The 144179-nt window shown below is 37.4% G+C and overlaps 2 protein-coding genes across 16 annotated transcripts in view; one reads left to right on the forward strand and one right to left on the reverse strand.

Annotated features, from left to right (window-relative positions):
• Positions 1-15910: 15910 nt before the first annotated feature.
• Positions 15911-80567, reverse strand: ZNF280D (zinc finger protein 280D). 10 transcript variants are annotated; one of them, XM_067305755.1, is made up of 22 exons: positions 80409-80567; positions 76057-76202; positions 72083-72148; positions 71613-71983; positions 65210-65327; positions 59213-59380; positions 56497-56606; positions 54506-54735; positions 51191-51348; positions 50648-50748; positions 50396-50542; positions 49668-49802; positions 47704-47957; positions 46379-46519; positions 44944-45006; positions 44304-44422; positions 44072-44108; positions 29259-29497; positions 23133-23245; positions 21385-21519; positions 17518-17663; positions 15911-16568 (listed from the first exon to the last, which is right to left on the reverse strand). In XM_067305755.1, the coding sequence occupies exons 2-20, from the start codon at positions 76193-76195 to the stop codon at positions 21466-21468; spliced, it is 2763 nt and encodes a 920-aa protein (XP_067161856.1). In that variant the 5' UTR covers positions 76196-76202; positions 80409-80567; the 3' UTR covers positions 15911-16568; positions 17518-17663; positions 21385-21465. The 10 variants fall into 10 exon arrangements, with proteins under 10 accessions (XP_067161856.1, XP_067161855.1, XP_067161859.1 ...); XM_067305754.1 differs by having other exon boundaries at positions 17518-17741; XM_067305758.1 differs by lacking the exons at positions 15911-16568; positions 17518-17663 and adding exons at positions 18367-20430; positions 22196-22217.
• A 44765-nt stretch (positions 80568-125332) lies between these two features.
• TCF12 (transcription factor 12) overlaps positions 125333-144179 on the forward strand; it is a 184538-nt gene continuing 165691 nt past the window's right edge. For 5 of the 6 annotated variants that reach the window (XM_067305579.1, XM_067305582.1, XM_067305580.1 and 2 more), the window contains exons 1-3: positions 125333-125454; positions 126585-126681; positions 127719-127791. In XM_067305579.1, the coding sequence (XP_067161680.1) occupies positions 126607-126681; positions 127719-127791 (148 nt within the window). In that variant the 5' untranslated portion in view covers positions 125333-125454; positions 126585-126606. Of the gene's footprint in view, positions 125455-126584; positions 126682-127116; positions 127160-127718; positions 127792-144179 lie in introns of those variants that run through there. The other variant, XM_013957093.2, reaches the window with a different exon arrangement.

Genomic DNA, 144179 nt, shown 5'->3' on the forward strand with positions numbered 1-144179 from the left:
CCTGTGTTGACATTTCCTTTCATAAATAAACTTGCTAAGAATTTATAACTCAGCAATAAATAGGCAGAATTTACAAGGAAGGGATATAAAAAAAATCATAAACTTATTCATGTCATACTGTAAAGGTAAGGCCCTTGTCATAAATTCATAATGATATATGGTAGAAACATTAAAAAATACAAGAATAAAAATACCAATATATAAAAATAATACCCAACCACACATTTTTGGTCATCTCTAGTTATATCCAAATGCCGTTTCCCGTGAATTGTTTTCTATGCTATATAAGTTTCATTTAAACAAAGTTTTTAACCCTTTCTAGTTATTAATTTTCTAAGCATAAGTATTTGCAATAATTAAGATACTTAAACATAAAGCCATGAAATAACATGACTTCATGACACTTTCAATAAAATTGCATCAAAGCTTTTTTGTAGGTGTCTTTCAGGTAATAATTTTGTTGTTGATACCCTGGAAACAGTGACATTTTTTAAATGGGGTCAAGTAAGTTTTAACCTTAGTAAAAGTTAAAGAATTAACATATTTATAACATACCATAATGTTGTTGCAGTGAAACAGTTGAGTCTCATACCCTCTTCAAGATCAACACAGCAAAGAGGATAAAATTATGAGGACATTACAGAGCTGTGGGAAGATTTGATGCCATTCACATGTGAGTCACCTGGAGCATGTGTTTTGCCCAGGGAGCAAAAGCCACACTGTACAAGCACTGATTTACAAAAGGACAGAAGGGTAAAATGAGCTTTTGCACCTATTTGCATCAGAGTGTGTCCAGTCCTGGGAGATGATCTCAGCCCAGTGAGGGCTACTTTCCTTGATATAAACCAGAATTTGAAATTGTGCATTCATAACAGAATATTTGCAAATACCATGCTCATGACTACAGTTGTGCATGATGACCAGGTCCCAGGTTTCATAACTACCGCTTTTCTAACAATAACATACCATGCCTTCACAGGCACTTTGCATTCACAGATCTCAAAGCAGAAGGCGGCACTAATTATAGCTGTCTGAATTCAGTACTGCTTACATCTGCCTGAGGATAACAAAAGGAAATAGATTAAAAAAAAAAAAGGATTTTTTTTTCTACACAGTTTATTTTTAAAAGAAGAGTTTTGAAGCTCAGGCTTAGAAGATGCTAAAATGCCTTCTAACCCTTGGCTCATTTTAATAGTTTGCTGTCCTCTGCTCTTTCTTTAACTTTAAAATATCAAAAATACCCTGTTTTCCTGGACAACTTCCAGGAAATGACTCAAGGTTTCTATAACTTGAGCTTCACATTCATGAATCCATCAAGACTACTGAATATTTATCAGATTTTTGGGGGTTTCTTTTTTGGCTGAAACATTTGCATTTAAATAAATAATAACAAAAGAAAGAGCTGAAAACAGTCTTCTAGAATTCCCTTTCTCTTGCATTACCTCCTTCAACTTTTGTACCATCATTGCAGCCATTGTCTACCAAATCTTCCCAGGCAGACAGAGCATATGTTACTGCTGTAAAAACCAAGAAGCAGTTTAGGAACAATAATGTCATGTGATTACATGAGTTTACAACATGCATATTGTTATTATACTTGTTGCTTTTTTATTACTATTATAAAAAAACCTATCATTTATCATTTGCTTAGTCTTTGATTAAAAGTGACATTGAATTTACCATTTATTACTTTTTGGGGTATTTTATTCAATTTCTTTTACTCTTCCATGAAAACATTCTACCAGAAAATATGAATTTATCTTTAATTCATTTAAAATTAGCATATGTCAACATCATCTTTTGCTATCTTCTCCTTAGGCCATCGCCACTGTTCACACAAGACAGTCTTCTGGCAGCATTTTCCCCTTTTGGTGCAAACACCAGCAGTGAGGACCTTGTGGCTTCTGCCACCCTCCTTGGTGCCGACAGAGACCTGAGATGCTTCTCTGCAGGACTGGGTCCAACAGGGAGGAAAACTCTGTTGCGGAGCTTCTGTGCATGAGTTCCTGCAAGCAGCACAGAACACCACCACGATCTCCTCTCTCCCTCCTCTTCGCAGGCCCCGCCAGCACCCTCGCAATACCTCACACACTGCTAGCGGGACAGCTGATCACCTCAAGAGACCAGGGAAATGAAGGCTGCTTTGCTGCTAACAAAAAAAGGCTGCTCACGACACAAGCAGCTGTAGGGACAAGCTGTGTGAATTGGTTTAAATATATTGTTAGCCTCCATCCCCACTCAGTAATGCAGAGAAAGGGAAGACCAATCACACTGAAAGAAAAAAAAATATGTATGTGCTCTTTTTTTTAAACAGCTGTCACAGACAAAAATTTGAGAGAAGTCCACAAAGGGAAAGAAGAGAGTTCTAGTAAAAAGGCACATCTGAGTGTTGTGCACTTTGCACATACCCACCTGGGAGGATTGGGTTTGGGTGGCTGCCAAAGTCAGGTCTTTCAACAAGCTGGCCAACCCACTGAGTGCTAGCAGGAGAGAAGAAAGCACGAGAGAAGGAAGAGCATGGACTAAAGGAACAGCAGTCTCCTGCAAAAAACAAAAGCATCAGGCAAGGCACTAGAGGGAGCCAAGCTTTACACATCTCAGAAAATACATAACAAACCTCCCCCTCAGCCAAACTTTTGCTCCTAGAATCTTATAAATCACATTTGTAAGGCCTACAGCATTCTAGATTCTGGGCTTCAGCTAGAGTCTCAGGGCCTGTATCCATAGGGATGAGATCCTCACCATTAGGAGCAATCCCTTGAGTTCAGTGCAGCTACACTCAGTATAATCCCTAGGAATAACACCTGCTGCTCAGCTTCAAATGTGCTGGATCTAAAACCTTCCCAATGCACTCATCCACTTTGAGTCCTGAAGGCCTGCTCTTTTTCTGTGCACGGCTGCAGCGTGCTGGTTGCTGGCAGCAGGGAGCAGCCTTGGGAGCCTCGTTGCTGGTCCTGGACTTCTGCTTCCTCCTCCCCTCACCCAGGCATTCCCTGAGTGACTCTGGGGAGAACAGAGCCACCCCCTGCTAAATGATCTGCTAACCTCAGAGGAGGACAACTGAGTTCGTCCTCCTCTCCCTAGCGCGTCCCCAGCTTGGCAAAGAAGCGAGAGAGAGCACAAGCCCAGCTCCTCTCTCCCCTAGCCGCTCGGTGGGGCAGCGGGCAGCGCGAGCGGAACCTTGTGCTGGGGAAAGGGCAGCACCAGGGGAAGAATCAGAGGCATCTGGGAATGTGATACCTCACATTTGTAAATGTCTATTATACACCAGGTTTCAAGGGCAGGCTTTCCATTCATAAGGCTTTTTTTTTTTTTGGGTGCTGCTGCTAATGTGGTGAGCCCAGAGGGTCAAGGACAGGGCAGCAATGACTTAAACACTCCAAATGGGGGAACAGGATGCAGCAATTCCCACCCTTGCAGGAGGTTTGCTGGTCATTACACTAGTTCCACTAACATAAGCTGCAGCTGCTAAACTGCATTACAAGAATATTAAACACTTTTCTAATACTGCTGTTCCATGCTAGCAATTTCTGTAGTTATAGCAAAACCTCCACTGAGAAAGGCTGTCTCTACTCAACTCCCAAGTGGGCACTGTGAGAAAGTTCAGTAGCCTCTGGACTATCACGGCGCATCCATGCTGGTGATGGTGAGTGCTTAATTCTGAGAGTTTTCTCTTTATACATTTACTAGAACTAATCTGTATCATTCTACACTAACAGCAATTTCCTGTCTTGAGGAAAAAAGTGTCTTCTCATTCTAAATCCGCTTTAATGATCATGCCTACCCCATTCCACTGAGATTGTTCAGAGGGAAGAGACTCTAATCTATTTAGCTTCAAGGAGTGTTTCTCTTTGACACGTGCTCTCCTAATAGACCATTTATCAGGATGAAGGGTGCTCCCCAGAGAGAGCAGACAGCAGGACAGGCCTAGCCTGAGTGACAGTCTGTCCAGTAGAGATTGACTTTAATGAAGCACAGAATAAACAGGAAGATTAAGAGCATAAAAAAACAGTGACAAGTTTTGAGTTCACTTGAGCAGCTTACTGTGTAGTACAGATCTGTTGTTGAGTTATAAATGCTATGTATCTGTTTGGCTGCTAATGATCACCTATAACACGCAGAAATCCTGCGAACATTACAAGAGAAATCTTTTCCTCTGAGTCCCACCTCTGAAAGGCCACATGATCATCACTATGTACTTGCTTTAATTCCAGGAACATAATTACAGAATTGTAGGCTGGAATGGACCTCTGGAAGTCATCTGGTCTGACCTCCTGCTCAAAGCAGGGCCAGCTTCCAGCACACATTTCAGACATTTTGAATTTTATGTTTAAGTAATTACTTTTCAGATGACAACCTTTTGCGGGTGTGAAGCAAACTATTTATATTCATCCTGGAGTTTCTTTCTCTGCAGCAGAAATCTGCCGGCAGTGTGGATACACTGTGTGGGATTTGCCTTACCAAAGTTCAGACCACTGTGTTGTAACATCTCTAGCCGAGTCTGTCTGAGGTCCTGTTACTATCAGTGGTATGCCTGCAGTTATGTGTCCACTGGAGGGTAAGATGCTGTGAGCATTTCTCTTCACTGGCTATTAAGGGAAAAGGATTAACTTAGATGCAGATATCTTTGGATAGATGACTTCCACCCACAAACTTCAGGCACTTGGGTCTGAGGCATAACTAATTATTATTCATCATTCTGACAAGTGTGATTCTTTTACCCCAGACATCTCTCCAGCACTCCCATTTTACTTCTCTTCTTGGATTCTGATAAATATCAATTGGCGTTTCCTGCACAGAACATCAAATTGTTAAATTGAGGCTGAGACTGAGACTATGAAGAGAAGTTTATCACCCAGTGATAACCAACTGAATATGTGGCCTCAGAACTCAAAAAATCTGATACAATTTATGCATCTAATACCAAAAAATAAGACTCACATTAAACTTTCTTGTCTCTCAGTGACCTGTTGAATTAAAATACACACTTCTGGAAAAGCAAAGAAACCAAACATACCTCTTGCTGCAGATGCAAGTATTTATGAGAAATCAGAACCCTGCGGCAGGAGAGATGATCCCCAGGGAAGTCAGTGGGAGTTTTAGCTCCAGTTCCTAGAACAGCAGAATTAAATCAGTGCTAACAACTTTCAAACAGTTGTGTACATGCAGGTCAGACAAACATTTTACCAAAACAAAACTGAATAGAAGTTTCCAAACAGAATAACAACTACAGCACGTACTCCTGCTGTAAAATTGCAGGAGCACTTGAAGCTTTTGACATAAGGTAGCTATGTACAGTTAACTTTATAGATGCTGTTCTAGAATTCACATTGTCTATCTTTCCTCCCTGTAAAACTTGTGCTTTGTCTGAAGTTAGATGTGAAACAAGTAACACAAAAGGTGTAATCTTAGATGTTTTAGGATCCCAATCTGCCTGTGTTGAATTATACATTGTCAACAGATGATGGCACCAGAATTCAATCTGAAAGCAACCACTCCTATTTATTCGATAGCTGACCTTGCTTTGAACAAGTACATACAAACAAATCTACCAAAATTTAGCTAATTTAAACTGTATAAAAAAAAGACATAAATTAAGTAAAGGTTTCAATATGCCTTTTAAAATAAACTGTCACCTTCCCCCGCACCGATTCCCTCCATGTCTCAGGCTTCAATCCTTAACCATTAAACAAAAATTTTGCCTTTCAAAGTGTGCACAGCAAAATGAGATACTTTCAGCAAGAGACTTATTTTTCAGGGATACTATGGATACATATTCATGTTACCAGAGTCGTCATGCTTTCAACCACTGCTAATCTCGTGCTAAGTACAGAAGCGAGGATTCTCTCAAAAGCATATTCTGACTGCAGGATCAGATGCACGATCAAGAATATGAAGCTCAAGTAGATATTGACAGCAGGCTAGCTATACTTCCAAATGCATAAATAATCAGGCTGTTAGAAGTCAGAAATGTGCTTTTTAAAAACTACTATCCGCCAATAGATATTTTGATGAGCTTCTTGCTTCATCTTTGCCAAATTCTTTTGTTTAAATGTTGTCAATTTTGGTTAGCACTTAAAAATTGTCTGTTATGTAAACATGCATAAATTAATTTATCAGAAATAGTCTGCCTTCATGGCTTCTCAAGTAAAACATTGTGTACAGATTTAAAATAACAACAGCAGTATATATAACTTAAGATTTGGTACCCTGATTATAAATAGTATTTCTAATGCAGATTATAGCTTAAAGCAGAAAAGAGAAAGGTGTTAAATAATTCAACAGAAAGTACATAAAATGAATGCTTACGTGGTTAAACCTCAGTAAGGACTAAACAATAGCAAATTTTTTAATGGAAACTACGTTGCTTAATCTACAAAGAATGTTTTCCATTTACCATATGTTAGGAGAACCATCATTAAAACTGTAATTTATTATTGGAAAGAGCTTCAAAAATATTATGCTGAGGCACCAGAATCATGTCCTGGAACCAATGGTTGGGTCAGCATTTTGTTCATGGTAATAAGTTCTGATATGCCTCAAGCAAGACAAAGAGGTCCATTAATTTTGAAAGGCCAGAACCCCAAATACTGTACTTGTTAAAAGCGTAATTAGTAGGTTGAATTCTACAGTCCAGAATAATGCTGGTTGCTAGACAATTTTTAATAGGCATTGTTTTGGTCAGAATGCACTAATATTTTCACAAGGTATTTAAAACTAAAAAAACACTCCAAAACCCTTAATAAGGAATATAGAGAGTAAAACATTTTTGACACCTAACACATTCATGCTGCTATTGCCAAAATGTCTGCATTGAAATTTGAAGGCTTAAACTGTATCTTCTATGTTTAGAAATCCCTGTAAAACCAATTTCTATTAGGCACCCATTTATTACTTCTAGCTCATTCATTTACTGATAGGACTGTCATCTTTTGACAGTAATGAAGGTATTAGTAGCTGTTTTACCCTGCTTTGTATATCTTATATACCTTTCCTCATTAAAGAGGATTTTGACACATTATAACAAGACAACATATTTTTTATGCTTGATGCACAGGTAACATCTTTGTACTAGCCTGCTTTTGTACTATCTGTTAAAAGATAGCAAAGATTATTATTAGATACTGTACATTCTCTTCCTCTTGCTTTTAAGGTATGGCACAAAGACTTTCTAAGAGATGTCATAAAAAATTCCTAATTAAATACGCAAATATGATAGGTCTATGGAGTTTCACACCATCCAAAATAAAACTAGACTCAAAACATACTTTCATTCTTTACACAAAGTATGCTGCAGGAATTTTTTGGTAACACAAATTATCAGTACTCTTCAACAAGAAAACTTTTTCTCTATCTGATCACAGTTTATCTCTGTGTATTTTGAATATTAAACCCTGCTTACATGGTTGGAAAAGGCCTTGTAAATTAGAACATTGGAATGGATATTAGGGAATTGCTTTGATTCTATATCTGCTAAAAGTACTTTACAGTTTCAGTTTCATCTGATTTTCATTGAGGGTGAATTTTAGAAGATGCTTATTCTGCATGATTTTGCTTTTTATCCATTAAAATCCTTCCTTTCTCCAGTCTCACAGTACAAACTTTTTATAGGATTTTTTTCTTAAATAGGTATAGAAAGTATCAATATAAACCTGGGTTGGGCCTCTACATGCAGCTGTAGTGGAAGTAAACAATGACAAGAAGGGTTGGAGCTAAAAGGCTGAAGCTGCACAGTTAAAATAGTAGGATGTTATTTCTAGTTCCCCAGGTAGCTAAAATCAAAAGGGTCAGGGCAGACTAGAATCGATTTTGTTCAAATGGAATATTTTACATCTTTTCTCTGCACTACCTTTTTCCCCCCACAAGACCACTACACCAGTTACTGGAGCCTTTTGTAACCCCAATTTCTGCCAACAGTCACAAGGACCACAACTTCATACAATATATTTATCACTTTATCCCCAAAGCCACCCTTGACTGCTGAGAAAACAGCCTGCTGGCCTCATCTATAGGCTGTAAAAGCAAATATGATACCCACAGCCACCATGCCAGCAGGCCTCTCTTTCAGCTAAGTAGGCAACACTGCTAGTATTAGAAGACTATTTGTAGAGAGGTAGATAACACTGACTCGTTTGGATTAAGTTATTCTTTTGCTCCCTGCTTACTGAGGAAGGGAATTGAATAAAATACATACAAGCCCGACTTCCTACAAAAATTTAATTTGACCAGCAATGCAGCATGCATCTTCTGCAGATTAGATTCTTAATGACCACATCTCAGCTAATCTCATACTGTTAATTTGTGAGCTATATCTATCCTGTGATCCCTGCTGTCAATACAGTGCAGTGGAGACACACCAACACAGCTTTAAACGGGCTGAGTGGGGTATTGCTAGGAACAGAGCTGTGGAAGCAGAAAACTCACAGTAAGCTTTAACAGCTTACTCCTTGGGCTTGGTCTCAGACTGGTCAGCCACCCTGTGTCAGCTTTACCAACCACCATACCCACGCCATCTCTGGTTAACTCAGGTGCAAGTGCAAGGCTGGCACCATGGCCTGACTGCACTGCAGCCGTACCAGGGCAGACAAGACTGATTCAACAGGAATCTCAATCAAACATGAGGTTTAGAAGCACCTCCCATTCCCACTAACGCATTTACAGAAGGAGACTCTTGGAATGAATGAACCTTGAAGCAGTATCATGCAGTCCCATACAAGATAGGGCTAATTCCTCCCAGGAAAACATCAGTAAAGCCATGATTCCACCTAACATAGAAGAGCGCGGGGAGGGGAAGGGAGCAGAGAGGGTGGTTCTGTGACTGGTAGTAAAACACCCAAAAGTATAAATGAAATGAGTTTCTTCACTTCTTGAACGTTGTTCACTTATGAGGGGAGAGTGAAGATGAAAACAAAAGGACAAGCTTCAAGAGGCCCCACCTTATTGGCCACATAATACAAATTTCTTCTGTTTTAAAAGAAGGCATGAAGATTATAGTACTGCATTTTTCTTTGGCCAGCTTTACATTCAATAGCAGAATCACATGTTTTGTTCTTCTGGGATAAATGTGTGTGCGCGTATCCGTGTGTTTTAGTAATTTATATAGAAGTTAATCCAGGGGTGTGATGAGAAATGCACATTACATTTAAATGAGCAGAGGGAATAACAAAGAAAACAGATGAGTCCCATTACAGGTGTCTGTGAGGAAGGGAATATGGATGTGAAGCTCCAGTTCAAGAATTTTAACAGCTGTCAACATTAAAATACCCAAGTGGGAATTAGAAGAGTACAAATCTTGCAGGTTACTGATGATTGGCCTGAGCATCCACAGAGGGTTGAAATTAATGGAGCAAGGTTTAAACTCAGCCAATGTGTTATGGATAATTTTGTGTTCTGCTGAATGTTGTCTTCATCATACAAAATGAGTTTCTGTCTTTTACTGAGAAATCTCTCTCTTTTGTAGAAGCAGAGTAAGAGGCAGTATTTTCAACTTTCTGAATGTACAGAACAATATATGCAACCAAAGGACTAAAATCACAGACTTACCGTCTTACTCTGTTAAATGCAGTACAAGCTAGATTTACATTAAAAACTATCTGAAGAAGCTTGGCAGCTTGCTCTTGACTTACTTTTATTCACAACACTAGAACAGTCAGCTAGGTTCAATAGTGAAGTACACAACATCAAAGTTTAATCAACTCTTTTCTGTTCATCACAAAAAATTGGAGACCCTCTTTAAGAATCTGTTGTGTGCTTTGTTTATAGAAATTCTCCCCACTATTGTGAAATAGCAGCCTTTCCACTAAGATTATTAGAAAAGAAACAGTGGCATTTACAGTAGGATGGGCTCAGAGAGGCTCTCCTCCTTCACTGGCCACCCTGGCTACTAAAGAGGTGAAAGTGAGGGTGCAGAAGAGAGCTTGGCACATACACAATTTCAGCTACAAGGTACTTAAGAATGAGGAAGTATAGAATAAGTTAACTATCTCTCACCTTAGAAACTCTTCTCCTGAATCCAGTCTTCTACTTTTGAGAGAGACACAGAACAATTTCAGGTCAATAAAGTTACAAAATTAAGCAAAACATGCTTTATATTAATATCATAAAACACCAATCATATATGCCTATGTTATCTCTCTCAGGCTATCCCTATAGTATAGGGACATTATAGAACAGTATAGTATAATATATAGTTGCTTTTTGATTGGCCTAAGGGTTGGGATCTCTTATAACCGGGTTCACATAACCAGTCTTTACTTTAAGACTAAGCTTAGGGGGAGCAGGGTCTTTCTCGTTCCCTCCTGTGCCCACACAAACAGGGCAAGATTGACATCAAGAATTCTTAAGTCCATACCTGGGCATCACCAGGTATATAAAGATATGAAAACTACTAGAAACCCCAAAGGCACAGCAGCCTACCACAGCCTTGTTCATTGTCTATATACGTTTTTATCCATCAACAGATCTTAATCCCAGCACAGTAAATACGAGCAGTTCCACTGCCATCCACAATATCCAGTGTTCTCACAGTACCATTCTTCCACACTGCAATTGCACAAAGAAAAGATCAAATACTGGAAACAGCAACAAAACAGAGGAAATTAAAAATAAAAAAAGCAACAGAAGTCCATAACACTGAGCTGTAACTGACTGAACATGTTCCACAAACAGTTGTAATACATAAAAATAATGATGGGCAGAGATGCTTACACAGTGGTGATTAAACAACACTGTGGATTACCTACACCAAGTTAGAAGACACTGTAGGCTTATGGAAGAGCCCATAAACAGCCAGTCAACCCTTCTCTATTTTCAGCCTACTTGTACAAGACAAGACCGCTTAACTACCAGAATCCATTATAACTCTGAGTACAAGATACTTACTACAACTCTAGACCTTCTCTTGGTGGGGAACATCAATGGTATTTTAAAATCAGGAATCCATGAAGTATGCAAAGTAATGGTTCAGGCTACTTTATTGCAGAACCCTTTAGGTCCTTATGAATCATGTTGCATTTCTTCTAGAAGCTCTTCAGAGAGGTCAAATTTATCTTACTACAAATAACGAACAAATTGCAGGCAGAAGCACAATGCTCCTTTCAAAAGATTCCAGTATAAATGGAGTCACAGTAACTTTTTTTGTTAAATCAGATATTAGATCTTGATCTGCAAAAATGATTACTCTGAGGGTGGAAAATGCTGTCTTTTCTTCACACAAGAACTCTTTAACATCCCAAATAGCTACAAGGCTTTCTGCAGTATGCAGAACTACACTCAAAATTTGAAAAGAAAATAAAAATTACAGGATCCAAACTAAAACATTGGGATCTGGATTTTAAGATTCAGGGATGCTTGGATAGGAGTGCTTGTTCAACTTGCTTCAATATTTGGATCCTTATTTAGATTTGATTTCTGAAACTTCTACAAATACTGGATAGAAACTCTAGGTTTGAACTATTTGCTCTTCTGTCTACATCTTACTGTTAACAGAAAAATAGATGAAAATTTTTCTTTCTAGTCACTTGGTAGAAATTGATTCTGATATTCTGCTCTTCTCCCATACATTCATCTATCCAGGTCATACTGATCAATAAAACAAGTAATTACAGATTGCTAGAAGAAGTATGACTTATTTACAGTTTTACAAACCATTAGAATACTAACTTCACAGCTTCATTTATATTTACTTGTTTTTAAAAGAAAACTGACAGAAATTAAAAAAAAATCAGAATAAAAAAATCTTTTTAAAACAGAAGAAAATATTACTTTGTGAGAGATCAGAGGAAGAGCAGCACTCTTCCATGCTAATGGTGGGAAACTACAACTCTCTGCTGGTAAAGCCAAGACTGTTAACTGTTAGTTTGAAGGTTATTCATACCAACTACAAATACAAGGCCATTTTCAATCATTTGCAGTGCACAGAATGTCCAAAACACACATCCAGAAATATTTAGGTTAAGAGACTGGTTATTTATGCTAGGATAGGTAACTTGCACATCCAATTTGCACAGCCCCATGAAAACAATCTCATATTTAAAAACAGAAATATCAGTATCATAAAATTGTATTTAAAGTTCAATCCATTTAAACTATAATAGAACTTTATAGAGAATAACATGTCCTTCCAATTATCAGTCATCTAGGTGAGCAAGAAAGGATTGGGTCCAAGACCTGCAAAAACTTCCTATCGCACTCATGGAGTAGCCAGTGATGAGCAGAATCCCTTGAAATAGGAAATATCAGTTAAATGCTTTTCATCAGACACACAATTTATACCTTTCAGTGTTAGCATTGTTTGTGATTTAGGAATCAATTTGTAATAGCTCAACAAAGGCAATCTTTTTTCTAGAGACTGCCTCCTTCTGCTATGAAATCTAAACTACCATTAAAACGTTTTTTAGCTTTTATAGTAACAAAGCTAACTGTAACCCAACGCAAAAGCCTTTGTCTAGCCTAGAGACAAACCAAAAACATACCTCTAGGGATTGTTAACCCTTGCTAGTAAATCTAACCTTTAAACTATTTTATTACAGGCTAAGGAAAGCAAAAAAAAAAGAAAAAAAAAAAGAAAAAAGAAAGCAGCTGGATTCTATTGAAGATCTAACATGAAGAAAGCACTGCTCTGCTTTCGTAAATGAGTCCAGCCTGTGTAGCGGTTGGAGCTCAGGGAGCATATACTCCTCTCTCAAACCCACCTGAAGGTTATGTGAAACCTGGCTACATCTCGCAGCACTAACTCAGCAACTGCCATGGGGAAGTGTGCCTGAGTACAGGCTGCAGGGTACGGTTTGCAGTAGGTACTTTTCAGAAACCTGCTAGAGAAATGAGGCAGTTATGATCATACTTGAAAGGACATGACTATAATTAGGGAATAAGTGTGCATTAGAGGCTTTTAAAATTTAATTTGGATACCAAATTACATCTCAGTTCTCTTTCCTTAACAAACAAGATAAAAAAGCTTCTCACCTAAAATAAGCTCTTTTAAAACTGAGTACAGCAGCTATTATTCAGTCATTATATTGTACTATCACCCTGAAACACCATCCAGTGAGGTCTTGTACCTGTCCTACAAATACATGACACAACCCCAGCCCCAAAGAGTTTGCAATGTATATGTTATAAACTGTAATTACAGTGTGAGTATAAACCCAAAACCCTCTTACAAGTGGCAAAAATCTGAAAAATCAAGATAATTACAGCCCTAGCTCATCCTGATTTGTGAGGCTATTTTTAGAACAGCATAGGCTGATGTGCTCTGAGCTTTTTTATATTTGCATTAAGTCCTCTGTGATTCCTCCTCTGAAATGTGTGCATATGTTGAGTCCATGTGAGATGCTACCACTGGCGCTTGTCATAAGAATTAAATCCCTCTCAAGCTTGTTTACAGCTCAGCACTTGTCATACTGCTCCCCTGAGCTTCATGGCTGGTTGGGTTTTTTTCTCTCTCTTTGGCTCTGTGAAAGATTTAATTTTTTTTTTGTTTATGTGTGTACTTACACTTGCAGGTGCAGAAAAGAAAAAAATTGCTGTACCCAGATGTTTTGAAGCTGCAGTAGCATACATATAGCTCAGATTAAGGAGCAAAATTGCATCATATAAAACCGACCTTCTCATATAGCATCCTATGGAATATTTAATAAACCTATTATGCTTCATTGACAATAAGACTCTTGAAACCATTTTTAGGAAGACCAGAATATTTTAAACAGTTATCTCTGCTTTTTTGCAAAGAACTTTAAGAAGTCTGAAGGTGGTCCTATACTTCTATTTTCAATTTTGCTAAATATCTTGCTATTGTGGTTACAGACTCAATCATGAATACAGCCACTGCATACCAAGCTGTCTTAGCTTATTTCTGAATTAATTGAACCTTAGAGAGCTTAATCCATATTTTCACCCAACAGTTTAAAAAGTATATTGTATTGTTAAAAAAATCACCCTTTTGCTTCAGTAGTAATAGGAGAAATTATTGACTGGGGGGCATGTAAAGCTCTATTTCTAATATCTCAAATCGTATCTAGTTGAACATGTCTCCATTTCACATTCGCAGCTAGTTAACCTTGCAGTTCATTTACCCTGCTACGTACTCTAACAGTCCATAAAAGAGTGCAAAGATTAATGAGCTATGGTTTCATAGGCAACTACTGTATCTATCCATCTACACACACAGTAATGGCTTGTCTGCTTCACCTTAACAGCATGTGCAGAAAAAGGAAGGCTTACTGCAATCAGTAGAATGGCTGCTAATATCTTTTCTCAAGCTCAGCACATGAATCGGGAACCTTTCCTTAGATATGCATGTTCCTCGTCAAATCAATTTATCAGCACAGTCAGGCACAGAATAAAATAGCTCTTTCCTTAATTTTCTTTGATTAACTTTTGCCTTTTAACTTTTCCTGCACTGCACAATCTGTAATGCAGAACTTGCAGGTGATGGGAAGGGTAAGAATATAATCTTCCATAGCAGAACCCACTCGAATTAAAGGATGCTATTGTGAAACCTAACTTGTTGAAGATGCTTTTCTTTTAGCTGCTTCAGTTTCAATAATTTCCTCTTGTGCTTCCATTGGGCAATATATGGAACAGCTTGATCAGTAGTGCTGCAACATGATCCCTATGGTCATGTTTGTTCTGCCACCCACAGCAAAAAGGTCACAATGGGGAAGATAGATGACCTATATGTATATATGTACATATAAAAATAAATTTATATTCTTTCTTGATCCAAAGACAAACAATATATTATATAAAACATACTATATGTTATATTATATATTCTTGCTAAATCCAGACTGTTGTGTATATATATAACTGTATTAATATATATGAAGTATTATTATATATATATTTTTATATATATAAAACATGTATACTCTTTCTAAACTCACTGATTTATCTCAGCATTACTAACTTTACTGTGCACAGCTAAAATATATACAGTCAAAATGAGGGCCAAACAGTAAAGATATGCTTGTGTAAAAGATGCAGGAGAGAAAGTCTAGTGCTAGTGCACAGCTAGTGCTGTGCTAGAAGAACATTAGGATAGTTGAACTGAAACAGTTTATTACAGCATGTCCAAAATATGTGGTGAGGCACAAGCACAAAGATAGCACTGACCTACCCCCAGTGACCAAATATGATCTGTGGCAAGCATAAAAGTTTACACTCTGTACATTTTCTTTTGAGCAGATGAATGAAAGATAGACACTAGCGCATAATATGGGTGAGGTGTCCAAAGCACTTTTCACCTTCCCAGAGCCAGGTATAGCAGTGAAATATATCTAGCTTGATGGATAAGACTTATTACCTGAGTTTGGACTGAGTGAACCTTGCCAATTATTGACCTTTATCTAATTGGTGTACATGATACTCAAGAAGATGTAAGATTATAGTCAGGTCAAATCTCTTTGAGCTGTGATGCCACCAATAACAGACAGTTTGGGCAGACAACAGCATAGAATCTAATGCTTCTTGATAGAGACTTCTACGCCCATTAATGAAAAGACTAAAAGCAGAAGCATTTTGCCTGTATGTGTTTTATATTCCACTCACAGTAAAGTCCCCATTTGCTGCTGCTTCTTATTGATCTTTTATTGCAGTGAGGCATCTTGACAATCCAATGACAGTTTTAGTTTGCTGCTTTGTATTCTCTCTGGAGATACTGTTCAGCAGAATTCCTACCAACCTTAATATTACCTATAAGGAACACAAAATAGTTGTTATTGGAGTGTGATAAAAGTTCAGGGTGGATACACTTTACCCACTCTAATTAGGGATAAGCAAGAGATTGACTTTTAAAGCCCCGCCCCCCCCAATTTATTTTATGGAGTTGAAAGGTCACATACAAAATGATACAAGAGAGATGTCATGAAGCAAATACCAAAAAAGCGCAAGTGGACTGTAAGCTCTCTCAAATAATGTGTTTTATTTGTATGGAAAGAACAATGCATTAATAAGGACTCTGTAAACACATCAAATAAAGAATACATTAATATACAATACATATGATGTTAGAAGACGAGATATTTTATTACTGTCAAAATACAAATGGCAACAAGAGGTCACAGCATACTAAAAGCTTCCAAGATAACTCTGCTGAACAGCAGTTCCCTAGTGCAGTTAAATCACTCAGTGCAAGCTCACAGTTAAGAAAAAGCAGTCCACTTTTATGCAGTCTTTTTTGTTCTCATTTCAGCAATGAATAATCTTCCCCATATATAAAAGACTACATATCAGCTGTACCAGGCCAGCTTCAGCCAGATGGAAGTACACAACCCCGGTGACAGTTCTGAGAGGCATAACTGTCTTGGATGAGAATATTGCTTCCCAGAGCTCTCAGGGAGCCCGACTTCCTTAGTACAAACCTCATTTCCTTCTGCTGGGTAGCTCATGTAGCCAGGAACATGCTTTGATTGGCAAGGTGTTCTAATTCCAGGACAACGGCAATTTTACAACAATCTGTGTAGATAACTTGTGTTCAAGAGCGCATAATAAAGATGGTTGCTGAACTCTACCCACTTTTTAAGATAATCAAAAATAAAAGTCTCTTTTTTCTTTATTACCTGGTTCATCTATGTCATGGAAAAAGAAAACCAAGTTATTTTCAATGTATTTGTGCACAAATGTGTGTGTGTGTGTGTGTGTGTGTGTGTGTGAGAAATTATAACATACCTGTATATTACAAGATAACATACATGAAACAAAATGATCTTTATAATTACTAACACCTAAATATTGCTGTGTTTTTATTGATTTCAGTAGGGATACTTGCAGAGTAAGAGGTAATCCAGCCTGAATTAAATGAGGCTGCATCATTAGTCCTAATTTTGTTGTATATCGTATTTTATATAACACAAAGAATGACAAGGCAGGTAGCTTAAATGTTATGCCTGTCTTCAAAAGTGCAAGAAGGAGGACAAGAAGAAATACAGGCAAGTCAGTATCACCTGAGACCTGGGAAAATTATGGAGCACATCCTCATGGAAGCTATTTCAAAGCGCATGAAGGACAAGGTGATTAGGAACAGCCAGCATAAATTTACCAAGGTCAAACATTGTCTAAGCAATCTTGTTGTCTTCTATGATGAAGCAACTAGCTCTGAAGTGCACAGCAAAAGGACAAAAGGGCAATGGTCATAAGTTGCAGCAAGAAATATTACAATTCAATACATAAAAAATAAATTCACCATGAGAGCAGTTAGAGTGCTAAAACAGAGCTGAACAGAGAGGCTATAGTCAGCACCACTGGAGATATTAAAAACTCAACTGCAAAAGGCAGCGAGGAACCTGATCTAACTTTGAAGTGAACTCTGCTCTGAGCAGGATGTTGGACTAGATAACTTCCACAAGTCCCCTCCTGCAGAAATTTTTCTGACTCTAAAGAGCTTATGAGCCTACTCAGAAGCATCCTCGGATTCCAAAAAAGACAAAAAGATTGGAAAAGTAGAAATACAGCTATTTCCTAAGATTATCTTTATTCTTCCTGTAAGAAGGAACTAAAGAGTCACACCAAAATACATACCATAAAATGAATATTAACAATTTCCATTCTCCTTTTATGAAGGGCAGATCTGCTAACTTCTGAAAACAAACAGGGATTTCTGAAAGTCATTTACATTTATGGGATCTGTGCAGATTCACTTTCACATTCCTAGCCATCTTCATCATCTGTAACAGAAGTAACAGTTGTCCTTGACTCCCTTGCTTAAATTGTGTTCTCACCCTCCCCAGGTGACTTGGAAGGGGCTACAAAAAAAGGGGCAGAGTTAGGCAGGCACTTTGCTTGACACTTTTTTCTTTTCTGGGGTAGCAATCACCCCTATTCTTGCTGTTCCCATTACAGGAATAAGGTATTTGTAGCTTGACTCTCTAGGGTTCTATCAATTATAGCATTTCCCCTCCATAAAACAAGAGAACCCAACACATCATTCTTACGGTGGCAAAACAAAATGTTGGCCAAATTACTGGAAAGCCTTAAGCCAGAAGAATTACTGGGTGGCCTTGAGATAAAAAAAAAAAAAACAAACACAACAGAGCCTTCTCTGCAAAAGGAAAAAAAAAAGTAAATATCTTGTTTTTTTAATTTTTACTGAACTTACTCATGTTTAGGCTCCAGGCTATTTTGGTCTGTTTAAGCTCCTAGTATGAGTTGTATTAGTGCAGATTCCAAGATATTTTATGGCATAGGAGGAATTAAAGCATGATGAATCCTAGGTATAGTAGGATTTATCATTCCAACATAAAACAGAGTTCCAGATTTTATGTTCTAATATATAATGTGTGTATAGATATATAAACGCACCATTAAAATGGCAAGAACAGAAAAATTTCAAAGCCAAAAGCTGTGAATGTTTCCTGTTACCTCCTCAGAAGCATGCAGGTTACTACATACAGGGGGGTTGTTTTATGATCAAGTATGGCTAATGTGAACAGGTTTGTACAGGAGCCGTGCAATGCCACCATTCAGCTGCTTTCCCCATAGGATTCCTGGCAGGTTTCTTTTGAACAATGAGACTTGCTGCCATCTTTAGAAATATTATCTCAGTCATAATCAACCAGACGCAAATACAGGCATACTTCTTTTCATTGCGCTTTGCTTTATTGTGCTTCACAGATATTGCGTTTTTTACAAATTGAAGGTCTGTGGCAACCCTGCATTGAGCAAGTCTGTCGGCACCATTTTTCCAACAGCACATGCTCACTTTGTGTCTCTGTGTCACATTTTGGTAATTCTCGCAATATTTCAAACTTTTTCATTATTATTATATCTGTTATGGTCATCTGTGATCAGTGATCTTTGATGTTACTCTTGTAATTGTTTTGGGACGCCACGACCTGCACCCATATAAGACGGCAAACTTAATCGATAAATGTCGTGGGTGTCCTGACTGTTCCACCGACCGGCCGTTCCCCCATCTCTCTCCCTCTCTTCGGGCCTCCCTATTCCCTGAGACACAACAATATTGAAATTAGGCCAATTAATAACCCTACAATGGCCTCTAAGTGTTCAAGGGAAAGGAAGAGTTGCACATCTCTCACTTTAAATCAAAAGCTAGAAATGAGGAAGCTTAGTGAGGAAGGCATGTTGAAAGCCAAGACAGGCTGAAAGCGAGGCCTCTTGCGCCAAGCAGGTAGCCAAGTTGCGAATGCAAAGGAAAAGCTCGTGAAGGAAATTCAAAGCGCTACTCCAGTGAACACACGAATGATAAGAAAGCGAAACAGCCTTATTGCAGCTGATATGGAGAAAGTTTTAGTGGTCTGGATAGAAGATCAAACCAGCCACAGCAGTCCCGTAAGCCAAAGCCTCATCCAGAGCAAGGCCCTAACTCTCTTCAATTCTATGAAGGCAGAGAGAAGTGAGGAAGCTGGAGAAGAAGAGGTTGAAGCTGGCAGAGGTTGGTTCGTGAGGCTTAAGGAAAAAAAGCCATCTCCATAACATAAAAGTGCAAAGCGAAGCAGCAAGTGCTGATGCAGAAGCTGCAGCAAGTTATCCAGAAGATCTAGCAAAGAGAATTGAGGAAGGTGGCTACACTAAACAACAGATTTTCAGTGTAGACGAAACAGCCTTATACTGGAAGAAGATGCCATCCAGGACTTTCATAGCTAGAGAGAAGTCGTCCATGCCTGGCTTCAAAGCTTCAAAGGACAGGCTGACTCCCTTGTTAGGGGCTAATGCAGCTGGTGACTAAGTTGAAGCCAATGCTCATTTACCTTTTCGAAAATCCTAGGGCCCTTAAGAATTATGCTAAATCTACTCTGCCTGTGCTCTATAAATGGAACAACAAAGCCTGGATGACAGCACATCTGTTTACAACATGGTTTACTGAATATCTTAAGCCCACTGTTGAGACCTACTGCTCAGAAAAAAAGATTCCTTTCAAAATATTACTGCGCATTGACAATGCACCTGGTCACCCAAGAGCTCTGATGGTGATGTACAATGAGATTAATGTTGTTTTCATGCCTGCTAACACAACATCCATTCTGCAGCCCATGGATCAAGGAGTAATATTGACTTTCAAGTCTTATTATTTAAGAAATATATTTTGTAAGGCTGTGGCTGCCATAGATAGTGATTCCTCTAATGGACCTGGGCAAAGTAAATTGAAAACCTTCTGGAAAGGATTCACCATTCTAGATGCCATTAAGCACATTCGTGATTCATGGGAGGAGGTCAAAATATCAGCATTAACAGGAGTTTGGAAGAAGTTTATTCCAGCCCTCATGGATGACTTTGAGGGGTTCAAGACTTCAGTGGAGGAAGTAACTGCAGATGTGGTGGAAACAGCAAGAGAACTAGACTTAGAAGTGGAGCCTGAAGATGTGACTGAATTGCTGCAATCTCATGATAAAACTTTAACGGATGAGGAGTTGCTTCTTCTGGATGAGCAAAGAAAGTGGTTGCTTGAGATGGAATCTGCTCCTGGTGAAGAGGCTGTGAACATTGTTGAAATGACAACCAAGGATTTAGAATAGTACAGAAACTTAGTTGACAAAGCAGTGGCAGGGTTTGAGAGGACTGACTTCAATTCTGAAAGAAGTTCTGTTGCGGGTAAAATGCTATCAAACAGCATCGCCTGCTACAGAGAAATCCTTTGTGAAAGGAAGAGTCAATCAATGTAGCAAACTGCATTGCTGTCTTATTTGAAGAAATTGCCACAGCCACCCCAGCCTTCAGCAACCACCACCCTGATCAGTCAGTCATCAACAATGAGGCAAGACCGTCCATCAGCAAAAAGATTACGACTCGCTGAAGGCTCAGATAATGGTTAGCTTTTTTTGCAATAAAGTATTTTTAATTAAGGTATGTACTTTTTTTTTAAAGACATAATGCTATTGCACACTTAACAGAATACAGTATAGTGTAAACATAACTTTTATATGCACTGGGAAACCAAAAAATTCATGTGACTCGCTTTATTGCAGTGGTCTGGAACCAAACCCACAATATCTCTGAGGTATGCCTGTAAAAACTCTATAGATAACTGTTTGGTTGAACAAAATTTATTAAGGCCTTTTTCAACACTGCTTTTTGTCCAAGTACCACTATGTTTGTTCAGATAGGAACTCCTAAGTAGTCTCACTGAAGCCCCTCACTGTAAGTCTCTCTTACAGAAAGGCCTTGCAGGTACTCATATTCTATCAAGTATTGTCTTGGTGCTAATAATTTTATTAGGGGCTAATGAAGAATCTCTGCTAAACTACATTCTTCCTATTCCTTAAATTAATGGCACTTTCCCCAGGTGTTTAAAGAATACATCTGTTTCAAGAAACAAAGTATAGGCCCATGGACTAACTATCTCTGCTAGAAAAAAATGACAGTACCACTTACAACCACACACAGTAACAAAGATGTAATTATGAATGCAGAAAAGGATTTCATGCTTACCTCCCTAGTTAGTGCAGTATAGGAAATGAAGTCCTCATTTGTCTTTCTGCTCATCACAGACTGCCCAACATACTCTTGACACTAACTACATTCCGTATGAGATCCTATCAAATGGTAGACATTGACTAGAGGAAGCTGTGAAGCAGGAAAAACGGAGAACATTATAGATACGCAAATGTTCGTAATCCCTGATGGTCAACAAAAATCTCCCTCAGTGTCTCAAATTCAACTTCCTCAATGTTACAAACAGGAGATTATATTACATAAGTCACACAAGTACAGTTCTTGTATGCAGTTGTATATACAAGTACACACTTGTCCCCATCTCTCTTTTACAGAAAAAGAGTTAATGAATGCAAAGTTAAAATGCCTACTTATTATTTTAACAAACAAAGTAACTAACAGCCTCTTTAAAAACAGAAAAAAGCTTTACTTGAGAAGAACAGGCATGCCACTATTAGTCAGAGTTATAATGGAACTAGTTGGAGTTAGGGAATATTTTAGATAAGGGTAAGGCAATTCTGTTCTTTGTTGGGAGCAAAACAACCGAAACAAAAAAGGAGTAGCCACTCACAAAGAGCCACATGCGTATGGACAAATAGTCTTTAAACAGAGGATGAAAACAAACAGCTGGATTGAGAATTGTTTTGCTAGAGGCACATTTGCAGATGGTTGTCTATAAAAGAAACAATATAACCTGACTGTAACAGGACTTGAGTATATACTCAGTGGGTATTCAGAAGTTAACACCACTAAACCAAAGAAATGCATGGTTCCCTCCTCAAGCTCTTCTTCCTGAGAGATGACCAACCTTGAAAATCCAAGCATTAGTCCTGTACAAGACCAAAAAGAAAATATTTGTGTGTGAACAATTACAAAAAAGGGAGGAGAGCAAATTCAGCCATTTTGTTTCAAGACATACAAAACAACCTGGGTGATACATTGCTGGAAACTTGTGTGAACTTGAATTCCAATCTGATTTACCACTAGCTGCCTATATGCTTTCCTAGCTTGAATTTTCTTCTTTACCATATTTCTGGCTCTGAGTCTGAAGGGAGGAAAGTGGAGTCTTAGAAGTTGATAAACTAAGCTTGTGGTGGTAGTATAATGAAATTCTCTTTAACGAGTCTCATCAGCTATCACAGGGGCACTTAGACACAAGCACAGTGCATGTTATTCTAGCAAGGGCGTGACATGAGCTTTCATGTCAGAATTCAGAATTAAAATTGTGTTTAAAGGGAGTCTTTGCTCTCTTTCATCAGAAACATGCATCAGCAAGAGCACCCAGATTGCCTGCTGAGGAGCCCAGGTGGGAATGGATTTTTTTACTGCACAGAAGTAAGATTTACAATATTAAATAAAAATGTTCCACTTTCTAAAGTTTGTCTTACTAATTGAAATTGAATCAATATTAAGTTCCAAGGAGGTCTGTAAACAATGTCAGTGTATTAAAGTTTATTGTATAATGAATTTGAAGATCCTCAAGAAAAGCTAAATGATCACCAGCCTTAAAACAGAAGACAACATAGCCTGCCTTGATGCTTTGCTGCTATGGTACTTATTAGCCTGCTATCTCAAACAACAAAGATCACCGAACAGTTACAAGCTATAATTTAAATGATGCTTATCTTGAAGTGTTGTCAAGAGACTCTTCAGAAGAACTGACAGAACTTCATTATTTAGCACGGATTAATAAAATGTCACTATTCAACACTAAGTCTTGTCTTTATTAATATAAAACAGCATACATGCCACATGTTAAGAGCTTCTCTTTGGTTCCAAAGATGATCATACAAGCATTTGTCTTTTCTAGGAGAACAGGCCTTTCTATGGTCTCGAGAGGGTGTCCAGTCTATGTTACCTGGGAAAGGAAAGAGTGGAAAGTCACATAAACAGAAGAAAAGTTTTCCCAGCATGAATATGTTGTCTCAGGATCCTTTTGGGAATTCTGATCTGATATAGGCATCTAAAGCTCTATGCCCATTTTCAACTCCATTAAAATTGTAGGCAGAATCTGCACAACTGCATTGGTCCCTCAAGCTATAACTTAAGGAACCAGTAAAAAACAAAAACAAACAAAAAACAAAAACAAAAAAACACAAAACAACCCCAAACCAAAAACAATGTTTTATCAGATAAAGCAGGTTTTATCAGATAAAGCTGTTCCTGCATACAGCACACTACTATTCACAAGAGTCTGAACTTTTGCTTCTCCTCTCTAAAAGTGTCTTTTGCTTTCCATCTCCAGCTAACAACTTAAAAGTTGATATATACCAACAGCCAAGAGAACTATACATTCCAAGACATAAAGGACTGTCACAGGGAGAAAGAAGCTGCCATCTAAATGATAACTGACAAATCCATTGCATTTCAGTAAATATCCCAGGAAAAATATACTATGTGCCATAAGCTTGCCAGCTCAAAAAGGAAGTAACATGTTTCCAAGCAGATTAAACAGCAAGACAGAATTCTCAACTTAATTCATCCGAAGACCTGAGAAACTGCAACACAAAATTCAATTTTCACTTCAGGCAGGTAATTCAAATACATACAATTAAAAAAAGTTATTAAAAATCCATGTTCTACTTCTTTAACAGCCTTAAAGAGAGGAAAGCAAGAACTTTATTGTTAGAATACTGTGCCAAGATCATGAATGAAGGAGGTCACAAAAGGCTGTAACAAACAGATCCACAGCTTACTTTCCTTTAATCAAAGGAAGGATAAAGCACATTAGTTCTTAATTATACAACTTAAGAGCAAAATATATTGGCCAAGGAATGAAAGTTACTTTTATCACTATGAGACAGCTTCCTATACAAAGCTACTATCATTATATGCTACCCCATTCACCTAAGTTTTTGAGAAAACTTCTCCTCTGAATTAAATGCCTGAGAGTTTAGTGAATTAGGAAAAAAACCCACTTTTTTATCAAATTCCTAACACCACAATAAGTCTGTTAACCAATACTACTATCCAAGATACTTAAAGAATGGAGAGTTCATTGCTGATGAGCTCATACTTCTTGATCATATAACTGCCTGGTAGAGTCCATACATGTAATTTGAGCACTGTTTCCTTAATATGAAGTTAAATTTGACCAGATTAAAATGCAAATGTACATAATATCACAGTTATTCCTATGGTTGTCATAAAAACATCAGTCTCCTTTAAAAAAAAATTAGAATAGTAAGTAGACCTCAAAACCAGCAAACTACATTATTTTCCAACAACAGATGCACTAGCTTTACGGCACCTTGCAGGTACAGCAACTACAATCTCCTAGAGAATGAAGTGTTTCTCAGCTAAGCATTTTTCACTTTTTTTTTAATGTGATGCAATAGAGAAAAAAAACTTAACATGGTTCATTTGGGTCAATAAAATAATTGAGTACAAAATTTTAATCACGTGTTTTAGAGTTAGAACAGTGATCCAAAACTCAAAGGAACATAGGATAGAACTTTGCAAAATGTCCACAAACTAATATGAAATACCAGTCAATACCAGTTGTAATTTTTTCCCAGTACTGAATTAATGGGAAAAAATATATATAGTCAAAATTATGCCTAAAGTATAATGTCCAAAGAAGATAACATCTTGGGCTTCATCACTTAAAAACATCCTTCTGAATGACACTAAAACTAAAGTAAAGGTTATGATAGAAGCAAAAAAACCACCCAAGTAATCATAAAACATACTTACCAGTTTTTACTAAAGGCAACATGAAGCATACATTAAAAAAGACCAAAAAAAAAGATACAACTAGAGAACAGATCATGAGCCCCAAATATTAAGCACTAATGAAAATGAAACCCTCAGAACAATCAGGTATAAAATCTGCTCTAAATAAAAATTTCTAAACAGTGTCTAACAAAACTCTACTGTCATAGCCTACTGTCAGAGTCTTTGCTGGAACATTCATATATTTGACAGTATGTAGAAAGCAGGGTTTTTTTGTACACTAGCATATAAATAATACTTACACTTGCAAAAAAGCTTTGAGATCTTTTATTCATAGATTTTGCAGAACAACAAGTGTTATTCAGATTCCTAACTCTGGCCTTCAGTTTCCAAAGCCTGAATGCCTTCTGTCAGTAAAGTATGAAGGAAGATGACTTAACACCTATTGCCCATGGATCTTTTTTCTCTCCCTTTCCAGTAATGGGGGAAAAAACAAAACAAAAACATGGACTTATTTTATTATTGTCCTGCTTGCTCTACGATCCGGTTAAAAGGGCAATCTTTATAATACATCACCCTACATTTGGAACTCAATATTTGTTATGATTCGATCTGATTTTTTCCCCCTCAGTTTATTCATCCATTCCACCAAGGAAAACCTGAACCTTCAGTAGTTTCTTTTCCAAAGTTTCTTTCCTAAACTGCCCGAGGCAAACTGAGAAGTTTGCTGCACCTGAGGAATGGCCAAGTGACAGTATACCGACTGGCCATGAGCTATTCATTAGAACAGTTTTCTATTAAATGCAAATAATGGAGATAGCATTAGGCATGTGCTATTTCTTTAAAAATAGAAGTTATACAAACAACCCAAAATCATTATTCAAGCAAATATGGTAAATGTTTTGAGATGAAGGGAAACAGTGATTCTGATATTGATACCAAGAATTAACTTTAAGATATTGTTTTCGGTAAAGCAATGAAAGAAAAGCATTTTCCTGCAAGTTAAGTACAAAAAGAGAGGTAGCACAGAATAAGAATTACTGAAGATTGGATGGAAAATTTACGTGACTCAGAAATGAACAAAAAACTGAATTACCTCCTCCTTCCAGAGGAAAGTTTCAAATTACATTCAACATAACATGATCTTTTGCAATGCCTTCAGCCAAAAGTGCCAATTTAACTCCTCTCTAGGAAACCTCCTAAATACATGACAGAGATTATCTTCCTAATTACTTAATCCCTTAGTATTTAGAGAGCATGTGAATTACTTCAAATGGGGGGGGGGTGTGTGAAATGGGAACTAATGAATTTTAGTTTTTCTGCTTCACAAAAACAACATGGCATTGTTTTCATGACTATTTAAGGCAATCTGATAATCTTGCTAGAACACCAATTCTCTCTCACTTCTTCCTTTGAAAGGGCTGCTGTTTCAGATGTTAGCTATTTGGGCTTTTTATACCTAACACTACCTTCGGTTTTCAGTCCGAGTTTTATTCTCCAATTCTTCTTGACAGTAAGCAGCCTTCAAACTTGATGCTTCCATCAAAAATAATATTATTAAAATAGCAAAGGTTTTAAAATAATTTTGCAATGAAACTGCATAATAAAGACAAATGTGATGAAATTACAACCTATTATATTACCACAACTAGTTCTAGTTGAACTTAATCTTTTCCAAAACCACATACCAGAATCTGATTCTAGATATATCATCTGCATGGATGATCATGAATCATTAAAAATACTAGATATTGTACTGGGTTTATATGCACAGGATTTGTTATATTGCAAATTCACTCACGAAATCCTTCAGTAACATATACACCAAGTCCACAGCTAATTAAGTCCTCTGAACTGCCCTTACTGGGATGTTGTATTCTATAATCATCTATACACTAATGCATGAACACAGACTTGTTACTCATAGCTCTCCAAGATCTGCCACTTTAAGAACCTCAAATAACACAACAAATGATAAAATTGAGAGCAATAAATTGCAGTTTTCTTTTGTATATCTTGTTCTTTAAAAATTGTAATGAAATCATTAATTTGAGGTATGATTAGGCAAACATTTTCACCTTCCTTATTAAAAGGCTTCTAATAACCTTGCATGGCTGAAAATAAAGATGCAATTCAAAGGTTCAAAAATAGAAGAGACATAAAAGGAACTTAACATTTATTACTTTCAAATCTTTTGATTTTTCAGTCTTATATAATTCTCTAGAGTCTGAAGCACAACTTTTGAGATGTTCAGATTAATGTGGTCATTTAGAGGCTCCAACAGTGAGCTGGATGGTCTCTAAACCTCCTAATACTGTTCTTGATTAGACTCATTTAGCAGCTGAGCCTAGTCAACCTAGGAGAACAGAGCAGACTTCAGTTGCTTGCTGATGGCCCAGAAAAATATATTTATAATCTAAAAAAGTTAGCACATCTTATCACAACATATAGCTACAAAAATATGTTTATGCATAGGCACTTGCTCATTTAATTCTAAAAATCACAGAAGTCTCAAAATCACAGTTTTAAAATAAAATAGGTTTTGGGAACTGCCACTAAATCTTTTCAAAAAGATGGGAAGACTATTCCCAAAGTTACAAGCTGAGCAATAAAATTATTCACAAAGACAAAATTTTGTTGCAAATATTTACTCAAAAAGTGATAATTTACAGCAGTGCTTTAACAGCTGTTCAAAACATTTAACATTCATTAAAAACAAAACTAAGTCAAAAGCACATTCTGAATGTTTCAAATGGAGCAGCGAAGTCATAAGAGTAAGCTACTGTTAATTATATGCATTCCTATATCTAGCTGCTAACTATAAAGCAAAAAAAACCCAAAAAATCCAGCAGCCATCTTTCTGTACATAATTTAGAGTACAAAAAGTCCTGAAATTCAACTGTACAATTCTACTTTATATGCCCTTGTGTGATTTTTGTAACAGTTAGCAAGTAGCAGCTGCAAAATGGCAGAGTGCATGCTAGTTGGCGTTTCCAGTTTGGGGTTTCTTTTTCCTTTTTGTTTAAAACAGTTTTTACATTAAACCATACTTTGGTTTGACTTACAGACCATTCTCATGGGTCTACCACTAAGAATAATTAAAACAACAGTAAATGTCTAACAGCTACAAGTACTTTCAGCAGTATGTCCTATTTTATACAACTATGTCTGGTATTTCTGCACAGCTTGCACACGGAAAACCCCACAAATATATACTTTTATTGTAATAATTCCACTTTCACTGAAAGTTTATTAAGGTAAGCTTACAGCCTGGCAGGATTACACCTGTACAGAGGTGCATAGGTTCATATAATTCTGTTTACATGCTTTTACAGACAGGAATGTGACACCAAATCCAAAGAAGTTTTATGTTTATCCAAATTATCAGTAGACCAATAACCATTGTTACAAGTGTGCTCAATTTCAGCATCAGAACCAAAGTCATACTAAATTTTGCTGTTTAATGATATTCACGGAAGGATTTTTGAAAATCTTTTCTTGACTAACAGATCACCTTATTCTAGGTTAGTTAACTATGAAAATGATAATTTATCCCTCCTTTCAAGTGCCAGTTTAGTAAAACACACCACATCCAAGAGACTGGAAGATAAATTTAACACATTACTCCTTGTAAATTTAGTTAATTCAGTTGTACATACACGTACACACTATCTTCACACACAATTTCCCTTTTGTGTTTCTTTTTAATAATTAGCATCAATGAGCACACTCATCAGGAATGGTCCATGGTGTTCTTACCATTACTTATAATAAACTGAATAAAATATTAACACAGTTTCAGCTTGCTTCATTTTCATCTGTCTTGTTTACAGTTGTTTCCATTCTGCTGGGACTGCTTTCTTTAGAAGTCTCATCTGTTTGTTCAGAGAGTAGTCCAGCTTTCTTGGATGAAGGTGCAACCTTACCTTTCTGTAGGATTTCGGTAGCTTCATGCTCTAGTACCTCTGATGGAGTCAGAGGCTCCAAATGAATACTGCCTTGCTCACTAATGTCTGAACTAACGGATTCAAGCTCATCTCTTTTTCTCAAGAACTGCTCAAAACTAACATCTTCACCCAATGTTAGTTTTAAGTCCCTTGCTTTCAACGCTGACAATGCAGTTTCATCCAAGCTATGTACTTTAGTCTGGTCATTCAAGACAATATTATCTGAACTTTGGCAAGTTTTCAACTCACTTTCATCATGAATACATTTTTGTTTCTCTTCTACTAATTGTTTGTTATTATCTGAATCGCAACATGCTCCTTTCTCATCCAAGGCATTCTTAGAGCTGTTGTCATTGCTGTCAAGTTCCAAATTGGGAACATTTTCTGTATTTGATGAACTTTCTTCACTCTTTTCAACTGATGCAACTTGGTTAGTTTGATTTCTGTTGTGTTCTTTTGTTTCCTCTGAAGAATCATGTTCTTGTTTGCTGAAAAAAAACCCAAACAAGTTATTTTTATAGCAGGTAAAATAAAACAATACATAGTTGTATTCTGTAAAGTGATACTCAAAGTGGTATTGCATTTTCTCCTTTTAATATTTCTCACAAATTTTCATAGCAAGATGGGCTGAATTTACAATTTTCTTACCTGTTACAAATTAAACTTTTTATTTAACAGTCACTTAGTGTTCTTTAATTCTTGCATTTCATCACTAGAAATGAATACTTTGAAAGTTAAATTGTCCCCTTTGTATGACACAGGTGGTTTTCCAAAATACAACATGAGTGGTAACCTCTATCTGCACAGCCTCTTTGACACTGATACAGATACAACTATTTTGAAACTTCTGCTGATGATATACAAGCAAAAAAAGCTAATTCATAACCTTATACTGTTGATTTTTCTCTGCACTATTAACAGGAGTCAGAGAAAGAAGTTAGTAGCTAGAAATCTATATTCACTTAAATTGAAAAGTTAGATGAGTAGTTATAAATCTGGATTCACTGAAAAAGTGAATCTGTGAAGTAGCAATTTTGTAGTCACCTTTCAGAGTAAAAGGCATATTTTGATAAAAAGGAAACTTAGAACAATATTGAATTATGCAAGTAAAATTAAAAATTTTACTATATAAAAAAATCTAAGACACAGCATACAAACTTTATATACAAAACAATTATTGTTTAAGCCTTGTATTATTTCAATAAAGCCACATGCAGTACTCTACAGGGACCAAAAAAAATTAGAATGCTGACTGAAAGACTGAACTGTATACTTCAAATGCCACCTGTACCTACAGAAATACAAATCAGTCTAGTCATATTACTATATGCAACCTGCTCATATTTTTGTATTCCAGTAGTCAAAAATCCTAAATAGTAGTTTCTAATATTTCTCCTCATTTGTCGTAGGAACAGCAACTTCCCCCACCCTTGCAATAAGAGAACTCAATTTTTGTTTTACAGGTTTTGATTTGGTAAAAAGCTTAAAATCATTTCTAATCCATTCAAAATTTTTCAGAATGAAAAAACTGAAGAACTACTTTCAGATACAAATTCTATATAAGAAGTTAAATTAGGAACTAATAAAGTCTTCTAATTTTTAAATCTAAAACTGAAAATAGTCTCTTAACAGTGACGTGCAGCTAAGAGAAGTGAGAAATAATAATAATATCAAATATCTTATTTGTTAAAAAGCATTTTAACTTATTGCTTCAATAGTTTTAAAAATGGTTTGAAATCACTTCTGGCTAAAACCATTTTTAACATTGGCTAAGCAACAGACTGTTCTAAAACTCTTAAAACACAAGATGCTGCCGTTCTTTGGACTGGTTGCCTAAGCCTAGTTTATACTGGGTTAGCCTGAAGTAGTTTTAAACCAAGTTTCAAATCTGTTCCGGGAACATTTCAAACACAGAGTGGCACTAAATGTCTAGACAAGTAAGAGTTCAGTGCATTGCAGTTATCCTGAAATAACAAATAGAAGAATAACTGATTTCCTGCTATTAGGTTTTTATGATGTATTTTCAGGCTGAGTGTCTAAATGTTACTTTACTGATGCAGCAATTTAAAACAATTAATATGATCCACTATGCTAAACGACAGTTGAATTCTACAGAAAATGGTTGCAGTTATTCTGGTACAGGTGCTACATTCTACAAACATTCAGAAGTTTGTTTTCAAGTTCACTTTCACTTAAAGAAGCTAATCCAGAAATATTCCATACCCTACTTTAAAACAGAGGAATATTTTGAGCAGGAAGAAAAGACGACAGAGATTCTTGAAAGGTGAAATCTTATCAGTCACTGAGGTAGGTAGTCATAAGAATCTCATTCATTCATAATAAGGAACTAACTCAAGAGAGAGTTCAGCCTCCTTACCCAGTTGCAAACTGTATTTTCTACTACTTTCAGACAGAAAGGGTTTTTGCATTTAATTAAGCTTTTTTGAGTTTCCTATTACGTTATCAAAAATAAAGAACGTTCTCCAAAACTCAAATTTTCTACCCAAATTCTTCTCCTCCCTCTCAAAACTCCTAGAAAAGAGGAAAAAGGGCAACATCTGATGGACTAGCCAAGACTAAATCCCAGCACAAAAGCTGCCACCACTCAAAACCACCTGTTAGCTGCGGCTCACATAATTGGCCATACCATAACTACCCCTAATTACTTCACCTCTTGGAAAGGGGCATTAAAAAAGCTGTACCCCATTTAATTAGACTTAAGCTATACAGAGCCTTATAAATTCTGGTAAATATTCAGAATTGTTTTCATATGAAAACAGCCAAGTCTTCATGAAACAGTATACATACATGTGCTTGAGCTACTGCTTTTTGACAAGCACGCATGAGGGTGAGATACAGTTGCAAAGTGAGCAAATGATTTTGAACACAGGTATGTAAAAAATGGGTTTAAATAAAGAGATTGTTAATGCTTCATTAGTACACACAGAGAGAAGTGTTTCCATGCTGGAAATCCCAAATGAATTTATATATATATATATATATACACACACACACACATACATATATACACACACACATATAAACACGCACACAAATATATATATACACACACACACACTCCCCCACACACATGCACAACGAGAAACTCTTCAAAGGGGAAACCTGCCTTTAACATATAGGGGGAATCTGTCACAATCTACTTCACCTTTTAGTCATCAAAATCCCAGCTTTGTCCAAACCCAGGCTCATTCCCGCTCCCCTTCGGTGAAGTACTTAGCTGGGGGAGGGGTCCATAAAAAGATTTCTTTCTAATGCAGAAAAAAAGCTGCCTCTCATCAGCATACCAACACCCTCCCACCAGTCATTTACACCAATAAGAGTATAACATAAAACCGAGTAAGTATTTTGCAAAACAAGCACCATTACAAAAACAGTTATCCACAGAGAACAGTGATCTGAAAGATCACCGAATACAACAGTTAATTCAGATACAACAGTTCTCCAACAAAATATTTTACCTCTGCTGAGGACTGCAGATGAAAAAGCAAAACATAGCTACAGGGACACACCAAGTCTCCCAAAAGTCACACAGGATTTCAAGAAATCATTGCATTTGTAAGGCAGTAGCTGAAAAAGAATAGCCTTCTGTACAATATTAGGAATGAAACTACCCTTTCTACTCTAACATTGTATGCAAACAAAACTGGTAACAGTGTAAGGGAACTGAAAATTCAACAGAAATCAAAAGGATCTGAAAAATTCTACAGCAAGAAAAAAATCATACATCTTCAGAATAGATGTATAAACAAAATGATAATTTTACATTTGCTTACACAGTAGTTGCACACACACATTCACTCTGTGGAAAAGTATTTCCAGGAACAAAACCCGTATTTTGGCTGCATTTACATTAACATTTTGGTTTGAAACAGTAGTGTGGTTTTGAGGCAAACTCCTTGATTGTTCCCACTTACCACATACTGGTTGGGTTTACAGAACAGTTCTAGTAGACGCAAACTTCTTTTTGAAGAAAACTGAACTGGAAGTTCTGATGCAGGAGTGCACCAAACATGCTGCAGCTCCTAAAGAAGCTGCGTCCACAAAGTCCAACAACGGATGTTCCACGCAGCTTTGAACTACGCGCATTTTGTCCAAGGGACAGAAGTCTGGTCCAAAATAAAGCCTCTGAACCACGATGCAGTGAAGACGTAGGCTCCTCAGAATCAACTGTTTTGATCTACTGATCCACTCCTGTAGCACTAATGTCAATGTTACTTGCTAATGTCAGCATAGCTACCTTGGCTTAAAAGCAGAATAAAAGCTGAAGGGAAAAAATTGTTTGAGAAATGAAAATCTCTGGTGCTAGAGCTATAATATTCTAGTTGTCTCTGTCTTAAAGCCCCTGAAGTATTATTGAAGTGAAACAGTTTGAACAGAAGACTCAAATTATATTTAAATTATTTTTACATATCTAAATACAAGGATAGGTGAAAATAGTACATAATACTCCATTAGAATTACAGTGACTGCTGACTAATCTGTAGCCTAAAGACAAAGTTAGCTTCTAATACCTGAACCATTTAGTCTCAATTCTTAAGCAAGCATTTTAAGTGAAAGTAAAGTTCAAATTATTTGGTATACACTGCATATGACTAGAATAAAGAAATTTAAAGGAGAACCCTTTAAAATGGTAGAAAAAAAGCAAGCAACTGAAACTTGGCATCTGGAAACAGTAAAAGGAGTTTTCTAAAAGCATTTCCTATACTATAGGGCACTCTGCCCATGTAAGATCTTACTCTCATTAAGAAAACTGTAAATGCCTAAATAACAAAATTAGGAAATTAAAACAATTTTTTGTCAGAATACAACTATAAGTAAATTCTGATTTTAAAATAAAAATGGTCACCTTATATAGGGAAAGATTAATATCTTAAATGATTGTTTGTATCACAACCTTTTTAAATACTCAGAACTGTTTAAACAATGTTATTACTTTTAACATAGTTTTTTTCCACAAAGTCAGTGTATTATGGTTCAATGAGGCCAAATCATCTGTCAAGAATTTTAAAATTGTATGGTAAAGATAAACTCATTCTATCTTCTAAAATACCCTTCGTTATAGTTCCCCTGTCATACAGAACCCACATACCTCAAACCAAGAAACGCTTTCCAACTTCAAATTTTTCTCCCCTCTGTCCATCTGGATATGAAATGCCTGCCAGGCGGCCTGACTCCATTTTCCAGAATACGCATTTGCTTCCGTCTAGCTCATCTACTGCAGAACATTCTTCCCTATCTACCACTGCTCCTCCTCCCTTGCTGAACCTTTCTCCTGACCCCCAAAACCAACCAGGAAAGCAAGATTTCTCGACTCATCTCTAGGTTTTAGGTACTGTATTTTTGTATAACCCGGTTGGTCAATTTGTATTTTTGGTTCTTCAAGACCTTGGCTGATAATTGGCCTTGTGCTACCTATTCCAAACAGCCCTGACCATACACTGTAATTCAAATAACTCCACATGACCGAGGGGTGGGTGGGTGGGTGTGGGTGTGTGTATGCAGGGAGGATGCCAAAAACCAAACAAAAAACCCAAAAAACAAAGCCCTTACTGGCAGATCCAGGCAGGGCTGATGTATAAACTAGAATGAGAAGCAGTGGCTGCAGTGAAATGGCAAGCGGTCTGCGGCACCTTGGAAGAACAACCAGAGATTGCACAGGGCCAAGACCACACTGCCAGGGCAGCTCCATTCTGGGAGCTCTTGGTTCTGACTCCCTGTAAACTCAGAGAGCTAATACCAAAGTACTCTCTATCTGCATTCTCCATCTTCTCCAAATGTAAGGGCTAGGTTTAGGTTTGAGATGGCAGGGGGAGTGCTTTTGGTTTTTTTTAATGAAAACAAAAATTATGGAACACAGTTTTGTGGAGCAAAAAATGCAAATTCCAGATCCTCTATAATGCCGAAATATGTGGCTTCCATTAAATCCACAGCATATATATTCCAAACATTATGTGTGATGAAACAACAAGATAAAGCTGAACAACTAAGAAAAACACTGACATTTACCAATTTAGGAACAGAACCTATGGAAAGCAGCATTACTATGTTTGTTTCAGAAACCCTTTCCTTAACACTGCTGAATGAAGATGGACAGGCTTATCCCATTTTTACAGAATCATCACTTCTGCTTCAAAAAAACAGAACAAAAACACCCTTTCTGCTTTTGAGAGTAGGCAAGCAGTATTACAAGAAAAATCTTTACAAGGTCTAAGGACTTCTTCCACTCTCTTACAGAATGGGCTTTCTGTAACAGATTGCCCTTTCTGAAGGGCAATAGAAAAAAAACCTTCTTCCAGAAGAAAATTCTGTAAATTTGTATCCAAAGATGGTATTTTTGCAAAATGTTGGGAGGATGTACTATGAGATCATTTAGCTTCTTGACATGCAAAAAGCAGGGGCTGTACATACGGCTAGAAAAAGGCCTAAAGAGGCATTTGTGAGGATTTTACTCCTTATAACAACAGTATAAAAATAAAAATAATACAAAACAAAAGCTTCAAAATGCTAGAGCTTAGACTCAATATTTACCCAGGTGTCAGGTTATATTTCAGGTCAACTTCCAGGTTCCTTTAGGATGAAGAGGCACACACAAGGCAATTAAACCATTCCTTCATTGGAGTCTAGCATACAAGTGAACCATGACCTGATTGCAAACTGGAAATCTCTGGGTGTAGCAGTTATACATAACAAAGGTGCCCCTCCACCACTGCCACGTCCTTTTGTGGCAAAACATAGAAAGCTGGATTTTTTGCACTGTTGATATACTCTGAAAGCCCTTAACCAGTAATATATACATATATTGAAAAAGAAATTGTCTTGCATCTTCAAACTAGTCACAAAGTTCAGAGATATTGTTAGACTGTGTAGAGAAAAAAAACAAAAAAAAGAGACATTACCTCCAACTTAGCTTCTCTCTCTAATGGAGATTTCGGTTTTAACTTAGCGAATAATGAATTAAGATTCAACATTTTCAAATACTGTATGTTTAGAATAGAGGTATGAAGATACTTACAGTAAGAAAACAATTCGGTAATCTGAAATCAATTTTTAAAGTTGTTATTTAGAGCTTAAATGCACTTCAGAGTTCCAGAAGGGCATTTCAGAATTTTGAAATGTTTTATTGGGTATATAGAAATTATAAGATAAGTTTTTCACATAACATGTTCCAGTTACCTCACTACATGAAAAAAAACAAGAAGCAACAGTCTAAAAATGGCTAATAGCATTTTTCTGCTAGTGCTTACTGCCATTCTACATGAGGAATAGATTAATCCTCTCCTCACAATAAAGGCCTTTCAAACCATAACTGAAACAAAGTATAGTCCAGTAAAGTATTTGAAGTCTGAAATAAATCTGGCAAGATGTACATTTACAGTTCATAAAGCTACATTATGACTAACAAAAACATTCTGCAAAAATAAAAATAATAAAAAAACCCAAGAATTTTGTTTTATTCTAAAATTATAACATCTACAATAACCAACTACCCAGAAAAAAGTTGTAGTTTACTTCACAGCAACTGTACTGACCTCCAACTACAACTTGGAGGAGATACTTCCTTCAAAATACCTTCACAAGCACAGTCCATACATTAGATTAGCTATAAATTATTTAAAATTTATTGACTTCTAAAACCACATTAATTAAACAGCTTATCACAACATCACTAAAATTGATTTTCTGTGTTTATTTAAGAAAATGCTACCAGAGATAGCAAGAAGTGTCTCCTACAAAACCTTGTTAAGTCATCTGTTCTAACATAAAATCTAACCTTTTAAAGGTTTCCTGTAAAAAACAAAAAATCCACCAACCTGAACAAAAACCTCAAAATTGCTTATGCCTGTATCTTCTTTGTTGATCCTGCATTAAAGCCAAGTTTAATCTGCTGAAGTATGATGCTTGCTCTGTTACATTTAAATAATGCTATTAATCATAAATTAAGTGATTCATGACCTCAGTGAGCCTTAATGGCTTTTTACAAGGTATATAATACTTGGCACGAGGAACAGTTTTACCAACTTAAACTTTGTGAAAAATGCACAACTAATATTTGGTCTGATATCTACCATACCTATCTTCCTAAATTAATCCAAAAAAAAGCAGTGTTTAAAAAATGGACCTTTTCAATAACTTTAGCACACTTTCAGTACTCCACCACCACCTATTAACACTAATGCCCTAGCAGGTAAGCAACAATTGGGACTGTAGTATAAACAGCCATTTATGATTATTTTAATCATTATGTCTTAATTCACAAGAAATGATGGCAAAAATAAGAAACAAAGAATTGTTTTATAGTAACATTCCTATGTTAGCACTGTAAAAATGTGCATCTAATTAACAGTAAGAAAAACATTCAGGTAAATCAAGTGACAACACATTTTTCAGGTCAGGGACTTGGAATACTCTGAAGTATTTAATCATGAGTAGCAATACCAGTAAAAGATGAACCAGCACCTAATATTTAGCTTACTTTCACTGCTTTAATGATGAAAATAGTACTTTGTTTAAAAGCAGTCCCTATTCACATAATTTCAAAGAACAGAACAGTTTAGACACAAATAAGTCAGACAGTGTATATCCAAGGACAAACTTACTGGTCTTGTTCTCTGAGAAAATTTTGTGATAACCACATCTTTGTTAATATGGTTTACCTTGGATTACTGATCTGTTCCTAAATATAATTAAGGTTGAGAATATATTTTAGAAGGTAATTCCTTCTTTTTAATGTACAATTAACAGAAGTTTCATAAATGGACATTAAAATACAGTTCACCCTGTGATGCTGCCAGCACTTCTATACGAGAAGTCTTAAATCTTTTGGGTCCAAGAGTTCACTTCCTAAAGAGTTCCATCTCCTACAGTCCTCAAACAGCAACAAAGGCCAGGTACTTTCCAGAACTACTGTAGCTCCAGAGACATAAGAAAGACCATTATGAAAATGAACAAAGATGGTGACCATCTCTGGTAAGTACAGCCTGTTGGTCCACATCCATCAGAACAATCTTGAAATTCCTACAGGATTCTCCAAAGATTTTTCTTTCTATATAAAAATAAGCTTCTGTTTAAGAACAAAGAAAAGCAACCAATTGAAAAAAAACAAAACAAAAACACCACACCCACCCCCCAAAACAAGCAAGCAAACACCATCATCACCCCCCAAAAAGAAAGTAAATCCCCCAAAATGTAGCTGAGCACAAAATTTCAGCTTAATCGAGATACTGAAAAGAAATGATTGGCCACAAAAATCAAAAAGGCTCAGACTCTGACCACAGAATAAAAACCAGGTAAATAAGAACATTCCTTTAGGCACTTTACAATCTACTTTCAGGTGGATTTGAAATTTTATTTGATACATGAGGATTCAGCTAGGCATCATTAATGGAATGGATTTGGAGTTAATTAAGTGAATAGTTTCCAAGATACACAGTCCAAGCACAGAGGAGGGCGCTCTTTAAGTTCATACAGTCTCACAACTTCCCCCTCCTTCACATAATAAAATGCATGTGTATTTGCACATACACAGAGCTCAAATCATGAGCAGCTATCTTCCCAGTGATCTATCATGTTTTATTAAAGCCACAGAAGGCTCCCACATCTCCTTTGGGTAAGCAACACTGAAAACTAGCTGGAATCTTTTGCCAAACTTCCCTTTCCCAGCCACTTCTAACAAAAAGTAACCTTTTATAGGAAGACTACAGCTACAAGAATTTCTAGAAAACAACTTTGCATAACCTAAGTGGGTCAAGATACTTTCCAGCCACTCAACTGAGCTATACCCAAGCATTATAAATTTAACCCTGTTTATGACTAAAGGAACAGAAAGCTGATTTTTGAGAACTACAGGTTTTAGTAAAAATATCCATTTTGAAAAATATAACATGAGTAGAGCAGATGATTCATAAAACACAAGCCACCCCCAAAATAAAGGTACGTATAAGCATTTATGGGGAAGAAATGGGACTATGTTAAGGCACATGTGAACACACAGTTAAAGAGGAGAAAAAGGTACTTATACTCTAAGGTGTTCTACAGTGTTAATGACTGAATGAGAAAAGAAAGATGGAACTCATATTACTTCACTCTGTTTCTCATCTGTAAAATGGGGATAGCAATGAAAAGGGCTATGTAAGAGCTTGCTATTATCATCAATAAAGAAATGTTATTAAGCACAAAGCTACAGTTACAAGCATTTAGATGGCCCCTAATGCCTGAAACATTCACTTTCTTGTCCAAAAGACTTTCAAAGCAAAGGTAGCATAGAATTTGCCAATTCAAGCAAGGTTGCCCTGTAGGCACGTCTTTTTAAAAACCCACAACTCGGTGACACTCAAACGCCTAAAAATACCCCCCAAAACAAAACACCCCTCTCCCATTACATAAGCTGGTCATACCAGGCATATTCATACTCTGTCTTTGCAGATATGGTCCCATATGCTGCATGATTGGCGTGGGAGAAGTAATTGGAACCATCAGGGATAGTACAGTATGAGTCAGGCAGGTTTACCTGCATGGTTTAATACACTCTTTATATTATGACTTTTTAACATGAGTAACTTTCCTAAGACCTTTGCAGAAATGAAAACAGGACACTATGATGCCAATTGTTTCTACATCAATCATTACTGCCTGTATTTACACAAGGTTGGCAAATTTGTATGTAACTTACCAGTGTTTTAATCACAAATCTGAAACTTAAGCAATGTATTTCTGTACCAGAGCAGCAAAAGAACCAAATGATAATCTTCCAAGTGAGCATTCAAAACGGGTATAGATCACATTACACTAGACTGACACTCTGATCTGAAGTTATTTGTGAAAATCCTTAGAGAACACTTCTGAGAGCCACAGAAATCTGCAATCATACCCCAGTTTTGGTTGTTGCCAGAAGCCTTAGTCAAAGCGAAATACCTCTGATTTAATTTTCTCCAAAATGCATGTTTGCAATGAAAACACAACTCGCTATCTAATGCTATTGTGTCAAAACTAGAAACCAATCCCATAAGAAAAAACTTGTAGTAAGTCACTGATGCTCCAAGTTGATCAGCAGCATGTGAGAGAACATGCCTTCTGTCAGAAGAAATAAACAAGTGGCAAAAAGAACAAGACTTTATAGAGTACTAATCAAGTATAACATTTTAAGTATGCGGTGGTCAATTACAAAATACACATAAGACAATGGATGACAGGATCCTTGCTATTATTAACAATACCGCTGTGGCTACAGAAAGCTCACTATTACAAAAATTTTTTACTTTTTGTATACCAGAGATGAAGAGGATGAAAATATAGTCAAAGAATGGATTAATCTCAGTTTGATTATGCAGAAAGTACTGCATATTAAGAACAGCCTGCTTTCATCAGAATGAATCTCTCATAACTTGGAGGTGGTAACAGTGACTGACCTCCTAGCAAGATTAGCTGAACCTATTAAGTTGCTAGAAAGCTAGTAAATTAGGAGATTCGACCTAGAAATATATCCACTGTAAGCAGGAGGTCAGGTTTGGAGAAACATCAGGCATTGTTCATGATGACAAAAGAAAAGCTCATCATGAATACAACTTGTTGATGGATAAACTTGCCATAAATAAGCTAGACCTATAGATGAAGCCAAAAGCAGTGGAATCAAAAGCAGCAGGTATCTCAAGCAGCTTGAGGAGAACATCCTTGAAGATGAGAGATGACACCAAAGAACAAGGTGTGAATGAATATGGTTTCTCAACCTTCAGAGTCAAAGCTCAAATATATCTGCTTTCGTCACATGCTTTCCTCATACAGTATCTAGGAGCAGAAAGAAACTTATCTACCGGAGTAAAGCAGCTTATTTCCTTTGGCCAAGATTCAGTTTATGCAGTTACATGTGGGAGAAGTTACCCAAAGCATATTTTGCCACTGTATACTGTAAAGTCATTAGCAGGCAAAATGCAACTTACTTGAATATTAAAATATACGTGTCCTGATCTGTTTAAGTGAATACCCAGAGAGAATGACAAAGCCCTTTACTTTCAGAAGGCAGGATCAACCTCAGAACAAAATGAGCTTTGGTGTCAACAAATACAGACCCTTGTGCATACGCTACTCTAATGTGGGATGATACTGACAGACCTGAGGAGACAGTAAGCAGAGAAGAAACATTGCATCACATAAATGAAACTCCCTTTAAAGGAGCATAGCCCCAAAAGCTGTAAATTAACACTGCAAAGCGGAGAACAATATCACAGAATTGCCTTTGTCAGACTACAGGGTTGGGAGAAAAGATCAGATCTGCTGCCTTAAAGATGCAAGAAGAGAATACCACAGCTTCAATGTGTGAAGAAAAAGGAAGGATCTGGTATGGATGCTTGTTCGCTTACATACCAAAATAATTCCAAGCTGGACTGGGTTCACTTTTCTGCTCCACAATGATGTATCAGTGAGCCAAGACTGTATAGGATACCTGCTCACTTTCAACTCCCCTGCAACAAAAATGTCTACTGTCAGTTCATTTAAAAAACATGTTAACTGTTGTGTAAAGCAGAGAGTTGAGCATTAGAAGAGCACTGGCACAGTTATTAAGCCTTATTCCCTCAGCACAAGATGGATCACTAAACAACAAACAGGGCAACCTGATGTACAGAAACAGTTTAAAAAGCTGGAACTTCTCCAGGTGGGTTACCTGGATGACAAATGGCAGGATTTTGGCCCAAAGACAGTCTCACTAACACTACACAGAACCCATAGAACTTGTCTGGTCATTAGAATAAAGATGAGTTTTACAACATGTGCAGACAGTTTTATGTATTAGAAGACACCAATAAAAAGTCTGAGAGATACAAGACAAGATCCAACAGAAGTGTTCACTTCAAGAGTGTAGTGGTGAGTCACTGTGTCCAACAATGAAGAAGTTATTCTGAAAAGCCTCATAAACAAGTCATATCTCATCAAATTATAGGTCAAAGAATGGGAAGAAAGCTCACAGATCACAGAGAAACTACATGGCAAAAGTCCTCTTATTGCCTGCGAGTTCCTCTTCTTCCAAAGCTAATCAGAGAACACTATGAATAATCATCTCATGAAAAGACGCACATGCTTTATCTTGTGTATACTCTGTACTGCAAATAACGGATACAAATATCTGGCACTGCTACACAGATATGTTCATGCTGTCTTAAGTTCAGCAATGCTTTTGTCCAAAGTATCAGAAAATTAGAACACAGAACAGGACAAGATTTACAATTTACAATTACGAGACTGACAATGTTTATATACTTCGTGAACATGAAGTACATGTCATGAACATGTCATGAACATGACAGTTATGTATATATAAAAAACATCACCATAGATTATATCACCTCAAGGAGTCACAATAATTAATTTTATACCAACGGCAGAGCTCTCAAAAATTAATGGTTATCTGTCCTACGCTAACACATTAACGGCTCACAGAAATAAACCCACACATATTCCTGACTCTCTAAAATCTCTTTGGTGCTCACCCACCTGTTTTTGAGTAATATATACCTTGGATGTCCAACATTCTTATGACATCTCTGTAATGTATTCAGGCAGCAAAGTCCTTGTGCACTAGTGACAACAGATTGCCACAACTGTACCTCTTCTCTGACCATTCAATGCATTTTAACTTTTTCTTATATACAATTCTTATATATAATTCAGCATGTATTAATACCTAACACCTAACGCCAGCTCCAAGCCATTTTTAATGGCTTTTTGGAATAGTTTCCCAAATTAACTTATTTCCCCTGTTCTTTCCTGCCAGAATATCATCAATTTTTTTTAATGCCTATTAGTCTTCCCATCAGACCACCAGTTTTGTTGAACTGTATCTTATATTACAGAAACAGTAGTAGAGGTTTGAAATTTATAGCATATATTCCTCATAGCCAGAGATAGGTATTTCCATGGTTAGATCAGATGAGATATTCCAGTATCTACTTTTCCTGGCTACTCTATGGAAACTAGAAAGAAAATATTTGACAGTTATGAAGTAACCTGCCCATTTAAGATGTTTCTTTCTAACACTCAGTGAAGACTGACCTATGCTCAGAGCATAAGAACTTATCTCTCCTTTGGAAAGTTTCTCATCCAATATATTGTTGCTGTTCTCATTACGCATGAGTATCGAAACCCTTTTAGAATCCCACTACAGGCTACATGTAGTCAATGATACCTTGTTGTTAAATCTGGGTTACATTATTTTCTTACATTCTTTAAAAAATTTTTCCTTTGCAATCTAATTGACATTTTCATTTCTGTATTCTGACAGGGTTTAGCAAGAACTCAAACGTTTAATTAACTGACACACTTCGACTCTTCAGTTATGCCTATAAGTAGGCTCACAGGCTACGTGCAAGGGTCTGTCAGATATTATTCTAGTCTGATCGGGGAAGATCAGGCATATCTGGTACTTCTACAGTTAAAAACCCCAAACCCTACAACACAACTTTCACAACATTGCAGACTCTTTTCGAAAGCCTTAAAAAATGAAAACCAAAAGCCAATTTTTCTTTGCAAGTCATCATTAAAAAATTAATGTTAGACAGGATACCTCTGTCATATAAATGACATCATTTTCAAAATCATTTCTAAATATTTATAAAAGAATAAGTCTGAATTTGTTCTACTTCAATAAAGACCACAAACTTTTTTGTATTTATATTAATATAAAGAACAGGAAATATTCATTTAATATTGTCAGTATTCAAAACAAGTTGAAGCAACATTCTTTCTAGGTCTAGACTCAAGCTCAAGATTGAGATGTTCTAATACTGCAAGAACTATTCATGTCTCAAGATTCTGGCCAAACTGAGCAAAAAAACCTGTTAGTTTGGCTGCATTAGGTAATCACCTTACATCCCCATTCCTGTAACTCTGGATGTGGTCAAGAGCAGAAAACACTTAGTAAAGTACAGGTCTATGCGTATCTGTACATTTTAAATTCCAAGAAGTTCAAGAAGAATCCAAATTCAAAATGCAACTTTTGGCCACGTGTCACTAAATTAATAGAAATAGACATTGAGTGTTGAAGCAAAACTTACTCAGATACTTGTTCAGCAGTTGGGAAATCTACAGAAACTGAAAATAAAAAAAAGATTTAATTAAAGATATTTTTAAGTGTGGAAATACACAAGTACTCACTTTCAAGCATAAATGCACAAAAATGATGTTAATGCAACTCAAAAAAGGACTGTAGTAACACAGACACATCCACATGTGTGCATGTATTTATACATAGGTACACTATATGAAAAAGACACTATATGCACTCACCTTTTTCTATAACAACTTGACAAGTATGAGTATTATTTTCACTCAGATGTGTGGCCATGTTATCTAAGCCAGAAACATCAGTCAGGAAATCACAATTAAGACATACTACAGTCACACCTCTAGAGAAGAAAAAGTAAAAAGAAAGCATAAATACTACATGCTTATGAAAGGGTTTTGCTTAATTCACAGCAACTGGACAGACTATACAAGAAAAACCTCATGCAACTTTGGATAAATTGTGTCACAAAAAAATATTCTTATCTTTTGAACTGCAACCAGTGCCTAGGAATCCCAGGACATCTCTGTGAAATGCCATACAAATAAAGAATGGCACTTCAGACTACTTTATCTGTGAGAGTTTGTTGGGTTTTTTTCTTCATTTTGCATATTATGAATAATTGGAGAATAGAGAATGGGAAGTCTTTTAAATGATTTGATAAAGAAGTTAAGAATTGTGGATAAACAGCAAATATTTGCCTCTGAAGAGAACACTGCCAATGGAAGAGCTAACATTTTCGTTTTCCTGCTCTTTCTAAACTGTGGAAGGCTAGAAATTCAAGAAGTTCTTATCTCATTTAATCAATCAGCTCACTAGCAGGAAGTAAAAATACAATGATTTGTAACTGATAAAGGAAATTACCTTAGCTCTGCTGAATGCTTCTTATAGATCCAAAATCTTTTACTCGGACGAGCACTATGAAAACTAAATAGAAGGAAACATTAGCACTTAAACTGATTTTCTTGAGTACATTATTCCACATACCCCCTACACTGTAAATGGTACTGTAATTTGCTTATGGCAAGGCATGAAAATAGAAGGCTCATCCACTGACCTGCATTATTCTAAAACATTAGATTTCTGAAAGCTTACAGGTTTGTGAATCCCATCTCTAATTCAAAACGCTGAAAAGTCGCATCGCTAGATTCAACTTCTAGTTATCTCAGTTTACGGGGGGGGAGGAAGAGAGAGGAAAGAGTCTGGGCAGAAGAGAAAAAAAGAAAGAAACCCCAGAACATCTGATGCTGCTTCTGCTGCTGAATTAGCATCAAGAAGACATGAAAGAGAAAAGACTGGCTATTCTGCTGCATGGTTTAGTATGACATCATCCAGTGCAGGGGCAACAGAAGGAAAAGCTTACCTTAGATTCCCCTTTCCCATTCTGGAGTAAGCTTTCTTTTGTACAGAGCTAAACAGATTAATTTTTTTTTAATTTTCTAAATATGTAAGCCAGAGGTTATATGCATAAAAGCATGGAAACCATTTCAGTCAAGAACTTATATGAACATTGATATTATTATAAGACAAGAATTGAAGAGTTCCAAAATGTCAAGACACTATATACTTATACGTATTTAAATACACAACTGCATACTGTTTTTTCTGGAAGACCTTTGACTGCTTCAAGGCACAGGATTAACAAGCAGGTTTTCAAAACTGTGTTTTACTCTTACTGCTATGTGATCTATGTCTAATTTATTGCACAGTATACTCCTGTTGCTTTGAAAACATAAGCATTTGTTTTCTTAACAGTTCTTCTATAGCTGTCATCACTAGTACCCTACACTGCTTCGCAATCAGCAAGAAATCTCTTGTGAGGTGAGATGGTATTACTTTACAGATGACGAGAATGAAGTTTAAGAAAAAGTATCCATTTGAGCATGCTATTTGAGACACCCATTACATGGCATTCCGAGCACAGATTTCACTAGCAATAGCTGTAGCTTTATATATTCAACACTTCGAATCAGATAAGGTCTTAAATCTGAAACCCAGAAAATAAGCAACACACAATTAGTCATTATTTGTAAAATCTGGCTGAAATGATTGGGACAAATTTCATAGACATTCTGAAGCAAAGACAGAATACTGCCTAAACCAAAAGATTTTTAAGGTAGAACCAGGGCATTGGTTTTAGGCCCTCATTACGAAGTGAAAATTCAAGTTTGCACATTTCCATGTCAGTCCCATGACCCAGATCAAAATTCAGCTAATACAAACACTTAACACAATCTATATGAATTTAAATAGTATTTGGTATGTATTTGATTTGATAAATTTGAAGAGGAGTTCTTACCTCATCATGTGATTCACATAGGCTTTGCTACAGCTAGTGTTATATCTGCATAAGCTACAATGGACATAAGTGGGAAAGTGGCTTGCAAAATCTTTTATTTCCGAGAAACACTCGATACATTTGTGAGCTCCCAAACGATACCTAACAGTAACACAGAAATAGGTTAATAGTTAACATTAACACTTTAAGATGATATAACTAGTTCAAATTTTTACTTTAAATCAGTAACAAGCTTGTTTTTTCTTTAATTATATTATCATTATAATCTTAATCATAAACTGAAAGTTAACGTAAGCATCTGTTATTGGCCACTGCTGGAAACAAGATACTACACTAGATGAGAACCTCTGATTATAGCTGCTGCTTCTGTCTTTATGCACTTTAAAATTATTTCAAAAGAAGTGGTTCATACATCATGATGTGTAGAAAAGCCTGTGGTTTTCCTGTTCCCCCTGATATTCCCCACAAGTTCTGAAATATCTACAAATCAAGAATGCAAAAACCTGCTCTTCCCCAATTTTGCTGGCTGTTTTCAGATGTCTCAGAAAGGGGTGTGTGTGTGTGTGTGTGTGTGTGTGTGTGTGTGTGGAGACACATACACACAAGTATATATAAAATGTGTGCATGTAACTACACACACACACACACACACTATATATATATATATAAAATATACACACACACACACGTGTTAGCACCTTATTGAAAGGGGGCATCCATTGTCTTTAATAAAGACAACTACTAACTCATGTTACCAAATGAAATTATATTCTAGTCCATAAAACACACACTAAATTATCAAAATAAGGATAGCATTCTCCCCTCAGCTTGTCCTACATTCTTGATTCTTTTGGTAGCTCTCCAAAGTGCCTCCTAGAGCAGACAAACTTTTAAATAAAGGATTCAAGTAAAACCCTTACTCTGAAGGAGGAAAAACACTTTTCCCTCCATCAGGAAGCCTGAAAAGAACACCTGGGCAAATGTATTCCCCTTCACAGGTCACTTTTGAACATAAATCTGTCTGATTAGTCAGTATTTCAATAGTCTGTGCCTCTTTGTGTATAGAAAAATCTAAATTTAGAATACAGAAGTTTCCAGAGCATCTGTTCTTCCATCATGTTTGTCTGCCAAAGTTACAAGGAAAACAGATTCAGAATTATAATCACATTACCAGCATGCGAGAAGTTTCTTTATGAGTTTGTTCTTCCTGCAAGTGAAGTGTCAAATCTTCTGTATTGTAGTATTGCAAGTCATTTAAAAATAATGATCAGTTATTTATATTCAAAGTACATTTAAAAAGATATTTTTTAATGCTAATATTTTACCTCAGATTATGCAATGCTGTATTTGCAACTTTTTTTTTTTTTTTGCTGCTGCTGTTGGTCCATGCATTTTGCTTCTTGGGTATAGCTGATGGCTTTGATTTTGCTTTTGACTTGTTTGCATTAGATTTGTTGTGATTTTTACTGCTTGTATTTTTAGCTTTAGGTGATAACTGAAATGTTGAAGTGCTTGTACTAACAGAAGATGTAGCAGATGATCCTGACTGAAGAGGTCCAACAGATGCTCGAATAGTAACCTAGAAGTATGAAATTAAAAATTGTTCTGTTTAGATTTAAGTTTTTTTTTTTTTTTCCAGTTCTCATTTTCTATTTATCCCAAAGTTTGAGCCACCTTAGGATAAAAATAAGTATGTTGCATATAGCGTAAGAAACCCTAGGCGGTAAAGCCTGTTTTGAAAAATATGAAATAATGTTTAATAGCACAAACATAACCTAAACAGTCTATTTCCAGCAAAACAAGAGCTTTAAGCAACCAGTAGATTGCCCTGACTGCTCTCTTATCAGCTCTGCAACTGGCTACAACCTGCTTTCTTAAAGAAAAAAAACAAAACAAAACACAGTCCCCGTTCCCCCCCCCAACCCCTCACCCCACTAAGGAAAAGAAACAGAGGGTCAGTTAGCCCCACATGGAAGATCCCATCAGTTTTTGCATTAAATTCCATCAGTTTTTACATCAAATAAACCCCCTGTTGTCTCATTGCCTCCTGACCAGCATATCTACTTACTCCACATATTCTTGTACCTCATTCTAGCCCCGCCCCAGTGAAGGGCAAATTCTGATTCCTAACCTCTTGTCTGACCTCATCACGCTCCCTTGCCTTGCCCTTTAATTTGGTTATTCAGTTTTCACTCACAGCATGACTTCTAATTATACTTCTTGCCCAAATTCATAGTTTTTATGGATCGCCTCAGCTTCTAAACATGGTTCCAAACTCTTCAGCTTCATCAATGTCCAGTCAAAGGCTAACATCAAAATTTTAAATAAAGCTAAGCTTTCATTAGGTCTCTGAGACTGAAATCTTTAGAAAAATTGAAGCATTATCACAGAACACAGAATCTGTGCTTCACATTCTGCCATGCAACTCTATCAACATCAACTTCAACGATTTTCCTTTCAAAGCACCATACAGCAATCCTACAGGAAATTAAGTGTGAAGAGCTGATCAACATGTTCATTTTCTTTTTAATTTCAACTGAAAGAAAATAAGTCTTCACATTTTATGAAAAGACTGTAGGAAAAAATCCCGAAATCTACAGGAAAATCCTAGTTTAATTTGTTCCTCCTCAAGAAATGGAAGAATGACTTAAAGATAGCCTTAGTATTCTGAAGGGACCCTGCTTTTCTTCACGACACATAGCAAATTGCTTGTTTTACTTCATAGTGCTGGAGCTAAAAAGTTCTGGGGCACTGTGTTCTAAGGAGGATCACCCATAGGGAGGTAAGTCTACATGAGTAGTCTACCCTACATGATTTTTGGCACTACCTTCCACAGGTTGAAAATGTTTCATGAGAAGTGACACACGTCCCTCAGATCAACAGCTAGACTACACTGTTTGCTCCTAGCACAAAGAAAGACAAAAGAGGAGGGGACAAATTAACCCATAGCTCAAGAAACCAGCAGACGTGACTGGACTACTTTCAGTTATATAAACTGATATTTCTATACATACGTACATTTTTATATATATATGTGTGTGTGTACACACACACACACATTATATATGAATGGAAAAGACAGCAGCAACACAGATGACCAGCAGGAAAGCATAACCAACATGTCTAGCAAGTCTGGCAACAGGGAAGAAATTAAGCTGTTTTGGAGGTGGCAAAAATTTCATTATTTTGAAAAGAGAGGGAGGAAAGCACTTTCTTCTGATCTCTTCTCTACCAAGGTATGGGTTTTTTCCTTTGCCCCTTTTAGTTTTTTTGTATGACACACACTTACCTTTGTTCCAGGAGGCAAACCTTCTAACTGCTTAGGTTTTCTAAATGTTCGATGATGTTGAGTCTTGTGATCCATTTTTTCTTTGCATGTCAAAAACTGCAACCTGCACTTAGTACAACGGTATATTCCTTTTTTCTTTTTTAAAAGAAAGAAAATCTACACTAAGCAGAAACGTCATGCTAAACAAAACTCCAGCCTTAGTCTGTCTCAAGCAATGATCACACAGTTTTTTTAAAATCAACTTGACAAACTCCTAATATTGTAAAAGCCAAAATGGCATAGGAATTAAAGAGAGAACAATTAAACATTTTAAAAGCGTAAGGCAGTACTATTACTGAGAAGAGGAGTAATCAGGTTACCAGTTCCAAGACGACACACTACTTAACAGTCCTTTCTCTACCTGAACCAGTAAAAGGTTTGCTAATACTGTCAAGAAAAGTAGAACACTACAACTTAAAGAAAAAGAATATCAAAGACATTTTCAAGTGTATTTAGAAATTTTTAAGCAGGGATCTGCTGTCATACAGCATACATGCAAACATGCAAAAATTCTAACACAATTTACTTAAGACTTTTCAAAAGAAGCAGTCAGAAGTTTTTTTACTGTATCTTATTAACTATTCTTATTAACAACCATACAAATCAACTGCACAATTTTTTTTTGGAGAGAGATATGACAGTTATATATAGTAGTTTTCTAGCATTAAGGAATGAAAACAGCTACTTACCTGATGCCTCATGTAATGATGCATATACGGTGCTCCAATTTTAATTACTTTGAGGCAAAATGGGCATAGCAAATGTTTTGTATTTTCATGAACTGTTCTGAAATGCATTTCTACATCTGAAAAAGCTGAGGATCGGTAATTGCATACCTAAAAACAGAAATTTGATATACTTGTTAAAAGTTTAGGGATAGGAAGAACAGGTTGGGGGGTGAGGAATGTAATCTAAATACAAAACCAATCACACTGAAATACCTGGCAAACATATGGCATTTCACCTGGCTTATGATTGTCCTTCATATGTTGCAAAAGAACTTGCTCTGTTTCAAAGGATAATTCACAGATTTTACAAATAGCTAGAAAAGTTTAAAAAAAAAATTAGTTTGGAGGCAGAAGTGAATAAATTGTAATATATATGTATGCATAAACGATATCAATTATAAATGTAACACAACTCAAGGATTATTCTGTTCTTGAAATTCCCTGTCCAACTTCAGGAAGCCTGAAGTGCAAGCCCCTTAAACAACATGAATTCTTGCAAACAAACTTTCAATTAAAAGAAAAAGAAACAGAAAAAGCAAAAATATTTTGAAAGATCTTTTTTTCCAGATGCATTGCTCCAAAGTAAGTTGAATAACTGCCCAGCTCCTATATTAAATCTCAATATTATTGCTCTTAAAGTATAACCATTCACTACAGCTTTATTTTTTTAATTTACAAGCTGGCAAGAAAAAGTCAGAAAATATCTAAAAAATTTTGGGACCATGAGAAGATTGAATGTGATACAGTCTAACTTACTAGATGACTCGTAAGGCGTGTGTGTACTTTCAATGTGGCACTGCAGCTGGAAGGGGGTGGGAAACTGACGGTAACAGTGCTGGCAGGTGGTGTGGCTTTCCCAACTTTCACTGCTCTGCTTCTCAAGCTCTAAGTGATGTTTCATGTGGTTCATAAACCTTTAAATAATAGTGAACAGGTGCAAAAAGCTACATTTTAACAAATGTTATACATGAGAATGTCACATGTAAGATGTAGAAGAAGCTTCAGAAACCTTGCAAGCACTTCTTAATTTCAAAATATCATAAGAGTAGGCATTCATTAAAAATAGCAAAGTTAAGCAAGCTAACTAAGCCAGAACTAATCTTTCAAAGTTCAAAACCAAATATTGACTACTATAAGAATCATACAGCTTACCTGAAACACGTTCTAAGACTGAAGTATTTTATTGTATTTTTCAAGTTTGTTGTGTCAAAGTTCTTGCCATGAAGTATAGGGAAATTAGCAACAGCAACAACAAAACATATAAACCGTTCACTTTCTGAACTTCTCTATGAATGTTTCAAAGCCACATTATGAAGTAAATATAACTTTGGTTCTGCTGAAAGCTATTAAGCAGCAAGACATTATCTGCAATGAGGACATTCACAGCTGAATCTGAAACTACCTCCATTCAGAATTGACAGGGTTCTAACAGCTTTCTTTGTATAAAGCACTTAGGACAGAAGATGAATTATGAAGCACAGTTATCAAAGAATGCCACTGTGCAGCTGGCAATCAAAGCAGTATCAGAAACCTGGTAGTATGATGTCAGCTACACCAGAAAAATTGAATACCCACGTAGACAGACAAGAATCTACACAATGACTACAGCAGCAAGGCAAGATCATGTTACTCCTAAAAGTTACCATCTTTCCTTCATTAACATATGTCCACCTTTCTGTAGGAGGACCTATCTTGGCCAAGATGTCTTGCTCATGACTAGAAGTTGGCAGGTGACAGCTACTTGTGGAGCAGTAAGTTGTGACAAGGACAGGTTAGTTGCACAGCCTACTACAGTTCATTTAATAACCATCCTATTTTGAATAGACTTCATTTCAGTATAGCCAGAGGAACAGTTAAATACACATCATGCTCCCAGAAGAAATGTATTTCTCGAAGTGGTGACCTTGGAATTGAAAAAACACAAATATCACGCAGTTGCAAAAAAAAAAACAAAACAAAACACACACACACACCAAAAAAAAAAAAACAAAACACACAGACCAAAAAAACCCCACACCAACCCACATACTAACTGAAGATATCTACATATCTCAGAGAAGAAAGGAACTGATGCTACTACTTGCATACTGCTTTAATAGAGCATTACTTTAGTGTTGTGTTCAATCCTAACTCATTTAAAGAGAATAGGAAATGAAGATGACTCACTTTGCAATTTTCTGAATTAAGGTCCAGAAAACTTCCATTAGAGGTAAAGACACACTATGTTTTTTTTGTACAAAAATGGCTAAAATAATAAACATTGGAAGAAAAATTCTGAATTTAGGTACACTGGTACTGCAAAATTAATATGGCTGAAAGTGTACTCTACAGAAATCCAAACAAAAATGACATGCTCATTTTAATAGCTTCCTCTGGAACATACAGGCATGATAGCACCAATAGCTCCTACACATAATGCTGAGTAGAAAATAGTGCAAGAAAAATTCTCAGAAAGAAACCAAATATTCTCAAAAAAACAACCCAGTACCTTATGCAGCAGCAGCTGATTTCATGGAGCTGGTGACTGCATTTTTATGCAGTTTGTGCATTTGACATGGTTTTTACCACAGTCTAAAGATGACAAAACTTGCTGGTACTCTACCTCTTGCAATTCCTAAAACTAGCCAGAATTTTTGATCTGCTATATTATTATTATACTATGACTGTTTTTCTTCTTGGGATCAGGGGCTAGATGAAGCATAAAGTTTAATATATTATTATAATCAAGATTTAAGAAAGAGTTACCCAGAAAATACTGACAATGTCAAGGAGTTCTGGTAATAAAATCTAATTCATCAGCAAAGAGTAATCCCTAATGAGAGGAAAATATGACCACGGTATAAGAAAGAAACTGAAGATTATACAAAAGACTGATGTAGTCATCATCATGCAACACAATGCCAAAAATCATTTCCTCCAAAAGCAAAGTTAACAGTTCTGAACAATTCCAGGGCAAAAACCTGGATGGATGCATGGAGGATACAAGAACTAATCCATCTTCAGACAATTTTCAGTGGTTCACAAAAGACAAATTATTTCTTTAAATGATTCTGAGTAACATCAAATATCGTAAAGTATTCTTAAGTTTTGCATTCAACTTTGTTGGCTGCTTTCAAGGGACTGCAAGAAAGGCTTATTTGTAAAGTATTATGCATAGAAAAACAGGGGGGAAAAAACATTCTCAGCCCACAAACACTGTTTATTGTTTTTAAAAAGATAAGTTGCAGGGAAGAAAATGCCATAGCCAACAGTAACTATAAAATCATGAAAGTAGACTTTCAAAGTCCAACAACACACAGTATTTTCCGGCTGCTTATGAGACAAATTACTAGTACTTCTACTTAGGATTTACATATACTTCATGATTAATAGGAACTTTAGTGTTTGCAATTACAAGAAACTTTATTTAATAATACAGGTATAACGTTAGCATAAGGCTGTTCATTTTAACATGCAGACTGTGTCCTTCAAAGGAACGGTCCATTTTTCAGTTTTACATTCTGCTACTTCAGCTTCCCTTGAAGAATTCATGTAAGAAAATACAACGACCTTAACTTCCAAAGCAACAATGCCACAAATCGGTCTATCTACTAAAACAGCTTATTGAGGCTTTTTGCTGCATTCGGAAGTAAAATTATTCAATCAAAAGATCAGCTGTTACATAAATAAGCCACCAACTATTACTCATTGTGAATTCCTAAAGAGATTTACACTCACATCTACTGATACCGTTATCAATCCAGATGGCAAATTGTAAAACAGTTGTTGTTGCCCTTTCCAACTCTGAAGTCCTACAACAAGTCTCATTAAAACTATTTATGTTAGAAACTATTAAAATTAGTACTCTAATCTATAAAAAATTGTAAAAATCTGCACATAAATAATAAAAATGAATTTCATTTCTGTTCAATTAACCTGACATTATTAGTTTTCAATAAGCAAAAACAAAACAAAAACAACGACAAAACAAAAAACCTTTCTATTCCAAAGAAACAGTTTTGAATGCAGGAGTTAAGTTTTTTTTTTTGTTAACTTATAGCCCTTAGCAATTATAGAAGAAAGTTCAAATACCTTATGTTATTTTTAAGAACTTTCAGACAACTGAAGCACTTAAACGTTGTATGAGTCTTCTGCTCCTGTTGTACCTGCTGGATATCACCTTCATGTTTCCCATAATAAAAGTCATTAACTAACATAATCAGTTTTCCTTTCTCAGATTCAGCAATCTTGCTTGTTGTGCTTGAACATTCTGTTTTGGCCATTCCCGGGAAAAAGTTATTTATCATATCTGGACAACAATACTGGGTGTAAAGGGGGAGGAGAAGAGAGAGAGAGAGAGAAAGAGAGAACAGGAGAGAAGGAGAAAGATATGAGCCTCTTATCAAACTGCACCAATAACAACAGCATTTTGAAAACTGAAGCAACTGGCTAAGCAGAGCTACATGTAAAACTCCATTTCAATTACTCTGATACAATCTGAATTCATTCTTATTCACATACACCTTTTGAGCAGTAACTGATCTTTAGTGGTATTTAGATAATAAAATACTGCATATTTTTTAACACTGAAGAGGGATTATCCTTGTAAGACAAGTTTAAGTTACAAATCAGAATATCAGTGTTGCCAAGTGGTGCCTTACTCATTAGAAAAACATACACTTCGTTTAAATTTAATAATGAGAAAGAAATATGGCTTTTCTACAAGTATATTGCTCACAAGCTAAATTTACTGAGAACTTCATGGGAAGTTTTATTTCTTTGTGGAGGACATTTGTTGAAGACCACAGAAGTTTCTTCCAGCATTACTGAAGAATTCAGCAATTTAAAGTCACACAATGCATACTGTTCAAGCTTCTTTACCTAAAAGCTTATATAATGCTTCTAAACCTAATAGCTATAATATGAAACTTAATGCTTAAAAAGTACCAAGTAATTCATGCAGAAGATGCTACGAAGTTTCCAACAGCTAATAAAATTAGAATGTTTCAGAAGACACATCTTTTTCCTGCTGAATAAAGTTTCTTAATGTACAGAGCTAATTCTGTGAGCCTTCTAGCAAGGAGTTCATTTCCTCCTGTAGAAGTTTGACTCAGCACATTTATCCTATACGGTTAAGTAAAAATTTAATCAAATAAAACTAAATTAGCCTGCTTCTTTAATGTTATCTTTCATTCAGCTGAGGCACTCAACGCAAAAGCTATTCTCTACAAATAATGACTAGAGAAAAATAACAGCTGATTTTTTTTTTTTTTTAATTTTACATGTTTCTTTCTTATGTTTTGAAGCTGAAGGACAGTAGCTACCACTTAGGTATCTTGAGCCCATTAAACCAGAATGATCTGTGTTAACAGTAACTTAGAGGCTCACAGATTTCAATTCCACAGGAGTTCCTATTCTTTTTTGTATCGGCTGTTCACATCATGCACAAAGTTCAATGCCTTCCCTCCTCCCCCCGAAATGGAATATATATGCCTGAAAATTGCGTGAGTCTTTGCCAAATAATTAAAATATATTTTTGGAGACCAGAAACGACAACATGTAGTTTCATAAGCAGAGTAAGTGATGTTTAGTTTCTGAAAGCTTTGTTTCTCACAGCATTTGAAGTATGAACTACAATTTTTTTCTTCTGCTGAATAACCACCTTTAGCTACCAAATGATCTACCAAGGAAGAGAAATAAGTTTACACTGAAGTCTGTCTCAGTAGCAACCAAACAGATGTGGATCAGCTGACTGTCTATTACCTTTGAACCTGCAGGCACTTACCTTCACCAGATTCACCTGAAACTGGCCAGTGGTTCTAGAAGTCACTGCTGCAGCAGAAATAAATCATACACAGACAGCAAATATGCCCCACTTCATTTGAAAAATAATGCAAAAAGCACGTAAAATTTATACCTCCTCTCTTTCATTCTTCCTCTCTGTGACTGTAAGACATTTAGCATTTGGACCCAGGCTGATCATAGCCAAAAGGCAAACTATCTTCATATCAAAACAAGGCACTTTCACAAAGAGAAACCAACAGAACTTTGTCATTATGTTTATCAGCCCCCAAATATTTTACCTTCATATGATTTTTTAAAGGATCCATAAGATTGAAGTGAATATTGCACTTTGGACAAGCTCGTGGAAAAGGTCCTCCATTTTTAATGTTGCTTGATGCAGTATTTGTACCTGTAAAAGGTAAAGTATGTTAAGATTCAGAATCTACAAACAGAATAACAACTGATTTATTTTTATTTAGTGTTCTAGTAAAACATACTATTTAAAATGAAAACTATTATGACTCATGTGGTAGAGGTATCCATAAACAAGGTTTTACAACCATTTTCTAGCTACTCTTTCTTTTTCCAAATTCAGTTTGAGTTTATCCTTTTTGCCTATAAAGAGGCATATGCCTATAAACAAACAACTTTTACAGAATTTTAGAATCAAAGGAGGAAAAATTGTGAGGGGGTAAAGGGAGCATGACAGAAATACAAAGCGTTAATTCTGTCCTCCTCCTGTTCCCCCAGCATAGAACAGATCTGGTGATTTTAAAGAGCTTCAATTCTCAAAGGAACATAAAAAAAGTTATTTTATGCCATGAGCTGATCATCATCACAATAGGGTTCAGAATAACTGTTTTTGGAAAGGAATTTCACCATATGGTTCTCAGTGATGAGAATATGTCTCTGGCCAGTAGCTGGAACCTAGGCCTGTTCAGTTGCATCATTCCTGTTGAGCAAAGGTGTCTTTGGAAAACCTGGAGAATAAATCCTCTATATAATTACTCCCAGTAATGAAAGGAAAGAATATTTTTCATATCAACATAAGATGATTAATACCTAGTGAGGAAGGGGAAAAAAAAAGAAAAGAAAAGAAAAAAAGACACCCAATTTGCATTAGCTCAAATTTAATGAATAGATCCAGGCTTCTGGTTTTCTCCAAACTGCCCCCCCCTTCCTCCCCAAAAAAGAACGAGAGAAAGAGAGCTACTTTTGGAGATGAAGTTCTCTTGCATTTAAGAGTCATCCACAGATCTGGAGGACTTCAGGCTAGGTAAGCAGTTTAGAAAAAAATGCAGATTAAACACGGGAAGAGTTAAATAACAACTCAACCACAGGGTCAACTATACCCTGCCAAGCTATGAACAAATGTAATGAAAAAACACACAAATACATCTGCTTTATAACAAGTGAATGAGTAAGCTATCAGTGAAGACATGACCATGTGACAACCTCATAGATTTTGTCACAAAAAAATAGTCTCATGTAGTCCATGACATAGACATGGATCAAATAGTATTTTTCGTTGAGGATAACATTATTGCCAAGAATCATAACTGAGCAGAAAGCCCTTCACATGAGTGGATGACCATGCAAGAGACATACCTCACAACAGTGCTGAAGTCTTTACTATTACAGTTTGTAAAACATTTTGATAAGTCACTGCTAAGGACAAACTAAGTTTGAAGAAAGTAAGTTCTGCAGCAAGATCTAATGTTCTGTGATGCCTCAGTGATGGATTCTGTGACAGATTTAAAATTTATGTTAGCAATGGGACCACTTAGAAAAACTCAAAAATCAGATTCTCAGTGAATATCATCTATTCCTTTGTTACTGAATTTAATATTAAATTCTGGCTATCTTTTGTACATTATAGGCTGCAACATAATATCTATTTCGCCCAGCACAGGCTGAAGCAAATTTTCTTGCTGCAAGATGCAATGTTCTGGTTGCTAAGGAAGAGCCTGATGGGAGAACAGCTGCAGACAAGAAATGCAAAAAAACCAAAATACTATGTGATTCCCAACAATGGAATCAACACTCTGCAGGTAGCTTCTTATTTCAATATTATGGGTGAGTGTAAGGTTGGAAGTGTCCCAAAGTCAAGAATAAATTCTCGTCAATTACCATCACTTGGAATGCACCTTTTGGCTCAGGAGGAAAACACACCCAGTTTTTAAAATGTTGAAACAGCTAGACTACCTCTCCTTGTAGGGAGGGAAAGATCTCTCAAAGAGCCTCCTGAACCTCAAATCCCCCTCCTCCCCTCCCACTACTATTTTAAACCAAATCAAAAACACTGCTGTAAAAGAAAGGTGTGGACAGCAAAACACACTTTGCAGTAGTTGGTCCAAGGATAGAATCACAGAATAATTTAGGTTGGAAGGGACCTGTCGAGGTGTTCCCGTCCAACCTCCCACTCAAAGCAAGTCCAACTTGATCAGGATGCTCAAGGCCTTGTCCTATCAATTTCTGCATATCTCCAAGGATGGAGATTCCACAACTTCTCTGGGCTCCTGTTCCCATGTCACCACTCTTAAAATGAATTTTTTTTTCCTGTTATCTCAGAGAATAGTTGATAAATTCTGCAGTCTCAGAATTCTTGCAACTTTTTTTTGTTGTTTGTTTTTCGAAGCATCAACTCTCTAGTCAATTCTTTGATACAGAAAGTCTGAACTAAAAATGATGAATTCAGGGGCATTTATTTTGAATGCCTGTATCTTCACAGCTTCTGAAGAAGTTAACTAATCTTTGTTTTATAGGGTCACACATAGCTAAACAATCAAGGTCTTAAGTTTGAATATACAAAACCGTTGGGCATATTAATTTGTAAAGTTATATAGATTCTTGCATAGACTTTTTTATTTTAATGAATAATAAAAAGCAGAGTTATTAATTTACACTGCCTTAGTGGCATTAATAATTCTGATCAACTTAAACATTGCATGAGTGCTAGCTTTTTCCATGAAACAGATGCATGGATTGACAGCTAGACCATTTGATCTACCCTACCTTTTGAAGATACATTTTGTGATGGAGTTACTGTTGGAGAGTTAACTGTAGGTGAAACAGCAGAATTGCTTCCAGCACCAACCTCATTAGGCTTGGCCTTTTTTGGAGTTACACTGTTGCCTTCAGAAGTAGCAGGACGCTTAGATACAAAACCACTCTCATTCAGACCTACAGTGGTTTAAATTAAAGAGCCTCAGTTTTTTTTTCCCCCAGAGTATATTACGAACACATTACTGATACCTATACTTTAAAGGATGGACAAGTCTAAATAATGCAGTTATTAAGATCTCCCTCATATAATAAACCATTTAGAAGTTAAGAAAACTATAGCCAACTCAGATATTCTAAGATAGGTGGAGAAGGAAAATGTAAAGGAAAAAGACTGCCCCTTCTCCTGATAGCCCTTAACCATACTATGACTACCCGAAAAAGGTCTGCATTTTCGCTCACATTCTTTGGCCTGCTTTTCATGTCTTGACCCATACTCATCTCAGACAAGATTATTTCAAAGTAATATAGTTAGGCAGCTGTTCTCTGCAATGCCCAGTATATGGATCTACCTTTGTCCTTCTGATGAAAAGAGATCTCATCATATTTTTTTTGTTTTATTCTCATGCTGTTTTAGTTTATTTTTATTTAATTCTGTAGAACACCTGAGACTTCAATTTCTATGTAAAACTTTATACAAAATGAAAATAGTACTGTGATTTCTAATGACCTATCACAGCATGGGCATTTGCTCTTTTCAGAAAAAGGAGTCAATTCATTTATTGTTTGTAATTTTTTTTTAAAAAAGAAATATTAAAAAACCCTCAAATTCACACAGGTTCAGTACCTGATAAACAGGCCTATCTGTATTTTGCTCCATCTTGTCCTGAAACCATCATCTCTTGTCACTGTAAGATTACCCTTGTATTGGAGAATCATCCAGTTGATTTATCTCAATAGAGAGATCAGTCCTCAAATAGACCTTAGAGAGCAGAGCTGCAAGCCAGTAAGTCTTAAATGCTAGCACAAGCCCTGTAAGCTTCTTACAGTCACAGATTACATATAGCAAGACTAGGGTAAACTATGAGGAGGACTGGACTCATGGAAAATTATTTCTGGACACAAAGATCTGAACTAAGGACGTCCTTGCACATTCCCCTCCCAACTGTCTAGCTGTTCCAATGATGCCTTTGAGCGTAATAAAGAACTTAACTGTATCATTAAAAGTCTTGCCAACAATCAGAGATAACTTGTGTTACACAAAACTGTTCACAGTTCTTCTCAGAAAAAGCAAACCAAAACCAATGACAAAGCCCACCTCCTCCATAGTTGCGTTTACCCAGTGATACCTATACCTAGAGAACAGTCCGGATAGAGGGTCTCCCCATTCAGTCCACAGAGGCAAAAAAACCCAGCATGGAATACTGATATTTGAGCACTTGGAGAGTTTACCACATTATGCCTCATATTAAAGAAACATACTTTTAATTAACTTTAATTCGCTATATACTTATTTAACTATCCTAAAGCTCTCCTTTGTAGCACACCTTTCAGTAACGTCCACAACTTTTCTGACAAAAATGAACATATTAAGCACATTTCTCATTCAGTCTGTACATTGTTTACCTAAGGTAATTAACACATACGCAAAATAAACAGGTTATTCATTAGGTAATACTACTTCCTAGTGTTATTTACTTATTGGTAAATAAAGTTAGGTTACAGTTAGGTTAATACATTGTTAGGTATATGAGCTAGTTATATTGATATCTGTGTCTTCATTAGCAAGATTTTGTACAGTTGGTATGACTTTAGCATTCTGTATCACTAAGGCTATTTGAGCATCGGGCCATCAACTCACAGCACGTACTGTTGTTGTGTGCTTAATTATTATGTGTAGCTGTGTAATGGAGGTAGCAGAAAGACAAGGTCTGATTTTACAAGTGCCATCTATAAAATACATTATTTTACTCTAAAATACCTTATTTTACTCTAGAAGAACTTATTTGCGAAAAAAAATTTTTTTTACATGTCAACATAATTGGCAATATTTTCCATTAAAAAAGCTTGATATTTCTGACTGTGACAAGAAAAAATATTTTGGAAAATATTTTATATATTTATAAAGGTGAGCAGTCTTACCTCAGTGTATAGAACTAATTTTCTAATAAGTTTCCTCTTCCAGAAGAGTTATCCTAATAGTAGGAGAGCATATGTATGTTCGCATTTGAATTCTGTTGCTTGTTCATAAAATGAGCATTTGAATGCATGTTTTGAAAAAAACAATCAAAATAATTCTAGGTATTATTTAATACCTAGCTGGTATAAAACATTTCCACATCTCAGAGCTAAGGAATTTTAACAAGACAAAAGCCATCATATATGTGCCTGGATTTTTCAGGTATATATATGTGCTTAATGGGTTTTAGTCATCATATCTAAAGAAAATAAGTTAAGCACTTGTTTGCAAATCCAGCTGAAGGGGACTATGATCCTTAACCTTGGCAATGAATTAAGCACAAGTTTGAATAGGGCATTCAAAGTGCTCTCTTGAACCTGAAAATGTAATTACCAAAAGATCTGCAAAGTTTGAAATATCTTAAGTAGTCTGAAAGGATAATTATTTGTTATGCCAATAACAAATAAATACATTGGTGCGTCATCCACTGCTATCTCTATTTAGTCTCGTTTTTTTGTTCATAACCAGTTTGCATTGGCTCCACTGGCTAAAATGAATTATTTGTGATTTGTGCCGACAGGAAATGTGAATTAAGAACACAGATTTCATTCTGGATTATGTATTATTAACAAAAAAACTTAAAAGGGTCATATCAATCAATTAGCAAATACAAGAATTTTTCATAAGATTTCCTTTTAGGTAACATAAATACCTTAACACTTAAAAACTATCTATTTCCATTTAGAAAAAATGATTCAATTATATAAATGCATGTTCTTAAATTTTTGAAGCATCTTTACTCAGTTCAATACTTTCTGCTGAAGAATTTCTTTTTCCATTGGATTACAATATTTGGTAAACAAAAAGATCTGTTAGAAGACCTGATAAAATCTGTTTTAGGATGAAAGACAATTTGCAATATTATAGGCTACATCTTTGTTAGCAGCTTTGTTTAACCAACATGACTTAACAGCATTATTAAATTTTATTATTAACATGAAAATTCTCTCTACTACCAAATACCCTCAAATCAGGATAATTTATAACTTTCTAGAGTTCTGACAGTCTGAAATTTCCAACAGAAGTGCCAGATCTATTTAAATATTCAGTATTTCAGTATCAAATATTCAGTATGCTGCTGTCACCTGTTTGGGATCTAATTCTGACTTTTCCTTAGTGACTGCTCAAAATTGCTACGCGACCCTAGCTTTGCCAATGAAATATTCTTGACGAAGAGCCTGCTGGTCAGAGGATCCAGGAGAGCACAGTCATGTTCTGATTGATACATCTTTCCAAAGTGTGTCTCCAAATTGGTGCCTGGACACAGAAATTTCCTCAGGCCATTGATGTTTCAGACTAGTTTGCCCAATGCCCTACCCAGCAGACTGCACAGCTGAAACTATCAGGGACTCCAGGTACTCAAGAGCTCTGAGAAAAGCAGCAACCAAAAAATTTTTGTTTGGTTTTACAGTCTGCTTAAGGAGTCAATTACCTCCCACTTCATACCACCAGTGAATACTTTGGTAGGTATTTTGTAGGTAGTATGAAACAGCTAGCCACAATTGCAAGCGTAGTATCATCGTGCACGATACGCAGAGTAACTCCAAGAAGAAGCCAAAGTACACCGGGTGCATTATCACCTTGCCTGAAGCTTTCTCATACATTACAACACTACTGTAAAGCCCTTCATGGCATTATGTGCATCTGTGTCACCTGGGTGTAATTTTGGAACGATGGCAAAAGACATTAGAAAGGGTAACCAAGAACAGAAGTGGCAAGCGTACTCTGGTAACAGTCACATCAAATTAAGAAAATAGGGATCCGAACACCAAAACTTCTCAAGCCTCTAGTGACATGTCCCTTGCCAGCATCTCCCAAGAATCTTGTGCTATGAATGCACATATACAGTACACAACTCTGAATAACACAGAACAGTTCTTCTGCTGGTTACAGCATTTCCTGGTTCCTCCAAGTGGATAAAGTTTGTGGGACGATCCCAAAACATTCTCAGAAAGCAAGCAGCAATTTCACATACGTCCCAGCACCCACAAAACCTGCAAGTAAGATGGAGTTACCAATGTTTAATTTCTTACCGCTATTCAAGAACCTAATGAAATGGTTGGCTAATGTCCATCATTTCCCTAGTTCACAGACCTAAGAAACATGTCCAGCCATCAACAGATTCATGCTATGAAGCAGTAAAAAATATTTTTTTCTTTAATGACTTCAAATAAAGAAGTTAAACTGTCCTGCAGAGTATCACAAGCCAGTTCCCAAAAGGATTCTGCTTTAAACAGCATATTCCACAACATTTTGAGCTCACAGTGCTGCACATGAGTTAAAAGCATAACGCTAACACCAGCAAGTAGGCATTGGAACATACAAACCACCTGAACATAAGTGGCTTACATGACATAATCATGCAAGCCAAATCACAAAGTATGCAGACACTTATTGCCGTGAAATGAAATAAAGTGCATCTTATATTACCCTTCTGTTTCAGGGGACTAAAAGATGCTTCTGTTTCAACCTGCAATTTTAAGCCTTTTCTTTTAATTTCCAGATCCAATAGCTATCTTACTGACATAGACAGAGGCTAAGTAGGGCACACTTAAGACATCTTGAACTGCAATCCTTGACGCTTTTATTTTATTTTATTTTTGGGGGTGGGGTGGGGAAGAGTCTAATGCAAGTTCCCTGCTGGAATAAGAGTTCTAATATTAGTTCTTCCAACCTGAAAAAAAAAAACAACCTATAATACCTGTGCTTTGAAGAATTAGGGCTGGAATACTGAGCCATCTGTAATAAAACAAGCCCTTATTTACTTTTAAAAAAGCTATTTATTCCAGTAAGACAGTAATTGGATCACAAAAATAGTTGGACATGTATGGAAATACATGACCAACCCGTTATTAACCAGAAGATGGAGGGAATGCCTGAACTGGAGACTTGAAATCATCACATCAAGCAGAAGAGATTAGTGATCATTTTATTTTACATAACCTGTTAGTATGGTCTGTTACCTCATGGAAGAATAAGAAGTGATTGCTGCCTATAACAGACTGAATGACAAGATTCTGGTCAGTTATTAGACAAGTGTAATCCTTCACGAAAGAGAAGGGAAGTTTCAAGTTATAGCCTGGTTAAGATTTGAAGCATGTAGTGTATTCAATCTACTTCATCTGCTGTGACCAGGGGAAAAAAAAAAAGTTTTTTTCATTTTTGTTTTAAGTAGGTTAAATAGTTTCTGCTGAAATCCAATTTACCTAGTTGAAAAAAACATTTTATTTCAACGGCTGTCAAACAGCGGTATTCTTTCCTTTCCCCTCTTTCTCAGACATGATCCTTTTGATCCCATCTACTCCAACTGCTATCTATACAGCAGTCAGGAAACCATGATGATCATCACAGGGAATCCACTCAGAGGACACAGGAAGTTCTTCTGGCACTGTTCCACAGCCCCTCTCTTGCCAACAGGCATTCCCATTCACGTTACCCAGAGAGTGCTGGACATACTGAAAATAAGCCTTTGACTGTCAAAAAAGTTACAGTGAATCTGGCAATATTTTTTCCATTTAAGTAAGCATTACAAAAAGATATCCGTTGATATTACAGTCAGTCTAACATGTTGAAGAGCAAAGTCTGACAATGCAAGGCTCCAAAGTTTATTTTCGTAAACGTTAAACAGTTATGTACAGTGGGGGGAGGGGTAGCTATACTATGTTCTAAAGATCCTATTTAAAATTATAACCCAAAGATCTGCACTACAGTTAAATGACATTACACTGTTTCTCTCTCTTATCAAATTCAACTACTACAGTTATACCCACCTGTTACATTCACTGCTGGCCCAGTCTGGTACTGTGGAACTCCCGAGTTCTGTCTCACACCAAACAGTATACCAGATGTATTATCTGGTGCAGCTGGTGGAGAATCCATAATATAATCCTAATAAGATATTTTCAAGAGGGAAAAGAGATTTGAGGTTTAACATTTTTTACTTGCAGGCTTCAAAGGGTTTATTTTTAAAACATTATATGCTTGCTTAAAAGTACTCATAAGTACTTCTCTGTAAATCAAGTAAACTACAGTCTCTCCCAAATATACAGTTTCTTTTGACAGTTTAAGAAGTTTGCAGTTCTTATCAATGGTTGTTAATTTAGTCACAGCTGTATGTCAGAAATGCGAAAACAACCACAAGACCTGGGAAAGTCCATTTTATGAAATATTATTAAACCTGTTTGAACCACTGATTTTAATTGCTTTTGTTCAAAACACTGATGCTGCTTCAAATTATACATGAATTGTTTTTCAAAAACAACTCTAGTACTTTCTTCCTTCAACCTAATCTCAGGCATTTGCCTGTCACTCTTGTGCAATAGCTAGCTGCATTTTAAAGGATGAGAAAGCAGAACTCTAAACAAAAGTAGCATAACTTGCAGCAAGTGGAAGCTTCTCAAAGGATGTATGAGACTAGACCAAATTCTGTAGTGATCAGACTTTAATGAAAGTAAAGGAATTTTTTATAGCATGTTGACTGGGAAGGGCACTCAAATTTATAATGTCACTAATTTTTTTTTTTCCTCTTACAGTTTAGAATCCTAGAATAATTTAGAAAGGACCTCTGGAAATTATATGGTCTGACCCCCTTTTTAAAGCACAGCTAACTTAAGTTGGTTCAAGTTACTCCAAGCCTTGTGAAGTTATGCTTTGAGCATCTCCAAGGACAGGTATCTCATTAGCTTTCAATTTGCTCTTCTAGTACTACCTATAACTGAAAAAATGAAATAGAGAGTCCATGCTTCCTGGCCACAATACTCAAAATTGTTAGAACCACACACCTTCATTGATCACTCAATAGGTCATACTTGGAGAAAGAAGAAAAAAGTGAAAACTGATTCTCTTTATGGATATTCAAAGTTGGGGCATGGAGTAAGAGAAACATACACTTTCCAAGATTCAACAGTACTGCTCACATCTCAAAAGGCCATTCCTTCTAACAAAAACAATCTGGAACATGAAATATTGTCACCAACAGCAATAACGAGTTGAGAAAAACCTTATGATAGTTATGTTCTATTTCAACATTAAGGTATGAAATGCAAAGCGTTGGCACATGATTTTTCTACTCCAAAATAATCTAATTACTTTTACCTCATAAGGCTGTACTGTGAAATGAAAAGCTAGACAAAAGTAACTCCATTTTCTTACAAGAAAAAAAGTATCACCCAACACACACACACACTTTGTCATTCATATATCCATGAGACAGCCCAAAATACCTTTTGCTGTAAAGATCAATCTCATAAAATGCTTCCCATTTGTAATTGTGCTTACTTATTTGAAAACGCTGCCAAGAAAATTATTACATTTTAACTACCATATTGATTAAGCTTGCTGGAAACAAGTCTAAAATGTGCACAAACACACATATAGCTGTGATAATCTATTTTAGGACTCATCAGTACCAGAAAAAAATTGAACAAATTGAAATGTTTCTCCCCATCCCCTCTTTTTGTCATAAATCTCTTCAATGAAAACCCCATAGGACCTTAACATGTTGAAGGACTTTAAAATTATGAAGGGCCATTCTTTCCTCTGGTGAGTGACCTAATCCAAACTCACCAAATTAAACAGAATTGTTCAAGAGCACTTGAGGAAATAAAGATAATACGAAAAATATTACTAACAGTTAAGTACTTCTTTGCTCTTGTTACTAATAGAGAACTATATGAGCTGCAGTCACAACAAAGCAGGTGTTAGTGTATCCATAATGGCTTCAGACTAGTAAGTGTCATTACTAGCAAAGCAGTTCAGACTGCAAAACCCACTTCAAGTGCAGCTAACACTTGAGCGGTAAGCCTATGGTAGGCTCTTACATGGTGTGGAGGACTTTGCACACCATCTACAGTTGAAATATGACCAATATAATAGCAACAGGTAAGATCTGCCTCTCTTACTACTTTGGACTTTTTTTTTTTTTTTTTTTTTTGTTGCTACCATTAATTTTCTTCAAAATAACAGTCTCTGTATTTTGTTGGGTTGGACGATTGCATATACAGATCTCCCCAGCACATACTAACCATATTTGGTGAGCAAGAAAGTAAAAATAGAGATCCTGGAAACTCAGAGATTCATTATTTTCCAAACGATTTTTCCATTTACAATTATTCTTTTCATACAATTTGGCTCTATCATTTTACATACAGAATGGAACAATGTCTTCCCATGCTGTAGAAAACAAAAGCATTTTAATTAAAAAACAGCTTTTCCAACTCAATGAAAAAAATCAGAATAACATGTGCATGTGCTCTCACATGCAGAAAGGCAAAAGCCAGCACCTTCATAAAAGGAGTTCTTAAGGCCCAAAAAACCCAACCAAACAAAAAACCCACACCCTGTTTTCCAAGAGGCTCTGGTGAAATATTAGGCTAATGCTGTGCATCCCAGATTTTCTAACTGTGGAAACTAAAGTAGTAATCAGTAGTTTTCATTGTCCACCAAATTCACACACGGTGGAATTAAGAAGATGCATAGCATTGGACATATGCCCTCCCAAAACAGCTAGGTAGAACTGGACCCTGAAGCATGCCCAGCTTGAGTAAGTAGGGTGAAGATATGGACAGAGAGGGATGGAGCCTACTGGGGAGTGTTCCGAGTGCTAAAGTACAGAAAAATATTCTTCTCTGAGAATAAATGCATAAACAAGAGGATGGCCCTATGTTCTTGTATACAACAGCAGTAGCTCTGAATGAAGACTGGTGCATACAGTACCACAGAAGTCAAATTAAACTCTGGTTTTGGAACTGAGTTAATTCAGACCTGTAACAAGCACACAAAAACTAGACTTTTACAGTAAGTCAGTCAATCCAGTCTGTGATAGGAAAGGTATATTTCACAGATAAAACTGGAATCCAAAACATTGAGAAGAGAAATTATAGACATACACATTATGAAACTGAGGAAATATCCATTTCAACCAAGTTAGTGATCCAAAGAAATCAGTTCCCAGAGAAACAAACTTTGGCATCCTGGGACTGAAAAAAAATTTCACCATATTAAGAATGCAAAAAGTGTTCATTCACTGAAGAATGTTAGAATAAAAAGGGGTCCTGACAGTATCTAGCCATATTTCACAGACATCTGCTCTAGGTGACCCTGGCTTGAGCAAGGGGGTTGGACTAGATGATCTCCAGACATCCTTTCCAATCTCAGCCATTCTGTGATTCTGAGATCATCACATCACAAAAATTTAACTTTAAAATCAAATTTCAACATGGGGAAGCTGAAGATCTAAATATCAAACATTTTCTAGATTTAGCTGGAAAACTGATTTGAAGCCTTTGCCATTGAGAGCAATCAAATTGGGAAGAAATAAAAAGATGTACAAAATAAAACATGCAACAGAAAGCCTAAGGCAGAAAAATACAGATACAAAACAGTAGTCCCAGGATAAAGGGGGGGGGGGGGGGGAGACCAAAAGTCTAAGGAGCTCTAAAGCAAGGAAAGGAACCAAAATACAGCTAGCATACATAAGACACTAAAAACAGTTAATGAGGTAACATTAAAAAAATCCCATATGCACAGAACTCTGCCCACGAAGATGAACTATATTATCTTGGTTGAAAAAACCAACCCGCATGAAACAAACATCCTTCCCCACAAAAAGTATAACACAATCAAGAATCAAGTGGCAGAATCAAGTGGCAGAAACAATACAAAAAAATAAGAAAAATTATTCTAGATAAGAATGAAATTAGAATTACAATTCTGAATCCAGAAAGGCTCAGCTGAAGGGATGAAAGATTCATTTTAAGTCTGTTTTAAGCAAGAAAACAAAACAACAACAACCAGAAAAAAAAAAAATCTTCCTAAATGTACTCAAGTCTTCTGTCAAGAATGACATCTAAAGGCCAAATTCAGGAGAATTTAAAAACTGAAAAGCTCATGAAAGCCACAATCAGAATGTTAACACTGCAAAGAAAATGTAGTATGAGATAATTCCAATAGCGAAAGGTTTTAAGAGGCCACAGAACATGGCTGCAGTAGAAACCCCAGAAAAGGACGCACTACCTGCTAAAAAATGTTGGTCTAACCTGGAATAAAGCCAGAGATCCACAGAACTGACTGATAAGTGATTAAAGACCCTTTTTTATGCTGTGCACCTTGACAGCCGTATTTCAGGCTGCAACTTCTTCCAGTATCTCCACTCAGCCAGGAAACAGAAACAAGAACAACCCACAAGGCCAGCAAAGGAAGACTATAAAACTTGATTAAGTCTCATCTGGGACATTCCTGTTGGAAGTAAACTTGATGAATGAGAAAGAAGCCTCAAAAAGAAGCACCATGTGTTTATTGTCTTTAACCTTTGAAGAAAATCACTGTCTTGATGACTTATATCCAGCCTACACCAACTTAAGAAGGCTGAGCTTCTCCAAAAGGTATGATTACTCTAATGTTTTCTAATAAGATCACTGTAAAGGCCACTAACAGCTTTATCTATCAGAACAAAACCAGGATGTATGCATGAGAGAAGTAAGGTGGGGAGAAAGGGGGGCTGTCTTTTGCGGTAAAGACACTGCAAGACATCGTAGCACTCCTTTGGAGGATCTCCTATTAACATCAAGGATTTAATAAAGCATATTAAGTCATGAGTAAACATTTATGAAGATAACAATTCACAGACTTGAAATATACATATACATTGTGTAGAGTAACAGACTTCTCAGTATTACTTGGTCTGCTTTATAATGACAGATTACAAGAGGACTCAACAGGTAATCAGGATATCCTAGTGATGTCTAGGGTTTTGACTACATCATTATTTTAGGCCTTTTTAGATACAGTGATAGACTGATTTAGCTAACCCACTTCACCGGACATGCCTCAAACTTCTCTCTGCAAGCCATTTAATCAACTGTTGAAGACTCAAAACTGTAAAGTATGAGTTATTTCCTAATGAATCTGCCAGTGATTCAGCTACCCAGTCCATAGGCACTTCTTTGGCCTTGTTTTTTTAAAACCAGAAAGCCTTCCAAAACAATACACAATGATTTAATGTCTGAAGAATAATATATCATCTCATGTTTTAACTGTCTTATCAATTATGTTCATTCAGACTGATTCCTGTTAAGCAAAAGCAGAATATATTAGGCTGCATGGTATTCATTCATACAAAAATCACTGACAGCTAGGACAATGGCAGCTCTGCAGATTTGCCTGGAATGTGGAAATGGTGCCTACTGTCAGGGTAAAGAGAAAGCCATTAGCAGCCCCTGAGCTTCATATTAACCCTACAGTGGTAGCTAATGTAGCAATGTTGCCTAAATGGTCTCAATTTAAATTATTTTCAAGAAAGGTATCACAATCGGGTTATCTCGTACAAGTGAGAAATTTTTATCTTTGTTCTTTCTCAAAAATATCCATAGCTAAGGCAGAAAAGCACCCAACTTGACTCTAGCTGAAAGTTATGATTCTGTGATTCTCTGGCTCTCCAAGAAGATCTATGATACACTATCTATATGCGTATTTTCCTTAGGCTTTCCAAAGGAAACAAATATGTTGTAGAAGTGTTTCATCTACTGAGCCTGCAAACTTTGATTTCTTAAGTCCTCCTTACCACACTACTGTTTCACTACAATTGCCAAGCAAACCAAAAAGCAAAAACATCTAAATAGCTACTGCTACAGCATTCTCTTAAGAGGCAAAAACCACAAGAGAGACAATGTAAAAGTCAGGCGGAAAAAACGCAAAGTTACTTAAAAGGCCAAATGCAAACTATATCGAAATGAAATAATTCAATATGGAGTATCTGTTTCTTTGAGCAGAAAAGTCTGTAAAACTTAGAGAATAAGAATTTTCTCATCCATTTATTTCTCCACATAGTCTAAGCAAAATAAAGATTTGAATGCTATTAGAAAATTTTATATTAATTTCTCTTATGCCTAAGATTTTCATTTAATATAATTCCACTCATACTAAATAAAGTTATCCTCTTTGAATCTTGTGACATATTTTACATCTAGTATGAATTTGTAAATCAGTATTTTCAAATATATTTTTAATGCAGTGCAAGTTTATGGTCCTAGAACCTTTACAGTTCATGCAAAACTAGTTTATACTCTAGTCCAGATCTTCAAATGACTAGACTAAGTGAGTCAGTATGTTCTTCATTAATTTATTCAAAAGTAATAGCTACTGAGTATTTTACAGTTTAAGGGAATAAAAGTTTACCTGATCTAATATTCCAGGCTGTGCTGTTACAGTAGTCACTGGCCTTGGTACAGGTTGAGCCATTACAGGAATGGTAATATTTCTTGACACTGGCTGTGTCGTCACTGGAATGGTTACAGGTCTGCTAACAGGTTGTGATATTCCAGAATTTGACCGGGGCATCTGCTGTGTTGATAAACATCCAGCAATTGGTCTCTGCAATATCTGTGAAGTTCCTGAAACATTCATTGGTCTAGACAATGGTTGAACTGCTACAGAGCTAGTTGTAGGTCTGGATACAGACTGAAAGACTGATGAAACAGGCATGGCACTGGGGCTGGATGTAGGTGTTGCATAATGGTGACTGTCAGGCTTGAATGTAGTAACGGTACCTGTTACAAAAGATTCCAAAGTTATCTTTATATAATACTACAATCAGATGTCTCATAAGAGTTTTTTTTTTTAATTACCATATTAGGACAACATAGTACCTCTAATGGGTGCACCATTCTGTATCCCCCTTCGTGATGAGCTGAAGTTGACTCTGTTCAATATATCTGTCAAAAGTTACATTTGTCTTAATTGCAGATAATTAATTGCTTAATTGCTTTGCAAATTAAAAGCACCATTTATATCCACTAATTAATCCAATTAGGACTTGACTTATATATTAGAAGATTATTTCTAAAATAAATACCTGGCAAAACAAAATGTCAGTTGCACAAATTAAGATATGTTCTTCCCCTCCCCTCCCTTTAGGTAAACCAGTTCACCTAAGAATCTTAGTTTTTATTTTTTTGGAGCCAAGTTAACACACAAACAAAATAAGAACATTTCATAAATATTTAGCTCTGCTGATTAAAAAATATAAAGAAATACATTTATTCATTTCTGTTTGTCATATCTATAATAAGAATTTTCCCAAATACCAGAACTGATCCACAGGAAAGGAAGCATTTCCTCTAAACCAATAATTAAGTTTGCTTCTCCATTACAGGGAAATACAGGATGCTACTCATTTACAGTTTTGTCTTTAGGCTCCAAATTCCAGTATCAAAGGAAATCAAAAGAGCAGGAATCAGAGGAGTGATATTGGAGCTGCATTACAAGTGAAACAGTTTTATTATATATCCTATATGGTAGTCTATGACTAGACATATAGCTCATCAGAAAGGTATTGAATTTCTTAGGATTTGATGCTTACTTCCTAACTCATACAACAAAACCAGTATTTGCTGACTAGTTCATCTACATCTTTAGCTTTGGGTTTCTGCTCATTCCAGAATGTTGCAATAATATTCATCAAATCAAAATCCTCTTCTACCAGCAGGTTCTCAGTTCAGTTAATTTTGCTATCAAGTTTCTTGCTCTGACATGTGAAAGCATGCATATGAAATGAGATCCTCCAATATCTATCCAACAAGATTTAAAGTAACTTCTCAGACCTCAGTTAAATAACATCAGGATCTCAAGCAAGAGATTTTAGAGTATCTACATACTGTGTTTAACAACCTTAAGGCTGCTTCCACAGGCAATGGCTCAAGAGTATAGAGTATTCATGTTGATTAATAAATCTAATAGCAAGAAAACTCAGAAAATCACAGCTCTCAGCCTGTCACCTGCATTTTGATCATACTAACGAAAAGGTAGCTGCAACCAACAGATCCAAACAGGTCTGCATGTTTCTAAGATATGAGGAAATTTGCTTCTATAATAGTAATATTGCTCTATTTAGTGTAATATGACACTATAAATGAGTAAGGATTCACTTCTGGAGTTTTACCTGAAACAGATAAGCTTTCTTTTAAAATGTTTGCTAAAATAAATCTATATCCCACACTGGAATTCTAGAGCAAAATGAAACTAAAGCCTTCCTCTACCTATGAGAAAAAGCCATCCTAACAGTTATGGCTCACAAAGCACATTCAGCTTCAGGCAGTCTGGTGTACACACAATTCATATCCTATAACACAATGGTAGATTTAAATGCTTTAAGAACAACATTTCAGGAAAGCCAGAGACTTGGAGTTATAAGCTAGATTTACATGACTCAACTGATTCATCATAGACTTGATGTGTTCTTTCCCCAACCCTCAAAGTATTATTTGTCATGTCTTAGGTAAAACTGCACTGAACTATAAGAAAGCTGACATATACAACAATATTTTTAAGCAGGAACAACTTACAGCTATATATGATTGTGAAGAAGTTAGCAAGGAAAATGATCAGTAACTGGATGAGTTGTAGAAAATTACATAAAGTGAACAAAGCGTTAATTACTTTTCATCCCAGTCAGTCAAGCTAACCCTCCAGGATGGCAGGAAGAGGCACTTTATTATACATGACACTGTCAGCATGTACAATTTGGGGATCCTTTATTATTCCTTCAATTTTCCACACCAGTCTATATAGAAGTGATTATTGCACAGAAGCATCATTGTATAGAAGCGTCGGAAGAAAGTTTAAAAGATTGCTGTGTATTGTAAAAAAGGTATCTCATAGAAAACTGAAGAACTACATGCAAGCATCCATTTGTCATCTGATTAGAAAGAAATTCTCAAGTAACAACTAAATAAGGGTGATAAGCCAAACTGAATTCACTGTGGCTTGCCTATTACCAGCAATGATGATTCTGCAGCCTGAAACCTGACTACCGCCAGACAGTACTACTTACAAGCCAGAGAAGAACTGATATCATTCTTCCATAGCTGGTTTTGATAGTCAAGTAGGAGATTACAAAGAGAAAAGTCAAGGAAAGGGAAGGAAGAAAAATAAAGTAAAAAGTTAAACCATAACTGACTTAAGTTGTGTCAGCACTGAGTATGGAGGGCACTAGAATAAGAGACATACACTGTAAGCCTGTATCTTTTGCACAAATTCTTAAAGTTGCTGAATTATATTAGAAATATAGAAATATATATTTCAAGTGAAAAACTATCCTTTATGATTACAAAAAAAATTTTTTGAAGCTAAAATGAATGCAAGAAAACCTGGCATATTTGTTGCTCCAATGTATGCCTACCCCTTTTACCTTTGTTCTATTCCATGACCTATTCCTAACATGACCAACACCAATCCACAGGTCTCTGGACCTCCCAGAAAACAGTAAGGGTGTTTTTTTTTTTTTTTTTTTAAAGCCTTCCTAGAAGTTTATCTCTGTAGAAAACTTCTCAGACGTATTTTCAAATATTATTCAAGTATTCAAGAGGACAAACTATTTTTCAAGCATTTTTAAAATATTCAAGGAGATATACCCTTATAAGAACTATTCCTAGGTGAGACAACTCTTAACAACAACTTCAGTACTTCTTTAATATTGAAAATGTCATGTATTTTTAAGCTAGTGCAAGAGACTTAAGTAGACTTACAATCCCAGTGAGTGTCAAAGTAAATCAGAGCTCAGAAACAAATCACGCTGCTATGAACTACAAGACTGAAGAACTAATAAGCAGTTTCAAAGTCTGTGCGGCAAGGTGTGGCAGAGAGCCTAGTCTAACATTTTGCCTCAAGATGCTGGACTGCAAACTACACACATTTAGAAAATTACTATTGAAATCTCAGACACCAGTGTAGCAGAGATGAGGCAGAAAGAGAAAGCTAATAAACTTCACTAGGCAGTTTTGTATATCTGATAGCCAGAGAACTCTTAACTCAAACCTCTTAACAATCAACTACAAGATGGCCACATACAGAGATTTAAAAATTTCATTACTAAAGTTAATTTAAGCAACAAAAATAAAGTTCTCCTTTACTTACCTGCCAAAGCCCAAGTACAGGACACACATGGAATCCTGACACAGCTGCTGATATCACAACCACCTAACTCACTCCCTGCACTGCCTGCATTAGGAAAAAACTACAGAGCTTGATGAAAAAAACCTCTTATTTTACAGGAGATGAATGAATTTATTAATACAAATCTCTTACTTGACAAAGAGCCTTCTACTGTTTTCACATTAATCACTTTTTCTGATTATGCCTTTATTACAGGCACTTGAACTTGGCTTTGTCAGAATGACACCCAGCCATTCAGACTGTCTACCAACACATTAAGTGGGGGGTGGATAAAAATGAGGGTCTTCAACATGATGACTTAAATTCATGCACATTACTTCAGTCGGTAGACACTACCATGTATCTACCTGGGTATTAACTATATTAAGAACAATTGCATGGTTTCAGTGTTGTATATATGGGATTTTAGCCATGTCATTAATGCTAAAACATCCACGTATCCTAGTTTTGACTTCAGAGATTTAAGGTTAGAGAAACAGACAGCTATATGTGACCTGGGCCTTCAGAAGGACAACTTCCTAAGAATGCCAATTTTCAGTACATGACAGAGAAATAACAACTTTAAAACTTATAATTTCTTAAATCTTACTGTTAAAAGTTCCATATTTTCAAAGTAAATTTAAAGTTCTTCACCTTAAAATAACATTCTCATTTAAAATGGATATCTTACATGTACTAGCTGGCTTTGAGCTTGAGATTTCCCCAACAAAGATTGGCTCATCATCATCATCATCCTCCTCCACTTCTTTCACTCTCTTTTGCCATGGTTCTAGCTCCTCTTCTTCACATTCCATAAACAATTCTGCCATCTCGAGACTAGAGAGTAATAAAGAAAGAAAGAAAAGAAAAAAAAAAAGATTACTGCACTTGACAATAACATTCTCATAGAATGGTCTATATATTTTTTCATGTTTTATAAAGGCTGAACCTCTTTCAATCTAAAAGATCTTTAAAGACTGACACTCCATCACCTTCCTGATAATTTATTCCAATCCTAATTTTTCTCATTAAAGATGGGAGAGGTGGGGGAATAAACAAACAAAAAAACCCTAAGAATCTCCACATAATTTAAACCGTTTCTGGTATAATCCATTAGACATCATCCAAAAGATGAAGCCTCCTACACCACAGTTAAAAGTATTTCTTTAAATACACTTCTATACCAGGTAAGTGATTCAAATCCCCTACTGTGATGAAGCATGTAATGCATTCGGCACAAGTGAGCTACTTAAACACTAGTTAAAGCTGTGCTCTCTTTATATCTTAAAGAAAGAAACAACAACAACCACCACACTCCCACAAATTTTGTAAAATTTTGCCAGGACTTTACATACATTTTCTTAAAACTTTAAAAAACACTACATAATATCCTTATAATCAATTAGACCTGGATAAAAGTTTTGTATAGACTTTCATTAGATTGAGTCCCTTATGCTTGGTGATTGGCTCCTGTGGTGAGGAAAGAAAAAGACTTGTTTGAAGATACTAATGAAAAAATGATGTGGCCCTGGGGAATTAACCAAACTATCAGCAGCAGCATTAGTCACAACTGTTTCTGTTTGTTTTTAAACAAACTGTGACAACCAATGACCTTTTCCGTTTTCTATTCGCATCCTCCAACACAATCTTGAAAGTATTTCTGAGCAATACAGGAAATATGAAACTATTTTTTTAAATATGCTACAAACAATCTAATGTGCAATGAGACAAGAGCAACTTTACAGAAGATCAGTATTTTCATAAAACCACTGGGTCATCTGACTGGTAACTAGGACCAGGATCCCAATAGAATAGTGTTTGTTTTGTCCAAGACTGGAAATTTCAAAAATCTTTGAGCCAAAACCATCACCAGGAGCCTTGATTTATTTGATGTCTCCATTTTTCAGTAAAGGGTGTGGGGAGGGAGAAGAACCAATGCAATTTTGGATGAAGATCCCAAAAGTAATGCCAGATAAGAGAGGAAATCCTTGAAACTAATAGGTAGTTTTGTTAAGTACATGACATTCAATTCAGCATTGGACTGCTTTGAAAAAAACAAAAACAAAAAAAACCCAGAAAAATTTAGCAGAGCAATAGTTGATGATCAATTGAAGAGTATTTCTAGTCTTACTATCAGGCCACTGCTTAAAAAAGCACTGCTACTTCTGTCATTCTTGTGCTGATGCGACACTTATCTCACAAAGCAAGCTAGTTAAGGAAGCTAGATTGGAAATCATTCACATTGTTATACAGTGATAGTTCTCTGACAATTTAACTCTCTAAACCTGACCACCAGCACTAATGTCAATGCAAGAAAGGTGGAAGAAACAGACCTTCCTCTCTCAGCAGCAACACAGGGTTAAACTGACTTATTTATATTGTAAGAAATGTAAACTGCTTAAGATCTTAAGGCATTCTCAACAGATGATTCAAAAATTAGCACAGCTTTTAAAATGGAAGTGTCCGAATATTTCAGATCTTGTCTATTTTTTTTTACTCCAACCCTATGAACACCATGCTTTCATCGATAATTTTTTCTGGCAACAAGGCCAGCCTAAGGAGTTCCTGCACTGCTCCCCAAGTTGTGCTAGTACAACCTTTCAGGAGACTCTGAAGTGAACCAATGCAGGTTAAAAATAACTCGGCCTATGAACAATTGTACCAGCATAACCGACAGGCCAAAAAATTAGTGGCCTGAGGAATCGTAATTGTGGAAGGGGGATAGGGTTGATAACAGGAGGTATACAGGAATTGCTCAAATTGACTTCGCTGCCAAGAGAAACGTCTACATACACTTTCAAAGTACAATTAGCTTCCAAGTTAATCTAGTTTAAAAAGCTGAAAAAGTAGATCATGCATTCCAGGAATCCCGCTAGTGGTCAGTCTCAATGCCAGCAACAACATTAAACTCCCTCCCACCCCTCACAAATATTTTCCAGCAGAGGTACAGACTCCAGTATAACAAACGTAAACCTACTGACAACAGACTTCACTTTCCTTTGTATATATTTATACATACATACACACACACTAATATATATATATACACACACTAATACTAATTTTATATATATATATATACACATACATAAAATATACACGCATCTCCTTAAAAGTAGTCCACAGATCTGGGAGGTCCAAAACATCAATAAAATGCCACATATATGATCAAAGAAAGCATTTAAGCCACAGTTCTAGCCTAAAAAGTGTGAAAACTGTGACCAAGTTCTTCAAAATATCTTCAGAAATCTCATTAGAATACATAAAGATACTGCTTAAAAGGCAACAACAGTTAGGAGGAAAAAAAAAGAAAAAGTTTCCTAAGTTTATATGGCCAATGCTTCTATGTCTCTGCCCAGCAAGAATTAAGGCTAGTCATGAAAGTTCATTAGGCAGGTGCAGATAATCAAAATCCTGCAAAACATGAGTTCATGGAACACTATTACAAGTGCTACGTATTAGACAAGTACTGAACTAAAAACTGATACAAGACAAAAAAAATGAACTCACTGTGCAAAACAAGAGCAGCACTAAATTCTGGATGAAATGACAGTGCTTAGAAGAGCACTAATTTGGACATCTTTATTTAACAGGGCAATTATGTTCAAAGAAAACTATTTTTATTAAGCCAGTTGCATTTATATCCTATTCTTCAGTGTTAAGATTTGCAAGTATTCACATTAATGGAAACAACGCAAACCCACAAATATTAATAAATAACAAGAGTGTAAGAGCAGTAGTGGAAATAGGGAAAAATGTTCTGTAAAAGTGTATTTTGAAGATGCGCAGAAATCAATACTATAGAAAGTCATGACAAATACAGCAGCAATAGAACTTTAAGTTACTGAAATCCCATTTATTTACTACTTCAGATGCAGTTCACCTGTTCTACTCTTAAGGTCAAGAAATGTTTCCAACACAGTACTACCTTGGGTTGATTTAAAAATAACTGAAACACTAGCGTGAGGTTGGGAAGCATGCTTAAAGAGTGATGGCATCTACTAACAAGAAAGTTTTGAGACTAGCCATGTTTGTCATCTTTCCATAACAGTGTTACTATGCAGTAATAGTGTAGTGAACTATTTTAACACTAATTTTTTTCCAGTTTAATACTGGCACTTCAAATGATTAGTGATGTTATATTATCTACAGTGACACATCATAGGGTGAGCATCCACTTCGTATATCGGTCACCCTAAAGTAGAGGCATGTAACTTTGCATCGTGTTAGTTGAAGAACAGCAGGCTACCTACCGCTTCATCTGTGCTATTAGCAGTATTGCATTTTTATTGAGCTCTGCATTTGTTTCAGCAGCAATGAAATGATGATAAAGCAAAAATTGAACCTTGAAGTTTTAAAAAGCCATAGTATAAACCAACCGCCCTTAAGAAAAAAAAAAAACAACCAACATCATCCTCTCTGCAATGCGATGGTATAAGCTCCGCCTAGGGAAGGGCAATGTTTCCTTTGCAAACAAGTCAGAAGTTCACACCCCCGCGCCGAGATGGGTGCGAGGCCGCAGGAGGAAGCCAAGTCCCCGAGGGCAGCCGAGCGGCTGCTGCTCAGCCTGCGTCGCCCCTGGCGCCGTTTTCTCTCCAGCGGCCTCACCGCCGCCCGTCCCGCCTCCGAAGCGCCAGGTGACCGCAAGAACTCGACCGAGGGCTCCAGGCCGGGGGTCTGCACGAGGCCTGCATACCACGGCCGCAGGAGGCAAGGAGGCCCGGCACGGCTGCCAGGTGCGGGGGGCCCCGGCCGCGGCCGCCCCGCGGAGGCAGGGCGGAGCGAGCCCTGCCTGGGCCGCCCCTGCGGGCAGCTCCCCCGGCTCCGGGCAAGGCCGAGCGAGCGGCGCTGGGAAGCCCTGGCGGCCCGGGGTCCCGCTCCGGAGCGGCGAGGGGGCCGCAAGGCCGCGCTCCGACCTAAGATGGCGCCGGCCTCACAGGCGACAATCCCCCCGCGGCCCGCGCGCCGCTGAGCGGCCGCTCCCTCCGCGCGGGGAGGCCCGCGCCGGCGGGCACGGGAGGGGAGCGAAGCGGGCCGGCTTACCGTGCTGCGCGTCTGCAGAGGCCGCGGCCGGCCGCCTCGCGCACTTCCTCCCAGGCCACCGGGGGGATGGGAGGCCGCCGCGCTGGCGGAGGCTCCTCACATCGCCGGACCGCGGCGCCCCACCTCAGCCGCCGCCGGGGGAGGGAGGGGGTGGGTGGCTGCGCGGCGCCCGGCGCGCTGCCTGATGGGTACAGCGCAGGTCAGCCCCACGGAGACGCCGGCTTTCCGGCGGGGGCGGGGCCGGGCCGCGAGGGGGCGGCGCGCGCCGCCCCGCGCCATGTGCCGGGCCTCACACCCCGCGGCCGTTGGCCGTTGGCCGTTAGCCGTTGGTCGCAGGGCGCCGCCCGGCGCGTGCCGCCTCGCGCCGCGCCCACCTCCCCGTCCCTCACAGCGCCCGGGCCGCACCACGTTCCTCCCGCCACCCTGGCGACAGCGGGCAGAGCCCGAGCCCACGCCGCGGCCTTGCCTTCAGCCAGGGCTAGGCGGCTCTCTGGGAGCGCAACGCCCCAAGCAGCGTCACCTCAGCGGCTGCCCCTGTAAGTAGGCCTCGCTCACGGAGCGAGCGCGCTGTCTGTGTGGGCTGGGGACAGCGGGTTAAGTCCTTGGGAGGCCACCAAGGGAGCTCCAGCCTTTCCCTTGTAGTACGGCCAGCCACACGCACCCGTTCCTCCACACTGCTAGGTATGTGGTCAAACAAAACCTAGGCGAAGCTGTAACAGAAGGAAACATGAAATACAAACATCTGCACTCTAATGCAGAATATGCTATTGAACTCAACGGAGTCCAAGCTACTAAATGTACTTATTGGAGTGCAACATACTATACCTAACATGGTTCAGACTGGAGGTTCATCCTGTCTATGTGCTTCCATTGTGTTTTTTCATCGCCATTTACACAGTGAGTTAAATTACAGAATCACATGTAAGATCAGCTGTTCCAAACCTTTACCGAATAAAACATTGCCATTACTTTTGGTGGGACATAAATAAATTGCTAGAGCAGGCCTTAAATAGCTAGTGAAGCTTCAATGTCTAGAGAACACCGTATCTTAACACACAGTATAGCTAAGGGCAGTATTTTCATTCATCTCAGTTAAAATTTTCATAGGAAAATCTCTCAACCGGTGACTAAGTGACTGAGAAATTTAGCCATCTCATGACTTTCAGTCTATGGCTTTTTCTCACCCTGGGCACCTCACATACTGGTTATAGTGGTCTAGCCATCTGTCTAAAAAAAGCTCTTGAGGTTTAGATTTCTTTCTATAAGCTTTATTGTCCATTCTACCCATTTTTTAAAAAAAGTATGATTCTTCCTTTAGTGAAATATGAAAATATTTCTGGTGAATTTTGAAAACAACTAATGGGAAAGCACTTAATCAAATGTTATCTGTCTTTCAACTTTTTCAGCCCACGCTTTTCACACCTTATTGTTGGCGATATCTGCCATAGTTGCCCTCAGACACACCCTATTTATTTAGTGTAAGTTCTCTTAAATATAGTTATTTTTGGAAGAATAAATGAAGTGTCCTTATCCTTTTGAACATAAGCTCTAAAGATCAGACTATTGTGTTTAGCCTGGAAAATATTTTGTTCATTTTCACTATTATCTATTAGCATTGAGATGCTTCCAGAGTTCTTTGGAACCTCAGAGAAGAGAAGAAAAAATTAAACAATGTCTAGTAATTAAAGAATTGCTGCTTAGTAATTATGTAATTAAATCATTTAGTTATTACAATTTAGTAATTAAACAGTTATTAAACTATACCATCCTGCCAAAGTGTGAGGAAAAAACCCACAGAAACAAATCCTGTTGATTTTTGGCAGAAAATGGAGAAAAAGAATGAAAGTTAGAAAGGAGAACTCATTTTGGACATAAGTGACTGGGAAGAGAACTCCACCTATCAAAATTCTAATTGTTAGATATAGCCAGTCATTTGAAACCCATATGTGTTTTTAACTACGCATTTACCTACTCTGAAGTCATTGCAGGTGTTTATGTTCTTTCTAAAATAAGGTAGATAAAAAGAGAATATTAAGGCTATGAAGTGAAGCGTAGAAAAGCTGTGAAATGCCAGAGTTAAGATAGCTCTGCACATTTAATTTATTAACGTTCTGTAGGCATGTAATTGTATACTGTCTCTTCTACAAGACCCCTACCTGATTTCTTGGACAAATCTATTTGAATATCACATTCTTGCATCATCCTCCAAAGGCAAAGTAAGCTTACCAAGTGAGAACAGTAAGCATTCATAACTGTGGAACTCACAGATGAATGAAGGCTAGTAAACAGACCTCATAATTACAAAAAACCCACATCTTTTCTAGGCTCCCTCAGTTACTAGATAAGCATCTATTGAGATCCTTGCAATAAGAAAGGCAGAGGCAGATGCACCACACACGTTGACCCATATATCCTGTAAGAGAAACCAGAATGATGGAAGACATGCAGTACTTCCAAACGCAGTCCAAAAAATTGCAAATTCTGGAGACACCATCCAGAATTAACCACTATGGAGGAAGGCTGCATTATATGTAAAATAAGGTACTGATAAGGCAACAAGAGGTTTTAGTAGGACCATGCTTGAAAACTCGTAGAGAAAACTGCAAACAAGTGATACACTGTAAAAGCGAAACTTCTTAACAGAATTTAATTACAGAGGATGATTATATTTCATGCAATTGGGCTGTATGTACACACTGTTGGCTATAGTAATAAAACTGAATGTGAAACCTAACTAGTCTGAATTATTGCATCTGTGATCTACTGGCCTATTACTTAATTACCAGAGAGACATTCCCTTCCTTTCTGAGAGTTATTGACAGTAATCTCTCATCAATTTCTATTTTTTGTGTCTCAAAGGCTTTGTTTGTGCCTGAGATCAATTGATTGCAATATTTTGCAATGGTCTAAAATGCTTCTATTCCTTGCTACAAGATATATTAAAAAAACAGTTACATTGTAAACTAAAGACTTTGTTGCTAACATTGATTAACATGGATGTAGGCAATTAGACAAACAGATACAATCAATTCTGGCAGATTTTAAAGCTGCCAGTCCAATCAAAAAACAAAGTCTCTTAGTTATGTTGTCCTTTGCTTTTTCACTGCTGTTGTCTTTCCTCCCCCCAACAAAAAATTGCAGTGACAGATTCCTAGATTCATCCTAACTGTAGATTACCTATGTTGTTTCTGTGATCTGCCCCTTCTGCTTGGCAGTTCTTTTAGTTCTGTTATTCAACTGTGAATTGCCCACTAAACTATAATCTCATCTTTCCAGGTTGCCTTTCCCCCACATCATCCTTCATCAGTCACAGATAGATTACCAGACAATAGTCTCATTTTGACATGCCATACGGAAGTTTGTTACAGAAATAGCAGAAACCGGTATCTGTTTTGCTCACAGCACTGTAGAGTATAACTTATTTCCTGTCTTGACCCTTCTAACCTTATGCTGGAGAAAGTAATAAGGAGTGCAAAAAGTGAGAAATGATGAATGCAATTATTAACCTTATTCTGCATATCAACTAGCAATTGTTCATCTTGTTCTTATTTTGCTTATTGTGTTAAAGTATTTCAGGGCAAGAGTGTCAATCATCTAACCATAAAGATTTTGCAAGTGAGATATACAAAGTGGGGACAAATTGCAAACCAAAGCATGTCTTCTCAAGGAGTAATCAGTAACTAGATTGCTAGCTGATAACTTGCAGGATGAGGCTGGGAGAAAGTGCATTTTGGCAGCAAGAACATGACTGAAGACATTTTCTTTTAAGTTAAGGTTGAAAGGAGAATGATGTAGAAAGTAGATAGAGGATTCTCATTCAAAAGTGTAGAGAGTTACTCTGGCAGGCATTTCTCTCTAAGATGACAGTCACTCTGTCTCAATTGCTTCAGCTCAAGTGTGGAGGAAAAAACTTATATTGATTCACAGAGACTAGAAAAGAACTAATTCAACAGACGTCTATTCTGTCACTGATTTCTGTAGCCAAAAGGCCCAGTATAATGGTTCTAAAGATGATTATCCATTTTAATTTTATGGGAAAAAAGCTTGAGGCTGGGAGAGAAAAAAATCCTCATATACCTTATTTCAGTTGGCATGTCTTTAAACAATGCATTGATGTATGCAAGAGCTTGATGATTGCTTTCCACCCTGACACCATATTTTTAACTAGTTGAGCCTTTTAATCTTTAACCACAGCCATTGCATATGTAGCTGCATAAAAGCATAAAAGGCAAACAGATTTCATCAAGGTTTTTAGTAACACAAATAGTTTGGCTAGACTGCTTTATATTCCCAAATCTAGACCAAAGAGCTAGATACTAGAAACCCAGGAAGTTTACTTTGATTCTTTGGAAGCCTTAATATGTAAAAACAGAAAGATGTGTCCTTAAGGCGTATAAACCATCCTACTTCTTATCACAAAATCATAAGACAAGCTAGTCTTTTATTTTTCTATATTTACAGGCTGATTCTGAAAACCTTTAACCATCCCATTAAAGATTCACAAAATCAGATATACATTACAAATCCTATTATCTTTGGGTTAAGAATTTGCAAAGAAGTACTTAGACTATTGCTATTGACATTCATTCTTAGGAAATTCATTTTGTTACTGTATTGACCTAACCAATTTCACTGGATTGAAAGAATCTTCACTTCCCTAACTGCTTCCACAAAGAATGGAGGCAAATGGGAGACAGCATCCAAAAAAGGAGAATTCAGACTCCTTTCTTAACTGAAGCAGTGACAGATGCTACTACAAATGATTTGTGCAAGCCTCTTACAAGTTCATGGGTTTATAGATTACATAAATATGGAGATCAATTAATTCACCACCACTGTGCAGCTACCTCTGCCATAGAACTCAGAGTCAGTATTGCTGCATTGTTGCACCAGCAGCAATGTTTAAGGTTATGAATCGAAGGAAAGTGCCCTATACAAGGAAGATGACAGGGGGGTTAAATAGGGAATACAAAGAAATACAAGCAGAGCACCTGGGGAACAAACTTATCAACCTTTTTAGGAAAGAAATATATAACTTTTACAAATTAGTACTTTGACTGTACATATCATCAGCTCTTGCCTTCCCCTCTGTTAAGGGGAATACCGCTCATGTAATTTTCAGTAATAGTGTTTAAAAATATTGTCTGGCAAGTATCACATTGATCTTCCAAATGTTTTTGTTAGGTAGGAAGCAAACAGAAGCCAACTTTCAAGTTACCATTTACACTAACAAAGGAATAAGATACATGTAAGATAAATTGGGATCTTAACTTTCAGACACATTTTCAAAACTTTTAGTTAGTTTCTGTTCTCCTTTGCCAAGAATGGTGACATTGGAGGTAAGCTTGTAAGGGAGAGAGGAGAAACAGACCTTGGGAGTTATGTATTTTGGGTTAAGGACAGGATAAATATTTTACATTTAAAGCCTTGCATCAAATGTGAGTTAAACTATTTGTTACCTGTGTCATGAGAGGTAACTAGGCTCACATAAACAAGCTGCATCCTAATTTCTTGTGCCCTTTTTATGTTCTTTGCCTTACCTTACTTCTTCTTTCCCTGTCTTCTCCCCCCTCCCCTGTGTCATAACTGTTTTAACACTTTTCATTGAATTCTGCTAACTTTTCAATTCCTGCTAGGTCTACTTCTTACCCTCTGTTGTCCTGGCTTTTCTCTAATGTTCTCTTTAACTGAATTCCCAAAGCCAAGAACCTTCTGTTCTCAGCTTTCCAGCAAGTCTTCCTCCTGAGAACCAGTACTTTGCTAACCCAGATGCAGATGAACCCATGTGGAAGTGAAGATATTGCTCAAGACCTTTAGTGAATCAGAGAATTTTGAGCTAGTACTCATACAGCAATTATTAAGCTGTTGAATAAATAGGGAATAAAGATATTAGAAATAAATGCTACAAAGCTTTACATAGATAAACCACTTATATTTGGGAATTTCTTTGCTTTCCTTGGCTTTGGTTCCCTTATATTTATTTTCTCAGATTCCAATATGATCAAATCTCTTTCAAAAATTTCCTTTCCACAGAGAAGGAACTTGAATATTTGAATCAAAAATGGTATGTAGTGGACATTATATATACTTGATTTACATATATATATATATAAGCAAACTTTGTACATATATATTAACACACATATACACTTTAATATGTATGCAAATTTATATTGATATGTATGTGTGTATATCTGTATTTATAGGACTCATTTTTAAAGTGAGAATTCAACCTCAGCTTTTTCCAAACAGGAAGTATTTTTAAAGTAATTTTGGTTAAGTCAGTCACACAGATTTCATGAGACATCCCCTTACCCTCTGCTGATACTGGTGAGGTTAATATTTAAAAACAAGCCCTTGAATATTTTCTTCACTATCATTTTAGTAAATAAAATGAATGTTTGGTGAAAGTGGCTGAAGAGTAAAAAGATTTATAGTATGCTCCAAAAAGTCTTGACCAGAATCCGGAAAACACATTTTAGGTGTGGTTTGAGTTTTAACATAGTGTTGCCTTATTAATTTTACTTCGTCAGAGTTACCTGGGGAGACTGTGAAGTTCCCATAATTGAAGATTTTTAGGAAAAGTTAGAACATATCAGAAGCAGACTTGGTACACTTAGTGCTAATAAACTACTGGGAAGGACTATGTGAGAACTACATGTAATGATGAGTTTTAACTATTTGAATATAATCTGGGAATCAGAGCACAATTGTCTATTTCTATTTTTGTATGTCAGCAAGAAATGTATTGCAGAATGAAGAAGTCTTGTTTATTAGCATCGAAGTTGCAGGCTTGTTTAATATTATTTGTTATTCTTAGAGGCGCTACACACATACAGCAAGTACCAATCCACATGACATTACAGTCAGAGCTGCTGCCAAGATTTTATTAGAATGGATAAGTTCAGACGGGAAGCCTGTAACAGTATGAATGCACAAACAGACACTAAATGAACATCTGCAAAACAAACACTGTTCAACACATGTATGGTTTACTTGAGTATTCCATAAGGTACATGCTTGTAAAACTGATTGCATTTAGTCTGCTGAGGTTTGTTGTTATAGTATCATACTTTCAGGAATTTGGCACAAGTATAAACACTAAACAGTGATCTTTCCTGTTTATAAAATTATTTCATAATGTTTGTTAGGCATATATTACTTATTTATATTCTCCTATATGAGGTGATATGATAAGTCTAATATGCATCTCTGAAGAAAAGCGTAAGTTTCCAGTCTTCTAAAATTTGAAAGTATGCCTCTGTGCATTAAGGAAAGAAAAAATATATATATTTTTAACCACTTCCAAAACACCATCATGCAGGACAATAATAATTAAAAAAAATTAACATCAAGGAGAGTCAGAGTGTCCCTTCAGTGCACATCCATTTCTCCTGTTAACATTACTCACATTCATCAGGGCAGAACACATTCTAAACTGCCTGAAGTTAGGAGAACATGAGAAATGGCTGAATCGGATGAGATCAGTCAGAATGAAAATGGCTACAGAGCCATTGTTATTACAAGTCCAGTCTGTTTATCTGGATGGAAGAGAAAAATGTTTCGTAAAACAATGAAAAGAAAAAGAAAGGTTTTAGTTTCCAGATATTTTTCATGGTGACTTTAGATTACTATTAAATTAATAGATTAACATTAAGAAATAAGCCTTTAATTCATTTAGTTTTCATTTAAGAAATTTATTCTAGAAGAAGAATACTACGGACATCAGTTTATCTACTGGAGCTGCTCTTCCAGTTCTCACATCAGAGAAATAGGGAATACAGCTTGTTTATTGAGTTCCTTTTTATCACTCACCTCAGAACAAATTTAGTCCTAGATGTCTACCAGTGTACTCCACATGATGAAGAAAATCCAAGGAGATAACTACTTGGTTTAGCCTTTGTGTCTGCTTCTACTCAATTAAGTAATTCAGCAGTAAAGAATATTGTTCCACTGGGTTGATGCCAGGCATTGTTACAATACTTGGCAGAAACCTTAAACAGCATGAAAAGTGGCTTAATACCAGCTCAACATATGCTGCAGAGACTCTTGTTGAAAAATGACACTGCTGGGTAAAGTTTATGGTCATATTTTCTGCTAAAAAAAAGGATTGATGTAAATTTATTGCAGAAGTTGTCTATTGACAGTAATTATCAGGTCATACTGACAGTAACTACTATACTGCAAGAACCCTACTGCTGGATCAGTTACAGTCCAACATGTGCATATGCACACACACACAAATACACACATTTGCTCTCACTGTCCTTGTCGGGGGAAAAAAGGTGTTGCCAAGTTATATTGCCAAGATACCCAAGTACATTAAAATATTGTGAGCAAATATTCAGCAACAGATGCACTTGTCAACAGGAAGTCAAAATTTCTCCTCTGATGGTTCCTTTCTCCATGATTTGTAAAAATCAATACACCTGTTATGCAAAGTATTAATTAATCTTCATATAGGATTCCAAAAGCAAACCATATCTTGTTAGGCAGACAAAAAGGATAATTCCTTCCAAAAAAAAGAAAAGACAAAAAGGTGAGGTAAAACCCCTCATTAGTTCTAGAAGCAACACCTTTTTCAGGATATTTCGGGTGCTCTTCTCTGATTCAACTGATTCATTCTGTTTTATTTTAAATGCCCATCTGAACAGGGATTAAAAGATGGAAGTGCCTTACCTTCCCAGTATTGGTTTACTCAGCAGGCTTGAGTCATTCTGTCTGACTCACTGAACATTTGTGTGAAACAAGACAAGGAGGTTTGTTCCAAAATCCCTGCTAGCCTAAGTGAGCAGATTTTCTCAAACACTAAAGGGGACTGAGCACAGGTCTCCTATATCCCAGGTGAGTGCACCAGTGTCTGAACTTTTGGATGTTCACTTCCACTTTTGGTCATCACTTCCAACTTCCTTTGCTTGCTTATGAATCTAGCCAATCATGTCCTAGCATTTCATTTTCACACTGCTCTGGGAAGTTTGGGAACTGTCAAATAAAATTTCTGATATCTCTAAAACATTCTGTTTTTTTTGTTTCAGGCGAACTGAATCATTACCTTCCTTTAATTGCATTTTTGCCATTAAGATCATTCTCTAGAAGATTAACATTTTCTCCTGAGTTTTAGGAAGTTTCTCTGTAGCACATGAATGTAGCACTTTAAAATGGCAGAATTATATCATTTTCAAAACCTTGTTAAAAAAAAAAAAAAAGATTGTGTAGGGTTTTTTTTGTGTCATAAACTTTCTGATCCACTGACTGCTATTTATAAAGCCTGAAACTGGCTAACATCTCTCATATCTATGCAGCTATTTCCTTTCGCCTTAATATTCAGCAGAGTTGACTTGTATATCTTTCCTTCAGGCTCCTGCGTGTTGGGCGTATAATATTCTCAGCAGGAATTACTATATTCCTAGAAGAAAACTTAAGAAACAAAATTGTGAGCAACAGCTCCAGAACAGTTAATGTTTCATTGGCTCTCCATGGTCTCTAGGTCCTTGAATATTTGGTCATTGACTAAAATTTAGCCAGTCTGTGATTCTCCAGCCAAATTACAAAACCGAATGCATGCTGCCTACTTGGACTGCATGTGTCTGGCACCCCAGATATGTTTGTACTTCAATCAAAATGCAAAGTCCGTCTGAACACCATGGTGATGCATACTACATCAGTGTTAATATTGACTTTAGCACTGAAACAGACAAGGTATCCATTTGGTGTGTAACTTCCCAGGTGAAAGTGTTCTAATCAGCCTGACTGAAAATCATATTTTTATGTGGAAATGTGGAGGAGAGGTCAAAAATTCACATGAAGAATATAATTTCTTATTTATTCATAGTAATATTAACATGACATTAAATTCAGTAGGGACTTCTTTAAGAAATGGATTTTTTGTAAATGTCATTTCTTAAAGATTAAACTTTCATTTGGCTTCTTAGAGGTATTTAGCCTGGTTTACTAAGGAAAGGAGATTTATGTAATCATAGCACATGTATGCCTGTTTAATAGGTTTTAAGCACACAGGCTGATTTCAAACAAATTTGGTAAAGGGGTAGATACCTTTAAAGTAATTAAGATCCTCAAATTTTTATAAAAATAGTTGCTAGATGGAGAAGAGGAACCCATACTTAGGGTCAGAATGCAGAAGATACTTATTTATCCAGAAGACAGATCTGAGAAATGCCGTATCTGTGGCTTCCATCAGAGTTTACAAATTAGAACCAGGTTTCATATGTTGTGATTTTCACAGAGCTATTTTAAAAATGGGATAACTCCTGAACTCTGGGGGCAAGGACAGCATTTGAGCAATTGGATTCTGAACTGGCTCCTACCTAGAGTCCAAGCAATAGTCCATGTCATTCAAATACCTTTTTAACATTTATTAACCGTTTAATATAAGCAGAAGAATTATTCTGCTGCGTTATGTATTACTTTGTTTTTGCATCCTACCAGTATTATTAACAAAATAATACTGGTCTGACTCAAATCTCAAATTGGGATTCATAGCTTTGTCGCTTGACACAGCATATGGAAGGCAAAGCGAAGACACCACTATCTTCACTTCAAGGTGGTTATCTTTGTTCTCTTTCCTTTTTTTCTCAACACCCCAAACTCCTCTGTTTCCTCTCAATATACCCTGTTACTGCGCTATCCCAGCTGCCAGTGTTGCATAAGTGCATAAAACTTGTGAAAATACGCTTTAATTTCTCTCTTCAAATTGTGTGTCTGGCCAATGTTACTTTTCATGCCAACTAAAGTACAGATGATAGTTCTCTGACATGGACTCACATTATGAGGTGGGGCATCTGCTGAATGTACAGTGCAGCACTGGAGACTTAAACTTCAAACAGGAGAGCATAAAGGTGACTGAACTTTGGTGCCTGCTTGTTGATCTTTGATTGATGACATATAGAGAGAAACTGGAATTTTCATATGACTGTTATGATTAATACTATTGCATTGGTACCAGCTGAAAATTCTTGTAGCCTAGGACAACAGAAATGCCATTCTGGTGCCACAACAGTTTTTAAATAACTATTAATTATATAAACAAACAGTATTAAATCATAAAGGACAAAGCTATGGCAATAAAATCCACCCTAGCAAATGACACAGGTAAGCAAAGAGTGCACAGATTCCTTTGATGGGTCTTGGCTTTAACATTTGTAGCCTATAGATTTCTCTAACAAGCTTTTTATGTTCCTGCAGCAGACATTTCCAAGGTGAATTAATTTCCTTAATTTTGCTAATATACTAATACAAGTCTATGCACAGTAAAGAATAGTTTTTCTAGATCTTAAATATCTAGCAAAACACTAAAGCATTAAACAATTTGTGATTTGTAGTTAATTTAGTGGTAACAAATGTAAAATATGTCAGACTAGTAGTTTTCTCTAACGTCCCACTTGTAGTATACGGTTTCACTGGGAAACATTAACACTGAATCAGTCAACTGCTCTTGCTTTCCTTTGGACAGGTGGAGTGCAGATTTTAAACTTTCACAATATACAGATACCTATCTGAATTTGACAGCATTTTTTTGAATTATATTTTTTCATGTTTTCTAAGCTAATGTGAACACTGTTCATATATTTTACTACACACCGGGATTACTTACCAGATCTGCCAGTCCCCCAAATTATTTTTTTAAAAGACCATGTACAAGTCAGTGAAAAACAGCTCATCCCCTTGAAGGCTGAAGACAGACTAATATTTTACTTTTCAGAAAAAAAGACAAAACATCAGGAAACAGTGGCATATATGGAGCAGTGATACTTAAAGGCAGCTTTCTGTTCAGAATTATTATACTAGAGAGGATTTTCACATACTGCTGAGGCTTAAGTTATCTGCACTGAAGAAAAGTTACTTTTTAAATGGAGTATCTTCTCTAAATTACTCAAGTGGAATTGATTTATAAGTTTAGCAACACTTCTTGCTTCTATCAAGATATACTGTGTAGACTAGTACTGCAACTTTCAGTTGGACAAAATCTGAGTTAGCTATAAAATGTCAATACCCTGATAAAAAAAATACAAAGTGCACCTGTGAAAAATTAGGCATTAATTATAAACAGTCTCTAGTGGCTTGAGCTATAGGACTGCTCTTTTAGTGCAGTAGCGAAGCACTCACTTGGGAAATGTGGTATGTAATTTTTAGAGCAGTTTCTCAGATGAGTTTTCTATTTCATCTGCTAATTGAAAACAATTTGCAAAAGCAGCCATGTTCATTCATACTGTTAACCACTTAATGATATGGGAGGAGATCCTGCTTCTGTGTTATCATATAGTCATCTATTTCTTTTAGAGTATTTTCAACTTGGTATTATTTTGGAGATGAATAAAATGCATCCACCTAATAAACTTACCCTTTTAAAAATCGGAAATGTTTGAAGCAGTGCACTTCCAGGCAGAATCCAGAGTCCAAAACAGATGTTCTTGTGTACATTGACAGAAGCTAGCTTTCTCACCATATTTCAATTCAGTGTTGTGCTACCTGGGGTATAAAATATTTATCAGAATATATATAAAAATAAATTTAGTTCAAATATATCTTGAAAAAAATAATTTCTACTGTAGCATATTATATTAAATAAAATTTATTTATATTAGAAAACTTTCTGCAGTGTATTTCCCTATACTTATTGCTTTGGCTGTATTTCTGCTCAAGAATTTTACTTTAAAAGTAGTAACACTGTAACATATATGCTAGTGTTATTGTAAACCCTTGAACAGCATCATAAATCAAAAGACAACTGAAATAGCTGAGTAATATTTCAGAAAAAGCAGAAACTTGATGCTTTAAATGTCAGAAATGCATTGTCTCTATAAATGAATTGAATTCCACAAAAGAATATCTGTAGGACAAAAAGTACTCCCATGTGGATCCACTGCCAGGATTGGGACCTTTGCCAGTCCTTGAGATAGGATCAGCTCTCCTGGGCATTTTTTACAGTTTCCAAAACAGTACTTTGGAAATAACTATGATGAACCAACCAACTGTAGGTATCCTTTTGCACATATCGATTGTGTTTGGGTATAAAACTGAATATTAATGGAATATTTACAGAATATTAACATATTTACAGAAACCGTAATACTGTCAGTAATCACATTCTCTGTGGCACTAATCAGGCCCCCCTCTTTTTGTACTTTTCAGGAGTAGTGGAAAGTGTTTTGGAAATGGAAGAGATTACAGCTGTGAGAGTACAAGTTATATATGTGTGTCTAGACCAAGAAAAAAAAAGGTACTATAAAAGTGTAAGGAAAATTGTTGCATTCCTTTGCATTCCTTTACTTTTTTGTTTGTTTTTTTTTTTAAGGAAGAAAAAATTCTGTTATTCACTGAGCAGAACTCTCGGAGCAGAATAGGGCAGAATAAAATAGAATTGGTTACCATTCTTTTTTAGTTAGTTTTTTAAAACTATAGAAATCCTAGTTTGCTAGAATGTAGTTCTGGTTCTTACCTTTTATTGGGAGAACTGGGAGTTGGAATGGGAGGCAACTATAAAGAGTGACTATTTCTGAGAAAATAAGAATCTTTCTGGGTTTTTGCCCAAGAGTAGAACAGTTATATCCCAGTTATATAGTTTCAGGGGTATTCAAGGCTGAAAAAAGATAAGTTGAAAGAAGAAAATATATTACGATAGGTATGAATTTATATTTTAATAGCTTCTGTCTTATGCAATTAAAAAATAATAAAATTAAAGTTTGCACAGTGTTAATACAAATCTCTGTTTGATGATAATACAGAATTTGAGTAATATGTTTTTTACAGATCTCAATCTGATTTAAGAAAACTGTTCTAAGCCTAAACCACCATGGTTATTAAGCACTTTGCTATAGAGCTTTGGACTGAATATTTTTCCAGCCAGAGAGACATAGACTCTCTGCCTACATCTGATTTCCTAATACTGAATTAAAAAAAGTACACACAGCCCAACATATTCACAGACTGACTGAAATTTATATTCCAAGTACTTGCAAATTTAAGAGCCATGTGATAAAATAAAATCTATTTGAGTTCTTATTAGAGGAAATTTATTGTATGGAAATATTTGTCTTCCAAATCAGGAACCTCATTTTTCCTGCAACTTGAACTTTAGAGGATACAAAAAAAATGGTATCAGATGCATAAATTAAAGAAGATCCTGTCTGAAGAGACGTGTGAGTGAAACAACCAACTAAGCTGAGCAACTAGGAATAAGGCAGATTCAGAACAGCACTCGTTCTAATCACACCAGTATTGAGTTATGTTTTCTTTTTCTTTCTTTTGTGAACTATTCATGTATCGATGAAGGACCAAACAGTTTCATATTTTTTTCATAGTGAAAAAACAATTTATTTATTTATTTAGTACTCTTTCTGTCAACCACTTTTTTTTCTTTTCCCTTTTAGTAATTCTGTTTAGGTACTTTTGTAACATTTCTGCTCTACTTATTTTTTTCTCATTCCTGAACAAGTCAGTCATACATATGTATCATATTGAAGCTTAATTCCATTTTCTAATTCCTATTTGTTACAATCCATGCTAAGAACATCCTGCATCTGATCTGCATATTTTTGTGAAAAACAAAGATCTTATGGTAGACTTGATGCTCTCCTTTGAGAAATATTTTAATTCTTTCACCATTTTTGAAGAAACCACCTCCCCAGTACAAACATTATACCTGATTTCTGATTATCCTTGTTGCACTGTAAAAGCTTTATGGAAAAAGCATACATTATGGGATTTTAAGGAGTGGTCTTTGAAATATCTGTCTTCTTTTTGACTAGTAGAAGACTCAGATATTATCCTGGCCATGTGTCTGTCAGCTAGACTAAGCCTCAAAGTGATGCTGAAGAACATAGTAAGGACGAAGTGTCTCAATTAATAAGGAGAAGGCTTAAAAAATGCCCTTAATGTGCTTTATATCTGCAGTGGCTGAGATGCAGAAGAGTTGGAGATGGTAGAATGGAAACTAAAGCACAGCAGATAGCTGGTCTCAGATAAAGCCTGATACAGGTAGGAAAAGATACAGTTAAGATGAGAATTAGCTTCTCTAGCAGCAGTCCCAGATGGACCTACGTGATTTACAGAGCAATCAAGATTGCAGAAACCCTTGACTGACACCTTGCCACTGACCTGATCTTTGTCTCCGCTGGAGCTGTGGTCAAGATAAACAATTAACTGGCAGCAGAAAAGAAGGTGGGTGGTTTGTTGTCGGTTAGGCAGTGCTCTCGCTTTTACTACATGAGATGCCCCATGTATTTCACTTTGTTTCAGCAACTCACAGATAATTCCATTTCATCCTCTTTTGTGACCACCGTATAGTAAGTTTTATTTATTCTCAATGCAGTTTCCCGCTATGGTTGCTGCTTAATTATTTCTTTGTCATATGGGTTACTTTGGCCTCACCTGCAGTCCTAAAAAGAAAATCTGACTTTGTCATGATCTTCCCCTTCCCACAGCTTGTGTAACATTGAGCTTATTCGCTAATGCAGCCCTAAATACATGGTAAGCTTCCCTCTGCCTATTTGCCTATGAACAGTGAATGTTTTGTGCAGCTGTTCTATTTTGATATCTTGCATATTTCAAATTCCCACACTTATTTACTCTACGTCTGAAGTGACCATCAAACTTTTATTTCAACCATTGTAAATATACTGCTAACCTAAAATTAGCTCTTTCAGCCCTACTTGCAGTGGAAAAAGCTCATCTTAGGAGCCACAGAGTGCTTGTCTTTCCTGTAAACTTTTTTTTTTTTTATACCACCCTGTTCTACTCCTGTCTGGACCATGGATTTCTCTTTACCAAACCATCAGTTTCAAGCGAGTAATCTGAGAGGCATTCCACCCATGTGTTCTTGCACTGACTATCAGATGTTATACTGGTCATCATTCAATGACTTATCACATGAAAATATCCCAGTACACGATTCTCTCAGAAACTCTTACAGTGTTCTTTATACTCTCATTACTCAGTTATGTTTTGTACCATTCCATTTCAAATTAGTATATTATCTTCTTTATACACTCATTCTGTGTTGGCAGAGTCTGACCTTTCTCAAAAAACACTAGAAATAAACTTGTTAATTTCTTTCTTACTTTCTTACTGCTGATGATCACTAGTGGGTTATTGGTAGCTAGAATCTAAATGGTCTTTTCAATTTCAGGATTTATCAAACTGATCATCTAGTAGCAGTATATCTTTCAACAGTACTTGGACTAACTATTAAAAAGAAAATGGAGAAAGCCTTTTTTCACTGATATATTCAGTACTGTGTTCATGTATAATAATCTAGGAAGACTGTATTGAGATTTGGAGAATAACACTTGCAGACCTATGACTGCTTTAGGAATTCATTTCCATCTGTATGCTCTACTAGAGTCCCTTTGCTACAGGTACATTATATATTTTATGATACTAAAGAGGATAACAATGCAACAAGCAACAAGGGCACATTGCTAATAATCCCATTCCCATTAAATATTTAGAATTCTATCACATTTCATAATCAGAACATAGAAGTAACAAATTAGAACAACTCCATGCTGATTAAAATGACTAATTAAGTATTAAAAGTTGTAAGAGGAAGCCGTTGCTTGAAAAAAAAAATCTCGAAAGAAAAGAGAAGATGCAGTTGTAATCATTTTTAAGCATTTTTTCCCCTTGATTTTTTGTTCTTCTGTTGTAGAATTAAGACAAGCACAGGGATTCCTGAATGCTAAACTGCCTGCAAAACTGAATAAAGAAATAATTTGACCCCTGTCATGTTCTCTTTTCTGTAAATTTGAGATATCACTGCCTATATATACTGCATTTTCCAATGTTTGTAACATATTTTGAAAAAGAAGGGTTGGATTTTCCAAAAGCTCAGGGCAGTTCTCATCAAAAGTGGCAAACCTTTGGACTGCCCCTTAGTTCTTGATGATACCCTGTAGATTTTGCCCTAGGCCAGACTGTGATAGAAATTACAGCATCTCTAGTTCTGTCCCAGCTGAAGTGATGGATACAACTGCTTTGGCTACGTAGCTGTTACCACATCGTGAGATTGGGGATATTCATGACATGCAGGATAGTACTAATATTGAGAGCTACAGCCCCAGCAGGCTCCAACAAAAGCCTTCCTGAACTTCACTCAGATCTCAGACAGCTTTTAAAGGTTTAGCCAAGGATCCTGAGAAGCAATACAGGGATACACAGCCATGTCCACTGTTGAGCAGCACCTACGGGGTAGAAGAGGAGCAGGATCTGAAAGATATGTGGAGATGCCAGTGGAATCTCCACCTTCTAAATTGCTTAGATTCCTATTTGCTCTGTGCAGTCAGATCAGAGTAAAGCAGGCAGGCTAGGGTCAAACATCAGTCTTCACAAGTATTGATTATTGATACTGCTTATAATTTCCGGTGACAATACATTTTCCATTTCCTTTTTTTTTTTAAGGAGATAGATATAGAAACACATAACAACAATTACAAATTATAACTGCTTTTCAGGTCATCTTTCTTCCAGCAGTTGAGTTATCAGTAATCAAATTTGAACTATTTTCTTACAAAGCACTTGCATGAAAAATTTATGACAACCCATATATGTCTTCCTAGGGCTCAGAAAGTAAAACATCACTGAATATAGGATAGCTGGATATTCCAACAGCTTAGGGATATTCTTGCATCTACAGTTTAAATCTAATGAGACAAAATGCCTAAGCATTTCTAAAAGACAAAAGAATACACAATTTTTACTATCAGATGTCTAATGGATTTCAGACAGTGTGAATAAATTGGATAACTGACAAAATTATTCTATATTTACTGCTTTTGATCTTAGACTTTAGCCTTCTAGAACCTGGAATACCAGTATTTCAACAGAGAAGTATTTTATATCTAAACAATAGCAAACATTAGCAATAGGATTAAAAATAGCTAAAATCTTATACAACTGCATATGATTTAATTGTGATTTAATATACTGTGATACAGTGCAGCACAGAGACAGCTACAAAAAGTAACTGATTCAATACTACCCATTACACTTTTTCTCCATCATATGTCTCCTCAGTCTGCATATGTAGATGGTACTTGTTTCCTAAAATTTTGACTAGTCCACATTAAGGTTTTTATTTGGAGTATTTTGTACATGTTTACTTGCTTTGCTTAACATGAGTGAAACTATTCCTAAATTTAAGATTTACTGAATTAGGCTCTAAATCTCGTAGTCTTTCAGCCAAAAGAGCTGATAATCTCAGACACTGATGGCTTGTTAAGTAGCTTTTAGATGATGATCCTCAGGGACAACCTAAGACATCCTCTCCTTAGCAATATGTTAAGGTCCCACAGGCCCTTTGACAGTGTCTAAGAATTTCAAATACTGATTTTCAGGCCATTAGTTGATCTGATTATGCATGTGAATGGCATCAGATGGACCAAACATAATGATGCGAGATTTATAAGTGATTGTGTAACATCACAGACAACTTTCTAAGGAACAGGGTAAATCTCTGGGCCAGTATAGGCAAAGCTCCAACAATATGGCCAAGAAACTTCCAATTAGTTGTAGGTACTAAAACAAAACTCTTGCTAGAAAAATCTCAATGAGGTAAACAATAATGCAGTACAGAGCCTGTTTTCAGAGTAGGTGCTTCAAAATATCTGCAAGGTATTTTGTATCTTCCTTTATCACCTGCTCAAAGTAAGCAAAGATGGAGTGTTTCATGCTGGGATTTATAATCTCTGTGGACTGTACCATGGTATCAGAGATGAAGTCAGCTACCATCTGCTCTATTTTATGCAAAATAGATGTGGCCCTTGAACTTCTGGCAACTTTCCAATTCAATCCTCTGAGCAGATTTCTAACACTCCTGCTTTATAGGATATCCTATTATGCAGCTCAGACAGTAAATTTTACTGTTCATGGTCAACTATTTGTTTACCATGTGGACTGTGACACAGCAGAGGGGCACAAAGGTATCTACTCCTGTTTTTTAAAAAACATTTGGGGAATGTTCAGAAGCAGTATATAATGAAATAAGCCCATTCTTTAGCAGTAGGTCTGTGTAAGTGTTACAGGAATTCTGTTACTAACTTCTACTCTTTAACCTTTGAAATTTTTTAAAAATACACATATAATACCCAAAGCCTGTTACTTTGTTAACTTAAAACTGAAGACTAAGGCTTAAAGAGATTATTAACATACTATCAAAGCAAGGGACCTGATGCAAACAGACATTTCACCAAACTCAGCCAAATTATTACAGTGAACTAATTTTGCTTTTGGAGGGAATTTGGTACAGATTCTGTGAGTTCTTTTTCAAGATGTCATTTAACTTTGATTGTATGAAAAGGATAATTTGTCTGTGAGTTGTCAATACATCTTAAAGTCTTAGTTGAGCAGCTATATTTTTCCATTTATCTTCATGCTGGCATTTTATTACCTGAGGCTGAGGTAATACTTTGTTCTTACTGTTACAAAAAAAATTTTAATATCTATATCTCTTCAAAAGTTTCCAGATGTGATAGAATGCTGTGGCTCTCCATTTGGAATCAAATGTTCAAACATGAGATTGCATAAAAAGGAATTAACTTGCGCTTGGTTTTGGATTTATTAAAAACAAACAGTGGAATATTTTTCCAAAAATCACACCCTGATTTACCTTTAAAATAATTTTAGAATTTTAAAATATTGAAGCAGAACATTAAGCATGACTCTAAAAGGCCTCTTTTTTTTAAATTATATCCTTAAATATTACTTCATATTATCAGGCAGAAGAGGAATCAAGAATAGCAAGCATGCAAAAGAATAGCAAGCATACAAAGGCAAACTTGATTCACCTTTTGAACTCTCAATATGCACATTTTTAGAATTGGATCCTAGTAGTCCTAAACAGATTATCAAATCCAGGAATCCGTTCATATTCAGATAAAGTCTGTGGTTGCAGGGTTTTTTTCTTCAAAAAAGGAGAGAATTCAGAATCTCAACACAAAGAAAAACCCCAAACTCCTGACACGTACTCTAAGTCTTTCTATTGAAGACTGACAACACAGAGGATTCCTGCTCAGAGAAGCTGGAGCAACATTTTTAAGAACAATATCTGGACTTAGGTGTCATACCCTACAAAATGCAAATATTTTGATGAGAGAGTATACTAGAGGGTAGAACTTAGAGGAACTAAAGCAGTTACTATAGCAGACTCAACCAGAGCAGTAGCAACGCTAGAAGTGGCAGCCTAAACAGAGCTCCCATGCTTACTGACATTTTCAATTTGTTGTCATTTCACTCTCATAGAGACTGTTCTGACACAATGACTATTGATAAAGGAGTCCCACAGTATTCCTGCAGTAGTGACTCCTGGTTTGAAGGACTGATGGCCTTTCAGAGACATGTATAATTCAGTTCCTTACGATGTTCTTTTACCATCATACCTACAAATAGTAAATCAAAATTTTCATTTTGCAGTGCCTTCAATTAAAAAACAAACAAACAAGAAGAGTAAAATATTAGCTATACTAAAGATTTGTTCCTACATAATTTTCTGCAGAATGTTTACTTTTCAGACTGTTATCCTTATAGCTGACAACAGAAGTTCTAGGCTCAAGTAGGTCCAGGTGAGTGTTTACTGTCTCTTGTCTCCCATTCTGTTAGTCCCTTTGTTAAATGATAAATCGAGAAATCTGTAAATGCTATGGGGCATGAAATAAATGTTATTTGTCTGCAGGAAAACTAGGAGACTTTATGTGCTCCCTTTTTAATATACTTGCTAGATTGATGGCCCTGAAACTGAAAGGGATGCAGCAGAAAATGTTTGGGAAGATTCCAAGGAAATTGCCTACTTTCCTCTAATGTTATCCTCCTGCTATCTCATTCACTTCCAAATTGTGCAGTTTTGTCCTTTAATTTTTTCCCCAGCTTCCTTCCAAGAAGTGTTTAAGCCCACAGGACAATTTTGAAAATGTTTATCTTCAAAAGTTACTAACTGAACTTACTTTGAAGGGGACCATGACTGGCAAACACAACACAGAGAAGTTATTTTTCCCCTATAATGATTTAGCCTTTGATGCACAGACAGATGGTCATGATCTCCTCCTCCTCCACCCATGGATTTTTCTAAAATGACACCCAAGTTTTTCTTGGCAGCAGTTAGAAAGTCTGGCAAGCAGCTCACTTCAGCTCCAATTATATTGACCACATTAATGCAAAAGATTAACAAATGAAATGCTCCATATTCAGTTAGAAGGGAAGAATTAAAAATTGCAATGAAATAAGAAAAACACAAATTAGAAACAAATGCCAGCTACTTACCTCCACCCTTTTATCTAAGGATTTACTGTGGCCCAACTTTTTCATAGAGAACTAATGCTTCTTGGAGTCATAGGGTGTTAACTCTCTCGTAGCACTTCTTAAGGCACTAGCACTTAATAGACTTAGATTGCTGAGAATATGTTCATAGACAGAATAATACCCCTTTGCTCTGAGAGTTTTAAGGAATACTAGAAAATAACATTTTCCCTCCTTGCTCCAGGGACACTGAATCCTCAAATGGATGGTATCTCTGGATTTATTTCAAAGCTTTTCACACTTGTCTGTACTTGTCACATAAACTCTCCTGGGCTCAGGAAAAACAACAAGGAATTTGACTAATTCCTTATTCAAGGGCCTCTAGCTGAATGCTTTTTGAAGGACAGTACCTACCATCCCAGGTACATTTCTCCAACAAGGCAAAAATGAGGAAATGTCTCTTTCTGGCAATTCTTTTTCCCTCCAGTTATGGACTAACTTCTTGCTGGTATTGTGTGCTGTGGTGGTGGCATGTTAGCTCCTGTCTGATAGTTATTGATGTACTAGTAACTGGTGTGCGGGTTAATACATCTCTACAGGTACATGAGCCATCTCATATAGCTTTACCCATGACAGCTAACTGATATTCTTTAGAGAAAGGTGTATTATTAGACAGTTACCTTCAAAATTAGTTATTAATCATCTCTGTAGCAGGGGCAGAGTGTAGAATGTCTGTTTGTAAAATTCACTGCGTATGTATTTATGTAAATGTAATAAAATCCCATAAAAATCGTATTTTTCTACTAATAAGGAGTAAATACCATGATGTATTTATATATTTTATCAAATGCACTTACATCAGAGAAGAATTTGTCTTGCAGTGATATAATTTGTTGTCCTACCCAGACCATCATTAATTCGATTATGAGTCTGATTCATTTCTATGAATGATATAAGATGAATTGTGCTCAAAATGTTAACAGCTCCACGCTATATAAAAGAAATTCCTAATTATTACAAAGTAAGCTCTTAAACCAAAGACTTCTGATCATTCTGTTTGGCAGAAAAACCCTGTGTTTGTGTAACTCTGTTTAGACCAGTTGGACTTGGGTAACTGTATACTAATTCATAATGTTTGTATTTTTGCGTGCTACAGCAAAATTATAAGAATCAAGTCTCTTATTTCAGGTTTTATGACTGAGTATTTTAAGAAAATACCCAGCATCGAATCATAGATAACAGGATTTGAAAGGATGTCTTGAACCTAAACCATCCCCTGTCCAGTCCTGCTTTTTCATCAGTCCTTATCTTTGCCATAAATATCACACCCTCCTACACTGTATATATTCATTACACAACTGCAGCTCCTCCTCTAAGCTGGCTAACACAGCTGTAGCTGTAGAGTGCAGACCAGATGGCCAGTCAAAACCCTGCTTCCTATTGTCCGTTGATTCACTTTTTTATAACAAAGAAACAAACAGAGTAACGACTGACAATAATCTCTACTGCTGGACCCACACCTTGTGTGTTTTTGACTAACGTGACTTTTCTTTCCTCTGTCAAAAACTGACCTGTGTCACACATTCAACACCATCATAATTACGTAAGGACTTTTTCTACGGTTTGATTAGTGTCCTCAACTCATTTTTTTCATTATTATATCCTTATAAAACCTCAATCCTTTTCATCTATTTTAGCCATGCTATCCAGGGAAAGTTCTGCTGTGCAGTAACTCCTGAAGAGTTGACTGTTTCAGCAAATATAAGAGGAAAAAAGAAAATAAAGCTTTTTTTCTCACTATACACATGTATCATTTCTGCAATGACATACATATAATGACATGATATACATATTAGGAGAAAATTCAGAAATGGAGAGTAACAGACAGCATCAGTCTGATAGTATAAAACACGTCTGGCAATTACTCTGTGGCAGTGAGTGGAAATGTGGCCATCAACTTTAGTGGTCTGTCAGTAAGATTCATGAAGGGGAATAGTGGCAACAGCAGCTAGTAAAGGAAATGGATAAAGGAGCTTGCTATACTGAGAAGATAAAAAAGGGGATCATGTTTCTGGTGGCACAGGGACTGGCATCCTGGTGTGTCAATGCCCCATGTAACTGTACACTGATAGGGCTGCCTAAGTATGTATTCAGTTTTTATTAAGGCTACAACATTTCAAAATGGGTAGTATATACAATTAGTTTGAATGTCATAGAAATACCATTAAAAATTAGTGGTCAATTATTTGCTTAAAAATTAAAATGCTAAACTGATATTTTTAGAACCACCACCCACTGAAAGGAATTGTAAGAGCATATTTAAAAGAGGCAAGAAAAAATTCACATTCAGTTCACATATGGAAGCATAACATCAAAATCTCTATAGTTTTCTGCATCTGCATTTTTAAGTGAGCTGTTATGTTTGCAAATTCTTTGTTCAACAAGTGCGCTCCTCCAAGCCAGTACAGCTGGCCTCTCAGTACAAATATGTTTAACTCCTTGATCCCCGTAGGTTTTATTGCTAATAATCTAATCACGTTTCATGAGCCCATAGTATAAACCTGTTTTTCATGGCCTCTCTGCTATACCTGTTGTTCCATTTTCATGAATACAAACTCAGTCCCTAAGTCATTTTAAAGTATCAATCATTTTAAAGTGCAACTGTGCTAACTTGTCTGCTCAGTAGTTCTTTCTTCCTTTTAGACTATTCTGTTTGAAGGGAAGCCAAACGCTTCTCTATGGGTACCTTTTGAAACGGGGGAAAATAAATTAATTTCCAACACATCTGAATGATACTTAATCCTTGACATTTAGCAGGAGGAAACACAGTCTGAGGAAGCTGAATTTTAAACTGTGTTTATTTAGAACGTACAAAAACAAAGAAGGTTTTCATCCAGGATACTTGCAATCTTTCTCATTCTTTAAAATTACCCCCACATAAAAGGCTAATGCCTACAAACTCCACGCAGCAGGAGGCAGATAGCTCTTGCCCTCAGAAGATTTAAAAGAATAAAAATACCCTGCTAGCTCCAAAGAGAATCCCCTCAGCAGCATCTCTGTCCTGTGAAACCTGTGCAGCTTTATAAAATAACTTGAGAGTTAACAACACCTGCTTATTTGAGACTGGGAGGGGGGAGACATGCCAGAGGGGAGGGACGCTTGCAGATGGTTCTGCCAGCAGCAGGGCAGCCAGCTGCATCACCTCTGCCAGTCTTGGTGCAGAGCAGTGGGGGAAGAGACGTGCTCTGTCATTTAGGGCAGTTCCAGCCTGTTAACATGTCAGTCAGCTCAACTCCTTTAGATTTCTCCTCAAACACACTCAAGCCAGGATAGACACAAAACACTCATAATTTGTTTGACTTCAGGTATCTCATTCTAATCATTAGGCTGTGAATATGTAACAGATTCATCTCTCAGTGGCTACGAGGCCGTGCCCTGTTAAGTCAATTATAGTAATCCAATCCCAAAGTAAAGACATAAATCATATGAAAGCTGCATTCAAAAAGGTGTTCTAATTGCCCTGTTCTGGTTAAAAAAGTAGTATTTAAAGATATATTCCTGATTCTTTTGAAATATAATTGTTTAATAGCAGCTGAAAATAAAATCTAGCTCCAGAATTACACAAGCATGGGTAAGAAATGATGTGGATAAACTATGTCATGATGACAGGAAGAATCTTCATGCTGGCCATCCTGAACATTGCCTAGCATTGTCTATAATGAATCAACAACTGATGAAGACTAGCATGAAGTATGGCAAACAGAACTGGCCCAGACAGTAGCCTTCCTCATGGCCAGGACAAAGATATTCCTTAGAGCAAAAAAGTGCAAGACAGCTTGTTAAAATGGATAGATAATTCTTTGCTGTATCAAGTTTCTGCTAGGTAGGGAAGTGAGAGGAGCTGGAAGACGAGAATACTGTAAATGATCTGCTACTGTGGTTATGCTTTGGCTATAACAGATTAGAGCAACCTGGGGAATGCTCTAATCCTTTCTACTGGCAGTAACCCTAAAGACTAGAGTCACCCTCACCACCACAGGGTGCTGTAGTCAGATTCCCCATTAACACTGGTAGTAATAGGTGGTGAGCTGTGGCATTCTGTTTCACTCACTTTATGCTTTCTGCCAGCCCTGTTTCTGATCTTTCCAAACTAGTTGAGGATCACAAAGAGAATTCAGAAACCCAGAGAATCTGTCCCTTTGAAACTAAATTATCTGTATTTGTTGAAATGCTATGAAGAACTGTGTGCACTGCAGCTGAAGTGGCATCTAGTGATTGTATTCTGACTGGTCTTATTGGAAATTTTCCTTTTTGTCTGTTTTTATATCAAGAAGGTTTTATTATGCAATAGAGGTAAATGAAACAGTTGTCAGGTTTAAATGGTGCAAAACTCATAGACACCTGATGCCACCAATAGTTCTGCTGCTGAAATGTGCCATTGAAAAAAAACTGTCAAACTTTGCAACCATAAAGCCATACACTGCTCAAAACACTCGGAGAAGATCCAAGAATTTTACATAAACTCTCACTTGTATCCAAGGATTTATTAGATTTTTCTAGCTGTCAAGAAGCCCAACAATGGTTTTTATACAAAACTGCCTGATTAGAAGTCAAGTGACATTTTTTGTAATTTATTGAAAAAATGGATAGATAATCTTAACTCTATGAAAATGAGGATTGACAGCACTTCCTTAAACCAAACAGAATTCAGGAAGAGACTCTCCAAGCTTCCCCCATGCAATGCTGCCAACTGATCTCAATTCTAGCTTGAAAAACCCCTGCTATTTCAGCCTTGGGCCTCTCTTCCATAGTTTTTTGCTGTTTTTTTTTTATGGCTAAGATAAATATGCACCACATTTAGAATCAAGTTCTCTTTTCCAATGAGCACAACTTATAATAATTCTCATGAATCACTCGTAATTGGAGAGGGTTGCAGAAGGGTGGGATGGGAAGAGTGTAATTGGTTTTCAATTATCAGTAATATTAAGATACCTGCTCTCTTAATCTTTCAGATCTGATCTGGTTACTGTGAAATTTAAAATTAACCCTCAAAAAATAATTGTTGTATCACCACTTCTACAAACCTTGCATATTTCAGAGCATGGTCTAGGTCAAAACTCAAGGAATGCCTCATGGTACTACCACAGCTTATGTAAATTAGAGGTTCCTTGTGCTCTTGTACTGCTTATTTAGGCTATTCTCTAGATAAAAGAATTTGAATTATACAGTACAATCTTAATGATACACATGAGCTTGCAGAGCTTTCTGGATTGAAATAACCAAAACCCCCAAAACACTGAGGTGCATTTATGAGATATGGCACTCACTTGCCTAATGCAAACCCATATGTACATGGAACAGACTGCAAATTCAGATAGACATCTATACATCTTAGCCTGTAGAAGAGACAAAATTGCCGTAATGCATGAAAAAAAAGAAACTGGGATTGGGGCCACTAGAGAAGGGCTAACTATGTAGAATCATCATTCATCACTCTTGCATTAGGGATGGAGGTATAGCTGCATAGCAGCTCCACAAGTTGGCACCACTGATGTTCATGGCATAGTTAGAGGATGACACCATTGCTGTGCATGGCAGAGGGCTTGGGCACGGAAAGAATTCCTTTCTGCTGTTGACTGCAGCAGAGAAACCCAGCAGGAAGTTCATTTAATTTGGACTTGAAGCTCCAGCAGACCAAGGATAAACTTTGGTGGCAATATGTTTGACATGCTCTTGCCCTTAATGTACTATAGAAAGATGGCAGTAATTAAAGTTATGACTCATCCCTAACGTTTCACTGCTAAATTACCCACTGAGACTGACTTTGTGTGGATGCAAGAATTTTGGTAAGTACTTAAATTTTTAAAACATGCTTTAGAAGTTGAAATTGGGCAGTGGATGGACAAGGTAAACTGCTGTCCTGCTTATAAATCTCTGAAAGGTAATAGAGCAAAGAGTTTCACATTTTGTAAGAATCAGTGTTTGTTCTGTTCTCTCTCAACAAAATTGGAATGTAATAATCAAGATGTAGTTAATGGTCAAGATGGGGCCTCCGTCCTGAAAATCTCTCTTGCAATAACTGTTCTACAATAATTATCCCATTGCATATATTCTCTGTATGTGTGTGTATTATAACAGTTGTAACTTATAACAATTGTCTGGGTGGCACCACAAACTGCGTACTTTTTTATTGGTCTGTGTAGACGCCAAAGCTATCTGTTTGGAGTCTCTAAGTAGCTGTGTACAAACTACAAGCCCAGAAAGGACCTGTCAGTCCAGCCACAGTAAACCCTTTCACCATAAAACCAGTGAAGACTTCAGTTACTTAATTATAGACTTTCCACAGTTCCAACTTTGCAGGCATTCTGTTAACAGTTTCTCTCTTTTGGAATGCAGTTTAAGCACAGAACACGCAGATTTTGCAACAAGATTTCTAAGCCAATGGCTTTTTACTGTTTGTAACATAACGAGAATGCACATGTAGAGAAGACAGGAAAACATTTACACATGCCTTCCATTCCGCAGACTCCTTGTTTCTCTGGAACAGTCTTTGGACATAAATTAGAGTTCTCTAAGATAGCCAGGGTCCTCCTCCTCCTCCTCCTATAACATTTGGTAAGTGAGTCATTTACGAACTTGACTTCCTTTCTGATACATCATGCCCCAAATGCTCATGAGCTTTTGAAGTTCCTTCATAAATTATATATTGCCTTATAACTACCTCCAGAATGTGGCAGAATCCATTTTCCTGATTTCTATTGCTTTTCTGTCTGAGGCTGTTTTTAGGAAGCTCATTTAACAAGAACTAAATTTATTTTTGAAGGACTTTAAACTCATATATGTATTTGGGATAACTTTTGGAAACAAATTTTGATTTATATTGTTAAATACAAACAATTGACTTTTTAACAATAATTTTTATAATGGAATTTTTCAAATACCTTGTGCTATAGTTAACATATATATATATATATATATATATATATATAAATACTCTCATAGATAGTGGTCTGCCACACAAATCTGTATTTCATGATGTAGACAACAAAACATCTAAAAAACAAAAGTCTGTCCTAATCCCAGCCTACTACAAGATAGAAAAAGCAGGAATATAGAAAAATGAAAAGATGACAATAGGTATATACACATACACAAAATTAAATGAACTAATAACCTTTAAAATGAATGGCATAAGATATTTTTCATTTTAAAACAGATATTTGATTTATGTATAAAGTGGAACCATGGATTATTTTCATGTCCTCCACATTCAGCCCCCGGCTTCTTCCCCCATGCACAGGAGTGAAACCCTCTATATTGCCTAAAGCTTTAAATATATTCAGGTTGCATCTGACAAAGTGAGCACAGTTCAGAGTTGAACCCTTCAGCATAGATATCAGCCATAGTCAATGCCAAGTCTAGTTCAGGAAGGTTTTAGCAAAAGAGAATTCTGATAGTCTTTCTATATGCAGTGAAAAGTTCCCCAGAGAGCAAGAACTAAATGTATAATGAGTATTGTCTACATCAAAATCAACACCTATTTAGAAATACATGTAGTCTGGTAAAAAGTTCATAATTACAGTCAGAACCAAGAAGTGCATGCATTAAATGCTTTCTGATGCTGAAACAGACAGGCTGTGCACTACATGAAGATTCTGTACTGCACAGAAAAATACTCTATTCTATTGTGATTAGTTATTATAGAAACCTATATAGTTAGTAGTCATTTATCAAGTGTACTGTGAGCTTCAGATTACTAGAAAGACATGAAAAACACTGGAAATAGTTTTTTTGAGATAATCATAGTCTTTTTGCTCAGTGTGGGTAGAAATTCCAGACACTTCTGAAAGTGACACCTCCACAGGCAATTGCTCATTAAGCAAAATTGTCGAATTGTCAAAGTATCCTCTTTACAAAACAGGGGACAACACTGGGAATGAATTCCTAAATTTTTGAAGGGTTAACTGATGTAATAGTAAAAAAACCCTACAGTACAGGAAATATTATGTCTCTGAGTGTATTGCTTGCAGATTGGAAAATGCTTTTGCTCATTGTCTCATCTCTTTCATTTCTAACTTCATTGGCTTTTAAAAATATATTCAGCCTTGTGAATTGTTCTGTGATGCAATTTGTATACAATATTCTATTATACTGATGTATTTTCAGAGAATGGGGTCTTTTATTTTAAAAATTAAACTGGATCATAATGGTGAATCTTAATGTAGTATCTCTAAAGAAACAACTCCTTTTAATCTTCTCAGAATACATATATAATGCCCATAGGAATAATTCGTAAAAATAAATCACATTGACACATTCATGATATCTTGTAGGGCCCTGCAGGGTGGCAGTGGCAGCAGCCACTTCTATTTACCATGTGTCTATTCCCCCAAAAGCCTTCTGTCCTAATTTTAATTTGGCTCTATATCATGCTAAACAAATCATTTTGATTCCTTCTACATTTGAGACACCATCTGATAGCTCACTGCTAATCTTTCTAAAGGTTGACTGTAAGTCAGAGGCATCAGCATCCAGTCCTCTCTGAGAAATTTCTACATTCCTGTAGGAGATTTTCGTGCACAGTTTCACTGCTGGGAGTGAGGGCTTAAAATAAATGTTAAACTGACTAATATGAAGGATCATAGGATCACAAGATCATAGGATAATTCAGGTTGGAAGGACCTCAAAAGGTCTTCAAGTTCAATGATATACATGGATGGCCAACTATCTGCATTCCATGTTTATCTATTAGAAAACTAAGAACTCAGTACACAATGATGCAGGATGAAACTGGTCAAAGACACAGAAAAGGTTTTTGAAAAAGTAAAGAGAAGAAGCTTGGGATCAGAATTATTGAAATACAGCTAGAGATCCACTGTGATAGTACAGGAGGCCTAGAAGCAGTGCTGGTGGAAACAATGAAGTATATAGGTATTTAATGGGAAAGCAGCAGCAGAATAGGGACGTGGTCAGATACAGAAAGAGTTACAGGCTATTCCCTTTGCAATGAAGCATTTCTACCAGGTCCTCTTTGAGCACTGGCTGGATATGAAATCTTTAGAATCCTCAAGAAGAAGCTATAACTGAATGCACCCAAAGAGTTGCAAAGTATGGGTATTCATTCATTCATTCCATGATGTTTGAATGAAGAACCGCTTGGAGAAGTCAAAATAGTCAATGCTGGTGACTAGCACCCTGTGCCTTTCAAGACGTCTTCCCAGGCATAGCTCTGTGAAGCTGAAAACTGAGACTGTCAACATGTAGCAGTAGCTTCGGAGCTTTCTGCACTGTGCAGTACAGTACTGTTTGCAGATATGTAAGCTATCTCCAGAAGTAATATCACTGTAAGCACCACGATACATCCAGATTAATTAGCCCACCTAATACATCTACACTTCTTCCAGAACGCTAGCTAATATTTATTATTAGGAACAAGATGGCATAGACATTATCAGGGCCCTGAGGGCACTGATAGGCCTTAATGGCCCTGACCAGCCTCACCTGGGGCCTCCACCCACCCCTTCCCATGGGCCCAGGAGCCCTGCTTAAGCTCAGCCCTGGGCTATTAGTTCCTGCCTGAGCTTTGCTGTAGGAGTGTTGGCCTCTAGCTCAGCTGCAGCCTTACCTGTGCTTGGCCATGCACCCTGTTGATCTGGACCTGCAGGCTGTCTTCCCAGCTTGACCTCAGACCTGCCTTATTACCATGGACCTGCCTGGTGATCACAGGGCTGTGTCTGACCCTTGTTACTGTTGTTGCATCTGATTCTGAGCTGCAGATTGACTTCAGATCTGCCTCATCACTGCAAGCTTGCCTGGTGATTTGAACTCCCAGCTGAGCCTGGCTGCTATCCCTGGCCCTACCTCGCTTGGATACTGTGGGACTGGACCCTGTCTGGTGAGGTCCCTGCCCTGCCAGCTGTATTAGTGTGTTTGACTCCTGCCTCTCTATCCCTTAGCGAGTAGCCAGCCCTTGCTGTGCCCTGACAGACATATCCTAAATGTCACTCAAGGGGACTCCAGGAGCTCTATTAAAATACTGAATAAGACTTAATCCTACAGGCAGTAAATTAATTTTAATTCCCAGACTGACCAGAGCCAAGGAGCAAGTGCCTTAACACTGCTTTCTAGCAGCATGTGAAGGATGACCTGTGTAAACTAGATAGGATTTAATTCAAAGGGATCTAAACAGTAATCTCAGCAAATCTGAGACATAGTATCATCAGATACATAGGTTCACACTAAAGGAGAAAGTCCTGTCAAAGATGAGCCAAAGTGTTTATCTTCCAGTCAGGTATGAATGCCATTGTGCAAGCCCACCCAGAATAATGTGAGGTGTGTAAGGAATAGTGGGATTAATAGCCACTCTTTAGTTTTGAGTTCATCTCCTGAGAGCAATGCATAACAAACCTGTTCACCTTTTACGGTAAGAAGTTCACAGCCACACCAGATCCTCACTCCTGGTTCTGAGAAGCAGAATATACTGAACAAGCTCAGGTGAGAATGATAATCAGGAAACTAAAGATATGTTTATAAATTATAGTACACATGATATACTATAGTCAGGAAATGTATCATAGCACACTACAGCAGAATTTAATCAACTCAGCACTAAGAGGGGTTCTTATGACAAGATCTCCTTATCCAAGTAGCTTCAAGGTAAGGAAAATCAGTGCTGGGGTAATTAAAAATAATAATAAAAAAGAGGAGGAAAAAAAAAGAACAGAGAGTAAAGCTAAAGCAGACAGAGATCTCTCTGTTGATGGTGGGTCACTCCAGTACCCACTGCTGTGGACAGGAGAGTGGTCCAGACAGAAACTGGTGATCTGGTTAAAGCATGTTTCCTAAAAATGGTTTTACATGAAGCAGCACACAAGCACTGAAGAGGATGGCAAGCTCTGTGCACAGTTTGCAACAACAAAAGGTGCCAAGGACCTAAGCCAACATACACAGGTGAACTGGTTTGGGACTGGCCATCAAACAATCATGCACAAAAGCTCCTGATAGCAGAAGGTAACAGTTTAAGCTGCAATATGATGTCTGTCACACTGCATGTAATAAAACTGTATAATAAGTAAATGTGGTAATACAGACCCTCATTTGAAAAAGCCGGTAAGGAGCTCTTTAACCTTAAATATTTCTTTAAATCCTTGTCAAGTAATGTGTCTGTGTTCTGCTGACTGTACCTTACTGGGAAGCCTTAAAATAACACTGCAACTCCTATTCTATTATAGTACTGTGGGTCTTTTAAATTTTTTTCTTTTGTGTTAAAAATTCTTTTGTGTTTTCTTTTGTGTTTCTAGGTAGAGCAAGGCTAGGTCAGACCAAGTGGGTGGCACTGAGCAGGTTACAAGGTCAATATGATGAATATCATAATATAAAGGTAACAATTCTGATATTCTCTTGTATTATGCACGTTTAGAGTTGCTTAAATACCAAAGTATTGCTGTATATCACTAATTGTTAGTCTGAAAAGCAATCCCCCAGGAAACTTGTATTAAGAAAGTTCTTGTAGGCTTTTTAAACTGTCTTCTTATCACTCAAAATAAAGCCTCTGCTATGGAAAATAAAAGCTGGAGACCTCTTTCAAAGTTAAGCTTTAGCTATTCTATGGCCTTCTTCCTGGTCTTACATCTACTGTAGATATTACAGTTCTGAACCTGTTAACCCTCTTCTGTGCTGTTGGGGACTGTGTATTCTATAACAGAGAGGTGAAAAATATATTCTGAAAATGTGAAATGCAAATAAGTAACTTCTATTTTATTTATATGCTACAACTACCAAATAGCTGTAAAACTTACTATGAAAAACTGTTCCAGTTTTCAGAGTTGTCCAAGAAATGGCCTTGTCTCTCAAATTGAGCAAAACATTTTTATTTTTAGATGTACATACCTCATGCTATCTTACTGTTCCGACTTAACCACCATAAATGTGATACACAAATACACAGCTGCAGCATAAAACCAAAAATGCCCAACAACCCCCCTCCCCCCAATAGATCTTACTTAACTGATATTCTAATAGTTCCTCTTTTGTTATTTGATTTAAGGAGAATTTAAAGGCTATATTGATACTGAGTTGCAACATATGTTTTAAAATGTTTTAATAATATCAGGTAGAAGATGTAACCACAGAAACTGTTTCTTATTAAAATTAATATATATTTAAAATATCAGTTACAGAAAAACTGGGGGAGTGGGGTTTTACAAAGGAAATTAAATTTCTGATCTCTGCATACGAACAATTATTTGAAAAATCCTTGCTTTCACAGGTAACAGAATCCTACGGTAATTTTTAAATATTTTACAGCTGTTAAGAAATGTAGGCCATATGTATACATTCTAGTAATAATATTACAGGTAAGTAATGTTTTAAATATATTTCTGGTAAAGCTTGAGAATTTTTTTGTACCTACTGTATCTATCCTATAATCCAAAATTAACATACATTCATATAGGTATGCAGAATATCACCCGCTTTTAGTTTTAAATGTTAAGTTACTTAAAACCTTTTTTGCTATGTCTTTCATTTGAAGATCTTCTAGTTTAGTCCCTCTCAGCAACCTTTTCAGAGAGGTTATTGTCTACTCTCATTTTACATTTGAGATATATGAGATAAAAAAAAAACTAAAGCAACCTATACAAAGTTACTCAATTACTGACAAAGCTGAAAGCCCATAGCTCCACTGAAGAGAAACATAAAACTCTGCAAGAAAACTTAGCAGGGCAAGATTTCACTATGAGTCTCCTATTTCTGCTACTAAAATATTTTCCTTAACATTAAAAATAGGAAATGGTATCATAATATTTAAAGCTATAAAGTGGAAGCCATTATTCAAGCTTATTTATGCAACTGTAGCATTTAAAAAAAATTAAACTGAGTCTGACACTAAAAAAATTTGCAAACCATACCATAATTCTTGCCCCCAGAGATAAAAGTATGTTCTGAACTTCAGCTTGGGCTAAGCAACCTCTCAATTTTCAGTTTGGAACCAGGACCCTGATGGCCATGCAGTGCTCAGGTCTCTAATAACCATCACTTCTATATCACTGCTACAATGAATGTAAACTTTGAAGCTGCCTTGAACTATACAGCTAATTTCAATTTTTTTCTGTACTTTGAAACAGAAGTAATACAAAACAATGTTAGAAAGAAAAATCTCTCAACTTTGAAATAACAATTTTTCTTACAGAACTTGATGGAGAATTTCCACATGTAATATGAATTATTCTGACAGACTGATGTTCATGCTGGAAACATTATAGAAGAGAAGCTGGATGGGCTATACTTCAGTCCTCCTTTGAAGCCAATAGCTTCATATACACTGACTTCAATCAGAGCAATATTATGGCAAGTACATTCTATAACTCTTTTTTATTCTGCTTTTTCTCTATGGAAGTTAGGTTTATGCAGTTGCACCACCAGTTCATCCATTTCTGTCTCATTTTTTCCAATATCTTTGAAATATATTTTCCAATTTCAATCAAATTTGACAGAGGGGTACTTGTCTCAAAGGTACTAAACTCCTGCAGGTTTCAAGAAAATAAGGAACTGTGTAGAAAAGAGACCCAGAGTCCTACTAAGGCAAATACAGAGAGAGACTGACCTTTAACCATTCTGCTTGGCCTGCCCAGCAACCTGTGGTTAAGGAGCTTGTATACAGTAGCAAACTAACCATGAAACCCTGGACTAATCACAGTATGCTCATGTTGTAAAACCTCAATTTTACAACTAGAGAGATGGTGATGTAGGAAGTAAACTCTGGGATTTTGGTCAGTCATTTTGTATTAGAAATCACACCTAGCCCTTAGAGCTTTCAGTGGCAGTATATTTATCTTCTAGATGATGGTGAACAAATACAAGTCTTTCACTTCAAGACTTGGATCTCCTTTACTAGTTCTCAAAGTGTTGCCCTCATGGAATATATTTGCCCTCCCCACACCAAAACAGGACGCCTTAAACAAGTAGCAATAATTGCTGACTTGCATATCGCAACAATCAAATGCAACTTCTTGCTCAAAAAATCCTTACATTTCTTATTGGTAGTTGGTAGTAGTGGGTGTATGCTAGATACAGCGTCGTCCTGCTCATGCCTGGTTCTTACATTCTTCCCCGAGCTTCCCATACTAGCTAATGATTGTTCTTTTTCTTTTCTCCGGAAGTAATGTAATACCAGGAAAAGGCACAGGATCAGGCCCATCTCCACTCTCCAAAAACCGACTTAATGGTTACCACCTTGAGAATATATGAGAGATTAAACTGAAAAGAACAGACACTGTACTGGTCTGTTACTTTGGAGATGGGCTACTGGGCTACATAGACCTTTGGTCTGACCAGCATGGCTTTTCTTACATTCTGTGTTCTTACGAGATCTTGCAACTTGATTAAAGGTCATATTTCATTCAGAAGCCTCTGTTTGACACATGCCAGCTCTCCAGGACCTGCAGCTATGGTGGGATTACCTGTGACTTATGATGGCTCTGGAAGTTATAACCAGTGTTGTATAAGCATAGGAGAATTGGAAGCATAAATGAACTGTTAAGAAAGTAAATGCAAGAAAAAAAGGGGGGGGGTAATCAGTTCTTTTCTTTAAAGGCTACTTTAGCCCTAGACTAAGACATGAATGGAACTACCTACTACATGTCATAACATGCATAATTTTCTGTGTCAGTTCATAGTTAGGGTGCAAACTCATAAAATTCGTGTTAGGACAGTCTTGAATAAGATGCTGTATAATAATAGGAACTATGTAGTTGCAATGAATATCTGCACATGACAATGTTAAAACCATGTGAATGCATAAGATCTTATCTACATATGATAAAAAGGAGATCAGATCACAGAATCACAGAGTCCAAACCCCCTGCTCAAGGAGGGTCACCTAGAGCATGTTGCACAGGATTGCATCTAGGCGGGTTTTGAATATCTGCAGAGAAGGAGACTCCACAACCTCTCTGGGCAACCTGTTCCAGTGCTCTGTCACCCTCACAGTGAAGAAGTTTTTTCTCATGTTCAGATGGAATTGTCTGTGTTTGTGCCTGTTGCCTCTTGTCCTGTTGCTGGGCACCACTGAAAAGAGTCTGGCCCCATCCTCTTGACACCCTCCCTTCAGATATTTGTACACGTTGATAAGATCTCCTCTCAGCCTTCTCTTCTCCAGGCTAAACGGGCTCAGCTCTCTCAGCCTTTCCTCGTAAGAGAGATGCTCCGGTCCCCTAATCATCTTTGTAGCCCTTCGCTGGACTTGCTCCAGTAGTGCCATGTCTCTCTTGTACTGGGGAGCCCAGAACTGGATCTGGCACTCCAGATGGGGCCTCACCAGGGCTGAGTAGAGGGGGAGGATCACCTCCCTCGACCTGCTGGCAACACTCTTCCTGAGGCACCCCAGGATACCATTGGCCTTCTTGGCCCCAAGAAGGCCTCATGCTTAATTTGGCATCCACCAGCACTCCCAAGTCCTTCTCCACAGAGCTGCTTTCCAGCAGGTCAACCCCCAACCTGTACTGGTGCATGGGGTTATTCCTCCCCAGGTGCAGGACTCTGCACTTGCCTTTGTTCAACTTCATGAGGTTCCTCTCCGCCCACCTCTCCAGCCTGTCCAGGTCTCTCTGAATGGCAGCACAGCCCTCTGGTGTATCCACCACTCCTCCCAGTTTTGTATCATCAGCAAAATGAAATAATGAAGATGAAATAAGATGAAATAATACAAACTAGTTCATCAAAAGCACAGGTACCATTGTTGAAGTCACCTGGTCTTGAATACTTGTATGTCTGTCAGGGAAACATTGCATGGTTAAAATAGTGATGTAATATATATAACAGTATATACATATAATAGTGATATAGTGAGGGAAATACTTGAATATTTACAGTTGTCTTCACATAAGATTCCACCTAAGAAAATGCTGCAGGACTCCTCAAAATAGAAGTTAAACTTTAAGAAATTTTACCTCCTAAAACTTAAAAAAAAAAAAGGGGGGGGGGCAGAAAACAAAGCTAACCACAATGTGTTACTGCTTTACAGATTTAAGAAATGAAACTTTTTTCAATGTAATTTAGAATGTAGTCCTGTACATGCTTGGTATAAAGAATTTCTAGTAATCTTCACAGCTGTGATTTCCCTCTGTAAATTCTATCTTTCTTCTCCATCATCCCTTAGCTCCCCAGGATGCATAATCATATGGTCCATTAGTTGTATGAAAGAGCAAACCTGCTCCCTTTGGTGCTAGTGAGAGAAGCAGTGTTCAATGGGAAACTTTATGCATGCAGGAGAGGCCTGTCTGGGACTGGGCTGACAAGTAGCTGTACTAAGACTTTAGTTAAATTCTTTTGAGCAATTTTAGAGTGAAAAATGTTACCTGTTGGTTATATGGCTTTTGATTAAAGGGGTCATTTCCTGGCTGCTGTGAAACCAGGTGATGGGAAATGTTCAAAAAGGTTTGTGTAAAATGGATTGTTGATTCCAGCTCCTAGTGGCAGGCAGAATAGCAGAAGTTGTTCTGCAAGAAAGGAAACTACCAAAGTTTACTTTCCCCTGGCTCTGCATCCTGTGTTTGGATTCTTCCATCTCTTACAAGGAGTGAGCTCACACTAGTCTTTCCTTCAGTAGGTGCACCGATACAGTCTCCTTTTTTTCCTGCTTTAATCTGTTTTACATAAATGTGTAGGAATGAAACCTCCTGATTTTATTTGGTTAAAATTAGCTAATGACTTTAAGATTTACTGAGGAAACATGTCCATCCACATAAAAACACAGTGTAATTGTCTATAAGTGATTTCCTTAGGAAACCAGGCTAAAAATGGTGATACTTGTGCTTTACTCTCTCTGCAAATTAACTCCATTCTGAACTGTCTAGCTAATGTCTTTCAATTAAATTAAAAGTGAAAGACTTTTTCAGTGAAAGATGTTTTGCCCCAATTGCTTTCAGCAGTAACCCTTATCCCAGGCATATTTATTTCCAGTCTCTGTCCTGTCACCAGCACAGCTGCAGCCTATCTGCCCAGCTGTACTAGCTCTCCTCAGTCTGCTTGAGACTTTCCAATATGACTTCAGCATGGTGGTGTTACTCTCCGTAAAAAAGAATCTGTATGGCCATGCTGAGGCTTATTGAATGAAAAGATTGACACATTGAAAAGGAGAACAAACCTCTCCAGAAATATCAGTTTACTTTGATTTCATGAATGCTTTATTTAGGCATATGTTTAGATTACTTATTTAAATGAAGCTTTATGTCATACTAATGATTTTTTTAAAATCACCTTTGAAGTTGATGTGATTTTAAATTAACATTATTAAGGTGGTGTAAATCCCCCTGTGCCTACTTCTCTTTTATAAAGTAAAGCACTGTAAAAGCACAAAAACTTTGTTGATTTTAGCTTTAACTTGTTCTTAAATGCTTTTAGTTAACTTAAAAAAGACTGGCTTAACAAAATAGGTACCCAAAGTGACTTTTGTGTGAATTTAAAATCACTTTCTGATTTAAACTGTTTATTTTCCAACTGATAATCTTCAGGTTCATTTCTCAAACAATAAGCAGGAAAAGGAGAAGTTTTTCAGGGTGCGCATGGCCTGCAAGCTCTGCTGCCATGCTCTCACAGGGAGACCTTGCGCTCGTGTCCAACGCTTGGCAGGAGGGGGAGCGGGAGAGGGAGCCCCGGAGTTCCCGGCGGGGGGGAGCAGCGCTGCCCCCCCGAGAGCGCGGCAAGCGAAGGGCTCGAGGAATCGCTGTACACGAAACACGAGGCTTTTCCCCTCAGCGCGCCGAGGAGCCATTTCCCGAGCAACAATCCCGCCTAGGCGAACCGCGAGGTGCCGCTTGGCGTGTGAACGCGGGGCGGCGCGGCCGCCCGTCCCGGGGCCGGGCCGCCTCGGCTTTCCGAGCCGGGCGCAGGGCGGCGGCGGCGGCGGCGGCGCCCCGGGGAAGGGGGCAGGGCGGCGGGCGCGGCCCGGGAGCGCGAGGCGAAGGCAGGGCGCCGCGCCAGCCCCTCCCGCCGGCTCCGCGGCCGGGGCCGCCCCCCGCCTCCCTCCCTCCCTCCCCGCCAGAGCCGGGCGGCGGAAGGACAAATAGTCCTGCCGCATTGTTCGGCCGCGGCAACTTTCGGCCGCCCCGGCGGGGAGCGGGGGGGCCGCCTCGCTGCGGGCCGGCGGCGGCGCGCCCGGGGGCCGCGGGCGGCGCGGCGCCCGGCGCCGGGAAAGCGAGGCTCGGCCCGGCCCGGCCCGGCCCGGCCCGGCCCGGCCCGGCTCGTCCGGGGCGGCGCCGGGGGCGGGGGAGCCCGCTCGCCCCAGCGCCGCCGCGCTGCTCGCTGGGGTCCTCCGGGGGGTGCGGGGCGGCCGCAACTTTCCGCCCTCCTCGGCCCCGCTTGTCGCGCCGCCCGAGGGCCCGGGGAGCGCCCTCCCCCCCGGAGCCCCGCGGCGCCGGCGGCCGCGTTTGCCCGCGCGAGCGGCCGCCGGCCCCGAGCCCGCGGGGGCGTCCCGGGCCGGGCCGGGCCGAGGCGGGCGGCGCGGGGCGGCGCGGCCGCGGTGAGCGCCGTGAGCGCCCGTGGGGCCATCCCTCTGGGTTTGCGCCTTTGCTTCGCCTTTTTTTTCTTTTTTCTTCCCTGAACAAATTTGTCTTTACATAAGAATTCCTACGGTGCACATCGTCCCTTACGGCAAGCTAAACCTTTTACCTACTTCCCGCTTAGCCAGAAGTACTTATGAACATTTTGTCCACAGCAATAACAACAAATTAAGTTTAGCTGAAAATGCCCCCATAGAAACAGTTTCCAACTTTACAGTAGTCAAACTGCATGCTCGCCCTGGTCACCCCCATCCCCCAAGAAATAAAATGGTGAGAGGTTTCACCGTGACATCTTCCTGCTAATGTTCTAAAGGTTTTTTTGTTTTAGAAACTGCTGTACAATTTTAATTTCTATGAAGTAAATATAGAAGGCAGCAACTGAGGCAGCAAGTTCAGTTATCTGTACGATGGGAGTAAGTACTGTTTAATCACGAGGCTTGACTGTGTGAGAATACTTGTATGTCTATTTGTGGGATGCTTTTCCGAAGTCTGTTTTAGAAGGAAGAGGTGTTGGAGGAACACAGTGCCTCCCCAAGAGTTTTATCCAAGACATAGCAACAAAAATCTTTTTATTAATTTCGATCGGCTTCAGTCAGATTCCAGGTGTCCCCAGGCACAAGTCAGAAAATGGAATTGTTTTGCCCATGTTAGCCACAGGAAATCAAGTTGTGTTGTCCCTATTACTGGCTCAGAATGAGCATGGCTGCGAGTACTGGGAAGCCTACTGGAAATTGTAGAAAGGGTTAGTTTGTTTTCATGGGGGTGAGAATTTGCCTGTCGTCAAAAAAACTGAACCAAGAAGAGGGGATTGCTGAGCAATGGAGTTTATCGGGGATAAATTGCTCGCTGTGGATGCAGGCTGGGTGCATACGTGTATGATTTAAAGGAACCATGCCAGTGAAAACTCCATCCTGGGTCAAATGCTTTGTCAGGGAACACCATAGGAGCTGGCATGGTGTGGGTGGCAGTGGGGAATTAATTCAGTGTGTGTAAATTTAAGAATAAATAAAACAAAAGGAGGCATGCAAGCTTAATGATTTTATTCACACAGGCATGATACATTAAATAATAATACAGAATACATTTTCTCACATCCCTGAATACACAACAGCTGTCTCCTGTATCAAATATTTTTCCTTTAAGGAGCAGAGGGAAAGCAGCGTACAAAAGACTGTTAAAATCAGGGTATGAATGTGGTGCTTTTCAGGGTTCTGTGCACAAGTGATTTGTTTTTTATATTCCTCTTAAATTTTTTTTTTATGTCCCGTGTGTAATTCTTTACCATTTTCATGGCCATGTTGAAGCATGCGGAAGAATGTTGCCATCACCATCTGGCAACTTGCAATTCCCCAATTGCTGTGGTTGGTAGCTGACCATATTGATGTTGGTAGATCAGCTGTCAGGGCTGTTACTATAAAGATTTACAGTTGTGTTGTGTGCTCTGTCAGAGACTGGAGTTTACTGGTGGCTTTGTATGAATGGATTCACATGCCTATTCTTTGCACTACTCCATGGCAGACCTAAGACTTCTCTAAGGAAAGAGTATTTATCCATAAGACCAATAAGCTTGTTTGTCTCAAAGGAAAATTCACCAGTGATAATATGACGGGGAAAGCATCTTCAGGAATTCAGCCCTTGTAACTGGACTTTTTTGCTCACAAAATCACTAGCAAAATGATTGACAGTTATGATTCCTCCTATATTTCTGTGCTATCCATCTTATTTGTTCCTCCCATGATACTTAAGACCTTTTATTTTTGCGGAAGTAAAAGAAAAAGGGTTTAACAATTGCATAAGGCGGTGGCACTTCAACCTTCCACATGCAAGGAAGGTACTGTAGCATCACAACAAAGCTGGAAGCTTTTCATTTTTGTGTGATTAATGTAATATATGTTTGCTGTATTTGCCAATTTGTGAGGAGAGAACCTTGACTATAGATTGGAGCAGGAATGGAATAGGACATATTTTCTGTGCTGCAAATGGAAATCTATATTTATTGTCTGAGTGAGAAGTTTTCTGATTCCTATTTCTTCAAATGTTTTGAAATGTTCATAAAGCCTGACTTGGGCATATTTTCTCATAAAAATTTCAAATTAGCTGAAAGCTGAGAGCATTTTTTAAATGTTGACCACATTATTTTTTTCTGTTTATTTTTTTTTCCTTTTTATAATTCTATGGTAGGATGTGGGTATGCAAAATATATATATTTTTTAACTCATCCTTTGCAGTGAGCAGGAGGGATTCATAGAGAGTGGCAGAAAAGAAAGGATAGTAAGTAAGCAGCAGCTTGAGAAAGGGGTTGGAGATTCTTTGAACAGCTGAAAGACTTGGTGTTACATATAGATAGAATATTGTAGCTTGGTGATTTGAATGTACATGCTATTTTGATCGATATTAAATAGGGAGGGTTTCAAAACTGAATAGGTCAAAGGTTCCAAATCTGACCAAAATGACAGATATTTAGTACCCATGAAAAATTAGTTTAAATCTCTTTTTATAATTTTGTTGTAATACAGGATATAATAGTTACTGATCTCTTTCACGCCACTCTCAGTTTTATTTAGGCTATCTGCATGAGTTCCTTATGAAATTTCTGAACTGGCCAGCTCATCAAATTCTTGAATACCCAGAGCAATCTCCTTCAGGTCGGACTAATGGTATACTTTGGGCCAAAGCATACCTTCCATGGGGCTTGTGTACTTGCTAAGTTGTTTGGCATAGTTTCTGGAAATGTCTTTTACATTCTGGTCATTTTTCTGCGGGTGACTGGAAATGCAGTTATTCAAAGAGGACAGTCAACTCGATAGAGATGTGGTGCAGCAGAATGGCTGCCACGGTGCAGCTGTTGGTAATGAGGGTGCTTAGTGCTAGCATTTACATGAAGAGGTGATATTTGGTCATTCTGGATGAATGACCAAATGCCACTTTAATTAAAATATCTTAGGCTATTTTATATATCTTTAAACCCTAGGTCATGGGTTATATGAATATCTCAGCTTTCACATAAAGTTTCTAGCTGCAGATAAAAGCCTACAAATGTGAACCTTAAAACCTCAGTGATCAGAGGGCAAATAAAAAGAATTATTGTTGAAATTCAGTTTTAATTTCGATACAATTACACATCGGTACAAATAACTTCTAACATTATTGCTTCCGCTATCTTTAGATTCAGTCAGTGTCTAAACTATGTTATTGGTGTTGTGGCTGTACTATTGGGTACTGAGTACCAATACCAGTATGTTTTAAAGAGTAATCTTTTAAGAGAAACAATATTTTCACAATATGTAAATAGAGGATCCTCCTTGCAATTAAAATATGTTAAAGAACAGTCCTCATGAAACATATAATGATCTCTGTCATTGCATGCTTTCCTCTAAAGTGAAGCATTATTTATACATCAAAGGGAAAAAGTACATATTTATATCCCTCTGGGGCACAGAGAATGGAAAGCATTGTGTTGATATTTTAATACAAATTGCTTCCTGCATTTCTAAGTAGCAGATATATGAATATTCATAGAATCACAAGGCCAGATGATTACTCCAGTACGTGGCATATAGGGGAGAAAAACGGAAGAAAAGTTTTAAAGGCTTCAGAATTGTCAGTGTGTCTTTGCTTGGGGTTGGTAAGTTTGGTATCACCCTCCCCTTCCTCCAGAAGGCGTCACAGTTAGGATGCTGGGGATGGGAAGTATTGAGCTGGAAAGGATGGGGCCGGGGCCTGGAGAGCCCTCTGTACAGCATGCTGCTTTCCAAGCCTGATGGATTGCCAAGCAGCAGTCTGCAAAGGGATGAATGCTTCGCCAAGCACCGTGCCTTCCCTCATATGCTTATTACCTCCCTGGAGGTTTTAGGTTCTCCAGGATTTTAAGAATGGTCTTTTGCTTTCCTTGTGTGTTGTAAATCCCTTAGCTCCAAAAGAGTAATATACTGATAGCTGCAGAGATTTTTTAAAATTATCTGATCACTTTTGGAGAGAAGGGGGTATTATAGCCCTCAGCACCTAGGGTCAGAAAAGAACCCAGTTTATATGGTAAGTAGTAGGCCGAGACCCAGATGGTGGCAAGTAGGTGCCACCTGGGGGCTCTGCAGGCTTGAGATCTATATATAACAGAGCACCAGGTTATGCACAGGGATCAAAATCTTTGGCATTATGAAAAGCAGTGCATTTTTGTTAGGCTGCTATGCTGTTGTATCTGAGCAGCCTATGAACATGAGATAAACTTCCCTGCAACCTAGGCTTGCAGTGGTGTTTGGAAAAAAGAGAGCTAGGACACAAAAAAGTGATTTTTCTGTAGAAATGTCAGGACCCAAAAGAGAGCACGGGTTCTTCAACACACATGGAAACCATAAGGCTAATTCAGCTGTAGCATCACCCATTTCAGAGAAGTGCACTTTTTATATGAATGTGTGTTCTTGTATAACATAGATATTTTTATGCTTTGGCATGTTATGTGTTTTAAATTTTGTATATTTAAAAGGAAGTTGCCAGTTAACGTTTAAAGCTTGGTGTATTCATATGCAATTCTATGTTGCAAAGTAAGACTGTACATAGGTATATTAAAAGTGTTTAAGCCTATTTTAGGATATTAGAAGTCAGGCTAAGTGCGATAATATATTTTGGAGCACGGATATTGGTACAAAAGCTACATTTTGAGATTTGTGTGCTAGCATGTTTGGGTGAGTTGGGGGGGTTTGCTTTTATGGGTGCCCCTTGTGGTACTCCAGTGCGTGCCGAGCCCTGGGGACTGCAGCTGTGCATGTGGGTCCTGCTTTTCTCTGGGTGTGCCGTGCCGTGCCGTGCCGCGCTGGGTCGCGTCGGGGCCGCGGGGTGCCCGGTCCCGGCCGCCGCCGAGGCCCGGCGCGGGGTCCTGGTGCGGCCGGGCCGGGGCCGCCGCTGCTCTCCGCGGCGCTGCGGCCGCCGCGCGCGGGGCCGAGGGCGCTGCCCGGGCGGGGGCTGCCGCGGCCGCCGCCACCGCAGCGGCGCCTCCCTCCCTCCCGCTCGCTGGGCCGGCGCGGCGCGGCAAGGGTTAAGCGCGCGGCGGCGCTCGGCGCGGAGGGATACGGAGACGGAGCCTTGAACGTGGTGCTGAGGCTCTGTAAGCAAAAAAATGTCTGCCTAAGGGAAACCCACAAGTTCCTTCCAGCGGGGGGGGGAGCGCTCGGCTTGTCGCCTCCCACCCAGCCCGCGGCCCCGCCGCCGCCGCCCGCTCGGCCCCCGTGACCGGAGCTCGCCGGGGGCAGCAGGTAAGCGGCGCCGAGGGGCCGGGGAGAAGTTGGAGAGAGCCGTGGGGGAGGGAGCGGCGGCCGGGCGCTCCGAGGGGCAGCGGCGGCGGCGGGCAGGGGCCGCGGCCTGGCGGGAGCCGGAGCGGGGCTGCCCCGCGCCGGGGGGAGGCGGGCCGCGGGGGCCGGGGGCTGTGGAGCGGGAGGCGCCGCTGCGGAGCCCAAGGGGCGGCGATCGGGGCCGGCCGCCCGGGGCGGCGGGTCGGGCGCGGGGGGTCTCGGCCGGCGGGGGGGGCCTGGGCGGGCCGCGGTTCCGGTGGTGCCGCCCGGCCCCGGAGGCAGGGAGCCGCGGCCGGCGCCCCGGGCGCGTTGTCACCGCGCGGCGCTGAGCGCTCGCAGCGCGGCGCCGCCGCCCGGCCCGGCCCAGCCCGGCCCCGCCGCGGGGAGCGCCGCGCCGGGCGGCTCCGAAACTTGGAGGGCGGCGGGGATGCGGCGGCGCCCGGCGGGGCACAAGGCAAGGAGCCGGCCCCGCCGCCCCTCCTCCCCCCGCGCCGCCCGCCCGCGCGCGCCCGCCCGCCTGCGCGCCCTCGTCCCCCTTCCCTCGCCCGGCGGCGCGCCCTCCTCACCCCCCCGCCTGCGCGCGCCTGCGGGCCCCGGAGGCGGCTCCCGCCCGCCGCCGGCCGCGGCCCCGGAGCCGGCGGTCACCGCCCGCCTGGCGAGCGGCCGGGGCCGGTCCCGCCTCCCGGCGCCGGGCGGACATGGCCGTGCGGAGGCGCGGGCGGCCCGGGCTGTCAGCCCCATTGTTGCCGAGACAGTGAGTCACTTAATCCCTCGCTAATTCGCGGCGCGCGGCGCGGCGAGCGCTCGCTGCCTCCCGCCGGCCGGCGGTGCGCTCCTTCCTGCCGGCCGCCGCAGCCCCGTAACGGCGTGCGCGCGAGGTGCGCGGGATGGCGGAGAGGCCGAGCGGGGGAGAGGAAGGAGCCCGCGGAAACTTGCGGAGAGTTGGTTAGCTTCGCGCGGCTGCGGCCGCTGATCCCGTCCGCCGGGCTGGTGGAGCGCGGCCGCCCCTGCGCTCCCCCCGCGGCCCCTCCTCGGCGGGGCCGGTCCCCTCCCCTCGCTGTGAGGTGCCCCCGGGTCTCTTTTCGGTGCCCCAGGACGCAGCGGGAGCGGAGGAAGATGAACTCTCAGCAGCAGAGGATGGCCGCTATCGGAACGGACAAGGAGCTGAGCGACCTGCTGGACTTCAGCGCGGTAGGACATCCTTCGCGTCCTCCCGGGCGTCTCCGCGGTCGGGGCAGCAGCGGGCAGGGCTTGGCCAAGCTGGGCACCTGAACTTTGATGTCGTGTCTAGACTTCCAGATTTAGTACTGTAATACCGACTGGGTCAATTGGTTTAACTGGTTGAAATCAGGCTGACCCAGTGGTGGCATAATCTAATAATTAACATTTGTAAAGCTGGTGTATGGCACTGGTAGTTTTGCCTTTTTAAAATTTTATTTCTTTGGAGAAAAAAAAAAGACACAAACAAACTAAAAGGGAATTTACTGTTGTCTGGAAACAATAGGAGTTTTCATTGATAGTTTGTACTGTAATTTTGGTTTGCAAAGGTGAGATTTTCTGTGTGATATTTTTAACAGACTATTGAAAAGGTGCTTGATTTATGAACAAAATAGAAAACTGCTGCCTTACGAATGCTGTCTCTGTCAAGTGACTTTAAACTCATAGATCAGTAAGAAATATATTTTGACTTATAAAATTTGTGATGTATAGCTATTTAAAATTGCAATAATAGAAATCTTTTTCTTTTTCTTTTCCTTTTCTTTTCCTTTTCTTTTCCTTTTCTTTTCCTTTTCTTTTCCTTTTCTTTTCCTTTTCTTTTCCTTTTCTTTTCCTTTTCTTTTCCTTTTCTTTTCCTTTTCTTTTCCTTTTCTTTTCCTTTTCTTTTCCTTTTCTTTTCCTTTTCTTTTCCTTTTCTTTTCCTTTTCTTTTCCTTTTCTTTTTCCTTTTCTTTTTCTTTTTCTTTTTCTTTTTCTTTTTCTTTTTCTTTTTCTTTTTCTTTTTCTTTTTCTTTCCTTCATGTACAATGGAGAGTTTAGTGGTACTAATAAATTGCAAGGAGTGCTTATTGTCTTTATGGCTTGGAACATGCATCTACTGTTTATTTTCTAGTAGAAATATGCATCAATTAATTGTTTTATATTCAATCTTTTTTAAGCCTGCAGACCAGATTAATAATTCAGCACAGTGTTTCAACACCAACTTAAATATATCTTTTTCTTGTTTTGCAGATGTTTTCCCCACCTGTTAATAGTGGGAAAACCAGACCAACTACGTTAGGAAGCAGTCAGTTCAGTGGATCAGGTAGGATGCATCTGAGATAGCAAAACCTAGTTGCATGAACTTGATATGTTTTCGCATAGTTTTAGTATGCTTGAAGTATGATAATCTTTCATTTGTACATAGTCTCATAAGACATTCAAATTAAGTAGAGATGTCCTATTTTGATCTGACTTGATTAGACATTTTGTTCTTAACTTTAGCCACAGTCTTCCTTTTATGTGCCTTAGACTACTCATCTCAATACAGTGAAATGTTAAGTATCTCCAGTCACACTGACATGCAAGTTGTTTATCTGTTACAGTAAAAATGAATGGCTTCTTTGTTTTTGTTTGATAAAATTGAACTTCAGTAAGTATTTCCTAGTGCCTGTATGAAAGGGGAAAACGCTTAAGTAAAATGCCAAGTATTGAAATAATCCTGATTGAAGAACAGATTTTAAAAATATATATTCTTAAGGAAAATGTGTTATTTAGTGCCTGTCTTTTCTATAAAAATCCTAGAATTTTAAGAGTTACTAGCTAGATGCTACTGGTTACTAGATCTGAATTATTCTATTGTATTACTATAGTGATTTGCTAAAACTTTGTTTACTGGCACAAGCACAAGTCCTCATCTGTCATAGCAATATGTATGTATTTTAACAATATGTAAAGGAGAAAATTACTGCCTTTTTCTGTCCCCTTCTCCTCTCCCTATTGGGACCCTCGTTTAGTACAAGATAATACAATTTTCTAGTACTTTGTAGTCCTCAAAGTCCTGACATATATTTCTCCTTTGTTGAAGCTTTATCAATGCATCTTGAAAACAAGTAACTGTGGCTGCTTGTTGCATATAGCTTGTTGCTTGCTCTTTTCTTTGAGGACCACCTAATGTCTGTTTTCAGAGACTTTTGAGCTGAGTCTGTAATACGAAATGTAAGTGTAACTTTTAAAAGACACTTCTTGGAAAGAATGTATTTATTATTTCTTCTAAAGGAGTAACTTTTTCATAATGCTTTTTTTTTTCCTGAGTGTATATTTTGTATGAATACAATGAAGTGATGTTTTTGTTTTTAGTTAAAGTTAATGAAAATAAACTTTTAGAATGCTAATATGGGTGCAATGCAGGAGTTGCTTGAAATTCTGCAGTAACTTTACCTGTTTACTTCATATGTTGCCAGAGCTATTGCTTTGAGAGTCCAGATGATGCCTTGAATTTTAGTGATGCTTTAGAAATTTTATTTTTAACAGCATTAAAAAAGCTTCTAAATTGGAGGCTTGTGCAAACTCTTCAGAGGGTATTTTTACACCATTTAATTTAATGAAAATATGTAGTAAGGGTAATAAATGTGATATACATTTAAGGAAGTATTTTACCCCCCCTTTTTTTTTTCCTCCTAAAACATAAGTGGTGACTTGGTCTTTACATATAAGTTAAATTATTTTTAATAGTAAGACAGCAATTCCATATACAATGTAGTTATCCTGTTTGTTTATTTTGTATGACCACTTAAGACAGTTATTTCTCAAAAGCTTGTTTTAAGAGGTTCAGACAGCTAAAATTTACTGTGGGGAGCAAAACCTGAGTTTTTTTTTTTTCTTCTATACCTTGCTTTTCCTGGACAAGTAAAATAATTCTCTGCATAATAAAACTTTCATAGTTAATTTGGATATTAGCTCGGTCTTAGGTGCTACAGCTTGTCCTTTGCGTAGGTAACATTTTCTCCTTCTCTTTTGTTTTCTCCCCTAATGCTAGCTCAAAAAAAGAGAATGCCAAAATACTTAACTTGTTGGGGGAAACAGTGTTACTGACTTCTTGAATTTCTTTATTGGGAAGCCTAATCTCTCCTGATACAGGATATCATCACATAGATACCAATCATGGGGAATGCACTGCAGCTGTCAAACAAGCTACAACCTTGACAAAAATCCCCTTGGAAAAAGATAATGGTATATAGCTGCGGTTTTTAATTCATAGTGCTTCTCATTGCAGAGACTTAGTGGTTAGTGGAATTATATGCACTAATTCTTGTAATGTTACAATGACCGAAGCCTTGACCTAGGGGGACTACTCTCTGCAGCAGTGAGAGGTGACAAACTTCTATATTGGTTGTGTTCTGAGCCAGAGCTAAGCGTCGTAGAAAGACCTTGTTGAGATGGTTGGTGAAGTATGGGCATTTGATCTGTGGTGCTCTGCTTTAACTGTGATCTTGGTTAATTTCAAGTGTTCTGTAGCTCCTAGGACAAATGATGTTTGAACACTGGTCCTTTGTTTTTCTTGCTACTAGAGGTCACTTTTTAAAGAGAAACATGGGAGGAAAAGGTATTTATTCCTTTGAGCTATCCAGTACCAAAAAGCACAGGATGTATAGATTTCTAAAAAGTACTTTTTCTGCTTTGAATACATGATGAGGATGATGATGCCTCTTAAAGAGGCTTTCTGTGATTTTGATTGCAACTAGGGAAGTGTAGCTTGCTTCAGTATCTTTACCATCAAAAATAATTTTATTTCCCTTTTTTGATATGTTTACAAATATACAAAAGGAAGATGGTTTTCTTTTGCTGGAGTAAGACTATGTTTATTTCTTGTTAGTTATAATAGAATCTCCTTTTCTTATTAAAACTTAATAAATAAAAATAGCCCCCTCTCCCCCCCTCCCCCAAACCAATTCAAGAAGCAGCTTAATGGCCCCCGTTCAGTAGGCAAGAACTATGCAGACAAACAATTGATTTTCATGTGAGTTTGTTTTAAGACTGTCTATTTCTGGGAAATTTAAATTAGAAGTAATGCTCATGATGTCTTTCCTGCCCCCCCTTTACCCCCCCCCCCCAGCCTCCATTTTAAAAGGACAAATTAATTGCTCAAGGATGGCTAGGTTGTTTTGTTTTTCAGGTTTGGCTTTCTAAAGTTTTGGGAATGCTAGGGTTTATGCTATTAATTCTTATGTAACAAGCTTGATCTGATATGCTTCTGCAGTTTGTCTGTTGTTAGGTCTTATAAAAATATATGTGTAACTAGATTACATAAAGAAATCTAAAATGGCTGATATTTATATTTTTTTCTTTTTTTAGAAAAGGCTGTCAGATTTATTCAAAACACACTGTTCCTATATTAAAGATAGCTGGAGTGTCTAGAAATTTCTGGCGTTGGGGAAGGCTGCCTTTCTACAGGTCAATCAGTTATGAATGAAAGATGCAGATGAAATAAGTGAACTAATCTGGTATATCATAGTATCTTATGACAGTAAGTCATGTAAGCTGCTGATAAAGTCAACTATCTTGGTCAGACTACTGGTGAAAGTGAACATATTGGGAAAAATAACCTGATATCTAAGTTAGTGAGTTAAACTACAAAATATTCCTCAATTCCTCTTGTAAATATCTCCTGTTTAAAACAAAACTTTCCATTCCTTCTTTTCCTCCAAAACTAACTTGTTAAGATAAGGACTTCTACCTTAGAAATGATAAAAGGAGAAGACAAAGATCTGCTCTGTCAGACTTCTTAATTTTAATTTAATCAATCAGGCTTTTTTTCAGGTTTTATTTAAAATTAAAATTTTCTGTTTTGCTACTATGATTAATAGTAGTGAGCATGATTTACAATGAAATCATGTTTGCTTTTGTCAAAACCACAAAATTTATGTTAATCAAAACCGGGATGGTTATCCCTTTTGCCCTATGCCTTTCATTTAATACAGGATCTCCATTAAGATCCAGTTACAATACTCAGATATACTGTCTGCCATAGGCAATAATACTGAAATATTTCCATGGTTCCCAGTACGTTTGATCTCAAAATTTCATTTTTTTTCCTCAGTAATTGAAAATTTTTAACCTTGGGTATGGTACCTTAAAATAAAACTTAGTTGCAAAGAACTTTTTAGATTTTAATGAAGAATGTGGTCTGAGATGATATTTTCTTATGTGGCCTATGGCCTACTACTTTCAATTCTTGTAGCCTTCTAGTTATACTGATAGTATTTTTGTGTGTGGCTGTGTGTACATGCAAGATTTCAGTCAAAAAGCTGAAGTAAGGTAATGCGCACGTCTAATGGAAAACTAAGTGGGAAGAGTTTAAAGTAAGAGGAAAAATTCAAAAGCTAAGTAGTCAAAATACAATGTATCCATTGCCTGTAAGATTCTTCTGAAGTGTTTGAAAAACACGTACACACATTTATGCCCAGAAAACTTTGGGCACAAATCTTATGCATATTTAGATATTCCTCATAGTAAGCCTACATGCAAAAAAACCTCTTAATATATCTGGATACTGCCTGTGTGCAAATTCACATGGTTGCCATTTCCACTTCTTTGCCCAATAATCTAGTGAATTTGAAAGGAGAGGGTTGGGATAGGCCACTAATTAGCGGCTTAATGCAAAACCATTTAAGTTGCTAGCCTCCCATTAATTGAGTGGCTGTAAATTAGGGGCCCCTACATTCAGACTGGAGGCAATGGTAGTTCCACTTTAGTAGATCTATTAAGTTACCAGACAGTGTTTCCAAAATTAGTAAAACTTGACATGAATGCTGTTTGTCATTCCTGTAAACTCTTATTTCCTCCCTAATGTGATGTCAGCAGTTCCTTATAAAAAGTTTGGTATAGCAATGTGGATGGGCAATGTTTCAGACGCTACATTCGTTAATATACGTTGGCTCTGCTGAAGAGAGAAACACTCATAATTGTGACAGTCAAATCACTCCTAGGGTGAAAACTGCAGAGTGAGACTTTTCTTATATACAAATTAATGCTTCTAACCTTTCAAAATACATTATATTCTCTCTCTCTCTCTCTCTCTCTCTCGTTTCTTGTTTCTTTCTCCCTCTCCCCCCCACCCCCCCACCCCATTGTCAGAACTAGTTCGTCAGGAGAATCAGTTCTCTGCTGTTGTTCTATGTGCCTTTCAGGTGCAGTCTCCTTTTGGGATATGGGAAATTTCTGGTGCCTGCTTCTAATCCCTGAAATAAGCCAATGAGAGATCTCATGTGGTCATGTAGTTTGGTCTTTCAACCATAAAGAGTTAGTCCACAGCAAATGCTGTCTGTCTCTTAAATAGAGAAAGGTGGAAGGCCTGTATCTGAGGACTTTGATTTATATTTTTTGTCTGGTCATCCAAAATATGTTACAATCCTGTATCTTTTTGTTTGCTGTTCAAAAGAAGATAAGCTTACTGTGTGTTACATGCCAAAAGTCTAGGGCAGTCTGTTAAAATAAACATTAGATTATGCAGCTAAGTGATATTTAAATTATTTTTATTTGTAATACATAGTTTGTCCTCCAACTCTGCTAAAAGTGAACTGGCAGGACTGGTAACCTGGTACTTCATCTTTGCTCTGAGGAGTGCTAAATTCAGTCCTCTTCTAAAAATCCTGGAAAGAACTCTAGAAGCATCTTGCTTAAAAGCAGGAAAGTCATTAGCTTCTCTCTTCCCTAGTTGTTTGTAGGGGAGCCCTGTGGATTATCCTTCAAATGGGCTGAACCCAAATGAAGTGAAGATTTCGGACTGGATTGCTCACCTGCTAGAAGGCTGATACTGTGCTAGTATGTAAGGGACTTCACTGCTTGCCTGTCGGCACTCTCTGCTGCTCTTGCTCTCTTTTCCTCCTCCCCTTCCCCTGCCTTTAGAAGGATAAATTGTCAGAGGCTTACTTGATGAACAGTCCTGGAAAGTACAGCATATGGAAGGGCTGAACAGTTGCTTCTGTCATACTGTTTAAGAAAAAGGAGAGGAAAAACTGTTGGACAAATGGAGGGAGCTGATAGTCCAACTTTAAAGCAGGCAATCTCCTGCAAGGAGTTTATGGTCACATGGATACTATTTTTTTTATGATTATGAAAAAGTACCGGATGATTTTGATTTTTGATACTCCTGGAAATTAGAACCATTTCATACTAAATCCCCTAATATAACTTCCTGAAGTGGTATTTTAAAATATGAATAATTTCTGTCTCTTTCACATATATCAAACTACTTTGCATAAGTTATGAAAGTTATTGCAATAGCTAGGTGTTCTCAATATAGCTTGTTGACCAGATAAGTAGGTGTTCGTCAGTCATTTATTGCTGTTGGCTATGTTTTTGAAAATGTGGCTGTTATCACTTAAGTTGACTCTATAAACCTCATGTCAATTGATAAGAAATTCCTTGCTGTCTTCCGAATACCTAATCTTAGTATTTTTAGTAGCATTCAGTCTTTCATCTATTTAGAGATGTACTTGACATTGTTAATATGGGAAACGATAATTTGATGTATTGGTTTGTAGAATGCATTCTTCCAAGAGGTTAATCTGAGATTTCCAGCAATTAGTTCTCCCTGGTTGAGAGTGGTGATGTGACAACTGTGTTATCTAGCACAGCATCTCGCCTCCAATCCTTGTATTAAAGTTACTGTGTTGCAATACAAGGAAGATCTTTGCAACATTATTTTTAGGTGTCTTAGAAGGTCTGAAGGCACAATAATGCCTTGTCCTTTCCTTTATGGCGTGGAACTACACAATATGGGAACCTGCACCTTTCCCAGACAGTACTTCTTTGCTCTGTAGAATTTTTTCTCATATAACTTTAGATGATGAAGAGTATCCAGAGGTTTCAGGGTTTGTAGGTAGGAGCACGATTTGAAATTATCTGTTGTTTTATTTTTGGATTTACTTAGGGAGCAATATATTCCTGAGTTCTTTAATGGTGGTTGAACTTAAAATCAGTCCCTTTATTACTGGAGAGCTTTTAATATGTAAAATAGCTAAGGTGTGAGATTTTGTGTTTCTTTGTTGCTGTTCTGGTCTTTTTTGTCTCTGGTAAGGGAATTGCATGTTATAAGTTTGTCATTCATACATAAATGCCGAAGTTCCCCTCTTCCCCCACTTATTTTAGCTGTCAAACCAATATGATAGCTGTTTGTCTCAGATAATTCTACTTTATCTGTAGTTGAGACTATAGATACCATTATATGAATTTCTTTAAATATATGCTGTAAATATATTTATATATTTATAGTATATATAAATATATACTATACTATACATTTGGCAAACTGTTTTCTTTCATTTGTTAAAGCTATAGTGTAATTCTTCAGATTTATCTATTTTTTCCACAGTTAAAAAATGTGTATATTATGAACAGAGGAATTTTTAAGGCACTAATATAAAATCATATCACTTGCTAAGCTTGGAGTTCATTGAGACTTCTTGAAATTGAACGACCTGCATAAACTTGAGTAGCTCACTAGACCACTTGCACTGACTTTTCTTAACCACTGAGTTGAGGTTTTTTGGTACAGTAGTTCTGACTGATCATATTTTTGGGGTGTATGAATGAGCATTTTTGGAGGCTTTTTAATAGCTTTAAAATTATGTGTAGAGCCAGATGTGATCTATATGGTGCAATAAATAAGTCTCCTATCTTAAATTTCCTTCACAATAAATGTTACGTTTGTTTTTTTAAAGTCTTTTGTACATATTAGATTATCATATTTGACGGTTCAGTTTTAAAAAATAATTTTATTGTATGTGTCCTTTAAGAACCTTTGTTTTAAAGGAGTTGTGTAATTTAAAATATTAGCACTTCTTGAAATGTATACGGTAGATTTTGTTTAGTCCTGTTGTTGTATGCCATCTTATAAAGAGAGAAAGAGTCACTAAATTTCAATGGTAAATAAAGAAATAACAAAAGGCAGTGTTTTCTTCTGCATGCAAATTACTTGATGCAGGTTGTTATTTAATACTGTAGCAGGGTTTAACAGATATGTATGCCTTACTGGCCAATTTTGGTAATTAAGCATTGTAAGAAAAAGGAAACAAACTATTTTTTCAGTGCATAATAATCTCCATAGGATAGGAAATGTATTTTTAATCTCAATCTCTCTCTCTCTTTTCTTATCTTGCCTTAAGAAATAATGGCCGCACCTTCTTTTTTTTTGTGTGTGTGTGTGTGTGTGTGTGTGTGTGTGTTTCCCTCTTAATAAGAAAGTCTAGAAGTTTCTGGTTTTATTAAGTATATCAACCTGAATATTTGCAAGTACTTGTAAGCTTTTTAAATTCTACAATCCATTATTTGCATTTATTATAAATGGTTATAGAGGCAAGTTTGTTGCTATTATGAGTCTAAGATGAGATAATTGATAATTTTTTTAAATGTTTTGAATGAATGCCTTGTTTTTTTTTCACTTGTAAAACAAAGCTATGTTTGTAAGCACAACTTTCAAAAACATAAAGGACATACTTTTTTGGTGAAGATGTTAACTGAATACCAAGAATGGTCAGAAAGCAGCTTTTGTTATATTTAATAATGTCTCACTGTTTTCAGAGGATAATCAGGCTAAAATGTACCCAATCAATCTTTAGGATGTTGTTAGACTCTTGTGTGCTGGAGATATGATTTTTGGAAAGAAGGAGGTGAAATACTCAAATTTGCTCTAAATGAAATAAAGTTCCTGTTCTTATTAATATAATATAGAAAAATCTCACATCAGCACATCAAGTAAGTATTGCTGATGTTTTAAAGAAGTAATTGGAATGGAGGGTGGAAGAGGGAAGGGACTTGATAAAAAGGATTTACTTTACAGCTGTGTTAATTAGGGTAATGTTAATTCACGTGCTGTCTAGAACTGCTAACAAAACTTTAACATAAAACTAAGTTTTTCATAGTGGACAAGGAGGTTGTGTAATTCTGTAGCAGTGTCAGGGAAAACTTAACTGCTCATACTATTGAACTCTAAAAAAGGAAGCTGAGAAGTGTGTACTTCTGGTATTGCACAAAATTTCTCTTTAGCGGTAAGTGGAAACATAGATATTTTTAGATATACATGTCAGATTTGAATGAATAACAGTTCTTCCAAAACAAATCTTATTTATTGCAGTGGACCTGAATTGTTAACTCCTGATGTGCTACAGAGATTGTCTATATTGTTGGTGTTTTTTTTTCTGGTAAGCGTTGGAGTATGGATTCCTTTTTCTATACCAGTTGTAGCTGCAAAAACAGTAGTATCTCCATGCCTTTAACAGGGAGTTAATTATGTGGAGTTTCCCAGAAGTCTTTCACTATTTATACTTTTTTGCTGGTGAGCTCTAGTAGTAAGTTCAGCCATTTGTTTTCACTGTCCTATCAGCTTATTTGTCTGGAAAAAAAACTCCAGGAAACATTTTGTTTGTATCTTATCTCTTAGAGAGCTCTTTACTGCTGATGAAGATGAAGCAGTGGAAACACAGAGGAACTTAAGTTATTCTGGATTGGAGATTTTTTTTGTGTGTGTTCTGCGCCTTGCTTGAAAAAAAAAAAAATTAGACATATCTCTCCATTTTTAAATACAAAGATGAATTGACAGATGAATAGGTGTAAAGAAAAAATCTAGTAAAACAAAACCCCATTTTATACAGTTGTGTACATTTTGCAGGTAAAATACCAATGAATATCAGACCGTGCATGTGCTGTGTGTTAGCTGTAATGAAGTGTAAATCAAATTGACTCTATATAAGCAAGCACTCCATCTGTAGTGTTGCCTGGTGTCAGTTTTTACTCTGTTTAGACTAACCAAAATGTTTTGATGTACAGTATTTTAATAGATATCATCGTCTTTGAGGGGTGAATTGATTTGTAGTACTCCCGTCTCCTTCCATGTCCATTTATCAATAAAATCTTTCGGGAACTGAGTGGTTCCAAGTCTTGTCTAAAATAAACATCACATGCACATTGGTTTTTTTTATGTACTGTCTGACTTTTCAACTTGAATATCTATTTAAAAGTCCAAAATAAACAGTTTTCTTGAACAAGGCAATAGGAGGGGAACAAGAGGGAAGAATTAGCCAAATATAAAACTTACTAGTGGGTGTGATTCACACCTGTTAGCATATAATGCATAAGAAAAGTATGTGAAGAATTTAATTTAAAATAACTTTGCTTTACAAAATTGGTTTCTCTAGTTCTGTCAGAAAACATGGTTAAATCCTAAAAGATGTAGATAAATCCAGCATAAAGTCATTGAATTCCACCTTTTTGTATGCTGTTGAGATCTTGTAACCAAATACCTCTTGAATTTTCTACTCTGATGTGTTAGTCTTAGTAGGATGGTGTGGAAGCACATGTTACCTTTGGATACTGAATTTTAGTGTGAGAGATAAATGCACTTCAAGAAAATTCAAAAGTATTTTTAGCTTTCTGTAGGAGAGTGCAATTCACTGTTTTTATTTTTGTTTATTTGAATGCAAGATAATATTGTTTTGCTGTTATCCCAAGAGCTATTGTGGCTAATCTGTGAAATGATTAAACCAGACAGCTTTGCTTGTAGGACAAATATTTTTTTTTATATTGTGATGTTTTGATGATTTTCAATGCGACACCTATACTTGTTCCAGTTTCTTCATGCAGCAGCTTCATGACTCATAATCCTTGCAAAAGAACACAGCTTAAAATAATCACTGATTGTTTCTTTGCAATTCTATTCACTGCCCACTGCAAATAAACAAGAGCAGAAATGACAACATCATTTAATCTTTTAATGTTTGCTTTTGACATGCAAAACATTTTCTTGTAATAGAGAAGTAATCCATAAGGAGAGTAGCTGCTCTTTCATCTTTATGAATGCTAAATGAAGCTAAGGCTTTTATGAGGAGATGGTGATTTAATGAAGATGACCAAGTTCTAGAGTAATGAAAAGCTTTTGTACATTTCTATAAATGATGCGTGGTGCTTACTACTGCAGACTCCCAATGGCTGGGTTTTGTAGTATGTCTTCTGAAGATTAGCGCTTGTGATGCTTAGATGCCAAGGTGATTGAATTGTGTAGTAAATCATAATTTTTCCCTTAACTGTATTTATAAAATAAATACACATCTGTGCCACCTTCTGTGCATGTATGTATGCAGTGTCCGAAATATGCGTTCTCCTGTCTGTGTAATGCCTTTATTTTGGTAACCTTGAAAATATCTGCAGTATTGTATTCCCTGTCCTTGCTGGAGGACAGTAATAAGCACACAAAAAATAGAGCATGAACTTTGTCAATATTACTTATAGCAGGAACATTTGAATCTTCAATATGATATTTTTCTGCCAAGTGTTCTTAAGATGCCAAATTTAAAAAGCTCCTGACTGAAGCAAATTGATTACACCCCCCCACACACACACTTGTTCGCCCTTTCATTTGTTTGTTTCATTAGTTCATTAGGAATAATTTCTTTAAAGAATCTATAGTCTTATTTTCTTAGCAAAGCAAAATAGATAAGACCACATACTTCAAAAAGAAGTGGAGAGAGGCTTTAAATGATGGGAGACCTTGCCCCCTCCAGAATATGCTCTCACTTCACGAATCAGCAAATGAGACTTGCGTTTTTCCTCTTTGTAAGTCACCTTCTTAAAGTGGGGAACTTCCGTAAGAGTTATTTTTATCTTTTTTTTTTCCTTCAACCAAGGTATTAAGGAAGGTTGTGATTCTTTAAGAGGAAGTTTCTGTTTGTATATTGGTCTTCAGTATATGAGCTCTGTAATGTACAACTAGAGGTAATCTTACAGGTTGCTAAACTATTCCAGGGTTGTCAAGAATGTGAAAAAGGTGACTGTGGTGTTATGCTTTTCATTGAATTAAAGGGAAGATATATCTGGCCCTCTGGGACAAGTGAATTTAGGTGAGCAACAACAGGCTGGTTTTGGGTTGCTCTCATATAATAAAAGTGCAGAAATGGATGTATAGCTTGCATATCTTATCTATTTAGTGGCTTGAATCACTGGCTAGTTTCTATGTAGTGGTATACAAACTTTTACAAATATCAGGGTAATATGTTATATCTATTTAAGAGTCTAAATGTTAGATAAACACATTTCAAGACGTGTCAAGGCTGTGTGTGTGAATTCATTTCTGGGAAGTTGGTGAAGCATTATATGAAATTACATCCTTTGAGTGATGCACTAAAACCAGAGCTTATTTCTGTGTGTCCTTCGTACTCATTAAACTCGCTTCTATTTTCAGGATACTTGTTGAGTACTTAATGACTGCTTTAATCATCTGCTTATTTACTATGCGCTAACACTTCCTCTTTCCTTTTCCCCCATCCTGCTAGGGGAAATTGGGATTGGAGAGGAGGTAGAGGCCTGAATATGGAAGATGCTGTATAACACAATTTATATTCTATGATAAAAGTCCTATTCCTTTTGTACTTTGAATAGTTGATATTAGTTTTATAAGGTAAATAGCACTTTCTTCTCCTATAGATGCAACTGTTTATTTTTAGGTAGCTTAAGTGCCCTGTGAACTATCAACAAAAAAACCTTTTTGGTACCTTATATTCCTGCAGGTGAAAATTGCTATGTATATTACAGTGTAACTTGTGCTGCAGTGAGGATTCATCAGAGTTCGGCCATCTCTCATGTATGTGTCATAGGTTGTCTCCAGCTTGGTTGCTGCAGAACATGCTGTTGCTATAGCAATGAAAGTCCTTTTGAAGGCAGAATTCTTGGCAGAGCTGTTGCATCTCCTAAAGTGCTTGGTGTGTTGATCTGAAAGTATCTTGTCAGTATTAGCACATAACTGTAGTGGAAAGAACAGGAAGAATAGATTTCTCTAAAATATATGACTTTCTTTTTTCACAGCTAACTGTGGTTTGAACCCCTGTTCATAAAGCTGTCAATTGGAAAACACTTTTAAAATTTTGTTATGAACAACTCTTTTATACTTAATGTGGATGAATGCATATATAGGTTGAGGTGCCATAATGACTAACTAGTGTTTATTGAAAAAGTATCAATTATATGACTTACACATTTAGTTTCCAACAATACTTGACCTTATTAGTACCCGGAAAGTTTATCCTAAGAGTTACTTCCATGCTTTTGGTTAGTGCAAAGTGGTTGTGAAAAGACACTTCTTTGTCTATAATGCTTTTCAACCTGGTATTTTCCTTTCTTCTAAGTGAAATGGTTGCCAAGCTTCTGTATTATTCGTATTATGAGACACTAAATGTGATGCTAATGGGGGGAGGGAGAATCACTTATAGCAGCATTTAGTTCTGTATTCACTTGGAGACTGTATTTATATTGGGTTATTTTTTCAGCAAGCAGAAATAGGTCTTTGTGTATAAATATGTATTTCTTCTATAAAGTGTGGTCTTGTTATCAAATTAAGAAAAGGGTGTGCACTTCTTGTGTCCCATGAGTCTCTTGTGTCCCCAATAGATATTTATGTCCCATCTGATGTGGATGTGTATATATATGTATGTGTGTATACATACATACCTACACACACGTGTATATTATATATATATATATATTTATGTATTAGCATGTGGTGTTTTAGTCCCCAAATGAAGTGTGGGAGTTCTCGGGCAAATTGTATAGGTACTTGAGACAGCAGTGACATCAATTTCCACATGTGTTATGAGGCTGAAGTTGATTAATTGTCTCTTGGAGACTTGGAAAATTTTTCATTTTTTTCCTTGTAGTTCTTAGCTTAAAATTTGTTTGATCTTCGTGTTTTTAGATAAGAAAAAACTTCATGTGATTAATACCGTACAGAATACTCTTTAACGTGAATTGAGATTTTTCTAATTTTTAGGAGTTCCTCTATTATTGAAGCAGCCTCTAGAAGAGAAGAATATTGAAACTGCCATATAGCTTGCTCCATCTCTTACTGCTTTATGTACTGCTTTTTTATGTACTGGTTTTTATGTCTTTTGTTTCATGATTCTCTCTGAAATAATAGATGTGGATGACAAACACCTGATTCTTCTGTACCTTCCAAGTGAAATTAGGGAAGAATGAAGTTCCCCAATCAATACTTTATCTGTACTTGAACTTTCTGCTAGCTGTAGTGGGCGTGTGCATGCCATGCTAGTGATCTTTAGCTTCTTTTTTCTTTTTAAATCCCCGTCACCTCTTGCCCCTTTTCCAGCGCAGGAAAGCAGCCTAGTTTCAGTTTGGCTCACCGCGACTGAGTTGCTGCTTTACGCAGTTTAGAAATGACTTGTTACTTAGAGTTTCCCTATGTGTTGGTCTAACCTGGCTAGACAAGTCAGGGTGCAAGTGACCTTGGTTCAGTGAGCCCATGGGTAGAAGGAGAGGTTGGGATTGATTACACTGGGATGAGAATGTGAACCCAGGGAATTGGAGTCCGCGAAGTGTTTGTGGTGGTTTTCCCTTTTTAAGCCAATTTAATGCTGCATCAGAGGTTTGTGTGCTGCCGCTCTCTAGTTATCCTTGGGAACAAACACAACACGGATAACTCAAGTTTCCTCTAATTCTTGCCAGTTAGTCTCAAGTCAGGTTTGGGGGAAAGACTTCGAGGCTCCAACAAAGATACAATTCGTGTCTCTCTGGCTTTTGAGGCAGCTGATACTGATCAAGTTGGCAGCTTTAATATTGTGGCAGTAGGTTCACCCAGATAAATTGAGATAGGCTCACACTGTTTCAAATATTGTGAGTATGTAAATATGTATTAATATTGGCCTTGTTTTGTCAGACATAGCAAAGATAATGTATAAAATGAGTTCAGTATGAGAAAATTGGGTATTTATCTTTTGAAATTCTCATTCTGAAAGAATTTTTTAGTTGGGTGACTGACTAAAATAGACCAAATGAGCAGCTCATGTAATTCCTGTAACAAGTAATTCACATAACAAGCTTCCATCTTGAGATATTCAGTAGTTTGTAGTATCTTCTGTCTGTTTTTGTTTTCAGCTACATTACTGTTTTATCAGGTCAGTTAAATTAGGAGTTTGCAGAATACCAGAATTATGAACAAAACAAAGATTTCTCAAAATGTGAATTTTTTGTTGTCTTAACTTTTCTGTGAAGGTTTACACCTAGTAATTTGCACATAGAAAATATTATTCATTTGAGACTTAGTGCTGTTATTTTTGTAATTTAAATAAGTTAAAGCAGACATTAATTTCTTCATTAAAAACTTTTGCCAAGATTGTATTATTATATAATAAAGAGAAGATAATTTTGAGTTTTAAAGGACATAGCTAAGAGGAAAAATTCTGCCCATATCTTGCTGCCTAGTTCCTGTGTCGCTCTGAGGAATGATGCCTTTTTCTTTTTTTTTTTCTATTTGTCAGTTTCCTCAGCCGTAGAATGAGAGCTAATATTAATATTACAGAGGAGATAGTGCTTTAACATCCTCAGTTCAGGGAAGTGGTTGACCTGGAATGAATTAATAGGAATAACTTCATGTAACTTAAGGGGAGTTAAAATTGCTCGTGCATATTTTCAGTGTCAGTTTCCCCTCCCTCCTTTTGTATGTAACTTCTATGGCTTTACTTGCTTAATTCTATTTTATTTATGTTGACTAAAAAAAAATTTTGTTTTTCCTTTTTCTGCTGTAGTTTTTACTATATCTACTCTGCTCTTGGTTTAAATACAAAATCTGTTATTTAAAAACATGGAACTGCAAATTTCAGTTTAGGACTCCTAGCAACACTTTAGAAAGGGGAGACAGTTGTTATTTAAATGCTGTTTCACCACATCTTTGCAAATTGTGCATGCTTCTCATTTTTGTAAATTTTATTTGTAAGTTTATTTGAATCCAATCCAAATAAGAAAGCACAGATAAATATATTTGCCGTAGTCAAGGAGGAAGATTACTAGTCTAAAACTGTTTCCTGTTGTATAAACAGAAAACAGCCCTGTCCATAGCTATCCTTTGTATTTAATAGATTAAATTCATTTTGACAGCTGGATATACGTACCAGTGTCTAGCCTATGGCCATGATCTAATAACCATGGATATGGTAACAAGTCGTCTCAAAAGATTCAGTAATCAAGTGTTTTTTTGACAAAACCTACTCTGACTGAAACAAGAAATAAGACTGTGTTAAATGTGACTGCATTTGCTACTGTGCCTGTATTCTGAATACTTAATAAATACCCTTTGGGATGCAGTAGACAGAACCTATGCTTTAACAAAGATGGAAAAAGTAATTGTACTACAACTGTGTGCATTTAAAAATTATGAAACGAACTTGATCTAATGGTCGCACAGGACTTGGTTTCAAAACATTATTTTCTCCTGCCTCTAAAGTTTTTGGTTTTTTTTGAACTTAATTATTTCTTTTTGTCATAAAAATAGCTGTATTCCATTAAATGGAGCCTTTTGTGGAGGACTTGATTCCTATATCATAATTTTGGGATGTGAGGGGAAATTTAAGAACTATTGATGACTAAATGTTTATCAAAAACCAAGACTTTAAGCACTACAAATATTTTGAAAACAAATACTTTACTGCATACTAACAGTGTGCTTTGTCTCTGTGACATTTGACTAGTAAAAACTACTTTGCACCTAAATACCCTTTAAAAGCAAACAGAAAAATACCTTGCCCCTGAACAATCCTTTTTTAATGTAAAATTAAACTAGTGTATTTTGTCAAACCATAACATATTACGACCTTTGTTTTGTATTTGGTTCTAGGTTTTGGAAAAAGAAAAAATAATTTACATTCTATAAACATC

This window comes from Apteryx mantelli, chromosome 15 (assembly GCF_036417845.1).
Source record: "Apteryx mantelli isolate bAptMan1 chromosome 15, bAptMan1.hap1, whole genome shotgun sequence".
Classification (NCBI taxonomy): domain Eukaryota; kingdom Metazoa; phylum Chordata; class Aves; order Apterygiformes; family Apterygidae; genus Apteryx; species Apteryx mantelli.

Coding starts and splice junctions, on each gene's coding strand:
- ZNF280D (XM_067305749.1), bottom strand. CDS start 76,195: ATGGCAGAATTGTTTATGGAATGTGAAGAAGAGGAGCTAGAACCATGG. Junction 50,749..51,190: donor CACGCCTTACGAGTCATCTA/GTAAGTTAGACT, acceptor AAACTTTTCTAG/CTATTTGTAAAATCTGTGAA. Junction 47,958..49,667: donor GTTTGCCTCCTGGAACAAAG/GTAAGTGTGTGT, acceptor TCATACTTCTAG/GTTACTATTCGAGCATCTGT.